This window comes from Coptis chinensis, chromosome 8, assembly GCF_015680905.1.
Source record: "Coptis chinensis isolate HL-2020 chromosome 8, ASM1568090v1, whole genome shotgun sequence".
NCBI classification, from domain to species: domain Eukaryota; kingdom Viridiplantae; phylum Streptophyta; class Magnoliopsida; order Ranunculales; family Ranunculaceae; genus Coptis; species Coptis chinensis.
The window spans coordinates 90932633-91076811 of record NC_141463.1 but is presented as its reverse complement, the minus strand read 5'-3'; the positions used below and the strand labels follow the sequence as shown (position 1 = coordinate 91076811).

Sequence of the window (144179 nt, the reverse complement as noted above, 5' to 3'; positions counted from 1 at the left end):
TTGTTTTAGGTTTAAGCTTTAAGCTTGGTGTTAATGGCGGTGGAAGATGAAAAAAAAAAAGCGATGAACTGTTTCGCGTGAGAATGTAAAGCCTTGGCAGCTCTCTCCATGGCGCTGGTTGGGCTGAAGCCCAAAATCGAAATTTTTGATTTTTTCGATTTTTTCGCAAATTTCAAATCAAAATTCCCGCCGTTACATGTCCGATTTTTTGCGAATGAGATATGGAAATGATCGGGAGAGAATTTCCTATCAATGATCCATAAAACACTCTATTCCGACTTCGGATGACATACGAGATAGTGGAAAAAACGCCTCTAAGAATGCGTGCATGGCGTAAGTTATGTGAGCGAATGAACTCTAAATTAATAGCTCATGTCAATCCGAATCGTAATACAATAAAAGCGGCCTAAGCAACTCTAATGGGACATAAAACATTTTGAAATGCGAACCACGAACACCCACCCCAAACAAATTTTTTACAATGAAGCTTAGAAAATTTGTTTTTAGCGATGGGTCTTTTAAAGTCGATTCGAGACTTCCTAGATTACTATGTTTATTTTATTATTTTTTTTATTTTTTATTTTAGTTTTAGAAGGAAAAACAATAACCAATAAAGACATAATTCACACTATAGAGAAACATGACTCAAAAATCCGAGAAAAACATGCAAGAGTGGAAAAGCGTGAACTATGTGAACCGTGGACTTAGGATCCGGTACTTACTGACCACACACTCCATAGGGAGGGGCCGGTTACCTTAATGGTGCACTCACCAATATATTGGAATGAAAGGAAATGCAACCACCACAGAAATTTGAGTCGTTTATAGTCGGATACTCAAGACTTTATTAAAAAACATATGTATGAACATGCGGTTGATCATATATATCAACAACCGAAATAGTTGTGGATCATTCCATAAATAAATATCACAGAAAACATATCCAAACACAATCAAACACCAATTTTCCCTATGACTCAACCTAGTGAAATGAAAGCGAAGTCGGATTACCCTATTGTGTAACCTATCATGCACCTTATTTTTCATTTTTGAATGAGTGGGTGTTCTAGTAAATAAGTGTGGAAAAGTGAATGGTTGTGGAGAATATGGTAGATATGGATAAGTTCTAGAAAGGCGGCTTTGTACCAATGAGGATGTGGTTTTAGCACCGAACTCATTCATTGTGTGTGTAGGGACTATCTCGATTCCGAAAATGAAGGTGTCAAATAGTTTGTCTTACGAAGTATCTGTTTTGCTAGGAGGATTTAAAAATTATGAAACCTGGGGAGAAACAAAAAGGATCGAGTGCAAACTTCGAGATTCCTTTGAAAGGGTGGAAGGAGGGAATCGAGGTGGATGTTGTGCAAGTTAGTTCTTGATAGGGTGAATTGTCACCTACTTTCGAAGAAACTCATCAAATTCCTCATCTAGATTGGTCATATCCACATTACTATGGTAGTCCTCTACATCTTTGAGAAAGTTATCTATCCCGCCCTCATCAATAATATGTGTATCGACTAGTGTAGGAATGAAAATGTTTGAGTCGACTTTCCAAAGGAAAGAATTTTCGCATATGACTATCGGGGAGCGTGTTGTTGAAATAATCTCGAGCAAAGCTCTCGATCATGCTAACCTCTCCATCCATAGGCGAATCGGATATGCTGTGTCCTTGTTTTAAAAACTTTGACTTCATGACAAGATGACCAAAAGACATGGACATTGAACCATCCGCAATTAATGGCGCGTTGGCGGTTGCGGGGAAAGGGCGCCCTAAAATGATGGGATGAGTCGTTAGCGACTTACGTATCGAGGACTACAAAATCAGTAGGATAGTAGAAATCCACGAACTTTTACCGGCACATTTTCGACTACACCCTTAGGGTACTTAATAGGCCGTCGACTAATTTCAGCGTCATTTTAGTGGGTTGCATTTTGTCTAGACCTATTTGTCTATACAAATAAAATGGGAGTAAGTTAACACTAGCCCCCGGGTCTAATAACGGTGGTGGTATAGGAATCTCCTAAGGTGCATTATGCTGATAGGACGACCGGGGTCCTTGTACTTAACAATTCCATTATGTTGGATAAGGTTGGGAATTGTTTACATTAAAAAGAATCGTCTTTTGGTATATTTGTCTTTACGCTAGTAGTACCACAATTCTTAAGAAACTTAGCATGGTGTGGTAGCTTTTTATAGCTCGAGGAAAGGAAGGTTTATAGTTAGATTCTTGAAAGCGTCCCTAATCTCCTCGTAATTTGCATCTCTAGTTAACATGGCTAATTTTTGTGGAAGCGGTGGTTTTACATCGATATTTAGCAATGATATCACTGGATGTTTAACCGTGGCTTTTTGTTTCTTAAGTTGTGTTTATGCTGGGACCTCTCTGAGTGGTAGGCTCTTTAGTTTCTATTTGGTATCTAGTAATATAGCGGGTGTAGGGGACTCTTGGTGGGGTAACTATATAGGCATAGTTACTTTGTTATCAACCACTCTGCCGAGCGGAGAGTGGTGATGGCATTTATCTCACCTACATTTTCATATTCATTACTAGTATTATCGGTGACCTCAAAGGTGTGTTTGTTGTTTTAGGATTAGGTATTGCGTTACACGGAAACACACCTTTGGGTTGGGCTTTATCTTGAGCCAATTGTTGGGTTAAATTATTTACGGATTAGAGAGAAGCCGTTGGTTGGATTGAGCCATGGTTTGGAAAAGTTTTTGGCTCACTTGTATAAAGGTGTCAAAGGCGATCGGTTGTGTGGGTGTAGTGGTCACGGGTGGTGTATTTGGAACTATTTCCGTGAATTATTTATGGGTGGATTTTGGTAGTTATTATTTTACGAACGATACCTCTATTAGTATTATAATTATTATAATTACTTTGACCTTGTGCTTGACCTTGTCGAGGTTGCACTTGGTTGTTATAATTATTAAAATTAACTCGACCCTGTCCTTGTCGTAGTGGAGCTTGGTTAAAGCTCTGCCCTAACATATTGATGATTGTACCCTTGAGGTGTGGCGTTTTGGTTATTCCAACCGAAGTTGGGATTTTGTCTCCAAAGGGCGTTAGGTTCACTATTAATGGAACAAGCCTGTTCATAGGCTATAGGGCCGATTGGGAATCGGGATGCTTTCGGGACTCAACCGAAACTACATGGATTTGAATTTACATTCATGACGGGGGATTGGCTTTTGTTATCGAGAAATGGCATCTACCTTTTTAGTGAGGGATTCAATTAGAGTTTTAAGCTCGGGATCTGATTTAACCTCAAACATCTTGGTAATTTTAAGCGTGGAAGAAGAACTAGCGGGCGGGAATAATCACTACCCCGATTATTATTTAAGCTTTAGTTTGGTCCTCTAAAAATTTATAAGCCTCCGAGGGCTCCTTTGTTTAAGAAACTACCCCATTCATTATGTCAAAGGACTTCTTTATGGTGATGTTGAAGTCCTTTGAAAAAGGCACGAACTAACGTGTCTTTTGCTAAGTTATGGTGTAGACACTCTATAAGCGGATCGATTGAAGCGATTCCAAGCCTCTGAAAAAATGATTCATGAGGATTTTGTCGAAAAGAAATGAATCTTGGAAAGCATCTCATCCGTCTTTAGGGGTGGGTAAAAATGTTCCATAAACGGTGAACAAGTTTAGCCCACGAGTTCCACGGAATTAGGGCGCTTGGGGCAGTTAACCAAGACGCCTTTATCGGCTAAGGTGAAAGGGAATACCCTTAATTTAATTTGTTCGAACAACCCGTAGGATGGTGGAATGTTGTTAGGACTTGTTCAATCCACGCGATGTGGTAAGGTTTTTCATGGTCTAAACCATGAAAAGCGGGTAACAAATTAAAATATTTGGGAGGATTCTCAAATCCCGATTCCGCGCTAGAACGATGCAAGATTTGGGGCTATCATTTCAAGGCTTTGTAGAAGTCCGAGAGAGGAGTCTCTCTTTCTTCCCCATTATATCGGTGGTGTGTGTGTGATATAGTAGCTAGAGGTGTAGTTTGTGGTATACTAGATAGACTTGTTTGTTGATGTTGTTGTGTATTTCACGTTAGGTGTTTTGTTCGCCGGACCTTAATCTCATGCAAGGCTAAGTCGAGCTTAACTAAACATGCAACACTCCAAACAATTACGATGTACTAGTATAAACCTCTAACGAGGGAGATCGCGAGGTGTGGAAGAAAGGAATACGAAGGCCCTTGCTTCGCTTATGAATAGCGTCTTTGTGTACGCGTGTTCGGTGTATATAAGAGAATAGAACACGAAAAACTTGACAACTCGAAGTTCGAAACAAACTGTGGAAATCCGGAAATTTTCAATGGCGGTGGCGCCGCTATCTTGAAGCGGCGGTATTTATCTTAATCTGCTGGCGCTTCGGTGCAAAGTCGAGATTCGATTAACTTAGCGTGGTCGCTCTCTTTGTTGTGGCTTCGGTTATGAAGCGAAAATTCGATAACTTAGCGGGTGGCTCTCTTTGAAGCGTGGCGCTTCGATTATATTTTCATGGAATTTTTCCAAAAGCGAAACGACAACCACAAGTATGAATCAAACAAGGGTGGGTGGGTGAAGTGGGACTTAAAAATGACTAATTCTATTATGAAAACCATGGCCCAAAATATCGCCGAGATATCCGATATCTCGCCGATATATCTCGGTAAATTGGTACACCGAGATCGATATTTCCGACATATATCCACCGAATATTGAACCCCTTTTTTTCCGAGATATATCGGAATTTCCGAGATGAAAGTTTATATCGGAGATAATCGATATTTCGAGATAATCGATATATATCGGTTGACTTTTTGACCAATTTTTAATATTGAAATTTCGAAATATCCAGAAATATCGAGGATATATCGGTGAGATATCCGATATATCCGAGATATATCGTGAGAGATAAAAAAAAAAAAAAAAATCGAAGGATTAGAGTGAAAAAGTGAATGTTAGGCCGGAAACACTAGTGGTAGAGGAGTTCTTAATGACAATTCCCAAAGAATGTATGAGTCGTATGGAAGTGTTGGTCAAAGAAGACAACGAGGACACATTATCTGAGAAATGATGTTGATATTGATTTAGTTTCTTCTAATTTTGAAGCAATGAGTATGAGTTCAGGGGACATACCGACCATGACAATGAGAGTGTATATAGTAGTGGTTGGGGATACAACCAATCAAGAGATAACGATTCTTACGGTGGCATGATCAATCACCCTGCGAAAGTAGTCGTCATATGGTTCTTCATATGGATATTGGATGGGGTTGATCAACAACCTTATGGCGCACCGAGCTGAACCAACATATGGACAACTCTATCCAAGTTATGAATCTGTTGGGGCGCACTGGATTTGTTGCATTGCACCCAATGTATAGTTACACCAACTCCTCGAATTGGAATCATGTTAGAATTTCCAACACAAAAATATGAGTGGCATGTTCGACAATTTCTCAACGGTGGGTATAACTCTGTATACACTTGGGTAGGGTATTGTGAAACAGTTAAGATTCAAGAATCGGGTATGGAAGTTGACCAGCCACGTCACTCGTTTATGTATTGATGATTTGATGTAACTTATTTATCTTATTTTGTAATTTGAGACTTTAAGTACATTAGATTATGACATTGTGGTTAATTATTTGTCAATATTTTTTTATGGTTTTCTTGATAAATAAATGTTGCTATTATGTCCACCGATATTTCCGATATTTCCGATATATCCGATATTTCCGATATTTTAGAAACTTTGGACTGGTCACCAAAAAAACCGAGATATCCGATATATCTCGGTTTTTGGGTACACCGAGATATCCACCGATATCGAAATTTTGGGCCTTGATGAAAACAATGCTAAAGTGCAACTAAGATGGCAGCGGCGCCATTTTAACGAGATAAAGGAGATTGTTAGTATCCCATTGGTGCGGAGCAAATTAAACTGAGGGTATTCCCTTTCACCCTAGCCGATAAGGCGGCGTCTTGGTTAACTGCCCAAGCGCCTAATTCTGTGGACTCGTGGGCTAAACTTGTTAGCAGGCATTATAGATGCCCGGCAGCGTCGCCATTTGATAATCATAAAAAGAGAAGTCTACCTACGAAATGAACTATGAATTCACAACGTAAGTAAACTAACAACTGAACTTTACGATCTATTATCAAAGCTTCTACTCTCAATGCGAATTGCACTATGTGGAGTATGAAGTTCGTTCCACTCCTAGTTCCCTAGCATGGATTGTTTTCTAAGTCTAAGAAATCAGTCTTAAGTCAATGAGAGCTTTACGAAATGTTATGCTACGATACTTACTGAATTTGATTACTTGAGTTTAACTACAAATGCTATGGAAATACTATTGTTTGAATCTAGATAAAGAGATTAGAGGGGAATTGAATCCACCTCGAATCCAACTTAATAACCTAGTATAGATTGTCGTATCTCGATTCTTACGTTTTTCGGCAAGAATTCGAGTCTAATCCTAGTGTTCATGGCATTTCTACCAAGTACTAACTAGCATGTGAGGTCGTCCACCCATTCTCATGGCGAAACACGACCTTCTAGAGTGGAATAGAATCTACAACCAATTCTATACTAACAACTAAGTTTTCATCAAGGCTTCATCAACCCCTCTAATGGAGGTTTTAGCCTTGAGTCATCAAACTAACATTTCCCATTGAATCTAAACTAAACATAATGTGAGAAATTTAGGTTTACTTAATTTAAGCAATAATGAATCTAATTTAATGGCTAGAATGGAATAAGAACAAGAATTGAAATTAGATCTATAAATGAAATGACAAAATTCGAACTTGATAAAAATACTACTTTATTTATCTAATCAATCAAGAACAATGATTCGAGGAGATTTAATCTAAAACAAGAATTTAAATGGAGCTAAAACTTAATTTAATTAATAAAACTAGATCTATAATTCTATATCTTAATTTAGGTCTAACTAGATACCATTAACAAAGAGCTAAGCTTTTTTGTTTTATACATTCAGATCCAAAATCGTGCATGGGCTTGGAGCCATGTTTTGGGCCGAGAGAATCGAGCCCAAAACCCATTCTCTTCAAATTCAAAAGGCCTCTTGGTTGTAGTTGTCTTCCACAGACTTTTCGTCCACTTTTGCTCCTCTGATTGGGTCAAGGCTTGGACCATTGCAAAGCTCTTTCCGAGCCGGTCGTTTTGACATAAGGTAGGCCCAATTCAAGGTCCGAGTCCAAAGATATGGCATTTGGAAGTTTGTTGACTTTTGCTCCTTTATCGCTAAAGTGGCACATTTACGCACATAATGGACTTTGAAGCCTGAAATGCATAAAACACGTAATCAGTATTAACTCTTACTTATTATTCACATAATTGGTCTAACAAGATTATGATTATTAAGGGGTTAAAACTACAGTTTTGGGCTCTTATCAAACCACCCCCAAATAGCATTTTGCTTGTCCTCAAGCAAAGATGAGAAATTAGAATAAGTGACCAAAAATGGAGTTCTAACTACTCGCGTTTATTTGAGTCGCGATTGCATTGACCATATGCAACAAGGCCTTAAACCACTAAGAATTCCCCTAGTGGACGAGTTATAGCCTCGTGAGAGTTTTCGATGAAGGTACTCACAAACTTCATCTATCTTCAAACGACTAAGAAAATAAAACTATTGTTTCCTTATTCATGCTCAACTATCTATACATCTCTCTAGCAATTACATAAGAATAACCGGTCGAGGAACCCTAAGCTAATATATGCATAATAATCAATCATCTAAAATAAACATATAACAATGAGTAATACTATGAAATGTAATAGCAGGTCAGTTTTAAAACTTCGAATAAGCGTCCTTAAGTAGGTCCTCACATAAATGTCAAGACAAAAACCACTCGATTTTTCCACTCAGTTTTAGCTACTCCGGTGCGGTGGGCACACTTTACCTTACAATCTCAATGACAACAAGGAAGGCCGGGTCGATCAAACACATCGCCACTTTACTATCACACTAACCTATTCCTAATTGAGCTTTAGAGGTCTTTATTAGGTGTTGCGGGGATTAGGAGATGGTTTAAGAAGGAAGGAAATGGATATTCAAAAGGACAAGTCCGAGATAATAGAGTCTTCATATTATGTAACTTAGAAAACCTTGTTATTTTCTTTTGCTTCTATACTTTGTTTCCATCCTTAGCCATATTTTTCTTTTTTCTTTTTTTTTGGCTTTTGACTCACTTTTTTATTCTATTTTTGGAGTTTTATTTATTTCTATTTTTTTTTCTTGGATGGAAACTTCTTTCTTTTTCCGGAAGCAACTACTAATTTTTGTTTACACAGGTTTTCTCTTTTTCTTTTCTTCACTCATTCTATTACCGGACTTATTCTAAATTGGGTAGGTTGATTTATTCTCTTTTTTTTTTTGTTTTTGTTTTTTGTACCGGGGTAAAGGAATTGTGGTGTATGGAAGGCTAAAGAAAAGGCTTTCGAGTGGCGACTAGCGGAAAATAATTCATAGGTTTGAATTTACGGCTATATCGATCCAAAAAGCGGCCTAAATTCTCACTTAGGATATGGTTTAGTGATCAAGCAAGTAGGCGTGTGATTTCTCTATCCGGATTTTACTTCTCCCTTGTGTCATTTCTCAAATGTTTCGCTCATATAAGGCTTTTAGGCTATATTCTCACGAGGATTTGTAGAATAAGTACTCTAGCCTAGATTTGAGAAACTTACGCTAACAATCATAGATACTCATGTAATATATTTATAGATAGATACAAAGATTATTACCTACATATTAACCTAAGTTTCTAACAATTATTCTGATGCATAAGCTACGTGAGACTTCTAGATTGTTAAGAGCATAGAGAAAGAAAACAATACCAATATTCCTAAGTGTATATCATACTTTTTATTTATATTTTTGAGTTTTTGAAATTTTAACTAGAAAACAAGTGCATATTATACATATCTATATCCTAACAGATGCCTTAATTACACGTGTTTCTATGCCCCCCCCCCAAACAAAAAGCATGCTTTGTCCTCAAAGCATTTAAATAAAGAGGGTAGGAAAAATACCATTGAAACGCGTGAAATTCAGGAACATCTGCAAAACAAGGTTAAAACATACACATATAGTAATAATAACTGACGCAACTCTGTAAGAGTTCCACCCATTATGAGGTTAACAGAATGAAATTGCTTGGGGACATAGCGGACACTAACTTAACTAAAAACTTACCTCGCACTTTAAAGATTTACTCGCCATCCTCCTCTTCTATATGAGGTTCTTTTTCGCATCCTGCCATGCCATAACAACTTGCCATGCCTTCCGTGCGTGTATCATCAACTAGTGCTAACCTCTCTAGTGTTACTTGGTGCGATGGGGTGTAAGGGGCAACCAAATGTGGTTGCACACTGCCATCCCGCCAAGTCATGGCTCGGAATGATCTTACCACCACGATTGGTGGGTCTCATGATTTCGACCTTTCCTAACTCGGTAATCGCGTACGAATCACGGGTAGGCAAGCCAAGATATCGCGACAAACCAAGACAGGGCATAAGAAGGTACTTATGCCTCAAGGTATGGGCTCGCTGGAGTAGCAACTAAAACTCGGGGAATGTCATACCTCACGACGTCCCCGCCTAAAGCAAGGAAAACGTCACCCGGTATTATTGGCGTATAAACCGCCGTTCCTAGAATGTTCATCATGATGAACAACATGGTTGTGCCTACATTCGATTGATAGGCTACTTTCGAGGCGATGTTATATTGGTCTTGGTCCATGATATGAAATACCCTCCTCCATAATACTCATGGAAATAGGCATATTCATATAGGTATGAGTTATCCATCATATATCCCCACGTGTGCATAGGGTCGGGTAATGGCAATCCGAAACCAAAGCTATCAAGTGCTTATGAATTCCATAGTCGTACCATCAATAGCAAGGGAAAATTTTTGTTCTCCTTCTTGGGTACAAAAAAAGTAATATTATTATAGAAGAATTCGGTTAGCTTAGGTGAAAAGAATCGTTATCACTCACCGTAAGATGCCGCCATCCTAATCGCAAGATCCATTTCGCGGAACGATGCGCCATAGGTATAGGTTCCCATCAAGTCTTCAAATGACTGTTCGGGAATCACTATAGGTGGTGTCATCTCAAAACTACTACGTAGAACGGTGCGAAAACTGGAAGAAACCTCTCGAAAATCGAAATTTCACAGTACTTATCGGGAAGGCGCTGGCTTCCAGATAAAGCGAGTCGCTCTTGGGTTTTTGGAATTACAGAGTTTGAGGTGGTCAGCTCTACTTGAAGCTGGTGGCTCGATGAATTTTTCGATTTACAATAGGTAATAGAAGTCGCTCTGCTTGAAGCGTAGCGAAGGCCAGAAATGGTGAAAAGTGAGTTTCTAAGAAAAACAAGAAAAAGGTTGGAGTGAAAAGTGAAAGATGATTGTGGGGGTGTAGTGTGGGTTTGTGAGTGTAGTATGATGGAAGTTTAAATAGGTTACGGGTTTCCAAAATGAATCAAAGTTGCCAAATTGTTTTAAGGCAATTTAGGAAATAGAAAACCGCCAAACCCAAAGCGGAAACTAACCATAGTTTTGATTTCCTAACAACCACGGTATCTTTTTAAACTTGGTTTAGAATAGTAACTTCTAAACTCTCCTACATATCATGCTACCACTACAAAAATTCATAGATATGCTTCTGTATCGGCCTAATTTTCAACTTTTACTCCAAGACAACTGACCTTACGAAAGATGATCAAAATAAATTATATTAAAATAATATGAAATCCAAGCAATCTAAAACAAACAACTTAATACTCAAATCTAACTCTTGAAATAAAATTCCACTAACAAAACAATAAAAACAATGAAATAAAAGGACACAACTGATGGTGAACACCTAAGTGTGAAGAAGATGGTCCACGAGATGGAGACTCGGTTCGTGGTGAAGAATGGCTTGAGCCATCGGCCCTCGCGGCGACGCTCATGCCTCTCGGACTTCGGTGAGACGGACTCATCCACGAAAGTGGCATGCGTCGTAGCATCTCTATCCTGAACAATATTTTGTGCTTCCATCTCGATCTTGAGTACGGCATCTTGGGCTTGGTGATTCTTGTGGATAACCTCCAAGTTAGACAAGATATCTTCACGACCCGCTTCGAGCATTTCAACTCGTCACGAAGGTTCGTTTGCTTATTCGAGTCTACAATTTGTCTATGTCTAATATCTTCACAGATACGATAACCGCATCGCAAAACCCGGTTCGCGGCATTATCATTCGTTCTAAATTAGAAGTATGACTATCAAAATTATCCTCAACCAACCATGTCATATCTTCCCCTACATTATCCGACTCAACTTCCTTCTCTGCAGACAACGGCCAAGTCTTTTGGATGCATTCCTTATAAATACTTGCATTAGAAGGCAATGAACGACTTGCATTATAGTGGTGAGTATTCCCGCCTGTCACGCGGGTGACCCGGGTTCGATCCCCGGCAGCGGCGCCATTTGATAACCGTAAAATGACTAGTCTACCTACGAAATGAACGATGAATTCACAACGTAAGTAAACTAAACTTAACTTTTTACGAGCCTAATTTATCAAAGATTTCTACTCTCAATCCTATGAGATATAGTGGAGTAGATAAGTTCGTTCCACTCCTAGTGCTCTAGCATGGATGTTTTCTAATCTAACTAGTCGGTTTTTAAGTCTATGAGAGTTTTACGAAGGGAATTATACTACGATGCAACTACCCACAAGATGCAACTAGTCGATTATCTAAATAATTATGGGAATGCTACGTTGATTCTATGATAAGGAGTTAGAGGGGATTGATTCCACCCTTTAACTCAACTTAATCCACTAACATTTAATCGTCGTAATCGAATTGAATCAGGCTAACAATTGGTTATTCCTAATCCCCTAATTATACATGGCATTTCTACCAATTCATAACTAGCATGTGAACAATTAAACCCATTATCATGGTGAACTAATCATTTCTAGAGTGGAATAAAAAATCGGCGATTCTAACGATAATCGAATCAAGCTTTCATCAAGGCTTCACAACCCCTCTAATGGAGGTTTTAGCCTTGAATCATTCAAGAATCATTTCCATTTAGATTAAGACTAAACATAATATAAAGCATTGAAATTTACTTAATTAAACAATAATGAAATCTAATTTAATGACTAAATTAAAATAAGGACATGAATTGAAATTAGATCTAGAATTGGAATTGACAAAAATCGAAATGGATAGAAATACTACTTTATTGATCTAGTCAAAATGAAGAACAAGATTTAAAGGTTTTATCTAATACAATGAATTGAAACTAATTAAACTAAGTTCTAAAACTCATTAATGGATACTAACTAATCTAGGTCTAATTCTCTACCAATTAATCTACCATTAATCAAGAGCTAAGCTTTTGTTTTTATACATCCAGATCAAAAATCGTGCATGGGCTTGGAGCCATGGTTTGGGCGAGAATCGTGCCCAAAACCCAATTCTTTCAAATCCAAAAGGCCTCTTCAGCTGCAGTTGGCTTCCACAGACTTTTCGTCCACTTTTGCTCCTCTGATTGGGTCAAGTCTTGGACCATTGCAAAGCTCTTTCGAGCCGATCGTTTTGGCATAAGGTAGGCCCAATTCAGGTCCGAGTCCAAAGATATGGCATTCTCAAGTTCTGGCGACTTTTGCTCCTTTATCTCGCTAAAATGGCACATTTTCGCATAATGGACTTTGAAGCCCTGAAATGCATAAAACACGTAATCAGATTAACTCTTACTTATTATTCACATAATTGGTCTAACAGTATGATTATTAAGGGGTTAAAACTACAGTTTTGGGCTCTTATCAATTTCCGTTGTGACTAATATAATTTTAACATGTGCTACAGGAGGGTCTATTTTCTTACATACTCATTTATCCATCCAGTTTGCCTTTGTCGTTACCTATTTCTTTACTTCATCCACTATGACATCTTCATCAATTGCATCTTCATCAAACATGATACCTCCCAAACTCATTCCTGAGCAATCCTTTCAGTCTATGATGGATTCCACTACCTATGGCCATCTCTTCCGTGACTACATCACAAACATTGGGTGGTATTCCCTAATTCTTCAACCTGACCAAACTTATTCTCCGAGTTTAGCTGCATACTTTTATGCTAATATGGAAGACACACCAGCATTTAACCATGCGCATGGTTTCTACTTAGACGGGTTCACAATCCTAGTTGGTGACACACCTCATATCTTTTCTGAACAACAACTTGCCCTAATTTTGGATCTTCCATACCACGAACCTGCTGCATCTTGGCATTACATCTATCATAATTCTTACCGTTACTTTCGGTGGCAAGCGTTTCGCGACTCTTATGGTGATGGTCTTGAGATCAAACGAGAAGGAAATGGCCATGTGCCATGGCGCGACATCACCATTCCATTAGCAAGCATGACCATGAACATGGGGACTGCGATGTTATTTGTACTCCTACACATTATGGGAGATTGGCATTTTTCTACTGCCAATGAGGCTGCCTGCGTCGTATTCAGTGCACTGGCTCAAGGTCATACATTATTTAACATCTTAGGTTGTGTTATCTCCAACTTGAAACGAGCCCGCACTTTTCAGGATCACTATACACTTTTACCAGTTACCGCTTGCCGAATCATGAAGAAACATTTCCTAGAGTTTGCAGCTACTTTTCATGACTGGGTCAAGGTGGATTCCATGTGCCCAGCAAACAGAATCATTCGTTCATTGAGGTTTTGGCAATAGAAGCGTCCCGCTCGGTACCTGAGGCATGTTGGTTGTTACCCGAAGGATGAAAATATGAAGAAACATTTAAGGAAATCTGGAGACGAAGAATGGGCAGAAATTTGGCAGACTATTATCCTTTGGCGCGATGCTAAGGAAATGCATTTTCTTAAAGAGGACGCCAGACCTTCACATCCTGCTGGATGGTAAACTTGAGCTTGCCATTGTACATATATCTAGCTAAACCTCATGTTTGGTGTGCTATTGTTTTTCATGTTTCGTATGCTATTGTTTTTCATTATTTCGTGTGCTATGTTTAGTGTGCTATTTAACATTTTCTTGTTCTTTCTGAATAATATATTATGTTCTCCAACCTTTCTGTTCCAGAAATCTAGCCCTAATTTTGCTCACGGTTCTCAGGTACTTTCTCTCTTTATTTATTGATACTTCGAGGACAAAGCATCATTCTGTTTGGGGGTGTTTTAACCCTGTAGCAAAAATTAGGCAAATTGTAGCCTGTATATAGTTTTTATTTTCTTGTTAATAATGGTACTTAGTGACAAAGTCTTGTTTCCCTTTCAATGATGAAAATTGTCTAGAAATCTTACATTAGTATCTGAACTAGGATTTGTTTTAAGAAACTTAAGATAATACGTATGCAATAGTTTATACATCTTTTCATGAACATTCATGCATTAAGTATCATCGATTGTACATGGCAGTAAGTTTCTGGAACCAACGGTTAGTTACTTAAACTATAAATCCTGTGAGAATCTAACCAAAAGCCTTGACATGAGTGATTTGTATGTGTGATGACATAGAGGAGTAGTTCTTCCGATTAGAAAAATCACGCGTCTACTTACTTTATCACCACCCGAACCCTAGGCGAGAATTTAGGCCTTCTTTGGATCGACATAGCTAAAAATTCTTACCTGTTACAAATTTTACCGCTAGTCACTCCACTGAACCTTTCATCAAATCTTTCACTATTCACCACAAATTCCTTACCCATTTATTACACAAAATAAAAGAACCTACCTAAGTGATAAGTATGAGGAATAGGATGAAATGTGGAAGAATAAAGAGAAAGACTTGTCCCAAATAAAAGTCAGTTACTTGCTTAAGGAAAGAAAAATAGAATCATGTTCTTAAGCTATATATATATATATATATATATATATAAATCATCAGTATCCAGAGGCATAAGAACAAGGTCGGAAAACTCAGTTATAAGAAGGAAAGAAAACAAGGATTTCTCTAGTGTAAATATATGAAGACCCTATTATCTCATACTCATAAATTTTGATTATCCATTTCCATTTTTTGTACACTAGCACCTAAGCCCCACAATACCTAATAAAGACCTCTAGCTCAATTAGGAGTAGGGTGGTGTGATAATAAGTAGTAGACATGATTGATCGACATCGGCTCCTTTGACTGTCATTGAGATGTGAGGAAACGTATGCCCACTGCATACTGGAGTTAACAAAACCTGAGTGGAAAATTTTTGAGTGGAATTATGTTTCGACACATACCTGTGAGAACCCATTTAGGTAAGCTCTCCAAAGGATCCATAAACGACCCTGCTAGTACATTTCAATGGAAAGTTCACTACATGCATGGTCATATGTAGATGTTTTAATTATTGAATAATACATATTAACTTGAGTTCCAAAGAAATCAATCCTCGTTCCCTGCTAAGGAGATGTATGGATATCTGAGATTAAAATAGGAAACAAGTTTTTGTCACTGAGTCGTTGTAGTATAAATGAAGTTTGTGAGTGTCTTCTCTGGAAAACTCTCACGAGGCTATAACTCGTCCACTAGGGAATTCTTAGTGGTTTAAGGCCTTGTTGCATATGGTCAATGCAACCGCACTCTGCGAAACGAGAATTAGTTAGGACTACACATTTTTGGCCACTTATCTGTTTTAATGTCTTTTCTTTGCTTGAGGACAAGCAAACTGTTGTTTGGGGGTAGTGTGATAAGCACCCAAAAGTATATTATGAAACCCCATTGAGACATATAAATTTAGTTAATTATGTGTTTAATAATCATGAAATAAATATGTTTTCATACTTTTGCAGGTATTCGCAGTAAACATGGAAATATTGGGATAAAGCACGAGGAACGACATATATATGAATTTTTCCAAATCTGCACAGAAGCATCAAACTTCCGAAGCTCCTACCTCTTGAACCAGGACTCCGAATGCGACAAATGAGCTGCTCAGACAATCAGGGCGATGAACTCTACGCATAGGCGGGAAGTCGTAAAATTGCCCAAAGACCGAATCGCCACTAGACTGCACATTGACCCACTATGCGGGCCCGCAAGATTGGATGAGTCATCAATCATGGAGCATGTCAAGACAAAAATGACAAATTATTGGTGCAAAGTTTACACTTTGTATGTAATTAATTAGATTAGGTGTTAATAGTGAAAAAAAAGGCAAGGTGTCACTTTGTTTTAATGTGGTGGATAAAAATGAAGTAAATGTGGTTTGATGTTTAACGTGGGAGGAAATGAGATTTCTCTCAAATGGAGAAGAAAATGGACAAGGGGAGACACTCCATTTACTCCCTTGACTTCTTTTCCTTACCTTGTATTATTTTAGTTCTTTAGTATTTTTGGATTTTTAGTTTTAGTTTGGTAAGAAAAACTTGTAATAGTTTTAATAGAGGAAACTTTGGTTTTCTTCTAGAAAATAAATAAAAATCAAGTGAGTTTAGATAGTTAGTTTTCTTCTTCTTCTTTCTCTCTCTCTTTTTGTACTTCTAATTAGTAATCCTTCATCCCAAGGATCATGAGCTAACTTCCCTTTTTGGGGAGTTAATCCAACTCATGTGAGGAAAAATAATTGTTGTTGGGTTGGTAAGTTGTTTAGGAAGAACAACTAGACCTACATCCTATCCCAAAATGATAGTTGGTGTAATGTCTAGTTAGGAATCAAAGTAATGAGCTTAGAGATAAGTCATTGCTTGGTTCCACTTGCTAACATGTATGAGCTTAGAGATGAGCCATGCATGTTAGAGATCAAGTTTTCTTCCATTAGGGTTTGTCTATGAGTCTAGGAAGAATAAAATGAACCTATTCAAATCAACAACAAAAAGTCATTTTCACATGAGGAGGATTAGCTCTCCACCTTTTCTTTAGTAAATTGTATTTTGTCTTAATTGCATGATTTCAAATCTTAATGTTTTTCTTTAATGTTTGTGTAGGAAAGAAACCTAGTATTAATATTAAACTTACTTACTAGTTTCCTAAGAGTAACAACCAAGTTGTAGTTGTCTTAGACTTTAGGTTGGTTCGATTCCTTATTTCAACTTTACGAACACGAAGATCGTGAGTAAGGAACTTTGAATTCGCTCTTTCATCAAATTAGAGAGTCCAATCTCTAACGTAGTAAAAAGGCCAATATCACCTATTTTCGATAGGAGCAGTTGACAATTGAATCCAAATTTTGCCATTATTTTCGTATCCGTAATAGTGCGAAAAGAAGGCCCGACTCCAAGTTGTTCAGGAATAGTGGCGTTGAGTTTCTCGACCCTTTGCCTTAGGATTAGTCAGTTCTATTTCTCGATGGAGGCAGGGAAGGGATATAACTCATCGGTATAGTGTCACCTTGACGTGGTGGAAGTCATCAGTTCGAGCCTGATTATCCCTAAATCCAATGTGAGTTTTTCTATTTTGACTTGTTCCCCCGCCGTGATCGAATGAAAATGGATAAGAGGCTCGTGGGATTGACGCGAGGGGTAGAAATGGCTATATTTCTGGAAGCAACCTCCAAGTGAATATGAAGCGCATGGATACAAGTTATGCCTTGGAATGAAAGACAATTATGAATCCGCTTTGTCTACAAACAAGGAAGCTATAAGTAATGCAACTATGAATCTCATGGAGAGTTCGATCCTCGCTCAAGATGAAACCGGGCGCATGCTTAACACATGCAAGTCAGACGGGAAGTGATGTTTCCAGATGGCGGACAGGTGAGTAACGCGTAAGAACCCGCCATTGGGGGGAACAATGTTTGAAACGGCCGCTAATACCCTATAGCCGAGGAGCAAAAGGAGGAATCCGCCCGAGGAGGGGCTCACGCCCGATTAGCTAGTTGGTGAGGCAATAGCTTACCAAGGTGATGATCGTGGTTGGTCCGAGAGGATGATCAACCACACTGGGGATTGGAGACACGGCCCAAACTCCTACGGAGGAGGCGCATGGGGAATTTTTCGCGAATGGGAGAAAGCCCGACGGAGCAATGCCGCTTGAGGTAGAAGGGCCCGGTCGTGAACTTTCTTTTCCGGAGAAGAAGCTATGACGGTATCCGGGGAATAAGCATCGGCTAACTCGTGCCCGGCAGCGCGGTAAGACGCAGGATGCAAGCGTTATCCGAAATGATTGGGCGAAAAAGCGTCGTAGGTGGCTTTTCAAGTCCGCCGTCAAATCCTGTGGCTCAACCCTATACAGCGGTGGAAACCGCCAAGCCGGAGTACGGTAAAGGGCAGAGGGAATTTCTGGTGGAGCGTGAAATGCGCAGAGATCGGAAAGAACACCAACGGCGAAAGCACTCACCGGGCGACAATCGACACTAAGAGATGAAAGCTTGGGGAGCGAATGGGATTAGATACCCCGGTAGTCCTAGCCGTAAATGATGGATACTAGGCGATGGCGTATCGACCCGTGTAGTCAGAGCTAACTAACGTTAAGTATCCCTTTGGGGAATACGTTCGCAAGAATGAAACTCAAAGGAATTGGGGGGCCCCGCATGCCGTGGAGCATGTGGTTTAATTCGATGCAAAGCGAAGAACCTTACCGAGGATTGACATGTCGCGAATCTTCTTGAAAAGAGGGTGCCTTCGGGAACGCAGATACGTGGTGGTGCATGGCTGTGCGTCGCTCACCGCGGCCGTAAGGTGTTGGGTTAAGTCCCGCGAACGAAAGCAACCCTCGTGGTTTAGTTGCCACCATTGAGTTTGGAACCCCGAACACTACCGGTGAAGCCGGAGGAAGGTGAGGATGACGTCAAGTCATCATGCCCCTTATTCCCTGGGCGATACATGTGCTACAATGGCCGGGACAAAGGGTTGCGATCCCGCGAGGGTGAGCTAACCCCAAAACCCGCCCTCGGTTCGGATTGCCGCAACTCGCCCGCATGAAGCCGAATCGCTAGTAATCGCCCGGTCACCCATACTGGCCGGTGAATTCGTTCGGCCTTGTACACACCGCTTGTCACACTATAGAGCTGGCCATGCCGAAGTCGTTACTTTAACCGCAAGGGGATGCGAAGGCAGGGCTAGTGGACCGGAGTGAAGTTGTAACAAGGTAGCCATATTGGAAGGTGCGGCTAGATCACCTCCTTTCGAGGGGAGAGCTAATGCTTGTTGGGTATTTTGGTTTGACACCGCTTCACACCCAAAAGAAGCGAAGCTACGCCCGAGCTAAGCTTGGAGATGGAAGTCTTCTTTCGTTTCTCAATGGTGAAGTAAGACCAAGCCCACGAGCTTATTATCCTAGGTCGGAGCAAGTTGATAGGATCCTTTACGCCCCCATGTCCCTCCCGTGTGGCGACATGGGGACGTAAAAAGGAAAGAGAGGAATCGGGTTTCTCTCGCTTTTTGGCATAGCGGCCCCGGTGGAGGCCCCGCACAACGGGCTATTAGCTTCGGTAAAGCGCCACCGATAATCGCGCGTCGTTGTTGCGGGCTGTGAGGGCTCTCTACCACATGGATAGTTCAATGTGCTCATCGGGCTTGACCGGAGATGTGGATCATCCAAGGCACATTAGCATGGCGCATCTCCTCCTATTCAACCGGAGTTTGAAACTAAACTTCTCATCGGGGAGGATAGATGGGGCGATTCAGGTGAGATCCAATGTAGATCCAACTTTCTATTCACTCGTGGGATCCGGGCGGTCCGGGGGACCACAAGGCTCCTCTCTTCTCGAGAATCCATACATCCCTTTATCGGTGTATGTACAACTATCTCTCGAAAGCACAGGTTTAGGTTCGACCTCAATGGGAAAATCAAATGGAGCACCTAACAACGATCTTCACGCACCAAGAATCCACGAGATCACCCTGTGAATGAAAGGGGTGGACGGGAGGGATTGTACCATTCGAGCCTTTTTTTTCATGCTTTTCCCGGAGGTCGGAGAAAGCCGCAATCAATAGGATTTCCTAATCCTCCCTTCCGAAAAAGGAAGAACATGAAATTCTTTTTCTTTCCGCAGGGACCGTGAGATGGATCTAGCCATAAGAAGAATGCTTGGCATAAATAACTCGCTTCTTGGTCTTTGACCCCCTCCACTATGAACGCCGATCGTGCAATGGGATGTGTCTATTTATCTATCTCTTGACTCGAAATGTGAGCAGGTTTGAAAAAGGATCCTAGAGTGTCTAGGGTTGGGCGGGAGGGTCTCTTAACGCCTTCTTCTTTTTCTTCTCTCATCAGGGTTATTTCACAAAGACTTGCCATGGCAAGAAAAGGGGGGAACTAGCACACTTGGAGAACGCAAAGACAACGGAGAGTTGTATGCTGCGTTCGGGAAGGATGAATCGCTCCCAAAAAGAATCTATTGATTCTCTCCCAATTGGTTGGATCAGAGGTGCGATGATTTACTTCACGGGCGCAGGTCTCGGTTTAAGTCCAGATGGCCCAGTGCGCCAGGAATAGAAGAAGCATCCGACTCCTTCATGCATGCTCCACTTGGCTCGGGGGGATATAACTCAATTGGTAGAGCTCTGCTCTTGTAATTGGGTCGTTGCGATTACGGGTTGGATGTCTAATTGTCCAGGCAGTAATGATAGTATCTTGTAAATGAACCGGTGGCTCACTTTTTCCAAGTAATGGGAAAGAGGACTGAAACATGCCACTGAAAGACTCTACTGAGACAAAGATGGGCTGTCAAGAACGTAGAGGAGGTAGGATGGGCAGTTGGTTAGATCTAGTATGGATCGCATATGGACGGTAGTTAGAGTCGGCGGCTCTCCTAGTGGTTCCCTCATCCGGGATCCCCGGGAAGAGGATCAAGTTGGCCCTTGCGTAACGGCTTTGATGCACTATCTCCTTCAACCCTTTGAGCCGAAAAATGCGCAAAAGGAAGGAAAATCCATGGGCCGACCCCATCGTGATTCCACCCCCGTAGGAACTACGAGATCACCCCAAGGACGCTTTGGCATCCAGGGGTCACGGACCGACCATAGAACCCTATTCAACAAGTGGAACGATTAGTCGGCCCGCTCTTAGGTTGGGGCGTAAGTGGTCGGAGAAGCGGCAATCACTCATTCTTAAAACCAAGATTCTTAAGACCAAAGAGTCGGGCGGAAAAGGGGTAAAGCTCTCCGCCTCTGGTTCTCCGTTCTTCGGATTCTCCGGAACCGCAAGAATCCTTAGAATGGGATTCCAACTCAAGACCCTTTGAGATTTTGAGAAGAGTTGCTCTTTGGAGAGCACGGTGATGTACGATGAAAGTTGTAAGTCGCGGTTTGGGGGAGTTATTGTCTATCGTTGGCCTCTATGGTAGAATCAGTCGGGGAGGCCTCGAGGAGGCGTGGTTTACCCCGTGGGCGGATGTCAGCGGTTCGAGTCCGCTTATCTCTAGCTCGTGAACTTAACCGATACAAAGGTATATGATAGCACCCAATTTTTCCGATTCGGCATTCGATCTATGATTTATCATTCATGGACGCGTTGATATGATCCTTCCATTTAGCAAAGACCTTAGGATGGCATAGCCTTTAAAGTTAACGGCATGGTTCAAACGAGGAAAGGCTTACGGTGGATACCTAGGCACCCGTGAGACGAGGAAAGCGGCGCAAGCGATGAAATGCTTGAGGGAGTTGAAAATAAGCATAGATCCAGAGATTCCCCAATAGGTCAACCTTCAATTGCCGCTAAATCCATGGGCGGGCAAGAGACAACCCGCGAATCGAAACATCTTAGTAGCTAGAGGAAAAGAAAGCAAAAGCGATTCCCGTAGTAGCGGCGAAAAATGGGAGCAGCCTAAACCCGTGAAAACGGGGTTGTGGGAGAGCAATACAAGCCGCCGCGGTTGCTAGGCGGAAGCGGTAGAGTGCTGCACCCTAGATGGCGAGAGTCCAAGAGCTGAAAGCATCACTAGCTTATGCTCCGACCGAAGTAGCATGGGGCACGTGGAATCCCGCGGTGAATCAGCAAGGACCACCTTGCAAGGCTAAATACTCGGGTGACCGATAGCGAAGTAGTACCGTGAGGGAAGGGTGAAAAGAACCCCATCGGGAGTGAAATAGAACATGAAACCGTAAGCTCCCAAGCAAAGGTGGGAGGAGACCAGGGCTCTAACCGCGATGCTGTTGAAGAATGAGCCGGCGACTCATAGGTAGTGGCTTGGTTAAGGGAACCCATCGAGCCGAATAAAGCGAAGTCTTCATAGTGGCAATTGTCACCGCTTATGGACCCGAACCGGGTGATCTATCCATGACTAGGATGAAGCTTGGGTGAAACTAAGTGGAGGTCCGAACCGACCGATGTTGAAGAATCGCGGATGAGTTGTGGTTAGGGGTGAAATGCCACTCGAACCCGTGAGCTAGCTGGTTCTCCCCAAAATGCGTTGAGGCGATCGGTTGATCGACATCTAGGGTAAAGCAATCGTTTTGAGACGGGCCGTGAGAGCGGTACCAAATCGAGGCAAACTTTGAATACTAGATATGGCCCCAAAATAACAGGGGTCAAGGTCGGCCGGTGAGACGATGGGGATAAGCTTCATCGTCGAGGGAAAAACCCGGATCACCACCTAAGGCCCCTAAATGACCGCTTTCGCTGATAAAGGAGGTAGGGTGCGAGACAGCCGAGGAGGTTTGCCTAGAAGCGCCACCCTTGAAAGAGTGCGTAATAGCTCATCGATCGAAGCTCTTGCGCCAAGATGAACGGGCTAAGCGACCGCCGGGCGTGGGATGTAAAATGCATCGGTAGGGAGTGTTCGCTCGAGAGGAGGGAAGCACTCGCGAAAGCAGGTGTGGACGGCGGAAGCGAGAATGTCAACTTGAGTAACACAAACATTGGTGAGAATCCAATGCCCCGAAAACCTAAGGGTTCCTCCACAAGGTTTGTCCATGGAGGTGAGTCGGGCCTAAGATCGGGCGAAAAGGCGTGAGTCGATGGACAACAGTGAATATTCCCAGATTACCCTTTGTTGGTCCCGAGGGACGGAGGAGGCTATGTTAGCGAAAAGATGGTTATCGATTCAAGGACGCAAGGTGACCTTGCTTTTCGTGGTAAGAAGGGGTAGAGAAAATGCCTCGAGCCAATGTCCGAGTACCAGCGCTATGGCTTAAAGTAACCCATGCCATACTCCCGTGAAAAGCTCGAACGACCTTCAACAAAAGGGTACCTGTACCCAAAACCGACAGGTGGGTAGGTAGAGAATACCTAGGGGTGCTGGAGACAACTCTCTAAGGAACTCGGCAAAATAGCCCCCAGAACTTCGGAGAAGGGGTGCCTCCTCACAAAGGGGTCGCAGTGACCAGGCCCGGGCGATCGTTTACCAAAAACAGGTCTCGCGCAAAGTCATAAGACCATGTATGGGGCTGACGCCGCCCGATCCGGAATGTCAAGGAAGTTGGTGACCGATGATGGGGGCCGGCGACCGAAGCCCCGTGAAGGGGTCAGAACTATAACGGTCCTAAGGTAGCGAAATTCCTTGTCGGGTAAGTTTCGACCCGCACAAAACGCGCGAATGATCCGGGCAACCGCCCCGAGAGAGGCTCGGTGAAATAGACATGTCCGTGAAGATGCGGACTACCCGCGACCGGACGAAAGACCCTATGAAGCTTTATCGTTCCTCAGGATTGGCTTTGGGCCTTTCTGCGCAGCCTTAGGTGGAGGGCGAAAAGGCTCCCTTCCGGGGGCGAGCCATCGTGAGATACCACTCTGGAAGAGCTAGAATTTAACCTTGGTCGGGACCTACATGCCAAGGGACAGTCGCAGTAGACAGCTTCTATGAGGCGTAGGCCTCCCAAAAGGTAGCGGAGGTGTGCAAAAGGTTTCCTCGGGCCGGACGAGAGATTGGCCCTCGAAAGTGCAAAGGCGAAGGGAGCTTGACTGCAAGACCCACCCGCCGAAAAGGGACAAAAAGTCGGCCTTAGTGATCCGGACGGTGCCGAGTGGAAGGGCCGCCGCTCAACGGATAAAAGTTACTCTTGGGATAACAGCTGATCTTCCCCAAGAGTTCACATCGACGGAAGGTTTGGCACCTCGATGTCGGCTCTTCGCCACCGGGCTGTAGTATGTTCCAAGGGTTGGGCTGTTTCGCCCATTAAAGTGGTACGTGAGCTGGGTTCGAACGCCGTGGAGACAGTTCGGTCCATATCCGGTGTGTGGGCGTTAGAGCATTGAGAGGACCGGAAGGACGCACCTCTAGTGTACCAGTTATCGTGCCCATGGTAAACGGTGGGTAGCCAAGCGCGGAGCGGATAACCGCTGAAAGCATCTAAGTAGTAAGCCCACCCCAAGATGAGTGCTCTCCTATTCGACTTCCCCAGAGCCTCCGGTAGCACAGCCGAGATAGCGACGGGTTCTCGCCGCTCTCGGGATGGAGCGCATGAAGTTTTGAGAATCCAAGAGAAGGTCACGGTGAGACGAGCCGTTTATCATTACGATAGGTGTCAAGTGGAAGTGCAGTGATGTATGCAGCTGAGGCATCCTAACATACCAATAGACTTGAACCTTGTTCCTACATGACCCGATAATTAGTAATGAGTTTGGACACTACAATTTTCTCGTAACAAAGTTTGCATCTTTGGGTAAAATCTTTACGAAAAACAAGTGTTTGCGTTGGGACTATTAAAGAGGAGGAAGAGAATAACGTTGATGGTTTTACAAGTGAATAAGAACAAGGAGAAGAAGCAGCAGTTGCCATGATGATGAAATAACTAGATTAACTGCGGAGACTGTGGGAGAGAGAGAGAGAGAGAGAGAGGTTTTTGAGGAGGAAGAGTTTGGGGCAAAGAAGACGGTGGTCAAGTCCATAAGCCCAAGACAGATAAAGAGACGGTGGTCAAGTCCATAGGCCCAAGAACCGTTCCCTCCACTCACTTTGACTTCGGTCGAATTGGATTCCCCACTATCTTTATCTTTATATATATACTAGCATTTATGTACGCTCGATGAGTGTTGAATTAAGTGTAGCATTAAGAAATTAAACATCTCAACAATTTAGGCTATTTCTTAAACTAAATAGGCATGGCAAAAAAATCTTAAGCCCATAAATGGCCAATCATATTGCCACGTTAGAAGGCAACCAAATTACTAAGTGTTCAAAACATTCATAATTGGGTCCCATTTTCTTGACTTTTATTGTTTCATTTATAATGGAGGACAAATATGTAATTTCAACAATACAACAAGGGTAATAAAGGAAACAAAATTAATGACGTGATGAATTCACTGTTACTCCCTCCATTTTCTTTAAAGAAGTTAGACTAGCAGCATGCACGTGCTACACACGTTTCAGCAACATACGTGAAATGAAATTACTAAGTTATAATTGAGAAGTACCGCCACGCAACAGGAACACAAATTGCCTAAAAAACAACACTGATTTTTTTTGTCATTCGGGTTATGAAAGGAATATTCAGTACATATGAAAACAACTCCTTCCCTAAACATAAAACAACAACTAATAATTCTCTGTCTGCGTGCTCCTTGGTCCTCCTCTCAAGCTCAGGTTTTAAATGTCTGATAATACACAACATCGGCCAAGCAGCAACATCACCTAATGCACTGATGGTGTGCCTCAATTTGCTTAGTCATTGTTTCAATGATCATCCATAGCAATCTTGTCCCCTCTTTGCAAGGCGTGCAATGCCTACAACTCTCATGTTTGTAAAAATAAGAAAGATTTGCAATTGCATCCACAACGTCTGTCGTCCACAATAATTGCAGCAATTCCCAGCCCAAATGTAACGGCCTTGAGAGCATCGTATTCTCTCTTTTGCTAGCACTTGCAACAAAGCATGTAAAAAATTCAATTATTCAAATTATAAACTATGCATCTCTCATTGTACATGTCCTGAATCAATCCATTATGCACCATTCCCCATTGAAAATGATATCGTAATTGAGATAAACATAAACTACTAAAATAGTATGAAAACATTGCATCCTATTTTTTTTTCAAAAAGTTGGCAGAGATTCCCTTGTTTTTTGACATTTAAACTAAACTTGTTCCTTTAAATAAATGTAGAGATAATCCTTGTTTTAATAATCTAATTTGAGATAAATATAAACTACGAAAAAAGTACAAAAACATAACATCCTCCCTTTGAATGAAGTCCATAAAATGTATACAGAAGAAAGAAAATTTTTTTGGAAAGAATAGAAAACATGGCTTCATATAAAAGACCGGATAGAGATGTGACATAAAATTGGGAGGTAGGTTCTTCAAAATTCAAACCTCACAAGGATGTAATAAAATGGTTCACACAAAATATGTCCTGAAACTCACTGCAATATAAAGTAAAAGCTAATATAAACAACTCCGAGAAGATGGAGATGGATTTTAGACTGTCTAAGAGTGATAACTATGAGCTTAATTGCTAGTGGAAGTAACCTGGCACTCAAACCATGAAGGGAAAATTGAATGTAAGCAAAAAAGCGATTTAACACTCAAACTTCTTATATTCTATTGATTGAAGTATGTTTGACAATTGAGAGAATGTATAAAAAAAACAACGTAACGGAACAAATGGATTTATATAAGCTTTTGAAGTTTAGAAAAGATATTACCATCAAATCTATACTATGAAAATTGAATCTTTCGAAGAGAGCCAGTCGAAATGAGGTCCTCATTCAATTTGTAAGTATTGTACCTGGTGTCATTAGAAAATAGATTATATAATGTTAGCTACATAACAACTTTTTTTAAAACGCATGTATTGGAAACAAACAGTAGTAAATAGAAATAAGAGCTTAATTCAAATTCTTAGGTACTATGATTAGTTTCATTATAATTAAAAAAAACTCGTCTTAATATATTCTAAGCACAAAATTAAGCGATAGGTTACGAACCCAATCTTTAGTATGCTGAGTTCTCAAAACCTTAGCTTCCAAACTTCGGTATCGATACCAATAGAATCTACTATTTTTTATAAGATATTTGAAGTCTATTACCTTATAGGTATCGATACCAATAAGGTTATTACTATGTCAAAGAATCTTAATCACATATTACGAAAGAGAATGAATATGCAGTATGTCACTCATCTACTAAGGTTTCAAACAATGCAAAACACATTTTCTAGAAATATCAATGCCTCGTCAGGGGTTATTAATGCTTAAACATCTAAAGTTATATCCAATATACTTTCCTTTTTTAGCTTGTGACGACGTGATTTTTTTGATCGAAATTGCTTATTAGAACTATCTACTTCTACTGCATCCCAGCCACTTGGCTTGTCAGTCTCCCATGTTGAATCATAAGTGTTTTTGGGTTTACATACCTTATGAGGTCGTTGAGCTCTTCCTGGGTCCTGCAAACAGATTTTCCAATTTAAACTTTGCGAGGAAAAATGATTAGATAACTTTTAAGCAAAACCCAATTTGTGAATTTTTCGTTTTCGTTGGCCATCGAAAGCTTCATTATATTGAAACTTTCTATGCAAATGAACATTTTATTAATACTTTTGTGTGGTTTTTCATTTTTCCACAAATATTTCACGAAAAAATTTCATCGAATCGAATTTAGTTTCTTGACTAACTGCCAACTAAATCCCTTGTAGTGGAGTAGCGTAAAATGTTTTGTGGACAAAGTCAAAATTATTTTAAAGTACAATGTCAAGTATATCAAATCCAAAATGATGAATATAGTCATATCTAGAATGACTTAAATTTTTTCTGAACCTAACCTTTATTAGCAAACTCATAACCTAACTTCCTTTGAGTGTATACAACACAAAACACATAGTAATATTGGACAAATAGCCACCAAACGCAATACAAATTGAGGATATACATTATGTTTGTGGTAACCAAAAATTGAGGATGTAGAATTGATATAACAAAAATAGTGAAAATACCTTAAGGCAATTGGGGTAGTCCATAAACGCGACTATCTGTAACAACACTACAAATCAAAAGACAAACAATATCCACTGAAATGCTACCTGCACTAAACAACTCAACTATAAACTCTACAAAGCAAAGCTCAAATCAATCAAAATTATTACTACTTTTCAACAAAAAATATAAAGTTTTATAGGTTCAGTATATGTGAATGTTCTATTGCATCCGCTTTGCAAATGCACATCTAGATGTCGTAGGCGATCTAGATCGATTGATCTTAACTGATTTCAGCATCCACCTCCAAAGTCCAAAAGTTCCAAACCCGTTGAAAAGAAAAATAGACACATACAAAATCATTGCACTGATGAAAATTCTTTACATGTATGTAATGCAAAACTTAACTTTGCCAATGATTTTGAAATATTTAACAATGTTCTAAATCATCTAATTCATAGAAATTTATATACGCCAAAGTAATAACACCTCAGGATAAGCATCAATTCATAGAAGAGAAGAGAATTCCTTCAATTCATAGAAGTTTATTAATGTATTATCTCATGTATGTACTTGGATAATGTAAAGATATTCTAAGATACACTTTAAGCTAAATTTCTAATTCATAGAGAGTTGGCATGCTACAAAAAAGTGAAATTGATGTGGGTAAACAGCCTTTCTATTTCCTATTTTCAGAATTATATACATCAGAAAGAAAGCATAAAGGTTCAGATAATGAGAAGGTTGCTTTAGACATGAGTGTTATAGAAATGAGTGTTGACATGACATTCTCCTCAACAGGGGAAGTCCCGCCTAGGAGAGAGACCTTCCAGCTTAGAAGGTCTCTACTTTAACATCAATAGAGGAGGGGCCAAAATCCTCAATGTCTAAAGCAAAGTGAAAAGAGACATCTGAACATTCCAAGTATCTAGCTAAAGTGCTGAACATAAATGTCACATAGTTTGTAAGTTTGTTTTTGGATCAGTCTTAGGATCTTCTAAAAATTATTGTAAACCGTAAAAGTCTCCGTGTTTGAACTTGCGTTTCTAGCTTAGTGCTCTACCAATTTTAGACAATTAGTTGGCTTAGTTCGATAGCATTAAAAATGATTAAGTTTAGAAAGGTCTTGAATTAATAGTGTAAAAGACAAAAAACAAAGCTACAAATCATTCTTACCTTTGCCAAGACTCTCTGTAGGCATACCTTTGTTGTATCAGCAAGTTTACTCCAATCATAAAATTTTAAATTAAAGAAGTAGATTAGAGAGAGAAAATAAAATGTTGAAGATAGAGTGAAAGCAGGAGACGAAGAAGGAGAATTTGCAGAGAGAACAATCGAGAACTTTACAGATTATGTTTTTAGATAGTGAAAAGACGATTTTGCCCCTGTGACGTATGTGAAAATTACTGTTCATCAGACCCCGTATTTTTCTAATATAGTAAGATATATATATTATAGCTCACCCCTCATCAATTTAGGGAGAGTTTTGAGAGTGTCCAAGTGTCCATAAGTAATTACGATAAAATAGGGAACCAAAGCTAATTACGACTTACAAAAATACAGACCAAAGTTTAGGAAATTATACCGACAAAACAGGTAGGCTAATTCGATTGTAGTGTCCATGTGTCATTACTAATTACGATAAAGTAGGAGACAAAAAAGGAAAGATACCTATAGGCTCTTCAATTCAAATTCAGGTATGAAATAAAATCTTAAGGGCACTATTACGGTGGACATAAAATAAAAGATTCTCTTGATGGCTCCTTATTTCCAAAAAAGAAACTGACCTTAATCCAACAATTGTTTCATTTTCAACCAAAACCCGCCAAACCCCTTTATGTTCAATCACTCTCTCTCCATTCTCCATAGCCCTTTTTTTATGCCTTGCGAAAATCTATCTAGCCATTCTGCATATTCGGTATCTGCTCAAGTCAATATATTTCACTTTCCATTGAAAAATAATGGGTATGTTTTTTAATTGGAATTTCTTGGTTTTGTGTATTCGTTCACTTAACTTACTTCAGTTATGAATTTGTATATATTTCAAGTTCTAATTTTTTTTGTTCCACCTAATTGATTTAATTTGTTGCATGTTTGATTCTTTGAAAAACTATTAATTCTACTAAGCAATGATTAATAGGTTCAAATGATGTTTTACTATCTATATGCGCAGATATTTCATTGAATTAGTATATATATATATAAGGTAATGGGGATAGTGAACTATGACTGGTAGAATTTTTTTCACGAAGTAAATTGATTGAGTCTTAGACTTGGCATCAGGTGAAGCTTTATTGATTTTTGTAGAATTGAAGTATTTTTTAAGCCATTTTGTTTATAACTCATGTTTCAAATAGATCTTCAAAGAAAACTTGGTGGATCAGTTGGCCACTGTAGAAGCTTCAACAGGAATGAGTACTGTGATATTTGGCCAAGGTGAGCTACTAATTTATCAAACTTAAATAATAATTTTATGCTTTATTGTGTAATGCCTTGGCCTATATTATTTGATCATCCAAGCTATTAATAGAGTTTGAATTATAACATTAGCTTATTGATTTTGCTTTTAACAAGTCACGTATTTGAACATGCTCATTGTTGTCCATGTCTAATCTATCTTCTTGAGGAATTCTATTGTTAATGCTTGGTTGTGGTACTAAGACGAGGTTGGAATATCAATATTACTCTTCTTCTTAGGCATGTGCTCACGGAGAAGAAAATAATACGAAGCAAGAAGGCATATTTTGAATAGAAAATTGATTTTTTGTCTTAGGGGAAGTGTTTCTATTGGGTTTGCATAACCAGGACCGAGTAAAAGTTTCCAGTATATTTGATCAACGTAACAACTCTCTTTTATTTGGAGCCCTTTTTTTTTGTTATCCCTTAAGTGAGTTGCTTTCTCATTTCAGAAGGCAACGTCATAGTTTAATTGGTTGAGAGTTTTTAATCTTAAATATGTGTGAACCATAAGAAATCTTGCCTAGTGATAAGCACCCAAAACTGTAATATTAAACCCCGAGAGACATAGCATTTTGGTCGATTATGTGTTTAATAATCATGTAATAATTATATTTTCGTACTTTTGTAGGTTTCCGTAATTAAAATGAATATAATGATAAAACATGCATCGAAGTACGGGAATACTAGAATATTTGAAGTTTCCCACTCAACCCCCGTGAAACCCAACAAAGCCTGACTAGAGCCGAAGTTTCCAAAATAACAAAACCAGTGCAGAACGGGTCCACATATAAAGAAGCAGCAAACTTTCGAAGCTCAAATCGGATAAATCTAGATGCCGACGTTGGCTAGTGAAGCTGCCATAGCGACCCGGCTAATTTAACTCTACGCTAGCGACGAAAAGTCATAAAACGCCAAAATCGGTACGCCATCGACACACTAAGTGGACCCACTCATGGGCCCAAAGGCATGACGACGTCAAAGCATAGGCAGGTGGCAAGTGATGGGTTCAATTTGGTGCCACCTTGCAAGAGGAAATTAACGCACCAATTCAATGTTTGAATTGAATGGGCTAAAAGACAAAAACCAAAACACAAAAGGACAAAACCTTAAATGAAAGTTTTGTTTCGTAACAAAACTTTGAATCAAATTGATTTACATGGAGACAAAAGCAAACAGACGAAACCCAATTAAAGGTTTCACGAGACATTAGCCTATATATATGAGGGGGTCGCCTTTATTATTTACCCTTTAGCATTTTCATGCTCTAGCGTCGCTTAGTTTTAGTTAATTTTATTTCAGTACTTACATTCCGTCATTTTCATTCCAGCAGCTTAAATACCGTAAGTCATTTTTCCCTTTAATAATAGTCATTTCTTTTCTAGTTTAATTCCTGCCCTGCATTTATTTACTTAATGAATACATCAAGTTTTAGTATTCCTTCTATGACCATGAGCTAATCCCCTCGTGGGAGGGTTATGTCGCTTCGTGTGAGAACGGATTGACTCTTTAATATTCTAGAATCACTACTTAGGAATTAGGCAATGATAAGACATCCGGTCCCAAAATGATCGAGATACATAAAGTTGGATCGGGCCGATGCTCCGAAACAGTCTCGGCGCGACTTTATGGTGTCGATGACTCTCTCCAATTCGGATCCAAAGCTGATGTGGAATCATGCTAGGAGCTTGAAATGATATTCCAGAGATGAAATATTAGTTCAACTCCTTATGCTAGTGCGATGCGGCTCAGAGATGTGGGATGCGCTAGGGATCAATACTCGACGTCGTCTCCGAACACGAGACGAATTAGAGATGTAGTGATGTGGTAATATAAACTGTTGAAAAATGATTCTTTCATGAGTATGATTAACTCTCTCCCTATTTCTCTATCTCTGTTTATCTACATCAAAATCACCGTAGTAATTTACTTTATTACATTACAGTCAATTTAATTAAGCCAACTAAAAAAAACCTAAAATCCTACTCACAAAAAGTTGTAATTCCAGTTGTGAACCTTTTCCGAGCCCTAAGGTTTGGACGATCCCTTACTCGACCTATCCTACCAAAACCCACATGAGTAAGGTAACTTGACTAAAATGTACGACTATACGGACTTTGGACTTGGACTTTGGTCTTCGGACTTCGGACTTCGGACTGTGGACCTCGGACTTAAGAAACTAACCAAGAAAACAAAAAACGTACAAATAAACGTTTTTATCACCTAGCTTTTGGAAAATGATAAATATTTAGGCCATCCTATTAAGCTATGCTCATAGTTTGAGGTTATAATTGCATCTTATTGCATTAATGGTGTGCACGTACAAAATTGTGGTGATGTATGAAACTAAGGCTAACCAAAAGGGTTGTTCTCACCTAATATCGGAATTTGTTAAGAGAGCTTAAAAAAATGAAGCCATATATAGGTTAACATTTTCTATTCTCCACCGGAGAGTTGGGCGGTGTCAGTGCTAGAAGACTGGGTACATGAGACATATTATTGGGATTTTGTTGTTCATAGTGGGAGTCATGTTGTCAAGCTTAGAAACTGATAAAAGGTAAAATGATAGTTCTACCTATGAAATGAGTGACGAAACTCGAACGCAAGTAAAACTAGAACTTATTCCTATTCTGTTATAAAAGTTTTCTACTCTCGATACTATTGCAATATAGTTGGAATAGAAAGTTCGTTCCACTCCTAGTTCTTTAGAATTCACGTTAACTGAGATTATCAGTTCTATCAAAGTCAATGAGAGTAAAGATTATGTAATTATGCTAACAACGATGGAAATAACGTAATCGAAATGTTCTAAATACTAAGATGGCAATTCAAATACTAAGGTTCGAATATAGATAAAGAATTAGGGGGATTTGATTCCACCTTAACTCGACTTAATTAAATAACGAAGATTCGTCGTAATCCGAATTGAAATGCTTTCGCATAACAATTGGGTGTTTCTAATCCCTAATTGTTCATGGCAATCTCTACCAACTAACAACTAGCATGTGAAGCAATCAAACCCATTCTCATGGTGAAATAATTACTTTCTATAATGGAATAGAATATTACGAACAATTCTACACTAACAACAATCAAGTTTCATCAAGGCTTCTTCAAACCCCTCTAATGGAGGTTTTAGCCTTGAATCATTAAACTATCATTTATAGATAAACAATAACAAGACATGAATAAAGAATATAAATTTACTTATTTGATTTAAAATAAAAGTCTAATCATGCAAGATTGAATTGAAACTAGTAATGATTATTAACTAAATCTATGAATTGAAGCTAAAATGATTTAATGAAATGAAACTAGAATTATCAATAGCTAACTAACTTTATTAATCTAATGAATAATAACAATATTGATTGAAAACTAAATTCAAAACAAGGTAATAAAACTAATTAATGGAGTCTAAACTAATTTATTTTCTAATCTAGGTCTAGTTAATGAGTCTGCCTCCTTTCCTCTTTTCAAGAAGAGAAAGAGATCCCCAATTTCGTGCATGGGCCTGGAGCCATGTTTTGGGCCGGAAAATCGAGCCCAAAACCCAATTTCTTCAGTCCACAGAGGCCTTTTCAGTTGGATTTGACTTCAGCAGCCTTATCGTCCACTTCTGCTCCTCTGATTGGGTCAAGGCTTGGACCATTTGAAAGCTCTTTTCGAGCCGGTCATTTTGACGTAAGGTATGTAGGCCTTCGGAAGTTCTGCTGACTTTTATGCGATGTTTCTGCCCGCGTTGACTTTGACTTTTCATCTTTGACCGGTCTTTAAAAAGGCTTTTTCTCCTTGAATCTTGGTCTTTAATCACAGAACTTCTTAGCAACCAATCCTTGCTCCTTTATCTTGCAAAAGTGACACATTTCTGCACATAATTGACTCCAATGCCTGAAATACATAAAAACTATTTTTTCCTTATTTATGTCTCAATTATCTATACATGTACATCTCACTAGCAATGAATACAGAATAATCAAATCGAAACCTAAGCTAATATATGCATAATAATTAATCATCTATGAATAAACATATATATAATGAGTAATACTATGGAATGCACTAACAGGTCTGTTTCTGAAAACTCGGAATAACGTCCTTAAGTAGGTTCTCACATAAATGTCAAGACAAAAACCACTCTGATTTTTCCGCTCAAGTTTTGTTACTCCAATGCGCAGTGGGCACACTTTACCTTACAATCTCAATGACACACAAGAAAGCCGAAGTCGATCAAATACATCTGCCACTTACTATCACACTAACCTATTCCTAATTGAGCTAGAGGTCTTTATTAGGTGTTGCGGGAATTAGGAGATAGTTTAAAAAAGAAGGGAATGGATATTCAAAAAGGACAAGTCTGAGATAATAGGGTCTTCATATTATGTAACTAGAGAAACCCTTGTTCTTTAGCTTCTACACTTTGTTTCCATCCTTAACCTTTTTATTTTGGCTTTTTGACTCCTTTTATCTGTAAAGACTCAAATTCTCGTTAAGGGTATTTTCGTAAATTACATAGCAAACCTAGGGACATTTATGTACTTGGTCGGTCGGGTTTACATTTCAAACTTACATAACTTAATGAAACTTAACTCCAACTCATAAGCCACGTTAGGTAAGCAACTCATATGCGAAAATTTGACAAAATGTGTAGGGTTAAGCGGCTTTTCTGGGCGAAAAATAATTATGACGCACGAGTGAATAGCTTACATGCATGAGTGGGTTATCGTTATAGCCTGCGGTGGGATAGAATGTAGGAGATTAAATTAAGCTGGATGGGCTGAAAAATAATTATGACGCTAAGTCAAATTAGTTAGTGGTTAGGAGTTTAAGTATGACTTTAAGCTTAATTTGGACATTTTGGGCTTGGGCCTTAATTAGCTTAACAAGTAAAGACAATACGGCTTAACGAATTTGGTGGAGCAAATAGCTAAGGAGCTATTCTTACTGACTTGGTAAGAATCATTAATTATTCACTCCATTTGAGAAGTTTATATTAGTTATATACTTGTTTAGGATTAGGTCGATTAATGAATGATTGGGAAGGAGCACACTCGTAATTATTGTTAGATTTAATATGAATCGAAGGGTGTGGAATTGGTCGTAGTTGGAATTTGGAATGGATAGGATTGGTGTTGGCATAAGGTCCTACAGTTGAATGACGTAAACGGACTACTCGAGCCCTCGGATTTCGAATAACTGTGGAAGCTAGAAATGGCATGTAGCTCTGCTAACTGTAGTTAGAGGAAAAATTATCTGAAACCAAATTCTTAGCGTCAAGATTCTTTTCGACTTACGTTAGATAAGAAGTTCTCGTTCGTTCGATAAATTCTAATAACCGATGTATATGTATATGATGTTATAGGAGTTAAATAAGAGTGGATTCGGTTAAGCGGGCTTGATTCGGTTAAGTGGGCTTGAGGAGAATGGAGCTTGCTAAGGTAGGAACCTACATACCAATATATAGCCTGCTTATTTTCATGCATGATTTGAATTGTTTAAATTGATAAGAGATAGTTTGCGTATCAACCATGCATGTATATGTGATATTCATGTTTTGCATTGTATTTTCCTCGATATAAACTAGACATATGGATAGCTTTCGTGTGAAATGATTTTTGTGAAATCTGGGTAGCTGGGATTGTTTTCTTTCATTAAAAGAGAAAAACTAGTTTTGGGAAGGGTTGATCGTCTCTTGTCTCAGGAAGGAGAAAGAGAGATGGATTTTGTATGTGGGAATGGATTACCCGATTGTTTGTAACTATGTATGAGGTTCTGAATTGCTCTATGGATATGGTTGTTGTTATTTTCGATGATTCGCCATTTGGGAATCATCGGTTGTCATTTACTATGACTGGCCCGTTTGGGAGTCATAGGTTGTATTGAATCGACGGTTGGGAATCCAGGAACTCACACATACATAACCAATAGTTTTAAAAGAAAAACTAAATATGTATCTATAGTATTTGGAAATAACTGGTAATATGAGTATATATATATTACTATGCTTATCACGAGGGGATTTAGAAAAGGAATTGTGAATTCCTATAAAGAATGAACTGTTGTCACATTTTCGGAGACGGCAATTCGCTCTAGGATTCCAACTGTGGTGTACACCTTTCGAGATGGTGGGCCATCTTTAAAGGGATGCATCACTGGATGTAGTCTGGGAATTCCTTTTATACTTTTCTAGATAACCATGCTTGTACGTGTCACGCTGTATGGTGCTTAGCTTGTGTGAGGTTACATGTTACCTCGATGAGGTTTAGACGTGAGAAGTGAGAGTTTAGTCCACTATTGGATGTGTGTCAAGATCCTGAGCAGTCTGCAGTCATCGAACGGTTGACCACCGTAAGTTAGGTGACAGCCCATATGGGGGTCATGGTTACAGGTCCCACCTGAGCCCTAAAAGCTTTGGGGATTTTGTGTGTACGAACACAACAATGACATTTCAGCTCCCTAGCCGGTAAAATCAGGAAAACAACGGTGCATGGTTCACACTAGAAAGTACTGAACCGAGATATGCATGTGACTGGGGCTGAGTACCAATCGTACCCTCACCATTCTAATAGGATGCAGCGGCCACAATAGTTGTATGATGATTGTGAAAACTCTATTTTGAATATTAAAGAAGCATGCCGATATGATTGATGTTAGCTAGTGATTTATTGTATAGTCACGATATTTTGATTATGATTACAAAAAAACCTGCATGTTTTAAATGTTTTGCTATAAGTAGTCTATTTATTGGTTATGTGCGTTTCTACTGGGCATAGTTGTTTTGCTCATCCTACATTAACATTTCAGCCGATCCAGTTACGGATGAGACTTTCCCTACCACCGAGGATGATGGGTATGGTGATTTGGGTGGTTTCCCCTATGCTTGACGAGGGACAGAGTCGAGTGACTTGGTTGTATAGAGAGAGTCTAGTCATTCTTTTGTTGTATATATTGGGAGCTAGCTCATTTTGATGTATTTACTCGATGTAGTGGAAATAGTTGTTCTTAAACCTTTTGTGAAAATGTATATAGATACATCACTGTTGTGCATGAAGTAGTTTAAGATAGATATTATGAGGATTGGATGGATAAATTTTGCGATGTCCAGGTTATGACAGGTTTTTGTATACGAAACGTCGATAAAACAAAGGAAACTCTCCCGAAATTTCGATAGAATCGGGATAGTGACCGCCTCGAGATTAATCTCTACGTCCTCGGGATGTGTGTTGGGTGTCGGGGAGTTACATTATTCTATTTTTTTTGGAGTTTTTATTTTGTTTCTATTTTTATTTTTCTTTTCTTTCCTTTGGATGGAAACTTTTTTTCTTTTTCTTTTCGGAAGCAACTAACTAATTTTTGTTTACACAGGTTTTTCTCTTCTTTTTCTTTCGCTAATCATATTCTCAAACTCATTCTAAAATGGGTAGGTTTTTTTTCTTTTTATTTTGTTTTGTTTTTGTAAAAGGGTAAATGAATTGTGGTTTATGAAAAGCTAAAGAAAAGGCTCAGAGGGGCGACTAGCGGAAAATAATTTCATAAGGTTTGAATTTCTGGCTATATCGATCCAAAGAGGGCCTAAATTCTTGCTTAGGATATGATATAGTGATCAAGCAAGTGGACGTGTGATTTCTCTATCTGGATTTTACTTCTCCCTTGTGTCATTTCTCAAATATTTCACTCGTATAAAGCTTTAGGCTATATTCTCACAGGATTTGTAGAATAAGTACTCTAGCCTAGATTTCAGAAACTTACTGCCAAACAATCATAGATACTCATGTAATATATTTATAGATAGATGCAAAGATTATTATGTACATATTAACCTAAGTTTCTAAAAACTATTATAATGCAAAAGCTAACGTGAGACTTCTAGATTATTAAGAGCATAGGGAAAGAAAACAATACCAATATTCCTAAGTGTATAGCATAACATATTTTTTTTTATTTTTTGAAATTTTTGAGATTTTTACTAGAAAACAAGTGCATATTGTACATATCTATATCCTAACATATGCCTTAATTACACGTGTTTCTATACCACCCCCAAACAAGAAGCATGCTTTGTCCTCAAAATATTGAAATAAAAAGGGTAGAAAAAGACCATGGAAACACATGAAATTTTAGAACATTTGCAAAACAAAGTTAAAACATACTAATATAGAAAACGAAAAACCGACGCAACTCTATATGAGTTTCACCCATTATGGGGTTAACAAGAGTAAATTGCTTGGGACATAAGCAGACACTAACTGAAACTAAAAACTTACCTTATCTCCAACGTTTAAGCATCATCCTCTTCTATTAAGAAATGAGGTTCCTTTGCATCCTGCCACGCCATGATGATTTGCCAAGCTTCACGCCATTTATCATCTACATTCGCTAAGCTGTTTAGCGCCACTTGGTCGGATGGGGTGTAGAGGGCAACCTAATGAGGTTGTATCCTCCACCCCGGCCAAGTCATTGCACGGAAAGAACGAATAATGTAGTTGGTGGGTCGCACGATGTCGACCCCAACCCAATCTGTGAAACGGGCACAAAAAACGGGAAAGAAACATAGCATGATTCGGCAAGCTAAGACAGGCATAAGAAAATACTTATGCCTCATACTCTGGGCTCGTGCTAAACTAAACATTAATGTCTTGGGAAGGTCATATAGCATACGTCCCTCAGCTAGAGCAAGGAAAACGTTGCAAGTGGCGTCATTTGCAGAAGAAAAATGCCACTCCCCTAATATGTTTAGCATGATGAAGAACATCACCGTGCCCACGTTAAGGGACAAGCTACCAAGGGCTACGTTATATGTCCCTTGGTCCTCTACACGGAAAATTCCGGCCCCATAAGTCTCATGCAAAAGCTTGTAGTTGTAGGCAGAGAAATTATCAACTAAATATCCCCATGAGTCTTGAATCTCAGCAGGCATAGGAAGGTCAACAATAAAAGCCAACAAGAACTTGGTTATTTCCATTGTTTCGTCATTAATGGTGATGGAGAACACGTGTTCTCCATCCATCCGATAAAAGAATTTACAATGGTCATAAAAATACGAAGTAAGTGTAGGAGAGTAAAGTTCATCAGAACTTACCATTAAAGCTTGCCATCCTGCTTGTATGATCACTTCGCGAAACCAAGATCCGTATGTGTCGCTCGAGAACAAATCTTCGAAAGATTGCTCAGGTATGACTGTAGGAGATGTCATCACAAAACTACTATCTAGAAGAGCTGCAAACGACCCTGGAACAACCCACAAAAAGTTGGAATTTTTCGTGGCTACGAAGGTCAGGGCGCGGGTCGTGCTCATAACAAAATCGAGTTACAGGCGCTTCAGCACTAGGCGCGCTCAGAATTGGTCTTGGTAGGGCGCGGGTTGCGTTCCGTGTGTGAAGAACAGGGTGCAGTGAAAAACAAAAGGAAAAATTTGAGGTTTAAGGTGAGAGATGAAAATGAGATGTGTGGGTTTTGTGTGTAGAATGAATCAAGTATATATAGGGTTTTAGTTTCTAAAACGAATCGGCAAGTTGCCAAAAAAATTTAAGGCAATTGCCGGAAACAAAATATTTCCAAAACCTAAAACGGAAACAACCGATATTCCTTATTCCAAAACAAACCTAATATCTTTTAGATTGAATTTAGAATAGCAACTTCCTAACTCATTGAAATTTCATCCTACCACAATATCTAATCATAGCCATGCCAATATCGGCAACATTCCCAACAATCATCGCAAAATTACCTCTAAAATGGTGGATCATATAAAAACAATGCTAAAAGAAATAATACCACCCCCAAACAATTCGGGAAGGTGGGATTAACACAAAAATCATTGCATGCGTTTAAAAGAACCAAATTAAATTCAAATTCAAATTCAAATAATAATTAACTACCGAATTCAAATTTAACTACAGAATTTAACAACTTAACATCCAAACTAATAAAAACAATAAAAACTACATCAAAACAACAAATTTTTCTAAACAACTAGCCACGTGATGAAGATGGACCCTGAGATGAAGATGGGGCCTGGGATGAAGATGGGCCCGAGCCATCCGTCCTTCGGCGACGACGTTCATGCCTCTTAAACTCATCTGAAGTAGAACCCCCCAGGGGTGGCATGCGTCGTAGAATCTCTACTTGGAACTGGCGCTGTGCTTCCATCTCTACCTTCATCTCTACATAATACGCATCTTGACGCTGGATTAGAGTCTCCATGTTATACTGGAGATCCGCCTGACATTTCAAAATTCGGCTGAAGGTTCTTTTGTTTATTTCGAATTTTAATCTGCCGAGTCCGTAAATCTTCACAAATACTATAAACGCAACGCAAGCCACTATGCAGCACTGACATGCGTTCTAAATTAGAAGTACAACTCTCCAAGGCATTTTCATCCAAACATGTCATATCCTCGTTCTCATCATCCGAATCAACTACCCTATCCTCCGGCAACTTCCAAGTCTTTTGGATACACTCCGTATAAATAATTACATTTGAATGCAATTTTAACATAATACGATCAGATTTTGTAACAGCTCTAAAAGACATCATGATCTTAGTGATCAATACTGGGAAGGGCGCAATACTCTTTCCAACTCCTCTAATCATATTTAAAATAAAATCGATGATACATAATTTATACCTCTTCTCTTGCAATATCTAGAGAACGTGCAGACAGGTCAGACCAATGTCACTGACTTTCTCTTTCTCGATGACGTTCTTACCAATCCACTGAGCTACAGCCAGCTGGTTGGTTCGCAGAGATGACTGGCGGACACAATGAAAATTCGGATTGTACCGTCCCTCCATGACAGTGTCTTTCATCAATGGAGGAACTCCAGCATACTGGGATTCCTGCAATGTGGCTTCGAGATGGCGTTCAGGCATAATGCATAAAATACCAGCCAACAACTCTCTAGAAACTTCTCTCCTCGTCCTAGCCACCTTCACAAAAATTTTCTGGCCCTCCAACTCCCTTTTCTTATAGAATTGTTTCACAAAATAGGAATGGTAGAAATCATCTGTCGAATACCACAACCTATTCCAATCCCTCTTAATCATCTCGTCACTAAAAAAAACAGTGTAAAGCGGTCGGCAGTAAAAGCTTGTTTAGGCAAAATTCTTTGTTTTTGAGCCATTGAAGTTTGGAGACGATTTGTGGGATGAAGACAATGTCGGGAACGAGTTTGAATGGGATTCACTCACAAACTTGGAGTGGTGGCGGTGGTGGTTGTGATTTTTTTTTTTTATATTTTGATAATTTTTTTGTATTTTCGGTGGGTAAGTTGGTGTTGGATAATGGTGTAAAGTAGGACTCGCGATTTGGAGTGGGTTAAAACTTTTGGCGTGGTGGTATTTAGGTTTTATTTTATTTTATTTTATTTTATTTTGGTTAGGGTTTAAAATTTGTTAATGGCAGAATTGGAGAAGGTGAAGTCGCGATCTGTTTTGTTTTGAGGTGGTTGAGATTGGTGGTGGTGACAATTGGTGGTGGCTTTTCCTTTTTTTTTTTAAAAAAGGTTTTGGTCGTTAATGGTGGCTGATGGAGTGAGGAAGAAGAAGAATGCGATGCGTTCTTGGGTTGTACCATTGACTTGGGCCCAAGCCCAATCAAATTTGGAAATGCCCATTTTGTCACTATGCGCGCAAAAATTAAAATTGGAATTCTCGACTCGTTACCGGTCTTATTTTTGCGAATAAGATATGAAAACGATCAGGAGAGAATTTCCAATCCAATGATCCATACCACACTCTATTCTAACCATGGTTGACATATAAAAAGGTGGTAAATGCCTCAAAATGCGTGAATGACGTAAGTTATGTGAACAAACGAATTATAAATTCAAAGATAATGTCAACCCGAATCAAAATACGATTAAACGGCATAAGCAACACAAATGGAAAGTTTAGCAATCACGGATGGAAAGACCGACACCCCACCCCCAAACAAATTTTAGACAACAGAGTTTAGATTTTTTTTTTTTTAAAACGTGGGTCTTTTAAAGTCAGATTCCCGAGATTTCCTAGATTACTATTGAATGGTTTTAATATTTTTTACTTTTTATAAATACAGATTAATATAAGGAAAAACGAAAAGCAATAAATGCATAATTCACACCATAGAGGAACATGACTCAAAAATCGAGAAAACATGCAAGAGTGGAATACGTGAATTATGTTAAATGTGGACTTAGGATTTGGTACTTACAACCATACACTCCATAGGGAGGGCCCGGTTACCTGAATGGTGCACTTACCAATATATGGAAGCGAAAGGAAGTACACCAAGCAACAAAGGTCAGTCCTCATATACAGGGTCCTATAAAAGGACTTCCTCCACATCAGGGGACATTAGCTCGTGAAAGTGTTTTAACCGTTGGCCATTGGCTTGAAAGGTACTGTTGTCCTTGGGATTTACCAAGGTGATTGCCCCGTAAGGGGTGACTTCAATAACCAGAAAATATGTAGACAGGAGTTGTAAAGTAAAACCTTTTAACCTACCACAAACTCTTTGAGCAAGATTTTCTTATCATGAACACGTTTTATGTTAGCTTTATAATCCTTCGCGAGATCATAAGAATCGCTACGGATTTCATCAAGCTCATTTAATTGCAACTTGCGCTTGACACCCGCCTCATCAAAATTGAAGTTAAGGCTTTTTATAGCCCACATTGCACGGTGCTCCAATTCAACGGGCAAATGACAAGGTTTCCCAAATACAAGTCTAAAGGGAGACATACCTATAGGAGTTTTAAAAGCAGTCATATACGCCCATAAGGCATTAGTTAGACGCTTAGACGAATCTTTCATATCTGGATTTACAGTTGTTTCTAGGATTTTTTTTTTTGATTTCCCTATTAGAAACTTCTACTTGTCCGCTAATTTGTGGATGATAAGGAGTTGCTACCTTATGTGTAACTCCATACTTTTTTTACGAGAGACGCAACAACTCTGTTGCAAAAATATGTTCCACCATCACTAATGATGGCTTTAGGAATGCCAAACTGACAGAAAATGTATTCCTTAACAAAAAACACAACTGTCTTATGGTTATTGCTACGGCAAGCCATGGCCTCTATCCATTTAGACATGTAGTCCACGGCAACTAGAATATATATAAAACCGTAGAAAACAGGAAAAGGACCCATGAAATCAATGTCCCATACGTCAAAAATTTCTACCACCATGATGGGATTTAATGACATCATATTACGTTTTGTGATTCGCCCAAGTTGTTGGCAACGAACACACGTCTTGCAATGCACTTGGGCATCTTTAAAAAGGGTAGGCCAATAAAACCCACAATGAAGAATTTCAGCAGCTGTTTTCATACCACTAAAATGGCCACCACACTCTTTTTCATGGCAGAAAGATAGAACCTCATTATATTCCCACTGGGGAATACAACGACTAATAATCTGATCCGCACAATACTTAAAAAGGTAGGGCTCATCCCAGTAATGTAGCTTAACTCTGGCCAAGAACTTCTTACGTTCATCTCTTGACCAAAAACCAGGAAGAATATCCGACGCTAAATAATTGACAATGTCAGCATGCCATCGTGCAGAAAAAATAGCATACAGATGCTCATCAGGAAAAGAGTCCGATATGGACTCAAAATCACTATTATCGTCATTTGTTAGTCTAGATAAGTGGTCAACAACTACATTTTCGACCCCTCTTTTGTCTTTTATTTCTAATGTGAACTCTTGCAGGAGAAGAATCCATCAGATTAATCTCTGCTTAGCATTCTTCTTTGCGAGAAGGTACCTAAGGGCTGCATGGTCCATATAAACTAAAGTCTTATAACCAACCAAATAAGGATGAAACTTATCTAAAGCATAAACGACACCTAAGAATTCTTTTTCCGTAGTTGTATAATTTCTTTGAGCATCGTTTAGAGTTTTACTAGCATAATAAATAACAGTGTACTTATTATCTAGTTTCTGTCCCAAGACAGCACCAACAACATAATCACTAGCATCACACATGAGTTTGAAAGGTTTAGAGCAATCGGGAGGCTGTATAATGGGTGCAGAGGTTAAGGCGGCTTTTAAAGTTTCAAAAGCCTGTTAACAGATAAAATTAAAATAAAAAATGGCATCCTTTAAAAGCAAATTAGTTAAAAGGCCTAGCTATTTTTGAATTTTTTTTGATAAAACGCTTATAAAAACCTGCATGGCCTAGAAAGGCTCTAATATCACGGACAGTCTGCGGTATAGGTAGAGACACTATCTTATCTAGTTTGGCCTTATCTACTTTGATGACATCACTAGATACAATGTGCCCTAGCACTATTCCCTTTTTCACCATGAAATGACATTTTTCCCAATTTAAAACCAGACTCTTCTCTTCACACCGTGTTAAAACCTTAGACAGGTTAGACAGGCAGTCAGTGAAAGAGTCTCCATAGATAGAAAAATTATCCATGAAAACTTCCATGAAGCATTCTACCATGTCACTAAATATATGAAGCATACACTGCTAGAAGGTACCAGGAGCGTTACAAAGGCCAAAAGGCATTCGCTTATAGGCATATGTTCCAAAAGGACATGTGAAAGTAGTCTTTTCTTGGTCATCAATATCAATAATAATTTGAAAATAGCCAGAGTAGCCATCCAAAAAGCAATTAAAAGCATATGATCTATAAAGGGTAAAAGAAAATGATCCTTTCGTGTTATGGCATTTAAATGTCTGTAATCGATACAGATCCTCCATTTCATAGGACCATGCGTGTAAACATATTCACCCTTAGCATTACATACCATGGTAATCCCTGATTTTTTAGGAACTACATGAATGGGACTTACCCATTCACTATCGGAGATTGGGTATATGATACCCGCATCGAGTAACCATAAGACTTCTTCCCTAACCACCTCTTTCATGGTAGGGTTCAAGTAACATTGAGGTTCGCGAGAAGTCTTTGCATTATCCTCCAGATGTATATGATGAGTGCAAACATTAGGGTCCAATTCCCTTAATGTCGTCTAGGGACCAACCAATCGCAGAACGATGTTCCCTAATCACCCTAATCAAAAGTGTCACTTCCTCTTCAAATAATAGAGAAGATATAATTACCGGATGACAACTATCTGGATCAAGTTGAATATACTTTAACTCAGAAGGAAGAGGTTTAAGCACCGGGGTGGAAGGAATGTCGATAAATGCTTCTGGAGGGTCCTCATCTTGAGTAATGAAGACTTGTTTAGGTAGCAGGTCTTCAAATTCAGTAGATGGAGCAACAGAAGGGTCTAAAGTAGGTGTAGACTCGAAGATGGTGTTGACTTCCTCTAAGTAGGAGTCATCGGCAAAATCTGAACTTCCAAAAGAAAGGAATTTATGTATCTGGTTTTCTAGAAACGTGTTATTAAAATAGTCTTGAGCTAAGCTCTCGATCATGCTAACCTCCCCATCTACAAATGAATCTGGCAACTGTTTCATCATTTTAAAAACATTTACCTCAACAGAAAGATGGCCAAAAGACAAGGACATCGAACCATCGCGGCAATTTATAAGCGCGTTGGCAGTCGCCAAGAAGGGACGCCCTAAGATGATCGGAATAGAGTCGTTAGCGACTTCTGTATCAAGGATAACAAAATCAGCAGGATAGTAGAAATCTTGAACCTTAACAAGCACATTTTCAACCACACCCTTAGGATACTTAATAGATCGATTCGCTAATTGCAACGTCATTTTAGTAGGTTGCATCTCTTGTAAACCTATTTGTTTGTATAGATAATACGGGAGTAAGTTAACACTCTCCCCCAGGTCTAATAAAGTTGTCATCGTGTGGGAATCTCCTAAGGTGCATTGTACAGTAGGACGACCAGGGTCCTTGTACTTAACGATTCCATTATGTTATGATAAATTTGGAAATTGTTTAGTTAAAAAGGAGTCTTTAGGAATATTTGTCTTACGCCTAGTAGTGCACAACTCTTTAAGAAACTTAGCATGGTGAGGTAACTTTTAATTGCTTCAAGAAAGGGTAGGTTTATCGTTAGATTTTTGAAAACTTCCCAAATCTCATTGAAATTCGTATCCTTGTTTGACATTGCTAATCTCTGGAGAAAAGGTGGTTTCTCTCTATATTTATCGTATGGATCAACAGGATGTCTAACCGTGGCTTTCTATTTCTTAGGTTGTGGTTTAACTGGTACCTCTACAGGGGTAGGATCTTCAATTTCTATTTCGGTATCTAGTTCAATATCCGGTGTAGGGACTACTGGTGGGGTAACTATAGGCATAGTTACGGCGTTATCAACCACTCTACCAGAACGGAGAGTGGTGATGGCATTTAGCTCACCTACGCTTGCATTGTCCTTACTAGTATTACCGTTTAACTCAAAGGCTGTGTTTGTTGTTTTAGGATTAGGTATCGCTTGACCTGGAAACACACCTTTTGGTTGTACTTTCTCTTGTGCTAACTGCTGTAAGGAAAGTTGGATGGCTTGTAAAATCTGTTGCTGGGATTGCATAAAGGTGTCAAAATGATCCGGTTGTGGAGGAGTGTTTGTTATAGGTTGCGTGACAGGAACCATGTCACGTTGATTATTAACAGGTGGGTTGTGATAGTTATTATTAACCGGAACGATACCTCTATTAGCATTATAATTATTATTGTATATTAATTATAATTACCCTGACCTTGTCTTTGTCCTTGTCCTTGTCGTGGTGGAGCTTGGTTGTAATTGTTTGTTGGCCTTACATTTTGATTATTATACCCTAAAGGTGTAACTTGTTGATTATTTCTCCAACTAAAGTTGGGATGTTGTCTCCAAGGGGCGTTAGGAATAGGATAGCTATTAATAGAGCAAACATTATCTTGTTGTGATGTTTGTTGTTCATATGCGAGAGGACAATAGGAGTCGGGATGCTCAGGACTCAAACAGAAATTACATGGATTAGAGTTGACATTCATGACGGGAATAGGCTTTTGTTGAACAGAAATAGCTTCTACCTTTTTAGTTAGAGATTTGATTAAAGTTTTAAGCTCAGGATCGAGTTTAATCTCAAACATACCCGTGACCTTTAGCTGTTGAAGAAGAACTAGCGGAGCGGGAGATATCGTCACTACCCCCCAGTTATTATTACGCTTTGTTTGATCTTCTAAAAATTTATAAGCCTCTGAGGCTCCTTTACTGAGGAAACTACCCCCATTCATTATGTTAAGGACCTCTTTATGTTGGTGTAACAATCCCTTAAAAAAGGCACGAACTAACGTGTTTTCGCAAGGTTATGATGTGGACACTCTATAAGAAGGTCAGTGAAACGATTCCAAGCCTCTGAAAAGGATTCCTGAGGATTCTATCGAAAAAAATGAATCTTGGAAAGCATTTCATCTGTCTTCAGTGGTAGGTAAAAATGTTCCATAAATAGTTGAACAAGTTTGGCCCATGAGTCCACAGAATTAGGCACTTGGGCAGTTAACCAAGACGCCGCCTTGTCGGCTAGGGTGAAAGGAAACACCCTCAGTTTAATTTGTTCAGCACCAACCGTAGGATGATGGAATGTGGTAAGGACTTGTTCAATCCTACGCATGTGCTGATAAGGTTTTTCATGGTCTAAGCCATGAAAAATGGGTAACAAATTAAATATATTTGGGGGGATTCGGAAATCCCCCACTGGGTCTGCAAGAACGATGCAAGATTTTGGGCTATCGTTCAAGGCTTTGTAAAAGTCAGAGAGAGGAGACTCTTTGTTCAACCATTATATCACGTGTAGTGTGTGATATACTAGCTAGAGGTGTAGTGAGTGATATACTAGATAGGCATATTTGTTGACGTTGACGTTTGATTACGTTAGGCATTTTTCTTCAACCTGACCTTAATCTCATGCAAGGCTAAGACCAATCTTAACTAAACACGACAACCGTCAAAACAATCATAATATGCTAGTATAAACCTCTAACAGGAGATGCGAGGAGTGGAAGAAAGAAGTACCTGAATGCCTCCTTGCTTCGCTTATGAATAACGTCTTGTATACGCGAGCTAAGTGTGTGTAACAAGTTAGAAACACTGAATAATTTGAAGTAATGGAAGTTTGTACTAACCAGTGAAAATCGGGTCGCCGAAAAGTGGCGGCGGTCGAATAGAATAGCTAGAAGGTAGGCGCAGGTTCTTCAAGTCCAACTCGAGCTCAGGCGTAGCGGTGGCGCTCGAAATTAGCCTTGTATAGGCGTGGGTTGCGCTCAGGTTCAACTCGAGCTCCAAGCACTTCAGCGCATGTGGCGCTCAGAATTAGCCTTGTATGGGCACAGGCACTCTCGGGCTTGTTCTTGGAAATTTTTTTTTCTGAACCAAACAATCACAGTTATAACCAAACAAGGGTGGGTGGGTTTAATGGGACTTTGGGAAGACTAACAATACTAATGAAAACAATTCTAAACAGAACTAAGATGGCAGCGGCTCCATTTGATAAAAGGTAAAATAATAGTTCTACCTACGAAATGAGTGATGAAACTCGAACGCAAGTAAAACTAAAACCTATTCCTATTATATTATCAAAGTTTTCTACTCTCGATGTTATTGCAATATAGTTGGAATAGAAAGTTCGTTCCACTCCTAGTTTTTAGAATTCACGTTAACTAAGATTATCAGTTCTATCAAAGTCAATGAGAGTACGGATTATGTAATTATGCTAATAACGATGGAAATAACGTAATCGAAATGTTCTAAATACTAAGATGGCAATTCAAATACTAAGGTTCGAATATAGATAAAGAATTACGGTGATTTGATTCCACCTTAACTCGACTTAATTAACTAACGAAGATTCATCGTAATCCGAATTGAAATGCTTTCGCATAACAATTGGGTGTTTCTAATCCCTAATTATTCATGGCAATCTCTACCAACTAACAACTAGCATGTGAAGCAATCAAACTCATTCTCATGGTGAAATAATTACTTTTTAGAATGAAATAGAATATTACGAACTATTCTACGCTAACAACAATCAAGTTTCATCAAGGCTTCTTCAAACCCCTCTAATGGAGGTTTTAGCCTTGAATCATTAAACTATCATTTATATATAAACAATAACAAGACATGAATAAAGAATATAAATTTACTTATTTGATTTAAAATGAAAGTCTAATCATGAAAGATTAAATTGAAACTAGTAATGATTATTAACTAAATCTATGAATTGAAGCTAAAATGATTTAATGAAATGAAACTAGAATTATCAATAGCTAACTAACTTTATTGATCTAATGAATAATAACAATACTGATTGAAAACTGAATTCAAAACAAGGTAATAAAACTAATTAATGGAGTCTAAACTAATTTATTTTCTAATCTAGGTCTAGTTAATGAGTCTACCTCCTTTCCTCTTTTCAAGAAGAGAAAGAGATCCCTAATTTCGTGCATGGGACTGGAGCCATGTTTTGGGCCGGAAAATCGAGCCCAAAACCCAATTTCTTCAGTCCACAGAGGCCTTTTCAGTTGGATTTGACTTCAGCAGCCTTATTGTCCACTTCTACTCCTCTGATTGGGTCAATGCTTGGACCATTGGAAAGCTCTTTCCGAGCCGGTCGTTTTGACGTAAGGTAGGCCCAATTCCGAGGTCTGAGTCCAAAGATACGGCCTTCGGAAAGTTCTGCTGACTTTTATGCGTTGTTTCTGCTTGCGTTGACTTTGACTTTTCTTCTTTGACCGGGATTTAAAAAGGTTTTTTCTACTTGAATCTTGGCATTTAATCATAGAACTTCTTTGCAACCAACCCTTGCTCCTTTATCTCGCAAAAGTGATACATTTCTGCACATAATTGACTCCAATACTTGAAATATATAAAAAAACGTAATCAACATTAACTTTTATTTATTACTCGCATAATTGGTCTAAAAGTATTATTGTTAAGGGGTCAAAACTACAGTTTTGGGCTCTTATCAGAAACCATCATTACTTCTCTATCATTACCTCATTTATTTATTTTTTGATGAATTCACTACCTCATTTAGATGGACGACTATCTATATTATTTGTTTGGTTTCAGTTTGTGTGCTGTGAATTTTGTTGTTGGCTTGATATATATTGTAATTAATCTTGATGCCATGGGAAAGTCTATAGAGCGGATAATGGAAATTGTATGAACGTCGAGGAAGGTTAAAAAGACAAAGTGCAAATTGAGCTTTGAAATATCACTAACCACAGTGCCTTTAGCCTTAGAATTACACTTAATTTTTCAAGCATTAGAATAAAATACAATAAGTTTTTTTATCCCTGGAGTTCTTGCTTATTTGAAATTTTAGGTAGGAAGCTAACCTCACAGGGAAATTTCCAGCAGCTTGAAATGGAAAACATGTGAAGTAGTACATCATACAAAACGGCGTTTTATAATTTGATATCATTGTTTACCCTAAGGATTTGCCTTTTCCTTTCTAACTCTTGAACTTCTTTCATTTCATTTGCTATATATAATGGGTCTGGAATTATGTATAATTGAGTATATAATGCTAGAAATTGGTTAAGAAAGTGTGTTAAATGAATGAGGATATATTGTCCTTCTTAGTTCTTACACCTTTTACCGATGAGCAATTATTAGGAAATAGGTAACAACCTACCAAAACTTTTGTTTTAACAGAAAAAATGGATGTATTCATAGTTTGACATTTTGCCACGCACTATCATAAAACTCATATATTTAAGTGGGTGCAGACATGATTCCAAAACCGGAAAGTAAGCAATGGGCAATATTATGAAATATGAATTGCTTAAAAGTTTACAACGCGCGATGTTGCTACAAAAGGTTGAGAAATGCCCTATACCGATTCTCAAAAGTCAGTGATTTATTATTTCTACTAAAGTTGATACTATACATTGTTAAGAATCGGAAGTTCATGCAATGGAGTTCTGTTAGAGTTAACAATAAATGTTTTTTCCAACTATAATAGTGATGCTTACAGTTCTTCTACATAGTTCAGAGGCATTTAGATCCTGCAAAAAGAGATTGAATGGAGTATTTGGCTTATTGATCCGACAAGTAGACAATATCTAAGTTTCACATTACTCAAAGTTGGTGAGACATTTTGAATATTTAGTCTTAGTTTATTTTTCGTAAGTTTCACATTACATTGACAATTGATTATGTGTGATTTTGATATTTATATGGTTTACCGAACCGTAATTCCTTTTTACCACTATTTACTAAGCTTATGGTTTTGTTTAGCAGCTGCTGTGAGTGAATGATGGATTCAACATGGAGACAACAATAACACTCACAAAGGAGGTAAGAATTTATGTGACTCATTTGATGCCAGTTTATTTTGAATTGGAAATGAAGGAATGACCTTCTTATAACTCTCATATGCATTACTACTTAATTGGTGGCCTTCTAAAACTACCCATTGTGTTGATTTAGTTCTGTATCCACTGGAACAAAAGAAAAGGAAGACCTCTAGCTTATATCCGACTTACCTCATAACTACTCTAGACAATCATATTGTTGCATACATCATTCGACATGCTCTAATTACATAATCTGATTTAGTTCAGGTAGTATTGGTTTTTCTACATTACGTGACCTCTATTAAAATATTTGTTTGAAAAAGGCCTCAAGTTAGAGCTTCCGCCTAAGGCCTCGCCTTGGGTTGATCCAACCCTGCGCGTATGCATATTTACTTGCCTTTCATCCTTAAGGTATTACAACAATTTTTTTCACATGCACGACACCATTTTTTTCTTTTATTAATTATTAATATTAATCCTCTTTTTCCCTGTCATTTTTATATTTTTTTAAAAACAAGTCCTTCAGAGTTTACATTACTCGCTTATATTTTGTCCCTTTACTAATCTTATTTTTGTCACTAAAAAAAAATGTTGTCACTCCACTCTAGAAGGTCAAGTACGTACCTATTTATTTGCTTATTTTGTAGTTATTTTTATCCTTGAGTTACTCCATGTTCTACACCTTTAAATTGAGGTCACTACTCACCCTTGGACTTTATGATCAGCGAATATTTGACCCTCAATTGGACTTGCCCACACATTAGTTGATTAGTTTAACTACTTTTTGAGATTGTTTGTTTCAGTTACTTTTAAGAACTGATGCATGGTCCTGTTCTGCCTATGGTTGTAGTGTATTATATTTGCTTGAGTCAAGTCTTTGTTGATTTCCAAGTGTGCGTGATCCCACAAATGTCAAGGTTGGGCTAAATACTTATGTCTGTATTGTGTAGTGACTTGCAATAGGTTATCAATCACTTAAAAAAGATTTGGGACCCTTATCTATGCCTCATATTGGGATCAGGAGATTTGAACATAGACTAATAACCCATGGTGTGGCAGAGATGTATCTTGAGCCCCATTGTAATGGTTGACTTTATATGGCTTTTTGTTCGTAACACCTTACTTGAGACAACTTTTTGTGTTTTACACTCCTCTCCAAACAATGTTTTCTCTCATTTTTGTGTCTTATTCAGTTGTACAATGTTTCTATTGCTTTTTTGAAGATTTCTTTTAACTATTTTATGATCTCAGGTTATGCTCAAATCAGGAGACCCACAAACTAAAAACTAGATGCAAGCAACCGAGTTTTAATGTTCCTATTTCTCATAAGATAACTGCTGGCTTGTTGTTTCTTTTTCAGCCCGTTAAAGTAGTTTTGAATGGTTTATTTTTATAACTGGATTTATTTGATGATTGTTTTTTGTTTGTAGCTGACGTTGGGGCAAGTAGTGAGGCATAAATTGTGTGAAAAAAGAAAGGTAATTTGGTTTTTGGTTCGATTTAGTTTATTTTGGATATTGCATTGAAGAGTTAGATTATGTTTTGCTTTGATGGATGTAGAAAGCAAAGAGGAAATGGGTTAGTTTAGTAAGTCTAGATTGTTTTTCATTTTTGACTTCTTGATTTAAATGGATTATGTAGATTAGTAAATGCTTAAAGGTAATATGTGAGTATCATGTAAGTGTTTAATAGTGTTTGATATAGGCCAAAAACTTGGGTTACAACATTGTGTTCTCATATGAGAACAAACTAGAAAAGGAAGCTTCCATTGTGAGATTGTGATATATGAGTCATTTACAAGTTTATTTGTCTTAGGTCCTTGGCTTAAATTGTGAGATACGTATTCTCTTAAAAGCAGTGTGGATTTCCAGTTTGGCTCAAATTCATTCATGGTATCAGTTTCAAGACAATGAGCCTTTCAAGGTTAGGTGTTTAAGACTATAAGTTCCTTTCCCTCTCTATATACTGCTCATTTCCCCCTTTTTAATTTGGTTAACTTATATGCGATTATATGATAGGTTGCAATGGACAAATTTACAAAAAAAAATGCAAACATGGTGAAGGTAGAAAAGTTGTTTGAATCTCAAGGGAGAAACATCATATTTTTAAAAACCTCTTAAACTCAGCCATGCCTCTGAGTGTGTGTCTATAGTTAGAGGTTTTGGAACAGTCTTCATTAGCAATGTTTGGAATAGAATTATTAATATTCACGTAGACAAAGTGCTGCAAGGAGATACACTTCATTTGGCATATAGGTGTGAATGCTGCAGCACTCCTAACTATATATGAAAGGTACTATTCAATGTTTCTTTAGGGCATGGGGAAACAAGTATGGATATATATGTTTTATTGCAATTTTTATGTTGTTGCTACATAGATCCTGTGATGTAACATTGTTTTCCAAACACTTGCTTTTACAACAGATCAAAAAGTTGTTTTTTCATTTAGCTAAAAGATGTTATTAGTGGCTCTAGGTATGAAAGATACAATAGCAAACCTATAGTCCTGTCTCAGTTAAATGACATAAACACCACTACCACCCTATCTTAGTTATATTGCAATCAATTTTATAAATGTTGTTTTCCTTTTTAACAATCACTACTACAATCCTCCATTTCCTATTTCTATTTTATTTAATGTCTCCCTTTTTGAGTTGCTGTTGGTGTTGATTATCACGGATTCCTTAATATTTTCGTCATCAGACCGTTCAAGACCGTTAATGAATATAGTATACCATCACACACACACACACACACACACACACACACATATATATATATATATGCATGCCTAATACATTATTTACTAGCTTGCTTATCTACTGTTGGTTACTTTTTTTACGCTATTATGTAGTGCGGTTTCATACTTCTATAGTGTTTGCATACAAATACCCATATTCACCTACTATTGTTTTTTCTTTTATTTATTTTCTTCAGTATCACAATTGTCTATACTGACTGCAGGTGTACATCAACTGCTATTGCTACTGATTTGTTCCTTGGATCTAATGCTACTAGAAGTCTAGATGGATTCATTTCTTGGAAGTGCATGGCCTCGACCATCTTGGCAACATCATTAAGTATTTTATGCTAAGTTTCTACATTCCCATTAGAAGGTAGATACGAGGAAGCTCACGGGAGTGTATAGGCAATACAGTTTGTCAAAAGTCGAGTCAGCGACAAGATCTAAACCGACACTACTTTTATTAACTATACTAATATTATGTGATATGGATTTAGGCTTCTAAGCTCCAACTCATATTCTACTTTGACTATACGAGTATGTAATAGTGTTTTGATATTTCTTTCTGATGAATAAGAAGAAAAAGTTTTGTCAATTCATAGATTTTCATTTCAGTTCAGAAAGTTTTGCTCTATCTATTAATTTATCGCTATCAGTCTGTATGTAAACAACAATTAATGCAAGTGTAACACGTGCCATTCTTTTAGCTACTCAGTCGTCTCCCATTTCAGAATCATGGTAGGTATTGTTTATATTTTGATTCTTATATTCTTAGATCAAATTATTTCAGAAGCTATGTGGATTTACGTATTCTATAGTTAGAAATTGATTTTCAGATGTCAATTAATGAGGTGAATTAAGAATGCAAGCCATTCTATTTTGAAATATATGTATATGCAAGTCACTTTGAGAATAAAAAATTCCAAAGTGTGGAAAGAACCTATTGGTTTAGGATCCTTTGGTAATGGGAAAAAAGTTTGTGAAATTGAGCCATTTATATCGAGCTGCTGGGGTTTGGAGCTTGTAGACACCCTATTTTTGCACCCCAGGCATAATTCGTTCACGATTTTGCCTTGAATTAAATTTGATCATATAAGGTGATTTGTTTTATAGAGTCTTCATTTCTAAATCAAACTTCTTTCTTTTCATCTTCTTTTAGCGTCTTTAGACTCTCCTCATCATGTTTTAGCTATGGCTGAAGTTTCGTTGCTTTCAAAGTTTTGAGCTAAAAATGACCAAAATGCACCTGTAACCATTTGGAGCCAAAATCTCATTTTTCCACTCTTTCTTTGGATGAGATTATTTCATATTTGAATTCCCCTTGAAAAATCCTTTGAAATGAATACAAGCTTGCCTAGGTTCCTTTTGGATTTCAGAAACCCTAATCTTGCCATATCCTGTTTCAGCCCGTTGTGCGCGCTGTTTAATGCAATATATTATTGGAGTAAGATTTCGACCCAAGGGTATTTTTAAGAGTTCATGGGCCTTCCTAATGGATTCATGAACAACTTTTATGAAGAAGAGTTTGCCTAATTTTGACTTGGTCAAAGGGAATTTGCAGCATTGAAAATATGGTCAAAATGGGCCTTTTTGAGGATTTTGGACATGTGCTCGTGGGCTGTGGATCCAGCTCGAGTTGGACCTTTTCATTAGGGTTTCTAGCCCATTTTTCAATTCTCCAAAAACTTAGAGAACCTTCTTTATTGTTTGATTTGATTTGATCCCTAAAATCAAGAATATTCTAAAGAATATGCCATTTTGGAGCCAAGTTTGGAAACTCTGGATTGTGGGCTCATTGAGGACGTGTAGGGTTTGATTTTTTGCCCTAATCCATCTAAAAGATCCAAAAACCAAGGGCCAGGATCACACCCCTTATCCCACCTCTTGAATCAAGGGCCAGATTTAGGAGGTGCAACTAGAAAGAGATCAAGCCACTGAATTTTTCTTAATCAATACTCAGCCATTGGATCAAACTCATTACCATATTTGAATCCACACCCAAAATCTATAAATATGGGTCTCATTCACCCACAAAAAATCATCTGGAGCTAGTATTTCGGAGTTAATAATCTGGAACTAGTTATTCATAACTAATAGCCTAGTAGTTTTCTTTTCTAGTTCATCATTCTAGAGTAGAATTTCTTTAGTTTAATATGGAGTTGAAGGTAAAATTTCGACTTAGAGGTTTTTCTAATGAGGTTCTTCGTGTTCTTCGTCTTTAGTCTCCTTTTCCCCTCTTTCGATCTTGAGTAAAAGTTTTTTTTCACCAAAAGTTGTTTTTTTCTCAAATCACCTGTTTCAATCCAAAAATCACAATTGTCAATTCCATATCAAGTTTATCATCATCATTCATCAACAATCAATCAATATTAACAATCAATTAATCAATCTACAATCAAGTATGAGGCAACATTCCAAACAAGGTGACATCTTTCTTTTCTCTTTTATTTCATTTAGCATTGCATATTAGGTTATTTTTTTAGTTTTATTATAGCATATAGTTATTAGTCTTTAAATAATTTAGTGAAGATCATCCAACTTGGTAAATTAATTTTCAAGCTTTCTTCGTTTTCCTATCTCAAAACTTTACACCTCGATAAAAGTAAGGTTGGTTTTTACCAGGCGAATGTGGGTGCCTAACAACTTCCCATATCGTACCTTGACTCCCGAACCCAATAATCATCTAGTCTCAAGGGCTAGTATTTCACATAGGTTTTACTCAACTTTTCCTTAATAAAGTTAGTGGCGACTCTAAAATCAATTGCATAGACCTAGGTACACATTTTTGTGCGTACAGAGCTTGAATTGCTTTCAGGTCTTTCCATAGTACCATTGGTTATAGGTTGCTACTATCTATAGAACTATTGCAATTGTGTACATGCCAATTGTTGTTTTGTGCAAATTCATTGGACTAACCTCAAATAATAGTTAACTGAAAATCAGATAATCTTTAATGATCTCACATAGTGAATCATGTATAATTATTTTTTAGGTCATAGTTGCATAGACACAACAGAAGAATTAATAAAAGTTGAATTGGTATGGGATAATTAATTGAAAATCGAAAACTGGATGCAAATGCATTGAACTAAAATTAAAAAATAATAATTAGCGGGAAATCGGAAACTGGTTGCACCTGCCGTTGAACAAACCTCAAAGAATAATTGATGGGAAATCAGAAATTGGAAGCAAATACATTGAACTAACATTAAAGAATTATTAACGGGAAATCAGTAACTGTATGCAAATGCATTGAACTCACCTCAAATAATAATTAATGGGAAATCGGAAACTGGGTGCAACTGTATTGAATTAATCTCAAAGAATAATTAACGGGAAATCTAAAAGTTGATGCAAATTAATGGAACTAACCTTAAAGAACAATTACCAGGAAATTAGAAACTAGATGCAAATGCATCGAACTAACCTCAAAGAATAATTACCTAGAAATCAGAAACTGCATCTAAATGCATTGAACTAACCTAAAAAAATTATAATTAACAGAAACTCGAAAACCGGGAGCAATTGAATGGAACTAACATCAAATAATGATTAACAAGAAATCAGAAACTAGATGCAATTGCATCGAACTAATCTCAGAGAATATTTAACGGAAAATTAGAAACTAGATGGAAATGCATTTAAATAACCTCAAAAAATAATTAACGAGATATTGAAAACATGATGCAACTGCATTGAACTACTATCAATAATGAAACTAGATCAATAATGAAACTTGATTTGAGAGCTTGGCTTATGCACATAATGAGAACTTGACTTGAGCTTGGCTTGATCAATAATTGAGAGCCAATTCTTGTGGGCCCGTATAGTGGGCCCACATACATTGACCAGTGGCGGGTTTGACAGTTGATTTTCTGCAAAATTTGGCATTGGATAGAGCTCGTCGCACTGATCATTCTGATGGTTCACTTGCCGAATTTGGAGTCCAGATTCAGAAGTTGTGAGTGTCGGAAGTTTGATGCTTGTTGGCACGCTAATCCTGTTCTGACCTTAAAATGTCCTGTTTGAGTCCCCGGGCTTTAGTCAGGCTTCATTGGATAAATCAGAATACTTCATGCATACACACTATTCCATGTTTAAATACTGATTTTGTCATTATTTTTACGTAGAGTGCGAAAACCTGTAAAAGCACGAAAATACAATTATTTCATGATTATTAACCACATAATTAACCAACATGCTATATCTCTACGGGGTTTTATAATACAGTTTTGGGTGCTTATCACTAATCACACCTCTTTCTAATTAATTAACTTCCAACTCTGACATTAACCAAATTAGCTATATCTCAAATTAGTAATTCCAACAAGGGAATTAGCCACCCATAATTGAACAAACAATAAGTTAATATTTCTTCATTAATTTTGAGATACACAACTTCTCTCAAATTTTAGATTCCCCAAAAATCCTCCAAGTGTTGGTTTTGAATTTATAGGCCCATCTGTCTCATTGCATAGTTTGTCAAACACCTAGTAAGCTAAAAGTGGGCTACTTCCTTCCATTGTCACCAAGTACGGTACGGGTTTAAAACGGTGTACTTGAAAAAAGCTTAGTTCGTGTTTTAAACGGAACGTCTCGGAAAAATAAAAAAAACAAAGGGTGAAAAAACGGGTTTAAAACATATAATACGTAAAAGAAACGGTAAAAACTGATGATAAAGAATACGATAGATAAAAAGTTTGATTTTTTTTTATAAGAGTGGAAAAAAGAATAAGCACAGAAAATAAAAATAATAATAATACAAATGAAATAAAATTCAAATACATGAAAGTATCAAATTATCAATTACTTATCCAAATACTATAAGTTTTAGATTCAGTACCAAAACACAACCCTAAATAAGATACTACTAATTACCAACCATAATAACATAATCAAGTACTATAAATAAGTGAATAACTTTAAAATTTCCAAGTATTAATAGTTTAAAGCAAAATAGAACTGTCTCAATAAATCAATCTAACGCCTACTCTTCGAAAAGGTAAACTCCAAAACCACCCCTTTTTCTTCTCCCATTTTCTTTTAGATAAAAGATAAATAATAAAATAATAATAAAGTTTTAAACGGGAGATTTTCAAAATCTCGGGTTTTAAACGTTTTTTAAATTTAAAATGCGATATTTTGAAAAACCTAAGTTTTAAACTAATACAAGACGTCTTACCAATTTAACTGTTTAAACGCGTTTTTTTGAAAAAAAAACGCCGAATTTGGTGACAATGCTTCCTTTCATATTTCAACACTTAACACACAAAAATGGACTTGCATTTTTCTTTGATTCAACAATTCTTTCTATCTTCAATATCTCACCCATGTTTTGCACATATAGAAACCAACAAGTTGACGTAGATAATGCTCTATTCAAATCATGTCTCACTTCTTGACTTTGGTCATATATATGAACTTTGAATTGCTTCCAACTTTGGGCATGAACTTGGACCTTTTCAAGTGTGTTTTATGCAAGGTCCCTACAAGAATATATAACCACTCAAATTAATACATGAAATTTCTAGTAACGTACACATACATGCAATTATACCATTATAATCACAAAAACGTGCACAATGAACTAGACCAAAGAAAATGCATAGTTTGACATAAAAATACACAATTAAACATACATTGTATTAGAAAGTGCCTACAACTACATATAAAACTAGTATATAGCCCGTGTTCAAATTAGGCCCAAAAGAACCCCAACCAACCGAATGATAAAAGCCCAGCCTACAAAACAGTTATTGTTGACCAAATCAACAATGATCCAGTACTCTTTCAAATTAACATTGTAAATTGCACATACCTTATAAGACTTTGGATCGGTCATATCACAATTTGTGAAATACAATAGTAGCCGCTGAATGGGGCCCTGCGGCCCCACACCAAGTTTTTTTATTAGATAGATATACAATTTTAAGCACTTATCAGTTGTTTTTTCTATCAGTTTAGGATGGTAAATAAGTAATTATTAATAGTTGCTTTGTAGTTGTAATTTCATATCATAGTTGGTATTGTTGATCATTCCTTTGTTTTTTCTGTCGTTATGCAGGACCACATGGTACTCTTTACTGGTACGATACTTTTGTATCTTGATAGGTACTCCTGCACATGGAGGTGGCATTGAGCTACACAGAGAGTCAACATATTTTGTAGTTATGCATTCTATTTTATTTCACATTTTAGTTTTGCAAATATCTCTTGTAAAGATATGTCAATTGGACCTCTTTTTGTGGACAAGTCGGTGATACTCGACTGTTGCCAAGAACTGAGTTATGTACATTGTTTGTGCAATTGTGCATTAGTTGTTACTTGAATTAACGGGCAGTTCTTGGTTCACAAACAAATTTACCCATAGTAAGGAATCGTTTCAAGATGTGAAAAACTAGTGGATTCTTTCTTTTTTTGATTGATGCGTTGTCCTTAAATTACATATACAAGCAAACCTTTCCTAACGACAGGATTTCTTTGCAATGTGGCAAGGGTTTTAGACGGTAAAAGATGGTCTGGAGCTCTCTCATTAGCTGTAGCGAATCGAAATTCTATGACCTCGACCCAAACCCAAGATAACCCAACATTCTCTCTGAGCAAACCACCATATAAGTTAGTAACATTCGTTGAATGAACACTTACTCAGTTCGACATCAACTAATATATACTCATTGTTTTAGGTTCTTCTTTCATATCTCTTCCTAGATATCGTGAAATAATTAGTATAGTATTTCGGTTTTTGCTGGAGAGCAGTTTTTGGTATCCCCCAAAGATTTGGAAAAGTTACATGATGTGATAGCAATTTGCTAGAAACATGGCTAGACTATAAGGATTCACACCCCCAAGACTTATACAGAAGCTCCACTACCGCACCCTAGTTCAATTTCTGGGTTGCATATACTCTTGCACCCGTTCCGTCTCTGTTTGGTATATGGGTGAAATTGTATTAGCAGAAAAGTGTTTGTACAGAGAACTCAGTGCACATATAGATCCATCCCTCCCCTATATATCACCCCCAAAAAAATGAAATAAAATATTTAAAAAAATAGAAAAATAAACAATCAATAAAAATTTCACGCTAACATCATACCAAATACCATAGACAAAGATTTGCAATAAATGTTAAGCTACCATATACAAAACACCTATGAGCAAGACAATAAACTTGAAACATACAACTCCACTACTAAACGCGTAACTAGTCTCCGCTGAAAGTCTATTGTGGTTTCATATGATCATCGATGCTCTAGAAATGAAAGACCAGCATGAATTTACCAAATTCAGAATTCAAGACACGCTTCTGAATTGGAACATTAGATTTAGCTGTGGATTCGTTCATTCTTTTAAACCTGTCACCTTGTCCAATATCTCACTTTCATTACTTCTGTCGTCCCTTGGTTCTGCTTCTAAATCTATATCTTGATCTTCACTGCAGATAATAGCTAATTGATCATATATGTCAACGATTCTTTTCAACCACCTTCTCACCTCCGGAAAATACTGCAAGTTCAAGATTAAAAAAAATAAAAATACAATAAAGAACATAACTTCATGAACCAGTTCAAATAAATAATATTGTATGCATCTTACCACACTGCGCTTTTTTTTCCATGCTTCTTCTCGGATTGTAACCAAACTCAATCCACTTTCATCTTTCAATTTCTTTAGTAGTGCATAAGATTTTTTGTGGGCCTCCAACCTCTCAATTACATTTTTAGTAGAGCAAATAGTTCCAAATTGTTCAGAAATAACGAGTGCTGCTTGCAAATGCAAAGTCTTGTTGGATGTTCCATATATCTTTTTCCCTTTTTTCACTTCCTCGACTAGCCATTTTAAAAAGTAATTGCCGCGTTCAATATTCCACTTAAATAGTCTAGCATTCCTTTCATCAACATCCTTGTCCTTTCCCTACATAAATAGAACACATATTACAGCAATAGACAGATATAAACGCTCATTTGCAACTGTATGCTAATAATAAAACATGTCACCTTCACACATTTTTAAATTAAAAAAATTAGAAAAAAAAATTTGTTTTCCCGCTAAACCAAAAGAAAAATAATTAAATGTAATACAAAACAGAAACATTTTCATTCTAGATATAAACACACACATAAAACTGGATTAGAAACCCTTATTTTTTGTCATAAGTGAGAAAAAAGACCTATCAAGTTGGGAATAAGAAGATTTGACAAGGGTGGTGAAGATGATTAAACAAGAGGTTCCAAGATTTCATTGATAATTATAAGCCCATTTACTGTAACAGAAGAAAAGGAACATTATTGAGTAATATAATTGGCTTCCCCATGTTTATCAGAATCTAGGTATACTGATTCATCTGGATTAAATTCCAATGAACCAAATGTGTAATAATATATTCACCTCCCTACACGTTATGTTTGGACAACATATCAATTCAAAAACAGATTCAATCAACCTAACCATCCTTGACATAAGGATGCCTCCTTTTCATTGTTTAGGGTATAAGAGGGTCCAATGGTGATTCTAAAGTGGAGTCTGCTGGAGTATGCTTGTTAGTTGTTGTTTCGCTCCCATACAACAGCTCAAAGCACTAAGGAACTAGATTATCTTATTCATGACAAAAAATGTGGTCAAGTTACATGTAAGGCTGATGACACATCAAGCCATTGAGTCTTTAAATAGAAAGCAATACCACAACTTGGTAATAAAGAAGAATATCGACTCACAAAACTCTCAAGAATCAAAAGCATAATAACTCAAAGCAATCAATAACAGGTCAAATACAAAATTTGTTCTAAAAGTTTTCTATATATAGAGAATTCCAGGTTAAAAAATTAAGAAGCCTTTGTGAACATTTACTTTCGCTTCCAAGGCATCTATTACCTAAAAGCTATTAAAACACAAAAGAATACAGACTTCTAGACCTTTCCAAAAAATTCTTCACTAATAAAATTGTAAATAACAATTTAAGAAATTCTGATTATACTAATGTACTGGATCTAGAATCGTTAATTTGGCACAACGAAATACCAAATAGGAAACCCCTCAACCCAACCCGCCCACACACACACAATACGAGGATAAGTTCTGAGACGAGACAAGAAACACGGTGTAGATTTTCTCAAGATATGTGAAACCTAACTAACCTATTACACCGAAGCTAACTCAAACTTAACACCTACAAGTTTGGCTTTGCAACCAACTTAAATCTCATCACAATTATGAAATTTATACGTATTTGCATTAACAAATAATAATCAACAATAATTTTATACCTACAGATTCAGCAAAGAATTGCTAAAACTGTTGTATCACACTTTTCCTTACTCTTCTCTCTTCACTGTAGGTCTTTTTCTCCCTTCCCTAATGAATTTTCGGCCTCCTCTTCTCTTCTTTTCTCTTTATACCCCCGTCTCCTTTCATCTCAGTCGTCCACCTGTCCCCTCATCTCTCGGTCTCACTTTCCCCACATGTAAGTGTCTCCGCAGCGTACCTACGAGTCCGCGGGATGATCTTGTACCATGTGAGTTCGCCGCGTATCTTGCGTCAGGCTCATCCTACCAATGATCTTCTATACCCCGGATTCTACCACCACAGATGTCCCCTCTTGAGTCCGCGATAATGGGTAAGATCGGGGGGTCGAGAATTTCTCCTTTGCCTCTTTCTCTATGCTGCGACCCATCCCTTAGCACGTGTGATTGGTTTCATGTGTTAGTCACGTTCATTAGTGTCAAGGTCTCTTCGTTTTCCGTGCCTCCACGCATCACCTTTCTGCTGGTTCCTTTTGGTGGTCCCTCGATTTCCACTCATCCCATTTACTATTTTCCCCTTCCATCTTGTTAAACCCCGCTCAATCTTCTTTCCCCTTCATTTGCTCACTCTCTCTCCCTTTCGCGTTTCTTACTCCTCCTTACTCCCCTTTTTCCTTCTCTGGTTGGTGGCATTGTTGCTCACTAGTCTTCTTCTCGCTGCAAGCATTCCGGTGCCCTTGGTCCAAACCGGCTTTCCCTTTCAGGTTGGTTCCTCTCTTTCTCTCTCTTTCTTTCACTATCTTTGATATGTTTCATTTTCTCTCCGCCTTTTTTAAATCATGCGCTTTCTTTTTCTGCCCCCATTTCTGATGTCGGAATCCCATTCATGTGCCTCTTCATCTTCCCGATCTAACATGGTGGCGTCTCCCTCACCCATTGATCCCTCCGCGCCCCCCTCCACGTCGGGGCAGCCCATTACCCTTCCGCCACCACCGCCTCAAAGTCGTAGACCTAATCTAGAGGCGGTTAAGGCCATCCTTGCTGATGTCGTATTAGAACATGTGCCCGACATAACCCATTTCTCTCACTTAGTTCCCTACTGGCCGGGGTGTCTAGTAGCCACGGTTGGACAAATCATCTCTGGTCTCCACTTCCTATTGTCGCTTCTGGATGTCAAGGTGTGTAACCACTTCAATCTACCTCCTTGCCAAGGCATTAGCAACTTTTGGAGGATCATGTACGCCGCGAACTATTACAATAAGTCCGGGGTACCCAAAATCTCATATCGCGACATAGTTGCTCACTATTATATAAAGAAGAGCACCAAAGATGCCAGCGTGGATTATCACTCTTTTTGCGTCCGTCCTCAAAAACAATCATTTGTCCTTCGTATCACAACCTCGGACAAGACATGGCACTATTATCCGTTGTATATTTCTTGGATTTTCTATCCGGGCGGATCTCCCACTCGAATTGACTCTTAATCATCTTGCCTTCTTGCCCAATGGTGAGTCCCCTTTTCATTTTTCCTTTTGTATGCACAGTCCGCTTTATGAAATGTAATGTTGCCATTTCTTTGTGCAGGTTGGAGAACTGACTCAAAGTCGCACATCTACGCTGGCGTAACTTCCACCATTTTCCAGCGACTCCGCGAACTAGGACCTTCTCAAGGTCTCAACCTGCGGTCCTAGGCATAGACCCCTCCACTGGCACTCCACTGCTGTCTGACCCACAACTCCAAACTATTGGCGGATATACCACCCCATATTACCGTCCTCCGCCCCCCAAGGAGAGAAAACCTCGGGCCTCTCCCCCGCCTGAGAAAAGAACTCAGCCCAAGAAAGGCCCCTCTAGAAAGCCTATTGTCCATAGATCTACCCAACCATCTCCCACATCCCCGTCTGCTCCAGCCGCCCTTCTTACAAATCTATCGTCACTTGGGAGGATCAATATCTATCCCCTCACTCTACCTCCACACTCTAATATGGACATTTCCAAGAGGAAGTTGTTTGACCGTGACTCCGATGATGAAGTGACGGAGGTCCCCCCTACCACAACAATTGCTCCTCCGCTTGAGCCGCCCTACAAGCAACCGCAGACTTCTGTGTCTGAGGAGCCGACTTCAACTTTTGTCGCTCCTGATGCCACCGTCCTTGCCCCTAATCCCCGCCAAGCCCGTCGCCCTGGCAAAGAGCTGGCGACTACATCTGAGAAGGGGTCCGCAGACCCTCCCGAAGTCTTCTGCCCCACCTTCAAAGTCCGCAGCCGCACTATCAACATTGGCGACTCGGCACTGAAGAACCCAATTGTGGCCTCTGCTCTGTTCTACGGCTCGCACCTTCCCAAGGATATCGCTTATGCGGAAGGGGGCTCGTTTGAACAACATAGGACTTCCTTCTATACCAACTGGGAGAAGGTAACCACCATCCTTGATTTTATATTTGCTTTCTTCTGCTCCCTGTTGCCTGAACACGTCCGCCTTACCCAAGAGGGACGCCTACTTCCGGAGAAGCCTGCCCCTGTCGACGAGGCCGCCATCGCTCTTATTCCAGTACCCCGGTCCCCGTGTCGGCCAGTGAAGTTGCAGTCTCTGACACCGCTATTGAACGGGTGGCCGTGGTTATCGAAGCTGCTGCTGACGCCGCTATTGAAGAGGTCGTGGATGAAGTTATTAATGAAAATGTTTGAGTGTGGAAGAACCCGGATATTTTGTTTTTTTACTGAACTCTATGTAATCCTATTTTATTCTTGATACTCTGTATTTGAGATTTGTTATTTGCTCTTTTACTTCGTTCGTATTTGCCCAAAATTGCCTCTATGATATGTGGTAGTATCTACCTTATACACCTTTAATATGTGTTGTTTGCTCTTTTAACATAGGTAGTTTGCTCTACAATCACTCGCATTGGTACTTAATACCTGCTATTTGCCCTTGTAATATAGATACTTCTCTAGATCGTTTGGCATATGGTGCCCCTTGCCCTAGTATTTGCGTGATCTTTCTTTGTATTTTAATGTATTTCCCTATCTTCCTTACTTTTCTCATTGTATGGCGTCCCCCTTGTCTCTAAGCTCCGGGGATCACTCTCTATGTCCCCGCTCTCTTTGATCGGCCACAAAGCATGTTGGGGCATCTCACTTTGCCCCCAAGTTGACCTCATGTCTACAAAGGGCTCGTCCCCTCCACCCGCTACCTTTAGTCGGCCGTGAAGCCTTTCATTACTCGCGGTACTACCCTCTCAAAAGTGTCGTTCTATTATTTATTTTGCAAACAGCTCCAGTCTCTCATACTAGACTTGCATTACATTTAAGTGTAAATTTTTTCAACAATCTCACATTCCATGGCCTCTCTATCATTTTTCCTCCAACCGTTTGTAGCTTGTAGATTCCGGCCCCTCCTTTATCCACCACCGTATATGGCCATTCCCAGTTTGGACCCAACTTTCTGTCATTCTCTCTCCTAGTGCTAGGAGTCACTCTGCAGAGAACGGAATCTCCAACTTGGAATTGACACGACTTCACTCTCTTGTTATACTGTCTTTGCAAACGCCTGTGGTACTCCTCCAATCTGATACGTGCGGTGTCTCGTCTCTCTTCTGCTAAATTCAAATCCCTTGACAGTATTCCCCAGTTCAAACCTTCCTCCACGGCCTTAGTTCGGGTTATAGATGCCACCACTTCCGACAGAATCCCTGCCTCTATGCCGTAAGCTATTGAGAAAGGGATTTCTTAGGTGGATGTCCGCAGCGTAGTACGATGCGCCCAAAGGATATGATTCACCTCATCGGCTCACGCCCCTTTCCTGTCCTCCAACTTTCTCTTGAGATTGTTCATTATGGTCTTGTTTGTTGACTCAGCCTGTCCGTTGCCCTTTGGATTGTAGGGGGCGGAGAATCTCTGCTTCACCTTGTATGCTTGCAAGAAAGCTTTCACTTTTGATCCCGTGAACTGCGTTCCATTGTCCACTATGATAGAATGAGGCAGTCCAAATCTGCATATGATATTTTCCAACAATAATTTAATCGCCTGCTCCTCCTTTCACCTGCTGCAATGGCACAGCTTCTATCCACTTGGTGAAATAATCGGTGGCGGCTAACAGAATCTCCTCTTGCCACTTGCCATGGGCAACGACCCTACTATATCCATGGCCTACATGGTAAAAAGGTCCACGGACTTTACACGTTATGCAACGGTTCGGCAGGTGCGAATATCAACTGGGAGAACCTCTGACATTTTTCGCATTACTTAGTAAACTCCACCACATCCCTTTTCATATGAGGCCAAAAGTACCCGAGTCAAAAGCCGGTATGTTGTGGTTCTCCCAGCTGAATGGCTCCCACAGTCTCCCTCATATAGTTCTCCCAAGACCTCCTGTGCCAACTTTGGCCCAAGGCATTTCAGTAAGGGCCCATTGAAATTCTTTCGGTATAACTCTCCGCCTAGCAAGGTGTATCTCTGGGAAGTCTGTTCCAACCTTCGCTTCTCTTTTTTATCAGCCACCTCTCTCCCGGATAAAAAATGTTTGATAGGGTCTATCCATCCCCCTTCCATCTCCACAGTTTGGAATACCCCTTCTGACTCTTCGGTGCTTGGTTTCTCCAACCTTCCTACTTTTACTATTCTTACCTCAGATCCTAGGATCGCCCGCATTCACGTAAAGCGAAGCGCCGCGATGTTGGTTTTTTCGCGACCCAAGTGTATGAACTTGATCTTTACAAACTTAGTGGCCTTTTCGCACAAAACCTCCAAATATTTCGCCATTCGTGGGCATCAAGCCGCAAATCCTCCATTTGCTTGGCACACGACTAAGTTAGAGTCCGAGTATACCGTCAACTCATCTATTCCCAAATCCTCCGCAATTCTCAAACCCGCTATCACAGCCTCATATTTTGATTCATTATTCGACGTCGCGAAACCCCAATTTCATCGTTTGTTCCATTCTTGTATTATCAGGGGTGACCATGCATCTGTTGCAGATCCATCCACGAACACTCTCCATCCATTCCCCTTATCCCATGGGTCTAGGAGATCCTGATCCGTATTATGTTCGGGCTCCATGACCATCTCTTTCCCCCCACGTGGGATCCTCTGCCGGGAATTCCACAAAAAACTCCGCCATAGCTTGGGCCTTTTCTGCTGTCCAGACCTGATATTGGATTTCATAAGAGCTGAGCATCACGGCCCATTTTAACATTCTCCCAGACTTCTCCGCCTTCAGTGCTTGTTTGAGGGGCAGATTCGTTACCACCACTACCGAATGTGATTCGAAGTATGGTTTCAGTTTTAGTGCCGAGAAGATCAGCGCCAAAGCGTGCATTCTCAATTCCCATCAGATCGGTCCCTGATCCAAAGAAGTTTGTACTCTGAAAATACACTGGCTTCTCTATTCTGTCGACAACTCGGACGAGGACTGAGCTAACCGCGTACTCTATGACCACAGATACATATACAATTTCTCCCCCTGCTCTAGTCGTGACAACCAAGGAGCCTTTCCCAAGTAACTCTTCAGTTCCTGAAATGCATTCTCACATTCCGCAGTCCATAAGAAATCTGGTGTACTTCTCAACAATTGATACAGCAGTCTGCACTTATCTGAAGACTTCGAAATGAATCTGTTTAATGTCGCGACCCTTCCCACTAGTCGTTGTACCTCTTTGACGTCTTGAGGGGATGACATTTCTACCAAGGATCTTATTTGTTTGGGATTTGCCTTAGTTTCGCGGTGAGTAACAATGTAACCCAGAAACTTGCCTGTGGTCACCCCGAATGTGCACTTCTCTGGATTGAGCTTCAGATTATGCGTTCGCAGTTCTTCCTCAGATATGCTCTTTTCCACCATGTCGTCAATGTAGATTTCGATTCCTTTTCAAATCTTGCCCTCAAACATCTTTTCTCCCAACCGCCGGAAGGTGGCCCCAGCGTTCTTTAAGCCAAAAGGCATCCTCGTATAACAATATATACCACCTTCCACCACAAAAGTTGTCTTCTCCTGATCCGGTCCGTACATCGCTCATGAAACAATATGTACCACCTTCCACCACAAAAGTTGTCTTCTCCTGATCCGGTCCGTACATCGCGACCTGGTTGTATCCCATAGATGCGTCCATGAAAGAAAATATTTTGAAGTCTGTCGTTCTATCCAGTAACTCATCTTTTCGCGGCATGGGATAACTGTCTTTAGGACACTCTAGGTTGACATCTGTGAAATCCACACATGTGGACCTTGCCATTTTTCTTTGGCACCGCGACGACGTTGGACAGCTAGTCTGTGAATTCCACCTCCCTTATTATTCCCGCCCCTTTTAGTCTTGCAATCTCTTTTTACGAATCCCCTCCGCATACTTTAATGTTTCTCATCTTTTGCCTCACAAGTTTTGCATCCGCATTCATGTGTAAGTGGTGACATGCAAAATCTGAATCTAACCCTGTGATATCCTCAATTACCCATGCAAAGACATCTTTATTCTCTGACAAAAAACTGTACCAGCTTGCTCTTCCATTCATCTGGTAAGTTGGACCCTACTGATGTAAATTTCTTTTCATCCCCCATCCCCAAATTCACTATTTCGATCTCATTGAGGGTCTTCGGCCCCATCGAAGGCTCCGCCTCCTCCTCCATGGCGGCACTCTGTAATTGCTATGTAGGCATCTTCCCGGCGTCTGAAGCCTCTCCTTCTGTTCCGCGGACCATATATTTCACCATCCCCTGATGGCTATTCTTAGCCGCCACTTTGTCACCACGGACTTCGTACATTCCCGTCGTTGTGGGGAATCGAATCACTTGATAATACGTCGACGGTATTACTTTCATCTCATGTATCCAACGCCTCCCCAAAATTGCATTGTACTGGGAGTTTGAATCCACCACCATGAACTGGGTGAATACACTCACATTGGGAGTTTGACCCAATGTCACCTATTGTCACAAGTAGCAAGAGTTCTCCCATAGGCTCAATCATACTTCCATTGAATCCATTCAAGCTGGTTCGCAAAGGTTTTAGCTGTTTTGCATCGATCTTCATTTCCTCCATGGCCCCTCTGAACAACAAGTTTACTGCACTACCGCAATCAATTACTCTTTACCATGTAATTGCCTATCGCTACTGTAATGACACCCGTGTCTTCGTGGGGGGAATCGACAGCTTTGAGATCCGCGTTGGTGAATACAATCCGATCCCTTCCCTCTGCCAACCATGAACTTATCTGCAAGGATCCTATTACCTCGTTGACCTGCTGAATACTCGCGGTTCACCTTATTTTATCTCTATGGGCGTTGTGACTCAAAACCTCTCCGCTGAAGATCACATTAATTGTTCCCAGTATCCTATCCTAAACCGGTACCTGCTCATCTTTCTAAGCTCCCGTTATAAACTCTCTCAGCATTCCCTTCTCTATCAGCCTCTGAATCAACCATTTCAATGCGTAGCAATCCTTAGTCTCATGATTCCGTATCTAGTGATATGAACAATATGGTTTACTCGGTATCTCCATTGGTGTGCTTCACGGTCCCTCATAGCCCTGAAGACTTTTGATCAAAGGCAAGATCTCATTCAGCGGCCTGTTCAGTGGTGTTTGTTCCAACTCGCGATATGGCTTTCTCTCCCTATTCTCCCTCCTGACTCCCTCTCTACTTCTATCAGGCCGCGATGAGTACCCGCGATGCCCACTATTCCCCCTTTCTGTTGTCTCAGTTTTCCGGTGATCTTCGCTTTTTTCTAAGGATAGTATTGCCATCCCCAACCTTCTAGGATCCTTCTGCATTGTATCCTCATACCTTATGTACTTTTCCACACGGGGATACAAATCGTGCAAGGTCATGATCTTATTCTTAGCCAACGATCGATGTACTCCGTTTCTGGGCGTACCAGACTTTTTTTCAAACTATTATTACTCCTTAAAACTATTTATGCTTTTTCATCCATGTTCTCCACCTTCAATGTCTCGGCCTTGAATTGGCACAAGAAATCCCTCACTGCCTCTTCCTCTTTTTACTACTATTTCCATCTCTCCGCTGCCTCTTCTTTCTCGTCCCCACAGACGGTGCCAAATGTTGTATCACACTTTTCCTTACTCTTCTCTCTCTTCACTCTTGTTAGGTCTTTTTCTCCCTTCCCTAATCAATTTTGGCCTTTCTTCTCTTCTCTTCTTTTCTCTTTATACCCCCGCCTCATTTCATCTTAGTCGTCCATTGCCCCTCATCTCTCTCCGCCTCCGTTTCATCTTAGTCGTCCAATTGCCCCTCATCTCACTTTCTCCACGTGTAAAGTGTCTCCGCAAGGCATGATACTTTAGTCCGCGGAATGATCTGTACCATCGCGAAGTTCGTCACGGCACAGATTTGCGTCCAGCTCATCCAACCAATGATCTTCTGTAACCTCGGATTCTACCACCACAAAACCTCGCCTACAAAAGTCAACAATCCACACTACCATCCTCTCAACCTCTTTAAACTTTTCAATAGAAGCTATGAAATAGACACAGAAAAGGCTGGCTCTCGACGGATTAATTAATGAAGGCCCTCACCATGTTCGGGTAAACGTTTTTCGCATGTATTCACCTAGTTTAGTAGTTTAAACTTTAAATTTATCACTCTTTGTATGAAACCAACAGATGAGACCACCAATGGACAACAAATTCCAAAACTAGTGTTCTTTGTGGATTGTAAACGAGTCCAATTTTATCGAATGCATTGCCTCCATAGACACACCAGTCGAACATTATGGCGACTGGGCATGCAGGAGGCATCCGTAATGTCTGCCCTCGGGTTATTGCTACTAGGAAATATAAATCAAAAATGAAAATCCTAATCAGTCTAAAACTTCTAAAACTAACAAAAGGCTAAAACTAATACAACATATGCCTCTCAGCCATTTGTTAGTTTTGATAAATGGTTTTTTTTTCTGGGTAAATGAACTACGGAGTTGATTCATTAACATGAAAGCCAATTAAAAAGAAAAAGAAAATACTTTTGTTGAACAAATTGAAACCAAACGCGTGTCTTGCAAGCAACTATTTACTTACAGATAAATACGGAAGGATAAAGCAAGCAAGAAGCCGAAGCAAAGCTAGTGCAATCCCTGAAACTGAAACAGAACAATGCATAAGCAATGTAGCAAAGAAACTTCTTTATCGACAATACATGAAAGAAACATAAAGAATCTAAGCTTTGAAGTAGGAAATTGTCTTTTTTTCAACAATAAAGTGGGTCTATATGTATGCATACTAGTAATTGCCCGTGTCGTACGGCACAAATACACGTGCCCCCCATTTTTTTGTAAAAATGAGCCCATACTCATGTTTTCAAAGCCCAACAGCCCATAAACAGTTTCAGGCCTTTTTTGTGTGGGGTGGGTGAGGTGAGAAAAAAATTTAAACTCACCCCAAAAAAACTTGTTAACTCACCCCAGAAAAACATTTTAGTGGCTATGGTTAGGAGGTGGCACAACCACGTATCACCTTATGAGGTGGAATTTGTCAACCCACTCCACCCTTCTTTGTTATATAGATATATATATTATATAATAATAATAATATCCATACAGGATGACGAGGTATCCCACACAAATACAACGAAAGGGAGCACGAAAAACAAAAGATTTACAAGGAGAATACAAAAAAATAAATAAAAAATTAAAAATGGGAAGTATGATCATGCTTGGCTGAGCACGAAACCGAGCAAGGAATCACATCTTATACAGTCGCCAAACCGGGCACTCCACTCCCAAAATTTTGACCAAAGGAAAATAAACTTATTGTTCGATATAATAACCTATGCCATATACGCCACATAACCATCAAAGTGCCTCCTATTCCTTTACAGCCACAGATCCCACACGGTAGCAAAGGGTAGAATGTTCCACAATTGGGCACCTTTCAGGACAATGCAGCCTTAGAACCCAAGAGAATACAACTTTTTCATTGACCGAGGAACAACCAATAAACCCCAAATTGACTCACAAAATTTCAAATCTCCAATGAGAAGGGACAATGGATGAGTGTGACTAACTGACTCGGCATCAGCCATACTCAAAGGGACGAAGTTAACAATTATTTTCTTTCTCCTAATAAGTTTTACTGTGGTTAAGATCTTATTATGAGTTGCACACCACAACAAAAAGGAGACATAACAAGGTATTTTTGCTGACCAAATATAAGAGCCAAGAAATTCAAGAATAATTCTACCTCGACGGCACAAAGATGAGAAACAAGGGAGAAGTACAATGAGATTTGAGGTCACCTCCTTTAACCTCATCAGCAACACCTTAGGGATGATTCTTATACACGCTGCCCACCAAGCTAATCGGGCGCAAATCGCTAATATCTTCAACCACTTTTTTTTTTTAGAATAAGCTAATCGATGTGCAATAAAGATATGAACGTGACGCTGAAGAATTACAAACTAGTTGTTTGTGAGCCACTACGGTTGTTGAGCGCGACAACTACAATTGAAACCTTGCAATTAATTAAACGAATACACACAAGAAGAGAGAAATTCTTTCTCACACAAACAAAATGTTTATCAATCAACCCGATATAGCCAAAGGCCCACAACCCAATATATAGATTAAAGGAACAATAGATTTACAAGTTAACCTTCTATTTCATATTTAGAAACTAAAAGCACCTAATTTTCGAAATCAACTTTAAGCCTAAAAATAACCTCTGCTAACAACACCAAATTAGCAACCAAACAACATTCTTAAAATCCATAATAATACCCAGTATGGACTAAAACCAAGGGTTTAGAACCATTATAAGCTTTATAAACGTGTTATTGAAGCCATTAGCCAAGAAAAGAGTTCTCCAAAACTTGTGGACAGTCTCCATCATGTCCTCTCTCACGATACCCCAACACTTTCTGAAAAATTCAACATTGAACCCATTAAGGCCTGGGGATCATTACTCAAAGTTAATGATTGCCTTCCAAACCTCTTCCTCGTCAATCTCACTCTCAAAGTTAATGATGGGGAACAAAGGTTTAGATTTAGAAGAAAGGATGTGGAGATCCTCAAAAGAGAGAATAATCAAGAATAAGAATTGAAGTTTGAAGGATTGTAGACGTTGCGGGGGAAAAGTATAATAGGTTTTTGGAGATTTGATAATTTAATAATTGATTTATTGATTAAATCTAAACAAACTACATTAGCCGAACTTGACAACCAAGAAATAACCTAGACTAATTAAACTCAATAACAGAAACTACAAAATCAACGTAATAATTCTACTATGGAAATACCTAAAAGTGGACCTTCTCATTTTACATCATTCTCCCCTTCTTTCAAACAACTCGACCTCGAGTGGATAATAGGAAAAAGTAATCATGCTTGTTCAAAAACATATTCTCTATGATTTTTCTATCGTTTCTTTTTGGTTCTTAGATGACATTTTCTTGAAGTAAACACATGTCCAAAAGAAACTTCAAACACAAATGAATTTTCAACGAACTTATCATAACAACACTTCATACGATATTTCTTGTGGTTCTTCCAATAATATGTAACCATTGGTGAAGATAACATTGCAAAAAGTTCTTCATAAGTTGGAAAGACAAAAGTTGGTGTGCACTCCCCTTATTTAGAGAACTCTATTTGCTGAAAATCTCACCCTTTTGTCAAAGTTGTAGACTTTAAAAGTTGGGATCTTCATATGTAATGTGGAGGATTCTTTGCAACCTGTAGTGAAGAACCAACATACGAAACATCTTCTTCTTTCACAGTTTCAATTTCTTGGGGAGTATAAGTGGGTGTTAGTGGAAGTGGGATTGGAAGTGTAATTGGGGTTGGAAGAAAATCTTTTAGTGTGGATTTAGGGTCGATGATCTCATGGTTTGTGAAGGTGCTAGGTTTTGCATAAGTGGTGGTGGAGGTTGCGGAAGCGGTTTTAGAATTTGCAAGTCGTGGTGTTAGGGTTTGGAAAAGTGCTAGTATTAGGGAATGCTTCTTTGGACATATTCATGAATCTCATCTCAAAAGCTTCAAACTTTGAATCTAATTTTGCATCAAAAGAATCAATTATGAGTTTGAGTTTCTACAACCTGTTTTAGAGCATCAAAATCTTCCCTGGTAACAAAATCTTGATTGTTTGGAGCCATTGATGAAGGTCTTCGATTTTCAGAAATCTATCAAAACAAACACACTGGACGAAAATAGGAATAACTTTCTCTACATAACTCGAAACGTTTCACCGTTTTTTTTTGTTAGAAACTAGACATCAGAAGCTTTCCAATGGTATATGGCACAATGACTAACTCTAAGTATAATATTCTGGGTGAATTTATGAAGATAACGTTTTTTTCTTGTTTGTGTTTGGGGTGTTGTGCGGAAGCGTTTTTATTTTTTTAATGGTGGATGGTGGATCGATTTCTAAATAAGAATCTAGAAACGAAAAACGACTAAAAAGGGTATCGAACTTTACAAGTTTTGACAATATGGGGACTAAACTTTTTTTTTCTGTCAAATTGGGGACTAAACTTTTTAATTTTTGCAATGTGGGGATACGTGTAACATGACATCTTAATTAGAATCCCTAACTATTCTCTCTAAAAAAAAACATATTCTCTCTATTTCTAACCCTAACTCTTTGATGGATAATCTAGATATTAGAATCCCCTAATATCTCTAACCTTTGTCTTTTATCTCCAAGACATCTCCCTCCAAACTTATCGAAAAGATCAATCAAATCTTAGAAGTCACATCATTTATTATTGAAGACTCAACTTTATATGTAGAATATACCGGATTATGCACTTTATAAAGTGGGCCAAATGAAAAAAGAGCTGGCTGATACATGCAATAAAAAATGGGTTCACATGGCTCTATAAATTCTCTGAAATGATTATAATTAGATATAAATGAAACAGCAAAAGCATTTACTTCTATAAAATCCAATGAAAGACCAATCAAATGATTGATAGCTTAACTATGTCATCTGCTCAAACATATAGCATAAAGTATATATATAGCCCAACAAAGTTGCAAACCCAAGAGAAAATACAACCAAACCGATTCATCAGTCCAACAAGAAACAAAAAAATAAAAAGACCTGACAAAGAAAATATAGAATTTTGTTGCAAGTCAAGAGAACCAGTTTTGTTGCATAAGCCCAACAAAAAAGACACCAAGGACACGTAACTCACAACAAGAAATCGCGACACGTTGCCGTCGGTTGCAATTCCACCTTCCTAGATCACCACATCTGACAAACCACGAACACCACTTCCAACCTAAGCTTCGATGTAAATTTTGTCCGAGAACTCTAAGCCCAAGTTGACATCGTCATCTTCATCTTCCAACTCACATTACTCCCTGCTACATCAGTGTAAGTAGTTTTTATCCTCCTAGTTATGTCTGTTTTTACATTCTCTTTCTTTGATCCACTCCTTTCTCCACACTATTAACCCCCAAGAACACCATCCTATCCACCAACCACTCACCTCCACCATTGAGACATACCCTCTTTTCTACCCAATAAAAGAGATAGCACTTCTACACGGCATTCCAACCCAGTCAAGTCGGCAACCCTCCTCAAATATTTAAGTTGATGTTCCTAATGATCTTGATGCATTTTCTTATGGTGTACGACATGGAGAAAACTTCTTACAAAATGTTGGGAGAACGTAAAATGGTTTTGCGACTCAAATAATCCTTTATGGATATGCCGAGGGCTGGTGTGATGGTATTCAGGAAAAGCATATGCAGAATGGCAATAGCAAAATTAAAATATATAAATGAACAAATAAATAAATGAAAAAGAAGATTGATAGCTCAATTTATGTCTCCACACAACTGCAAACTTTGCGACAATGGCTTCCATTTGAGAATTGTAAATGATGATGTTAGGAGAGTTGTAACATTCTCACACCAAGGGAAACCAGTATAAAAGGGACTAAGGGTGAAGAAGAAGAAGAATAAAGGAATAATTTGGAGTAAGACTTGTAGAGAGTTATGCATCTCTCAACTATACATTTATTTATAATACTAAATCCTAGTGTCTAGATACCCATTCTAGCAAATAGGAAGAAAATAATACCTTACCCACATTTATAGAATATGTGTGATACAATATAAGATCATTCCTAACACCTAGAATACACAATATAAGATCTTTCCTTAAACCCAAAATAAAATATCTTCCTAAGGCTAATATATATCTTTCTTCAAGTAAATTGAAGATTTTCATTTTCTTTCTGCACGTGTTGGATGTTATGAGTCAGAGGAATTGAAAGTGGGTAGGTGTCAATAATCTCCAGAAGCCAATTCGAGATTATCTGGTATTCAAGGACATTAAAAAGCAGCAAAGCTAGAAGTGGAAGAGAAGGTTGCTAGGGATGCGCAGCAGCACCCCCCCCCCCTTTCTCACTAACCATAGACTAACAAAGATTCCCATCTGAACACAAAGTCCCCGAAAGAAGCGTCACGTTTTCCTCCCATATTTTGTTACCCTATTTTATAATATTTTATAATATTGTTTTGTAGTAATTTAATGAATAAAAAATTTTAGTTTTTCAAATTATTATATAGCATGTTCCAATGCTAGCAAGTAAATCTCTTTTCTCGACTAATGCTCAGTAGTGATTGAGAGTTTTCCGCGTCTTTGCGTGAAATGTGTATGTAGGACAAATTGTAATTGTTGTTTGTCGATGTAATCAACTTACACTAGTTGTCTAGTTGAGTTTGGGAAAACATTAAGTAATATCCGGTTAGGACACTCTACGAATCTTATCTTCTAAATCTCTCTTTTAGTTCCGCATTAATTGGTATCAAGAGCCACACTTTTTAGATTTTGATCTAGAAAGCAATCCACCGCCACCACTTCTGCAAACCAACAATTTTTTTTCTCTCAATGGCTTAACATGGTAAAAAGAAAGAACTAGTAGACAATATCGACGACACTATCAACAAGCTTAAGTTAGAATTGAACACTTATTCAAAACTTGACGCTATAGAGACGAGACTCATGAATATGTTCAAAGAATGGCTGGAAAACAAACCCTTGATCTACTTCCCAACCCTAAAAACCTTAATTCTTCCACTTCCGCCGAACCAAAAGAAACCCCACAAACACGAGGTCCTCTATTACCTGATCCCATATAGCCAAAATCTTCCCAAAAAAGAAATCCGAGTTTCTTAATAACCCACCAAAAACATCTTTTCCCACCAACAAAAGACAATCTTTTCGATGATGATGATGATGATGATGATGTTTCTGGAGTTGAAGAAGATGATATTGAAGGTGATATTGATCGTCGTTATGAGGATGAAAAGCGTCTCAACCAAGATGTAAACTGGGTGAATTATGGCACTCTTCCAGAGTATAAACTCAGGGCCGACCTCACTAACTTTTCAGGTAATTTCAAGATTAAAGATTTTCTAGATTGGTAATATGAGGTTGATTTTATCTTTGAGTTTATGGAAGTACCAGAAGATAAGCAGGCCAAGATGGTTGCTTATAAATTGAAAGGAGTCGCTCAGCTTATTGGCTTAGTTTTAATGAAGAAAGACACCGTAAAGGTCAACCTTAAATTTTGAGGTGGTATAGAATGAAAAGAATTCTTCTCAAGAAATTTTTGCCTGAGGATTATAAGTAACAATTGTTTACTAAATTACAGAATTGTTGCCAAGGAGCACGCTCCATTGAAGAGTATGTCACAGAGTTCTATGGTTTTCTTTCTTGCAATCAAGTTACTGAGACAGAATCTCAATTGGTATCTCGTTTTCTTAATGGTCTCAATTGGATTGTTAAAAATCAGCTGGTTACTCCTGTTCGTACTATGGTTGATGTTATTCAAACGGCGATAAAGAACGAAACTACTTTGAGTTATTCTTCCCAAACCAACCGTTCTTCTTACAGTCACAACAATTACTCTCAACCTTACCAATCCAAATCCTACACACAACTACAATATTCCCTCACCCCTTCATACAGTCATACATATACCAATTCTCCTTCCAACACTTTTAACTATTCACCCCAACCTCTCTCTTCCGCTCACTTTTAACTATTCAAACCAATATTCACCACCTTTACTTCTTTTACCTACACCACCACCATCAAATCCTACCACTCCTCCCTTTACCCGACCTACCTTTCCACAACCTCAATACAACACCCGCAACAACCAATCCCGAACCCAACCTTTCAACCACCCAAATCCTAAATCCAATAACCCTTATGCTAAGCATAGAGGAGACCATTGTTATAAGTGTGGAGATACTACTCACACTTCCGCCCAATGTCGTCAGCAACAAGTTGTCGGTTATGTGGAGCGTGACACTGAACTCAATTGTGAACAGGTTGATTTTTCTAATGAGCACATCGATCAAGATACATCTTACGAGTTTAATGAAGTTGACGGTGATCCCATACTTGCTATTTGTCGTCCTTTGTTACTTGCGCAACCTTCTCCATCACAAACGCACAATATTTTCCGCTCTAAGTGTTTCATTAAAGACAATGTTTGCAATTTAATTGTTGACAGTGGCAATAGCGAAAATTTCGTTTCTTGCGCTTTGGTTGAAAAGCTTCAATTGCTTGTTACTCTTCATCCCAAGCCATATTTTATTGGTTGGATAACAGATAATTGTTCTTCTAAGGTAACCCATCAATGCCCTGTTTCTTTTGGCAATTATGTTGATTCTATTGTTTGTGATGTTGTGCCTATGACTGCTACTTGCTTGCTTCTTGGACAACCTTGGCAATATGATGTTCGTGTTGTGCATAATGGTTTTGAGAATACTTACTCCTTTCGTAAAGATGGTACAAAGTTTCTAATGCGTCCGTCTCGTTCTTCTGCTCTTGCTCATTCACAAAGTGATACTCAGACACAAGCTTTGGTTGCTACTGTTCTGAAATCTTTACATCCACAAGCACCTACTCTTCACTCTCTTAATGCTCATGAAGCTGCAAAGCCTCCAGTGGAAATTTCTCCTAAAGTACAACCCTTGATATCTGAATTCAGTTCTATATTTCCCGATGAGTTGCCTAATTGTTTACCACCTATGAGAGATATTCAACATAACATTGATTTGATACCAGGTGCTAGTTTACCCAATCTTCCTCATTACCAGTTGAGCCCTAGTGAAAATACTATTCTTCAAGGGCAAGTTGAAGATTTGTTACTGAAAGGTTGATTCGTCCAAGCAAGAGTCCTTGTACTTGCCCGGCTTTCTTAGTTTCTTAAGAAGGATGGAGGATGGCGTATGTGTATTGATTGTCGAGCATTGAACCGCATAACTATACCTTATCGGTTTCTCATTCCTCGCATCGATGACATGATTGATATGCTATCTGGTTCTGTGGTTTTTACTAAGATTGATCTTCGTAGTGGCTATCATCTTATTCGTATTTGTCACGGGAAAGGTAGCTTTTAAAACTAGAGTATGTCTTTATAAATGGCTTGTTATGCCATTTGGATTATCTAATGCTCCGAGCACTTTCATGCGACTCATGAATCAGGTTCTGCAACCTTTTCTCGGAAAATGTGTTATTGTTTATTTCGATGACATTTTGATATTTAGTAGCAATATTGATGATCATATTTCTCATATTCGCCAAGTTCTGCAAGTACTTCTTGAGAATGTCTTATATGTAAAATTAAAAAAGTGCGCATTCATGATAAATCATGTACTTTTCTTGGGTTATGTGATATCTGATAAAGGTGTCCTTGTTGATGATACTAAGATCAAAGCCATTCATGATTGGCCAATTCCAACTTCTATAAAAAATGTCAGAAGTTTTCATGGATTAGCTACCTTCTATCGGCGTTTTGTTCGCAATTTTAGTTCTCTTGCTGCACCTCTCACGGATTGTCTGAAATAAGATAGATTTCAATGGAATGAAGCTACTAATAAAAGCTTTAATCTTCTTAAGGAAAAGCTTTGTACTGCTCCTGTTCTAGCATTATCATATTTTGCTAAACCTTTTGAGGTTGATTGTGATGCTTCTATACTTGGCATTTGTGTTGTTCTTTCTCAGAAGGGTCATCCTATTGCTTATTACAGTGCAAAGAATTCTGACGCGCGCAAGAAATGATCGACTTATGAATTGGAGTTGTTTGTTGTTGTCCAAGCTTTAAAACAATGGCACACTTTTTGATTCATAGAGAGTTTATTCTCAACATTAATCATCAAGCTTTGAAGTTTTTGAAGTCTTCTTGTAAAGTCAATCGCATGCATGATCGTTGGCTTTCCACTATTAACAAACATACATTCTCTATTAAACATGAGAGTGGCCAACTCAACAAGGTTGCTGATGTTTTAAGCCAACGTACTCATCTTCTTGTTACAACTCGTAATGAGATCACCGCCTTTGACTATTAGAAGGAATTGTATGTCGATAATGGAAACTTTCAATCTCTGTGGCAAAAATGCTCTAATATACAATCTAGCACCGATGATTTCCCTATACAAGATGGCTTTCTCATTAATGGTAATCGTTTATGTATTCCTCAAGGTTCTTTACGTGGCCATATTGTTCGTGAGCTGCATGCAGGTGGTCTTGGTGACAAAACCATTGCTTTGGTTGAAGAACGTTACTATTGGCCATCTTTGAAAAAGGATGTTGACAAGTTTGTTAAAAGATGTTTCATTTGTCACCCATCAAAAGGACATTCTCAAAACACTGGTCTTTACAATCCTTTGTCTATTCCAGATGCTCCTTGGGTTAATTTATCAATGGATTTTGTTTTGGGACTTCCTCGTACTCAACGTGGTGTTGACTCTGTTATGGCAGTTGTTGATCGATATTCTAAGATGGCACACTTTGTTCCATGTAAGAAGATTTCTGATGCTTCTCATTGGTTTTCTCTTCTTTAAAGAAATTGTTCGTCTTCATGGAGTACCAAAATCCATTGTTTCTGATCATGATGTCAAGTTCATGAGTTACTTCTGGAAAACATTATGGATGAAGCTAAATACTTCACTGAAATTTAGCAGCACATCTCATCCCCAAACTGATAGGCAGACAGAGGTTGTTAATAGATCTTTGGGAAATTTGATTTGTGTTACTTGTGGTGAAAACCAAGACAATGGGATCTTCTTTTGCCTCAAATGGAGTTTGCTTACAATACTTCGGTAAATCATTCCACTGGCAAAACTCCTTTTCAAATTGTTTATTCTAAGATTCTTAATCACGTTCTTGATTTAGTGGTGTTACCCAAAGCTCCAGGGTCTAATATTTCAGTTGATCATATGTTACTAGAGGAAACTTCACAAATGCATGCGAAAGATTTCCTACTGGATCTTATAACAAGACAAAGATGAAGAAGTTTGGTCCTTTCAAGGTGCAACACAAAATCAATGACAATGCATATGTGATTGATCTTCCTTCTACCTTTAGCATCTCTAACACATTCAACGTCCAAGACATCTTTCAATTTCATGGTGAGGAAGATATTCATATTTCGGACATTAACACAAGGTCGTGTACTTTTCAAGAAGAGGAGTCTGATGCAGGACATCAAGCATAAGCATACAATCTTTTGGTAGCTAATATTATTGGTTGGAAATTAGATTAGGAATTTGGAATGTTTAATATTTTCTATTTAGAGTTTAATTAGATTTAGAAGTTTATGTTAGATTTAGAAGTCTTGGTTTCTAAATTAACAAGTATGGCTTATCTATATAAAAAGGTCATTGTAGTTTAGTTCATTCATTCAATTATCAATTATCAAACTATCAAATCTCCAAAACCTATTATATTTTTCTCTCAACTTCTACAATTCTTCTATTCAATCTTCTTCTTCTTTAAATCTATTCCCTCTTTTGAAGATCTCCACATCTTTTCTTCTAAATCTCTTTTAGTTTTGCATCATTTTGCTAGGTGGCTTACTAGAGAAAGGTTCCAACTGGTAACAAATCGATAAAGGAGGATGGAAATACCCAGTCTCCGCCCCTCGCAAGGCAACGCAAGTATAAGTGTTGTTCATAACCAAATAATGATATTTTATCTATTTTTTTATTAGAAATAACCAAAGAAAACAGTCGAGCATTATCAAACTATTGCCAAATACACACAATTCACACCACTAATCTTCTAATGAATGCAAGCAACTATGGCATATGTTATGGTCCCCTAAATTCCCTATGGTTTCACTGTATAATTAGAAAAGATTGTCAGAATAACACTATCTGAATGTTCTCAGAAGAAATCATTCACATCCACAATTATAACAACCTAAGACAAAATATGAAATACAGTTCTCAAATTCTAGTGAGAAATTACAAAAACTCATGGTCAGAGTATGTTATCTTTTTTTCTTTTTTTTTATCAGCAAAACAATATTTATATCAACTGACAAGGAATCAGAGTATGTTATCTTTTTTTCTTTTTTTTTATCAGCAAAACAATATTTTATATTAACAATAATGAAGATGTAGTGTGAGAAATTCACACTACTAGAATTACATATAAATGTTACCCCTCAACCACAGACTCCCATCTAAAAATGAGGTCCTCCACTTTCAAACCTCTAACACTAGGTAAGAAAGACACCCATGCCCACATCAGTGTTTTACATTTAACAATAAGTTGTTGGACATCCCTAGACTCATCATCGAAAGTTCGACAATTGCATTCCAACCATATGGACCAACTAACTGCGTGAGTAGGTTATCACACAGCTAGAATCACTATGCAAAAGGTTTGGGAAAAAAATAAAAATGCAGAACCGCTAATTTTTACCTAACAGAAAAATTCTTGATCCCCCAGTGCTGATTGTTGCAACCTCATCAATCCAAAGCTTTACAGATAAACCTAATGAGCAAATACAAAAGTTCATGCCGGCATAGGAAAAAGGACACGGTATGATTAGTATGTAAAATAGTTAAGAACTTAAGAAGACAAGGAAAGGGCATCCCATCATCATTACCAGTAAGAGCAAAATACCATACTGCGTTTGCAAAATCAGCACCCCAACCAAGACCTTGCTTCATACGCTTCATGCAGTCTAACAAACAAACCTAGTGAGTACGTAGTTGCAAAAATTCATGCTGGTATGGAAAGTGAATATTGAGTTACAAAGAAGAATATGACAGGCCTATATTTCAAAAGTTTAAAAAGGACCAGAAAACTGCAGAGCTACCATATTTAATCACCTGTTAAATAATAGATCCATCCTTGGGTGTTAATCATGTAATCTAAATTAATAAGCATGAGCTTAAATGAAATCCAATCACATTCTTCCATCATCATCCTCGTGATGCCTAAGAAGAAAACCTAGTGAACAACTGCAAAAACTCATGCTAGTATACAAACAAACAGAATTTTACATGGAAAAGTAGATTATAACAGGGCTAGAAGACAAACCTGAATACACAAAACGCCATCCTTGGGTCTTCACACCATTAACAAAATAAATAATCATCTTAAGTTTTAGAGACATAACATGAGCCACTCTTTTCAAATTTGTCTATATATGGAGCAAAAATAAACAATTAATTGATCAATAAATAAGTGGAGAGCTTAAAAAAAAAAAAAAAATGAGACCAACTAACCTTGAGAGTACGAGCATCCCATGAATACCATAGAAGCCTCAACACCAAAACATAAGCAGCAATCTTGAATAGAGATAGATAAACACGAGGCGAACCGCCAACACCAATAGCAGGAGCAGCTAAAGCTGATGAATGTGGGTGGAATAATGATACAACAACAGCAGCACAAGGTAAAGAAGCTTTTTTTAACGCTTTCAAAACCACTTCCACAAGTACTCCTCCTTGAGATATATCTTTATCTCCTAAAACTACTACGGCACTACTCCTACTCCTCGATTGTTGTTTTTTATTATAATTATAATTCACGACGTTTGAATTCTGCTTTATAGAAAGTTTGCATCTTTGGGTAAAATCTTTACGAAAAACAAGTGTTTGCGTTGGGACTATTGAAGAGGAGGAAGAGAATAACGTTGATGGTTTTACAAGCGAATAAGAACAAGGAGAAGAAGCAGCAGTTGCCATGATGATGAAATAACTAGATTAACTGCGGAGACTGGGGGAGAGAGAGGGGTTTTTGAGGGGTTTTTGAGTTTGGGGCGGTGGTCAAGTCCATAGGCCTAGACAGACAGAGAGACGGTGGTCAAGTCCATAGGCCCAAGAACCGTTCCCTCCACTCACTCTGACTTCGGTCAATTGAAGGAGAGTTTTGAGAGTGTCCATAAAAAGTAATTACGATAAAATAGGGAACCAAAACTAATTACGACTTACGAAAATACAGGCCAAAGTTTAGAAAATTATACCGACAAAACAGGTAGGGGTTAGATTTGTAGTAATTGCAAGGAAAGTGAATCCTGAAGTTACAACCAAATAGGGTGACTGATGCAACAGACCATACATATCAAATCCGAATTGTCCAATTGATAGGTCGTCTTGAATTGATGTAACATATAAGTAATGATTTTAGTAATTAGCTTTCGGCTGCTAATGGAGACAACAACAACAACTCTGATGCTAAAGTGAATGCATCAGAGTTCAGACATTCAGACCACCAAACTGTGGGCTTAAAGTTGAAACTCCACACCAACTGGTGACTGTTAATGCCTGTGTTGCGGTTGTTTACTTAATTATTTGTATGGTTATTTGTATGCCAAATTGCCAATAAAACAATTAGTGCAGTATCAGTATCATGCTGCTACATCTTACACTATCATAAACTGAACTCCCATCTCAATTGATAAATCAACTATTGTAACGTCATAGTTAGTCAGTGTCATAATCAACAATAGTTAGAAAAGTAGTTAGAGTTTTATAACTTTGAAGTATTTATTTGACTGTATAACAAATCATACTTTTGTGTGCAGTACATACATACCTTTAGTTTCAGTGTTAATATTATTCATTTCATCGAGATTGTCTGTTGTTGCCTGGAGTCGGCATTTATAAATACCACGCTAACTTCCTTCATCAGCTTAAAAATTAAATTGCTCCCAGGAAAAAATAAAATAGAAAACATATAGAACTGTTCCTTGTATCTTATGTCTAAGTCAATTTGTCACAAAAAAATTACACAAGTGCATTTAGAAAGCATTAATATAGTGAATCAGGGCATTAATGTAAGAATCTTCATGTGTGGTAATAGAGTCGATGCACGCTTGTGGCTTCCATGAAGTATTTAACATACTCAAAGTTCGACTTACTTAAAAAAGCAGGGACCTCTCAAGAGGAACCTTTGCAAGAGTAAATGAACTCCATTAAATACCATTATGTTAAGAAACTCAAAAAGGTGGCTGAGGCAATTGAAGGCTAGTTTAGATATACATTAGGTATAAACAAATTTATAATTTTGCAATGAAGAGAAGGCGCTATACAAATGTAGGTACTCAGGAAAGCAACTAGTTGCTTTTTTCATACTGTCGCACATTTAAGTAGGTGAAATTTGATGTCAAATTCAATATGGTTTAATCATAGAACAATGAGCGCAACATCAAAATTTTGGATCCACTCTACCTAAGAGGCAACTCCTAAAAACATTTTCCATATAAGTTTCTCAAATAGTGGGCATACTATCTAATCATCATAATACTGACTACACTTAGTTATGCAGGGCTATTGAAAATGTACTTAGGAAGCATAAAACTATGGAAAATCAATTATACTGGAGCAAAGGTGTTAGAGTGTTACCATGTAAGAGAGAATGTAGGCTGTCACTGGTGAGATAATTATAGAGCATAAGCAAATCATATCTGGAACTCAGCTCCTGAAAAACAGAATATAATTAGCTTATTTCATTTTTTTTCACTGACAAAGCCATTCAAGATGATCTTTCTAATGAAAAAGAAAGGAAAAACGAGGTAAAGTTTAGTTATCCTATTATGCTTTATTCAGAGCTTCAAATTCATCATCATCTGATGATGGTAATATTCACAACTTATAATAAACTACAACCAAAAATCCTACAACCGCAGAAGTTAATAGAGTCGTTGATACTTGGACGATTAAATAATTGATTTGTAAAAACGGTGGAAGAAACCCCAAGACAGTCATATATATACAAAGAACATGTTACTAAAAGACTTACAATCTCATAGTGATTTGAATATGCCGTTCTTGTACAATTGTTATTCCAAATTTCCATTATTGCACTTGAAAGATATTTCAAGATCAGGAAGAGATTAAAAAGTTAAATGGGGGCATGCTTGACACAAATTAATTTCCTTTTTTTAAACATTACAAATTAGTAAAATAAATCAATCGATAAACTTTATGAAAATAAAAGTTCTAAGAGAATGAAGAAACCTTGATTCGATTTTAAGCTACTAATTGTAAAAGATGTAGTATAATTTATAGTAGTGCTCAGGCTAGATGTAACAACAGTCTAAAGTTATAGAACATAAAGGAGGACTAATGGTGGGAAGTGTCCCTGTAACTCGAGCAAACAGAATCGACATTTATCTAATAGCCTCAACATCCCCCAACAGAATATGAAACAATAAATACTACAAAAACATGCTTAGACGATGCATTTTTTCCTATCTATAAATATCGTTCACCAGCTCTATGTTTATAGCAGCAACATAGGAGTAAAACCCTCTGCTGAGGTGTCCACATAAGAGTAAAACCCTCTGCTGATGTGTTTCAATGTGGGCATTCTGAACTGCTCAATATTATAGGTGTTTGATTTTTGATGAGCACACAGTCATTGAGCATTTGGGCCTGAACACTACGACAACGAAATAAATGTCGTCACTTGTCAAAGTCTGAAAGGTGTTCACATGTTGCTATGTTAGAAGTTCCAAAGTTCTAGAACATAAACCGAGTTATGACTTATGTTTGATCAATCAAAACAAATAGTGAGAATTCTTATTCCAGGGTTAGCCAGGGTGTATGCTCAACCCCCTCCCCCCGGCTTTGTTACTGGCTTGAATGGATGATAGCTCATCAATATGTTTTCTAAAGTTGTAAGAGATTATTTTGTTTTTGTTTCTTGTGATGCTTTCTTTTTAATGATTATGTTTATTGTTATTGTGTCTTAGACTTGTTGATGATAGACTAAAACCTCATTTTCTGACAGGTTCACACGGTTTGGCTAGGCCGATCTTTTTCTGACGTCGGACGATTGCTGGGTTCTTTTGTGTGGTAAGAAACTAATCTCCACTATTTCATTATGATTATCTTATATATTTTGTTTTACTTGATAAAAAGATGCACACTAATTACGACAACAAAAAGTGAGTTGGAGATTTTGTATTTGAAACCTTTGTAATCGGTATTTAGCCTATCTTATGGGCTTATTATGGTTAGGTTTGATACGTCTTTCTCCTTGGAGGCATTATTTGTAAACATAATCTAATTATAATTCAAGAATTGGTACGTACTGAGGGTTGTTCGTCCTGTTTTTGCTAGTACCTATGGTGTAATAAGAGAAATTAAGATTGAAAATGGATAGAGGAGCCTTGACCTCCAGTTAACACAGAGTGCTAAAAGATAATAGATGAATGAGAATCTCCTTTTTCTTCTTGCACACTTGATAATCCAAAATTGCTTGTGGCTTGGGGTAAAGAGTTTCTGCAGGACTTTGTGCAATAGGAAGTTCAATTTGGATAGAAATATTTTCCCCAATTTTTTTCTTCAGCAAGGAAACATGGAACACTGGCTGAATTCGGGTCCCTGTCAGAAGTTCCAACTTGTAAGAAAAGTAAGCAACTGCTCCTATTTTTTTCAAAACTTTGAAAGGCCCGTAGTACTTGGGAGAAAGTTTGAGATTTTTCCGCATGGATAATGAAGTTTGACGATATGGTTGAAGCTTTAGGTTAACCCAGTCTCCTTTTGCAAACTCTCCATTTATATGGTGACAATCATAAACCATTTCCATGTGGGATTGGGCTTCCTTGAGAGTAGTCTGCAAATCTTTAATGATCTGATCTCGATTTATCAGTTGTCTTTCCACAGAATCAACAACAGTCATTCCCAAAATGTATGATAGTAAAGTGGGTGGTGGTCGTCCATAAACAACTTGGAAAGGATTAGTTTTAATAGCCGAATGCCAACTAGTATTATAGCAATACTCAGCCCATGATAACCACTTAATCCATTCGCGAGGCTGAGAACCTGTGAAGCATAGGAAACACATCTCTACCGTTCGGTTCACCACTCCACTTTGGCCATAAGTTTTAGGGTGGTACGCGGAACTATAATAAAAATCAGTTCCATTCAGTTTAAATAACTCTGACCAAAAGCTACTTGTGAATCTCGGATCCCTATCACACACAACTGTCCGTGGCGTACCATGCAGCTTGAAAATATTATCAAAGAAAACTCGTGCAATGCCAATTGCCGTGTACACAGATGTGACAAAGGGAGGAAGTGTGCATATTTGGACAGCCTATCAACAACTACTAGAATAGTAGTTTCCCATTATAAATAGGCAGACCATTAATGAAATCCATAGAGATGTCCTTCCATACCCGACTTGGAATAGGAAGTGGTTGAAGCAACCACGCAGGAGGAAGTTGTTCTGATTTGTGCCATTGACAAACAACACATGCAGCAATGAATTGCCGCATATGTCTTCTCATTCCTTTCCAGTAAAAAGTAGCTCAGAACTCTTTGAAGAGTTTATTGATAGCCTTCATGGGTACTGTTGTGAAACTGTTCTAGGATATCTTTAATTAAAGAAGAATTTTCAGGTAGATAAATTCTCTTTTTTAAAAAAGATAACTCCATCTTGGAATTTCCATGGCCCCACTGCTTCGTCATTGTTGCGTTGAATGAGGTTTTGCAATACTGAATCAGAATGTACTTCCTCTTTTGTAGCTTCTAACCAGTTAGGAACTGGATGAGTAATTGCTGCAAGTTCACCCTTTTCCCTTCATTTTGTCCAGAACCATTTCTTCTAGAAAGAGCATCTGCCACTGTATTTTCCGTTCCCTTTTTATATTCAATAACAAAATCAAATCCCATCAGTTTGTACAGCCATCGTTGCTGAGCTACATTAATAATTCTTTGGGACCACAAATATTTCAAGCTATGTTGATTGGTACGAACCACGAACCGTCTCCCTAACAAGTATGGACGTCACTTTTGCACAGCCAATACCAATGCTAATATCTCCTTCTCATAAGTCAGCCAACAATAAATTCTTTCCCTGTAATGCATGACTGGAAAATGCTATAGGGAATTTGTAATGATCATGATGTGTCCGAATGGCATTACTAAGAATTTGTAATGACCATGATGTGTCCGAATGGCATTACTAAGAATTCGTAATGACCATGATGTGTTCGAATGGCATTACTAAGAATTTGTAATGACCATGATGTGTCCGAAAGGCAGTCTTTGATGTGTCATCAGCTACCACTCGAATTTGATAATAATTGCTTCGGAGATCAAGCTTTGTAAATATCTTTGCACCATGTAGCTCATCTAATAATTCATCAATGACCGGTATAGGAAAGCGATCCTTGATTGTGAGCTTGTTTAAAGCACGATAGTCGACACACATGCACCACGACCCATCATGTTTTATAACCAAAATAACTGGTGAAGAATAAGGACTATTACTAGTTTTGATCGCACCTGTAGAGAGCATTTAGGCCACAAGCCTCTCTATTTCTGATATTGTGAATAACAATAAGACCTGACGCATACTGGTTCACTCCCTGCCATCAAAGGAATTTTGTGATCTGGGTTTCGTGGTGGTGGTAAGCCTTTTGGTTATTCAAATACATCCTGGAATGCATTCAGAATCTGCTGCAATTGTGGAGGTTGATATCCAGCCTAAAGCTTAGGAACTGGAGCTCCAAGTGAGTATAATTGAAGCAATACTCCTTCTTGGCAGTTCTTTGCTTCACGGCAAAACCGTAAGTCTCCAAGTAGCTTATCATATGGAGGAGATACACCTTGCAAGATTACCTCTTTTTCTGCTACCTTGAACTTCATTTGTAACTTGGTGAAATCCCACAGAATGGGACCAAGTTTACATGACCATTGAGTGCCGATTCCCCAGCTGGTACCGATCGCAGCTGTGATAAATCTCATGCTTCATACAAACGGGCCAACCCAATTGCTGCAGATAATGAGTTCGATCTTGCAGCCTAAACATCGGTTCTAATCAAAGGACGAAACTCACTAATAAAGCAACTCACTTGTCGTTCCTGTGGAAGATGCCCAACCTTCGCAAGCAATTGCTCAAACTGGGCTTGATATTCTCGTACAGAGCCAACTTGCTATAATTTAGCCAGGTCGCCAAAAAAGTCACTAAATGGATTGGGACCATAGCAAGTAAACATGGCTAGTTCGGATTCTTCCCATGTTATGACCGTCATTTCCTCCTTCAAAATTTGGTACCACATTTGAGCAGGGTCCTCAAAATGGAAAGTGGTTAGTGACACGTTCTTCCAAGCTTAGGGCGCATATGAATTGTTTGTCCCAGTGTATTGGGAATCACCATTCCCACCATTCCGCCCAATGGAAACTCGAGCTGGTAATTGGGAAGTTTCTCCAGGTTGAACATACATTTATCCATACGAATATTGAGTTTTTCAAACATTTCAATCATTCGGTTCATGAGATCCAATTGGCCAGTTGAGAGCTTCTCCATGCCTCCATGGCTTGGTCACGCTTGTCCATCCCTAAACCCTGATACCAATTTGGTACGTACTGAAGGTTCTTCTTCCTGTTTTTGCTAGTATCTATGGTGTAATAAGAGATGAAATTAAGATGGAAAATGGATACAGACTTATTGAGGAGCCTTGAACTCCAGTTAATACATAGTGCTAAAAGATAATAGATGATAACTTGTTTGGAGCACTCATGATACCAGGTAATGGTTGGGGCCAAAATGAACAAACATGTAAGCGTCAACTCTACTTTTCTCTGTTTAGTTCCTAAGAACTCCAAAGCATCTAAAGTTGAGGCGTTTAGGCCTATAGTATGTTGTAATGTTGTATATAAATGCATATCCAAGGTTCTAACTAACAGATTGAAACCTATCATCTCCAACTTGATTGGAGATTGCCAATCAGCTTTTATACCGGGCAGATATATTCAAGACAACTTACTCATGGGGCCAATTAGCTTTTATACCGGGCAGATATATTCAAGACAACTTACTCATGAGTTGTTATGAAGTTACTCTAGAGCTAATGTCTCTCCTAGATGTGCCATCAAAGTTGATATAAATCCATGCGCTCTATCACTATGTAATGTCATTGTTTTCTTTTACATGTTGTGTGGGGGGAGGGGGGAGGTGGTTGTTGTTAAAATGTGAGTATACATTCAGGAGTTATGAATGAAAGCTCTTATGGTTCCAAGTGCGGCTTTAGTTGTATACTATGTGTTTGGAACTTTATAACTAGTACACTACCCACTCCTTCCAAAGTACTTTTTATTTTTTGTTTTTTGAGTGTGTTTCATTTGAATTGTATTAATACTATTCATATGACAGGGGATTTGTTCGACCGTTGGATCCCACGTCTACTGTACATGTTTGCTGCTTTGTTTTTCTCTCAGCGTTGCTTTTCTATCTGTTTAGGAAGGTAAGTAATTATTAATAGTTGCTTGGTGGTGGTAATTTCACGTCATAGATAGTTTGTTAATCGTTCACCTTTTCTGTTGTTATGCAGGACCCCGTGGTACCTTTTACTAGTATTATACTTTTGTATCTTGCGAGGTACTGCTACATTGAGAGGTGGCGTTGAGCTACACAGGGAGTCGGCATCTTTTGTAGTTGTGTATTCTATTTGTTTTCACATTTTAGTTTTGTAGACTGTTTAGTTTTGCAGTTTACTTTAGTCTTGTACTAGATTTTGGACCGGTGTGTATATGCCCCCGGGATCTTTTGTATATTTTGCTTGAAGTAAAAAGCTTCATTGTTTGGTGCACAATTTTTTAAACATTTTATGAGAAAACGTCATAAAATCTGAGTTCTCTGCTAACCCTAATTTTGAGATGGAAAGGAAAAGTTGAGTGACAGCGGTGATGAGTTTTGGCAATGCCCTTCACTGAGGGAGGATGCAAAGGATGTTTACAGGAGGTTAGTAAAAGTTCTACTGATAGACTGTGTTGTTGTTATTTATTAATTTTGGTGTAAACAGCGAAAGTTTGTTTTTCTCAGGTAAATTACCATATCGTAAGGGAGTCTGCTAGGAGAGGTTGTATGCTGAAAGGTTCTTCTGGGATAGATGTGTTTATTACACATTAGCTGGGTAAGACAGTCTCATGCCAATTCCCTCTTGAAATTGTTTTCTGATTTTTCTTGATGTCCTTTCACATACTGTGGTTTGGTTCATATTTGTCTTTATTGCAAAATTGATATTTATGTCTGTTCTTCTCTTAGAGACTGACAGGGACGACAATAAGAAAATCTGCTACAGGGTTTTGAAATTGATGATGTGACTGTTGACATTTTTTATCTGGCAACTCTTATTTTCTCTGGTTGTTACTTGTTAGCAGAGAACTCAGGAAGTGAACTTAATATGCCTTTCAATATAAGTGAAACAAACATTAATGAAGTATTTAACTTAATATGCCTTTCAATATAAGTAGTCTCTTTTGAACATGTAAGGGTGCGTTTAGTAAAGTACACCCATTTCTAATTCTACCAGGGATATGATGACGATTTTATTTTTCAACTTTCGCTGATGCCCGGCTTCAGTTAGTTCTTGCCACATTAATGGAACTGAAAGTGTAAGAAACCATAAATATCATGGTTTCACTTTTAGTGATTCTTTTAAGGAACCACTTCTTCTAATCTTCTTCTTCATCTTTGTTCATCCAGCAGATGCTATTTCTCTCATTTAATCAAGCCAACCAGGAAACTCTATACACTAAAAGGAAACTATGTTAAAATGTATCAATCCATTTCATCTCCAACCCTTACTAATCAGTCAATCAACAAAGTCATAAACCAACACATTGTTGGACAAACCCTTTCAGATATACGGCCATACACGTAACAACCATCTTCCTAACATCTATAACTGAATAATTAAAGTCGATAAGCAAGTGTCCATCTGAATAATCCACCAGCTGGTTCATTCAAACAATAGATATTAAACTAAAAGTAACAAGCAAATATACTACAAACCGATAGAATGGGGCATATACTGAAAAGGACAGTGTTACGGCCTAAAAAATCTCTATCTCTTTTTCCTCCCCTCTATCCACTCGACTTATTCTTTTTATACTGCTGACCTATTGGCCTCATCTTTCGGACCTACGGGCCTCATAGGCCTAAATAAGGCCATAACAGTTGCCCCCTCTTGGTACCGCGGAACGTTAATTTGGCCCGTGGTGCCAAAAAACCAGAGTTCGTTTTACTATTTTCACTTTCACAAATTCTATCACAGTACACTTATCTTCATTCCTAATACCAAACTTAATTACATTAACAACTATCATATTAGTTCTTTGATATCTTGGAAACTATATTCAATGACCCTTTGAACTGAGAATATGGCCTACGCATTTTCTGCGTCTATCTGGCCTACAATAGCCGCTTCAAGAGCATTTCTGTACTACGTTGTGGTTTCCAGTGCTTTAAGTACATTTTCTATATAGTTAAGAACTCGTTTGTAACTTTGTTGTGTTACTGGAAAGAATTAAGCTCCTTGCTGATATGTTGAAATGCGTGATGGAGTCATGGAGGTGTGACTAGTGGTCTAGTGTTACCAACTTACCATGAACATAAAGGATACACTTCTTGACAGTTCGAGTTCATGTGTATCGAATTTTGGACTATAATTTAAGAAGGGGTCACTTGGGAGTAGTATAGTTCATAAGAATAAGGAACAGATCAATGCATAATCAGATTCTTTGAGGGCTACTTTAGAGTGGATGTGTCCAAAATAAGTTGGACCTGAATGTGTAAAATATATAAGACTGTAGCAGAGAACTCAGGAAGTGAGGAGTGTTTATTGACTTCATATGCATGTATGCCATTCAAGTACTGAGTCACCCCTGTTTGGGAAAATGGGAAGTTCCAAGGTGCCAAAATATAATAGAAAATGTTATTACCAATATATTCACTGTCACTCCTCAATTTCACTCTTGTCAAAATTATCAATTCGATTAGCTCTAGTGAAACATAATCACTGAAAGAATGGTTACTGTTTATATTTCTCCTGCACAGAGCAGCGATTAATGTAGCTTAACTGCTGCTTGTTTGTAGGTTATCCGAACACTGGGCAAAGTGCGTGAACCATTGAGAACAATCTTTGTTGCATGTGAAGAGGACATGGAGGAGGCAATGTTAGCAGCAAAAAAAGGGATATGGACTTTTAGTAGTGATTGGTTTACGAGCTGTATCATGAGACAAGAGCTTGATATGCAGGCTCCTCAGTTCACAGAGTCCCTCTAGGTCATTCATCTTTATTTAATAAGTGAAGAACTATTCTTTTGGCTAGCCACTATTACAAGGCTTCTATATATAATCTTTTTGCCAGTTGAATCTCGTGGTTAGGCAGTAGTTTGTTTTCAAGCCTTGTAACCGATACTTTCCTTTGGATGTTATCATTGTAAATTTGTATGGATTATGAAAGCTAATATACTTTTGTAAATGATGAAGAAAATGGAACAGAAGTTCACTGGACAGAAGCATCTTACGTGGCGTCATGATATTTTGAAACTTTATCAGCATGTTTTTCAGAGAATGTTAATGTTTTGTAGTTTTGTACGAAATAAGAATGTTAGTGTTGACGTTATTGTTACTGTTAATGCTAATTTACGTGGTGTGCTTAGTTGTTGGGGCGCTTTGATGACTATGTACAGTTGTATACTGTAGCTTAGTGATCAGTTTGATAGTTATTAAGTTTTAAGGTTCAGAAAATTGACATTTGGGTATGGTTCTCTTGAGGCCTTGAGCTGCACCCTAAAAACTATGAAGGATTAAGGTGTTAAGGATACACACATACACATAAATATAAGAGATTCTTACTTCCTCGAGAAGAATAGAAACGGGTATTTGAAAATGAGGAACGTTGTCAGTTGCTTGCTCAAAAATAATTTCTCTTTTCAAACTTCTTGTTTACAAACATCTCGTATGTCAAATAGTTATGAATTGCCAATAATTTGCCATCACCTTTCCTCAAGAGTCAAGACCCACACGCCTCCAAAACACAAAGCTGATCAAGACCTGTTCATAGTACTCCTGATGACTTCAAAACACATACACCATGGATATTTACAGCAGCTTGATCACTATCAGCTCCCTGTGCAGCTCTGCCACTCTTTTTCCCGGAGCCAGATGTACTAGCGGCACGTATCTTAAAGAGGGAGAGAACTAGGCAAGATGATATTGGCTTCAAAATATTTGAGAGGGACAACGGAAGACAGACAGAGAGGGTTTATGTGTGGTTTTAAGTAGGGCTGTCAACGGGCCGGACCTGAACAGGTCACACCTAGGTCCAGGCCCGGCCCAAATTATATTTGATATTTTGAGTCAAAACCTAGCCTAAGTCCTATTGGGAAAGTTTGGATTTGGGCCAAGCCTAGATCTGTTAGCAATACATGGGAATTGTTATTTTTGTCTAAAATTTAATCAAATTTGTAAATGACAAAAATGGAACCCACAACTCAAATTTGTAAATGACAAGAATGGAACCCACAACTCTTGTGTGGCAGGCACAATACTAACTAATATGGCTTCCAATTTTTTATATCAACTTTCAGTAAATATAATAGATATATTAATCAAGTGAGTGGAATCTAACGATCTTAAATAGAGAATGGGGATATCTTGGACAAAACCAAGTTGGTTAGTTTACGTTTTATTCGTCCCTCAATTTTCTCTTTATTTTTTCTTAGCCCCAATACCCTTTCTTTCACTCAACTTTCTTTCTCACCACCGCAGCCTCGGCCACTCTCCCATCGCCATGCAAGATATTAGTAATATTAAATATAAAACACATAAACTATTATAGATTTCGGGTCGGGCCATTATCAGATCGGATATAGGTATGTCCAGACCTGGCCCAATAATCTTATCAGAATAAATTTAAAGTCTAAGTCCTTATCCTATTGGTTCGGATTCAATTGGGCTTGGGGCTTGTCCCGGCCAACTGACAGCCCTAGTTTTAAGGCGGACCTCAAAATTTCAGCTTCCAAAACGCATATTTCGACACACAGACGGCCAAAATATCGAGATTGATGACGTATTTGTGTAGATAAGTTTTTATGGTCCGAAAAACACCTGATAAGTCTCAAGTCTTATCAACAGACAAAGCAGGGGAGAGCTGTTTTTTGTATAATGGCAACGGTAAAGATGGAGTACTTCTTATCCTCAGTCCTGTTAGTTAGTTAGTTAGTGAAACACACACTAAATTCTTTGAAATTCTTACCGCCTATTGAATGTCACATTCCAGTAGAGATCAAAGTAATACGCAGCTGCATCCCTCTCCTTTAAATGCATAACCTTTACATGCATAATCTGTTATGACCAGCATTTTCCGACCTTCAAGTTTATGCTTTTGAACTTTAAAATTGCTCCTTAATGTGTGTTCATGCTTGTAGGAATCCTCATAAATACCGATTTTGGAAACACTAAGACTCGGGAAATTCAATTTATTTGGTTAACTAAGTCTGGTTCAAGAACTGTTCATTTCATTTGGAGGAAATATTTCAAGCTTGTCTTTGCTCCGTAATTTAGTTCATGGTTTCTTGAGAACAAACAAATACTACTCTTTACTGCAGAAAAATCCACTTGAATTTTTATCATCTGAAGCCAGCCCATATTGTATGAACTGTATCATTAACCTAGTTGGAGTTTGATATTGTTCCATTCACAAAATTTTCATTTGTTAAGTCGACAGTGTCGTACACTCCCTTATACGTACTATTCTGATATGCTGCCGATTCCAGGTATGGGCTGAAAGAATTTTAAGCATGTACCTTAAATGGGCTGAAAAGCAAGGTTACAAAGGAAGGCTTGTTGAGACATATCCTTCTGAAAATGGTGGTGTCAAGTCAGCAACTCTTGATTTTGAATTGGAATATGCTTATGGTTATCTCTCTGGAGAGGGGTGCACACCGCAAGATCAAAAGATCAAGTGATGAATCCATTCTCCTTGAGGTGCGTATGGCAGTTCTTGTCATTCTCACAACAAAGTGATCACAATTGATAATATTGAACTTGTAATGTTGAATTTGCACCTGAAATAGTTAATATTTTGTTTTTAAGATCAAGATAATTCTTGCTGAGAGTGATAGAACCTTGCAGGATAGAGTGGCATTTGTGGACGTTATTCCTCTGTTCCTTCAAAAAGATTCTGATCTGCAAATAGATGAGGAGGATTTGGTGATTTCATCCTCTTTGCAAGATGATGATCAATCTGTTTGCCAAAGTGAACCTGCAATCAGCATTCGACATATTCCTACTGGCATCAGTGTCGAATCCTCAGGTATTAGACAGCCTTGTTGAACTTATAATCTAGAATGACTGTTGATTTCACATTTAAACTTTTTAAGGCGTAATGCAAGTTAAAACTTGTGGACTCTACTAAGAAGATTGGGGAGACCAATACAAGTAAGAGAAGATTGAGGCATTGAGCATAAAATTATGAAAATCAGTGGTAATGTGGAGAAAATACTCCCACTGTGTTTTCTCAACTATGTTACAATCTGAACATTGAAATCTTCTCAATCTTTGCTTCTTGGACCACTTCAACTACTGTACATCCATCAGTGTGGTTATTTGACTGAAAATTATTTTTTCTGCAATGACATGTTCAAATACTTTATCTTAAGTACTGCACATATGACTATGGGGAGTGCCCTTTCTTGATTGTTTCAAGAGGCATCTCCGGCCTGCTGACAACTTTTTCCTCATTTCAGTAATCTTTTTTCCTCACCATGAAAAAAATAAGAATACATGTAACATACTTTGTGTGCAGGTGAAAGGAGCCGCTTTGCAAATAAGACCAAAGCCCTTAACCGTTTGAAAGCCAAACTGCTTGTGATTGCAAAGGAGCAAGGTGTGTCTCATGTAAAGAACATCAAGATAAATGCTATTGTTGATGTTTCACGGCAGGAGTCCCGGAAGTACATTTTTCACCCTCACAAGTTAGTTCAAGATGTAAAAACTGGCATCCAGCTACCTGACTTGAATTCTGTTATGGATGGTAACATTGAGCCTCTTATTGGAGCTCATATCAGTTCTAGACTGGCAACTGGCAGAGTCTGAGAAGCCAGCTGGTACTTTTAATTCCAGATTTATAAACATTGATTTCGGCTCTCGTTAGAATGTGTTTAAAATGTCAGATCACCACCCATGGGACAGTACTCCATTAGCTATTTGAAACTCATATTATTAGTGATCCTCCTGGGTTTATTTTGTAAGTTACATTATAATCACTAGCAAAATGCACGCGTGCTCTACACATGAGCGATACACAAAACTTATCGAAGAGAATGTGAACATAGTTATCAAAAGGAGAGTTAAGCTACTCCATATTAGAAAAAGTAGAGTGAGTCTGCTAACATTAATTTGTGTACTATAACTTTTTAATGAAATTATGTTGCAGTTGTCCATCACTCAGATTATAAACTTTTATTGAAGAACCTGCCTAACATGGGGAAATCTAGGAAGTGATTAATAATTGTCTTGTCAAATTTTGAATAAGAAAATTAAATTAATTAAGCGGGTAAAAAAAAAAATTTAAAAACAAACAAACGCTGCTTATACGAAATAAGCAATCCGTAAAGGTTGTATAGAAACCATCTTCGGGAAATTTGAAAGCTCGTCAAATGTATCCAACCATTCATATACACAAGTCAGTGCCAAGTGCTAACTAATGCCACCTCTCTCTCTCTCTCTCTCAATATTTGTTTTATTTGGTGTAGAATTATTCTGCATTCTCTCTCTCTATATTCGCAATTTTTTGTTAAATAAATCTATTGAAATTTATTATTCTTTATTCATTGCTAGAGATACCATGAATAAGCGGGCAGAGATATTCAAGACAACTTACTCATGAGTTGTTATGAAGTTACTCTAGAGCTAATGTCTCTCCTAGATGTGCCATCAAAGTTGATATAAATCCATGCGCTCTATCACTATGTAATGTCATTGTTTTCTTTTACATGTTGTGTGGGGGAGGGGGAGGTGGTTGTTGTTAAAATGTGAGTATACATTCAGGAGTTGTGAATGAAAGCTCTTATGGTTCCAAGTGCGGCTTTAGTTGTATACTATATGTCTTTGGAACTTTATAACTAGTACACTACCCACTCCTTCCAAAGTACTTTTTATTTTTTATTTTTTGAGTGTGTTTCATTTGGATTGTATTAATACTATTCATATGACAGGGGATTTGTTCGACCGTTGGATCCCACGCCTCTTGTACATGTTTTTGCTTTGTTTTTCTCTCAGTGTTGCTTTTCTATCTGTTTAGGAAGGTAAGTAATTATTAATAGTTGCTTGGTGGTGGTAATTTCACGTCATAGATAGTTTGTTAATCGTTCACCTTTTCTGTTGTTATGCAGGACCCGTGGTACCTTTTACTAGTATTATACTTTTGTATCTTGCGAGGTACTGCTACACTGAGAGGTGGCGTTGAGCTACACAGGGAGTCGGCATCTTTTGTAGTTGTGTATTCTATTTGTTTTCACATTTTAGTTTTGTACAAATTTGAATAACTCTCCATCTTGTACATCTTCTGGAGGCTTCATATACTCAACGCCAACAAGACCGACATTAGTGACAGTAAAATTCCAAACGGTACCATCTCACTAATCGTCCCCGCTAGCAAAACACCACAAGACAATAAAAAATCACATCGTCCCATGAAAAGCAATTAATGCGGGCTTTGTCATAGATTTGGTCCAGAACGTGTCACCCGCACCCCGCATTTTTTTTAGCAAACTTCCACTACCGCACCCCCAAAATTTTCACAACTATAGTAAGAATATAATTAACACAAAAAATAGTATTAAAACAAAACTAATAAAAAACATTCCAATAAACTAACGTTTTTTTTACTTCTTTTTTTGTTCTTACAAAATTATCATTTATCATTTATTTTGAGTCCAAAACCATTAAAGATGGACAAATGTGTCTTTGAATGTTTGATGGGCTAATGAGACTAAAACAAATAGCCAAAGTCCCAAAGCCCAATAAGTCAGTTTGTATAATTCTAATCACCTCTCATTTTTTTCACTCTCAATTCTTAAACAAGCGTCAGACCTCAATCCAAAAACAAAAAACAAAAAATAAAAAACAAAAAACAAAAAACAAAAAACAAATTTAGAAAGGACGTGAGGTGTATCTTGTTGTATGCTTGTCCTAATTATTTGTAAAACTCGTTATCATTATCAATAAAATTTCCACATAAAAAAAAAACAAAAAAAAAAACAAAAACGAGGTAATTTTTTTACTTTCAATGTTAATCTTTTATATTTTTCTCCACATGATAGTAGTATAGAGTTATATAGACTTATAGGATTATAGAAAGTTAACAATTTGTTGAATTGTTGTAGATTTGTGGACTAAATTATGTAAATATATATAGACATAGTAGTATCAATTAATAGTTTAAGTAAAAGTAGTTAACTTCGTCAGTCCATATTCAATTCTTAGTAGTCAACGCATTCTAGTTTTGTGAATTGAAATAAATACATAATTTTGTTGATCTTTATTGTTTAGACCTTCTAACAAAAAAGTATTGAATGTTAAATTTTTGTAAAGATGTTCTTTATGGTTAGTAGATCATATGTACAAAAGATTAGATTTTAAATCATTTTGTAGGTGAAGTTGTGGTTGTTTTAGATTTGGTTCTTATTTAAGGTCCTTTTAGGAGCCGGGCTATATATAAAACAAAATATTAGGTTTTAAATGGTTAGTAGATCATATGCACAAAAGATTTAAGGTTTTAAATGGTTTTAAATGGCTGTATATAAAACTAAAGATTTAAAGTTCTTTATGGTTAGTAGATTATGTGCATAAAAGACTAGGTTTTAAATTATTTTGTAAGTGAAATTGTGGTTGTTTAGATTTGGTCCTTATTTAAGGTCATTTTAAGAGCCGGGCTGTATATATATATTTATATTTGGGTGGGGTGGGTGTCCACATAATCTCGCACCCTCTTGCTTAGAATCCTGACTCCGTCCCTACACACGATCCACATCTTCAATACTGAGTAAGACAACCTTCCTCAGCTTATCGTAATCAAAATGTCCACCTTCGTCTGTAACTTCCACAAGTGTTTCCAGCGGTGGAGAAAATGACAGATTCTCCTGAAAGGATCCACCAACTCGCATGATTTGTCGTGGAACAAAATCGCAATTCCATATGGCGAACCACCACAAAAGCCATCCTTAGGTGTAGGCAAGTTCAGATGGTACATCTTGCTGTTTGAAAAACTTTGAAAGTTTACTATCCTTGAGTAGCTTTGAGAAAGTGGGAATAAAACCCACGGAAGCCTTTGCAAGGACACGTATGGAAACACGGGATCAATAAAGAGAGAACTAACTGGTTTGGAAACAGACCCAAATCTTAGAAAGTCCTTTAGAGGCAGACAACAATAGATATGAGAATGTCATTTGGTCCTCGTAATAGTGGATGCACAGCATCATCCTGTAAGAAAAAGCAAGCAGTAAACAACAAGAAATGGAAAGTAAATTGAGAAAAAACAGACAACATTAAAGTGAATTTTCAACCCAGCCCTAATTGGCAATGATAAAAGAACTATCTGGAATTGCAGCTCATTGGACAATAGCTTAGTGTGTTCCTCTAAGCAACCTACTTGGTCCCCTGGCTTTCAGACCAGATTTGTGTTATCCTGATTCCACCATGGATGCACTTAGATCTTGGGGAGACGAGTTCTTTACTATGACTTCGTTAAAGCTTGGCCGCAGCGATAGCAACAGAGTGGAGCAGGTTTACTTGTTTGGGGCAACGAGTCAACGAACCTAGTGTCAGGTCGAGCAGTCAGAGCCAGAGCATTACGAGCATAAGACAATTATAAAAAAAAAAATCTACATTTTTTAATTAAAGTAACAGCAATCCGTATCCGAATGGAAATAGTGATGATCAGTGCCAACATCACCCGTTTGATCATGCCAGTAATACTACATGAATTTAGTAAAGACAACTAATCATATACCATAAACCACATGTGAACCTATCTAATCAGTATCTAATCCCACCCAGTAACTCAAATTTGAATAACTCTCCTCTGTGACACATTTGATCACCATAAACCCATAACCAAAAATTCCTAAAACCTAAGAAGATAAAAAGCCTAATTTAGGTCACCAAAAAAGCATATACGAAAGCAGATTATAAAAAAAAAGCAAAAATGAGAGAGAAAGAAGTTACCTGCGTTTGTTTGGTCAAACGTTTCAGGATTGAGCTGGAAGTCTTTGATAGTCTTCATTGGGCGTATTCTTTCTTGAATTGAATCAAGAAACGTTGAATTAGAAAGAACTTTTGATATTGTGTTGATCGGAGTCTTATTCGTGTAAGGAAATGTGAAGGAGGGGTTGATGTAGTCAAGGGACTTGATGATGATTCTGATGCTGATGGTCTTCCTGCGCCTACTGCCTCTTTAGTTATATCAACAACTGACGTTTGTAACCTCTTTTCTGTGAAGTATTATTTGGTGGAACCTTCCAATGACTTACTGAAAGTACTAAGGTATTTTCACCCGTTTAATTCTGTCTCTGTTGTTGCATCTGATTTTCCTGGATGTAGAAGGAACTGCATTTACTTTTCCGATGACAATTTGGATCCGTATCGCTTCTTCACAGGTCAGGATAAAGGTATTTTCAGCTTAGATACATGCACTTTTGATGAAATCTGTCCAATCGACGCCAGGTATGTGTCTCCTCGTCCCTTGCGGTGCTCAGTATGAGTCCATAATTGCTTGTTAGGATTTCGTTTGTTTTTATTGATTTTTGTAAACTGATTGCGTCAAATGTAAGGAATAGATTTATTTTGTTTCTGGTAAAATATATAGATATCGTTCTCTATATATTCGATGTAGATCCTTTAGGTCAATACAGGATGAATTGTAGAGTTGGATTGAATGACAATGCCCTTTTAATAGTGGACATAATCAATATTTGAGTCCTTCAGTAGTGATTGCTGAACCTACAGATAGCAAGAGATCGAGACTAAAAAACTTAAAAACACGGAGTTCGATTGGAGAGAACTTGATTAAGCTTGTTCGTGACAATCAATCCTTGTAATGTCGAGACTTTATTAACATCTTTTCATGGAGGCAGGCTACTCTCGAAAAGAAATGATATGTTTAGGATAGCAGGGTGTTTGCAGTTTAATTTCTGAAGTGCTCAGTTTTTTGGGATATGTACGTATATTCCAAGTAAAATGTATGTTGTAAATTATCCAAATCTAATTAGTTATGCACAATGCTAAACTTACCTAAGTTACCTTTTCCAAGTAAGTTCACATTACAACTATTGATTCCATTCCTCACCGGCTGTAAAGGTCAATCGCATCAGTTGTCCGATGAGTCATGAGTACTAAGCCAATCACAGCTGAAAATGCATGCTTGTAGCATGTATAACTCAAAATGTGAGCCATAAAACTAGTTTTAGATAATGCGAACAAATGCACTTGGATATAGAGCAGGTTTGGGTAAGAAACAGGTGCAGAAACTCTGTGATAGTTTATGTAGGGATAGTTTAAGTTTATTATTCTGCTTAATTTTTGTAACGCAATCAGTTTACATATTCTATGGAGATCCTTTAGTCCAATACAATGCCTTTTTAGTAGTGGACAAAATCTATATTTCATTCTTTCTATAGTGATTGTTGAGCCTGCAGATAGCAAGAGAGACTAATAAACTTAAAAACATTGAGTTCGATTGGAGAGAACTTGATTAAGCTGGTACGTGACAATCAATCCTTGTATTGTCGAGACTTTATTAACATCTTTTCATGGAGGCAGGCTACTCTTGAAAACTAGTGATATGTTTAGGATTGCAGGGTGTTGGCAGTTTAATTTCTGAACTGTTCAGTTTTTTGGGATATGTATATTCTGAATAAAATGTATATCGCGCAAATTATCCAAATCTAATTTGTTATGCACAATGCTAAACTTACCTAAATTACCTTTTCCAAGTAAGTTCACATTACAACTATCGATTGCATTCCTCACCGACTGTTAAGATGGCATCAGTTGTCCGATGAGTACTAAGCCAATCACAGCGGAAAATGCATGCTTCTAGGCCCACAGGAAAGTTCTCAAGGACGAAAACACAGTTGGTTGTGGCTAGGGCCGGTCCTAAGTTTCGAAAGGCCCAATACAAAATCCGCAACATGGGCCTATTTGTTTATTTTTTCTGGGCTATTGTTTGGGGTTTTAATATCATAGTGGGCTTTGTATAGCTTAATAGGGCTTTTAGTTTCGGTTTAATTTGGGCCTTTTGGGGGCCTATACAAGAGATTAGGCAGCATAGGCCAGGGCCGGCCCTGTTTGTGGCATGTATATATGTATATCTCAAAATGTCAGCCATAAGACTAGTTTTAGATAATGCGAACAAATGATTTATTTGTGGTATAGTCGTATATAGCAGGTTTGGGTAAGAAACAGGTGCAGAAACTCCGTGATAAGATGAGTTAAAAATGTTACCCTTTGAAAAGCCTAATTGTGTTTCTGAGCCAGGTTAAGTTCACGGATAGTCAGTCGTGCTCGATATTTTTCAACAAGTTGGGAATTAGCATATGTTGGGAATAGTTAAGCATAGCCGCAAAGCTGGGCTTTCCGCAAGAACTAACTGAATGAAAATGTACAGTGAATTTCACAAGTTGTCGAAAAGACCAATTTTAGCTCTCCAACACCACCGAGGCCTATTTCTGAACTTAAATGTAAGCCTATTTTACCTCTCCAGGCCATAATACAGAAAGTTCAACTCGAGTCTTTGTACAGAATAAATGTAAACAAGCACGCAGAAGTAACACATGAATGAATCAAGTAAGCACACAAGAAAACGTGGCACTAATTCAACAATTGTCCTGCTTCCTGTCTTGTGGAGAAAATTATACTAAAGTGGCATAGTGCTCATTTCTCATAGAATATTTTTGACATTCATGCGACACAAGTATGAAGACGTCCCCGTCTCTGCTTAATTATGTTGATCACTTAATTATGTCCTTGCGTGCAGTGGGGAGTATATATGTGCTGTTACGGATTCTTCATGCCCAAAATACTGTTTTCTAATCATTCTTAGGCCTAGAGCAATATGTGATAGCATATATAATGAGTTCCTGCACCTAACTATCCACATGTAGAATTGTAGAAAGATTGGCTACATATTGTTGTGCATGGAATAAATAAATGTAAGGAAAGTATGGGAGTTGGAGAAATGATGCTACATGGCAGCACTGGAGATGTAAAGTTAGGTAACTTTCAACTGCCACAATACTTGACGCCATGACCAGAATTACGGGATCGGGCTTCTTGCATAAATATACAAATGTGATTGTTACCCTTGTTGGTGACCGACCACTAGTACATGATATCAATTACACTATATATATAATGATAATGATAAAAAAACAGCGCCATGATTGTTTTAATAATTTAATTGCAACGCGTCTTACAAAAGGATATTGGGAAATACAGTATCTTATTGCTTCCTGTCCGTGAGCTCCTATAGTTAGAAGGACAAAATTCTTAAGAAATTTAAACTAAGGGCTTCATTCCGTAAAATACTGTATCAGTACGGCTAAAATGATGGATGACCAGTGGCTGTGTGTTGCTGTTGATGATTAGTGTACAGATATGCGCGCAGGCCATTGAAAAGTTTGTACTTACTGCTAACTGTGAAAGTTGTGCTCAGTGCTGAACCTTGTTTTAGACTTGTTCTTGGGCCTTCTTATAGTTTGATGTCTCAGAGAACTATTTGATTTTGTAGACTCTAGATCGAGTACTTTCGATAGTACTAATCCCTGACAGAGCTGCTGACAGTATTGCCACCAACTGAATGGTTTAATGGTTATGTACTTACGTGTGTAATGTTATTTTGGTATTTCACCATTTAAAATAAGAGAGACTATTTTGTAGCAGCAAGCAAGCAATAACATTCCCAACCAAATACAGTAAAATTCATCTACTGTTATTTTGTATTTTATACAAATGCTAATTGTGTCCAAGTTCATCACTTAATATAAATTCTTGGCCTAGGCTTACCCAGTGCATTGGATAGCCTGCAACCATAATGACCAATTCCTACCATGGGACTTTTAATTCGCTAATATTATTCACATGCAAATTAAAAGTATCACATTTCAATACTGTATTATTGATGGAAGAAAGTAAGTGGGTCCTTTTTATTGCATATATTTTCAAAATAGCCGTTACAGTTCCCACCAGGCGCCAACAATTAAAAGATGTCCAAAATAAAAAAAAAAAAACAGCTCCAACTAGAAAGTCATGCCTGACTTGATGAACAACAGCTCCTCAACCCACTTTAAATTTTTATTCTTCCTGACCAACGGCTTTCTTTTTCTTATTCTATCAGTTTTCCAAACACGTACAACTACTTTCTTCTTCTCTAACCTTAAAGAATCCCCAAAGTTTTAGAATACTTAAACTGACCACTTCTTCCCCTTTCTCTCATTTCCTATTCAGACATAACCATTTTTTAGAAACATGGTTTGTTCAGCAAATTCTCCAGTTTTAGAGCCTACACTCTCAACCCCACTGCTATCAGCTAGTGCAAGCACCAGCACTAGTGAGTCTGATGATAGTCCTGTAAACTCGAATCGTTTCAACAACCCCCAAGTTGGAAATTTTCGATTTCAAGACCCACCCAACTGTGAGTTCTATCGATCTTTGGCTGTTCTTTCAGGACATGTAGGGTCAGTGTCTTGCTTGGCTCTTTGTGGTGAGTTTATTCTAAGTGCCTCACAAGGTAAGGATATCATAGTGTGGCAACAACCAGATCTTCGCCAATTCGCAAAGTTTGGACAAGGCGATGGTTCGGTTAAAGCCCTTGTTACGGTTGGGAACAAGGTGTTTACAGCACACCAAGATAGTAGGATAAGAGTATGGAAGGTGTCGAGAAGCTCGGAGAATGTATTTAGGCTAGTTGGTACAATGCCTACTACCAAGGACTACTTGGGCAAGTTCATGAAGCAGAGTAATTATGTTCAAACAAGAAGAAATCATCGCCGTTTATGGATTGAACATGCTGATAGTATATCTTGTTTGGCAGTCTATAATGGTCTAATTTATTCAGGATCATGGGACAAGACACTCAAGGTATGGCGTGTCTCGGATCTCAAGTGTTTGGAGTCAATAAAGGCTCACGACGATGCGATTAATGGGTTGGTTGCACATAAGGGGCTAGTATATTCGGCTTCTGCTGATGGAAAGATAAAAGTGTGGAATAAAGGGGTGAAGGGAACACATTGTTTAAAGGGGGTATTAGTAGGTCACAAAGATGTTTCATTGAATTCAGTGATTATTTGTGAGGATGAGAGGTTGACGGTATATGGGGGTGGATCAGATGGTTGTGTTATGGGATGGGAAGGAGGACATGAAGGAAAAGGGGATTGGGAATTGGTGTGTGAAGTAAAAGCACATAACATGGCAGTATTATGTTTGTGTGTCATGGGGGAGTTTGTGTGTAGTGGCTCAGCTAATAAGAGTATTGGTATTTGGAAAAGGGAAGTTGGTGGTGGACTTTTGAATGTTGGGATTATAATTGGTCATGAAGGACCAGTTAAGTGCTTGCAAGCTTCATCTTATAATGTTGGAGGTGGATTTTTGCTTTATAGTGGTGGTCTTGATAAAAGTTTGAGAGTTTGGTGGGTTCCTAAGAATAACTCTGAGACAAAACCAGAGGCAAATCCACCACTCATCACAGAGAAAAAATATATGGATTTTTTTAATTAGGGGTTTGATTACACATTGTTTGATCTTGGAGCATTATTTCCGTTTTTTAGTGTCTGCAGTGCTCCATTGAGAGATATTATTGTATTTTTCTGTGCAAGTGACTTGGAGTTCGTAAGTTATTTCAAAGAATCTGGCTGCAGAAACAAGTTACAAATTGTTTGTAGTCCTTAGGTCTTTATATACAACGATTTGTTTTTCTGGTGTCAGGTGTAACAAGTTACGTGTTGGCGCGTGGTAACATATAAGTTGATGTGTTCTGTATTGTATATTTGTATTCATTCTTTGATGCGCCTGAAGTGATTTCAGTGCAAAACTACTGTTCAATAATTTGTTCTCTTATGTTTGGATCATATTCCATAACAACCGGATATTGTCGTGTTGATAGTTATTAGCAATTACTTTTGCCTTTGTTGATCTTCGATCTATTGGCAAATTTCCTAAATGCTTATTCAATCACCCAAAAAAAAAAAATGTAATTGCCTACTTTTAGCTGCAACTAACCGAATCCATTCACTAGAAAGGTAACAACCTCCTTCCTCTAATCAAGTTCCCCTACTTGGTTGGTACCCAAGTGGAAAAAGGCAGACAACTCCTTCATCGGCTGCACAAGGAGGAACAAGGCCTCCCTGCCTGCCGCCAGCTACTTGGCAATACTAGGAAAGTTGCAGAGCTAGACTTAAACTGCATACTCGACTTTCGCCATATATAAGGAGCTTACATCTCCATCTCTGACAATACAAAGTTTTCTTATCATCCTCATGCAGTAATCTAATCGTTATCCTTATCCCAAAGGTTACAAGCAATTTTACTCTCGAAGGCCAGGAAAAGGCGACAAGTGGATGAGACTAGAAGGCAAAATTGTAGTTTACACTGAATACCTTATCGTTTACAAAGGAACTTTTATGCCCGTCAGGTAGGATTCCAAGTTGACTTTTTTTTATGTGTATTTAGGGGAGAGACCCTAATTTCGCCATCTAGTAAGGGGGAAATCCTAATTGGCTCATCTAGTGGGAGGTAATACTAGTTAACCCAAAAGAGATGTATTCTGATTTCATGTTATCACTTACCTCACCTCAAAACATCAGTTATTCAAATGAATTGACGCATCTTCATGCTCTCTAAAACTTCTCTATCTACTTTGTTTGTTCTCCGAATTTCGCTCCCGACTAGAGATTGATAACTTCATAAACAAGTAAACAGTAACTAGTTTGCTCTCGTGATGTGAGATCCTGTCATCTCGATTGCAAAAAAAAAACTCCAGCCACATTCAACCGTAGTATAAATCACTTGTGCTAATCAGCAATATACTGAACTCTCCAATAAAAACACCAAAATTACTGAATCAAAATCCCATGCCTATTGACGATGTTTTTCTACAAAGAACCTAATTTAAAACAGATGAAAGATGAGTTTTCTAGTTTTCTGTAGAAGATGTGGTGGCTGACAAGTCAATGCCTTATTAACATGTCTGGGTTGGGTTGTTCCGGGAAAAAATAAATTACGGATCATTGTACGAGGCTAACAGCTTCAGAAAAAATACATCCAAATAAATAGTAATCGACATTAACATCAAAGCACTACAAAGAACAAACATAAACTGTAATCAACAATTCCACACTCATATTAGAGCACTACAACTTGTACAAACATCGACAGTGCTGTAGTGCAAACATTATTAGTAGTAGACAAAACGTTGTGATCATATTCCCCAGTACTGGAACTCCATCAGATCTATATATCAGTATAACATGATCTACAAGCGTTTTATGTACTACACCTTCTTAGTGCTCCTCTCCCCGTTCATGGAATCCAATTGGTCATGTGTCTGAACAATACCCAAGGAGAACAACATCAATAAGCGTAACCAAACAAAATATAACGAAAAATAAGACAATTTCATATGGATCACGGGAAATAAAGCCACTAATCAGAAATGACTACCCCCAATAAAAATTACAAACTGAAGAATAGTGGATCTTCCATTTTAGACATTAAATGAAGACGAAAATTTTGTTGATTCTGGAATAGGCATCATAACCAAAACGAAATAGTCAAATCTGAACTTCCTAACTTTCCTAGAAGTATTGAAATGCCTTATACATATAGACAAACAGGATTTACAATTTATAGTAGCTAGACAAAATTCAGTAAATGCAAAATTGAAAGGACTTAGTTTAGAAGCTTGTTTTTACAAATGGTGGCCACTAAAGTCACTAAAGTGGGATATCCTCTTTAGGGACAAAATAGAAAAACAACAAAAAGAAAACACAAAAACATGGAAAATCAACCAAATCTTGAGTCTGTAAACCCAAATACTCCAATTAGAGAGCTTGAAGATGAGGAGTGTGAAAAAATTGAGAGTGAACTGGTAAGGAAATATGGAATTGGATCACTTGAGAAGTTGGTCCAAAGGAGAATGGTTCGGATTCATCAAGATCTTTTAGCTGAGAGAGAGAAGCAAGACTCTCCCCCCACTAAAGACACTAATGCTCAGACAGAAGGAATAAAACTGACCCTGAACAACAAAGAAAAGGCGTTGGCTGTTGCTCTAGGTGAAGTGTCGGGCAACAAGGACAAACTAGAACCAAATACAAATCAAGCCCAAATCGAAGAACCAAGAGCTGACCCAGAGAAGCAAAATGACAACCATGACAACCGAGTACTGGAAAATGACAACTTCGATATTCCAAATGTAAACTTGTTGGAAATAGAGCCTAGTTCTTTTTCTGAGGAACTTAGGAGGATTGTAACTGATGAAGCATTAGGGAAAGAGTATGTGAGAGTGTAACAAGCTTAGTTCTTTTAGATTCAATAAAAGGGTAGGGGACCTCTATAAAAATCTCGCTTACCCACCAAAAAAAAAAAAAATGAACAATTAAACTTAACTTCTGATTGTGCATTTTATCTGAACCCAGGTATATCAAACCGCATTCCTGTCATTCTAAATTGGCTTAGGAATAAGGCTAGAGGTCATGACAGGATGCACATAGAGATTCTTGAATCGAAGGGCTACGGATCCTAACTTATCAATATTGGTGAAGTCATCATAACTACAAATGATAGTAAGTTAGTTGTCCCACGAGTCCATGACACTCCCAGAGCTACTGCTGGAGCATTTAATGCATGAAGTTGCGAAGACCCACTACTTGGAAATCAACAAAAAATTGGTGTCTTTTAGGAATTCAGCACGGCATACGTCATATATGTACCAGAATCTTCTGAAAGTTCCAGTAAAAAGTATTATCTCTCCGAAACATGAGATACTCTAGACTATGACCTCTCACCCTAGTGTCATCCGATGTCCAAGCCCAAACTTTGGCCTACAAATAGTAGAAACTATCTTCAACTATGTTTTTATTCCTTTCCAGCCAAATGGACCAGCGCATAGCGTGGCAGTAACATGTTCTGGAAAAGCATGCCGGGCAGGGGATAAGTAGATGCACTACCATGAAAGCTAGGCATCCAAGAGTGAGTGTCACCCACATAGATTTCAGTGGTTGCATACTTGCATCACAGTTTTAGTGGCTGCATCTTCAAGATTATGCAGTTGCGTAAACTCATACTTCAAGAGAAACTTGTATTCAGTTTAGCTTTAATAACAACACTGCGATGGCTTTCCAGTACGAAGGTGAAATGTGCAACAGGAATGGAATGGATTATAGGAACTTCACACAGCTACAGTGTACAGCATATGGATGGAAAGAAATGAGAGACTAAAGTGACTATTTGATAGACCAGAACACAATTTAGAAGATCATCATTAGGGAATTAAAATCAGTTGACAAATAATTCTATTGTTTGTTTTTTGCTCAGAACAAATTATTCTATTGCATTATCGAATATAAACTATTTAGGTAATTCAATGGAGGTTACCCTAGTTTGTATTTCACATTAGATAAAATAAATAAATAAAAGATAACTATTGTCATGTCAATTTAATCTTTAATAAAATAATCATGTTAAGAATCAGTCACCTTCCAGCTTAAGCTCAAAATCCAATCTGGAATAAGAGGGGCAAGTTGCGCCTTTGGCTCCGGCTGAGCTTCAGAGACATAAACGAGTGGTCTCGACTTATTCATTGATTTATCAAAATCATGTTGGATAACCTTGGTTTTGAAAAGCATATGCTTCCCGTCTTCATCGCAAGCTTGGAGAGTTAAATCAAATTGAGTACCATCCTGAAGACGTAGACGTGTAGCCTCAAAATCCCCAACATTCACAAACTCCAGCTGTGTCCCAGTTTTAAGGTTGTGATCAGACACGGTAAACTCTCCGACATCTTTGAGAAAATCGGAAATTTCATCGGCTGTAGCAAGTTCCATTCTTGGCAATGGATCAGGGGAGTACTCTAGTGGCATTGAGTCAAGGAAATTGAGCCAATCTTTCTCCCACACAGCTGTTAAGTACATCTTGTGCTTCCCATTGTCCTTCCGGTCTTCTGCTTTCAGATGGAAATAGTAGATAAAACCAATGGTTGTTTCAATTGCTGCGTTCTCGACTCTCACTAAATTCAGATTAGTTTTCATTCTCAAGTTGTTATTTTTCACAGCCAAGTTTGCCAGGCTTTTCACACGAGGCATAACTAGATATGTCTCACTCACACCTACCACGGACACCATCTTCTCCCTCTCTTCTTAGGTTTCTCTCCTATATTTATACTAGTCGTACGCGTTTCTAATGTTTATGAGTCCACAAAAATTGAAATGCCATGCATAGAGGTTCAATTAGAAGATCCGCCTTTTAAGGAACAACTTCTGTTATGCCATGCATGGAGGTTCAATTAGGAAAACTTTATAAGGCTGCCTTTTATAGCAGTTTCCTGTAGCGTTTCCCACCTCCTTTTGACTTTCGGGCACCTAATGATTTGGATTGCATTCTGCACCCAGTACATTGTAAAATCAATCGGGGCCCAGCCCTAACTCTATCAGATCAGTGAACTGCCTAGAGGCTAGAGCACAACAATTTGTTTACATATATAAGGGCAGAGGAAGTTTCAGATTACTGCACAAACACTTGAGATTTTATATATAATAAATATGAGAAACAAATTCTACATTTACAGTGGTATTGCATCTTTATAGTAATCTTACATTATCTACATCATCTGATGATGAATGGGAAGCAGCAAGAAGAGCAGCTCCAATGCCTGAACCATCTTCTGACGCCTTTAGAACAACAAATGGAGCAATCTCATCCCCCAAAATCTCGGATACACCTTCATTCAAGTACTCTCTAAACATGGTATAACAAAAAATAGCACACCTCAATACTAATTAAAGTTCTTCATCACCCCATGCTAACAATTCAATCTTACCTATATCATTTTTTTGCCTTCTATATGATCTCTCTCTCTCTCTCTCTCTCTCTCTCTCTCTCAATATTTGTTTTATTTGGTGTAGAATTATTTTGCATTCTCTCTCTCTATATTCGCAATTATTTGTTAAATAAATCTATTTAAGTTTCAAATCTATGCGAAGACTATTCAAGAAAGAAAAAAGATAAAGTTTGGATCATATGAAATAACGTAAACAAATCAATAACATGTGTGAGAAAAAAATAAAAAGATATAACAATTTTTATTTGTTAAAGTAGTGTTAAACACTTAAACTCTTCGGTTCCTTCAAGCCTTTTCCAACATAAAATAGCACACCTCCATAACTAATTAAAGTTCTTCATCACCCCATAATAAATAATTAAGTATAACACCAACAATTTAATCTTACCTATATCACTTTTTTTTTGTCTTCTATGGTTCATCCATATAATCAGAATCTTTTTTTTTTCTATATTTGTTTTATTTGGTGTAAAATTATTCTAATGTTGCATTCTCTCTCTCTATTTACAATTCGTGATTTGTTAAATAAATATATTAAAGTTTCAACTTTGTGTAGATATCAAAAGACTATTCAAGAAAGAAAAAGAAAAAAACTGAAATCATATGAAATAATGTATACAAATCAATAAGATATTGTGATAGGAAAAAAAAAATATATAACAATTTTTATTTGTTAAAGTAGTGTTAAACACTTAAATTCCTTTGGTTCTCTTGCCTTATCTAACAAAAAAAGTAACATTATTTTGTGTTCCATAACTTATTAAAGTTCTTCATCACCCTATAACAAATAATCAAGTATATATAACGTCAACAATTCAATCTTACCTATATCATATTTTTGCCTTTTATGGTTTTTCCCTATAATCTCTATTTATTTCTATATTTGTTTTATTTGGTGTATAATTATTCTACATTCTCTCTCTATTTGCAATTTTTTGTTAAATAAATTAATTGAACTTCAAGTTTGTGTGAAGACTATTCAAGAAAGACAAAAAGAGAAAGTTGGGATCATATGAAATAACATAAACAAATCAATAAGATGTTGTGAGAAAAAAAAATAAAAAAAAAATAAAAAATATATATATATATAACAAATTTTATTAGTATATATTAATCATAAAATATTCCCTATTCGAACTTTGCTTAGGCCCCCGATTATCTTGAGCTGCCCCTGAATAGCTGACAAGGTAAATTAACCTCATTTTCTTTCTTAGTTAGTTAGTTCAATTTATTAGTATTTAAATTGATTTGTCTTCTAATTTTTCAGGTTTTACCAACTATTAAACTCGTGAAAGACATTATAGATTTGATTAATGAAGTTAAGGCGCTAATGGAGGACTGGAATAAAGAGTGGACGAAGGTTTTAATCTATTATTTTGATCCATGGGTTTTTGAAGTTATACAATGGCGTAGCCAAGATTCACGTCCAGGGTTAGCCAATTGGTATTACATATTACACAATTAAATTTGTGCGAAAACTATTCAAGAAAGAAAAAAGATAAAGTTTGGATCATATGAAATAACGTAAACAAATCAATAACATGTGTGAGAAAAAAAAAAAAAAAAATATAACAATTTTTATTTGTTAAAGTAGTGTTAAACACTTAAACTCCTTCGGTTCCCTCGCTTTTCCAACATAAAATAGCACACCTCCATAACTAATTAAAGTTCTTCATCACCCCATAATAAATAATTAAGTATAACACCAACAATTTAATCTTACCTATATCATTTTTTTTGTCTTCTATGGTTTTTCCATATAATCTCTTTTTCTTTCTATATTTGTTTTATTTGGTGTAAAATTATTCTGCATTCTCTCTCTATTTGCAATTATTTGTTAAATAAATTTATTAAAGTTTCAACTTTGTGCGAAGACTATTCAAGAAAGAAAAAAGAAAAAAGCTGGAATCATATGAAATAATGTATACAAATCAATAAGATATTGTGAGAAAAAAAAAAATATATATAACAATTTTTATTTGTTAAAGTAGTGTTAAACACTTAAACTCCTTTGGTTCCCTTGCCTTATCTAACAAAAAGTAGCACGCTTCCATAACTTATTAAAGTTCTTCATCACCCTATAACAAATAATCAAGTATATATAACGCCAACAATTCAATCTTACCTATATCATATTTTTGCCTTTTATGGTTTTTCCCTATAATATCTATTTATTTCTATATTTGTTTTATTTGGTGTATAATTATTCTACATTCTCTCTCTATTTGCAATTTTTTGTTAAATAAATTAATTGAAGTTCAAGTTTGTGTGAAGACTATTCAAGAAAGACAAAAAGAGAAAGTTGGGATCATATGAAATAACGTAAACAAATCAATAAGATGTTGTGAGAAAATATATATATATATAACAAATTTTATTAGTATATATTAATCATAGAATATTCCCTATTCGAACTTTGCTTAGGCCCCCGATTATCTTGAGCTGCGCCTGAATAGCTGACAAGGTAAATTAACCTCATTTTCTTTCTTAGTTAGTTAGTTCAATTTATTAGTATTTAAATTGATTTGTCTTCTAATTTTTCAGGTTTTAACAACTATTAAATTCGTGAAAGACATTATAGATTTGATTAATGAACTTAAGGCGCTAATGGAGGACTGGAATAAAGAGTGGACGAAGGAATAAAGAGTGAACTTAAGACTGCATGTATTGATTTTACATTATATTCTCCACGTCTATGACCAAGTCATGAAAGCTTTCAAATGTACGTTATTATTAATTGTTGTAAGGAACATTTGGGTTTGACCTTTCTATATTTTCAAGTTCTTTTGTTTAACTTACTAAGTAGAGCAACAGTTGGGGTGCCTATACCTATTAGGCACCACTTGGGCTATATTTTTAGTCTACACCTTATAGTGTCGAGTTGCTATAACTAAATTTTAAATTTTGGCGGATGAAAAGTTTGTGAATCACATTGATTAATCTATTTTGTGAGGTTTACAAGTAAAAACAAAGGATGTGCCAATTGTTAGTCTATTACTATTGTTTTACAAAGTCGAACATGGTTAAACAAGCACTTATAATTCAAGTAATACTGCAATATGCTCTAATTTGGTGTAGGTATTTCCGTTTTTAAAGTAAGTGGTAATAGAGTCTTGGGTGGTATGATTTTTTTTGGTTTGTTCAAGCAACTCTATTAGTTTATGTGGGTATTGGAGAAAAACATTTTAGTAGTACGTGTAAATGTGTCTAGTCTACTTCATTTCCAGCTTTGTGTTAAATCTCTTTTGATAATTCAATTACTGTGAAAGTTTTATGGGTGGGTGGAACTTGGGTCGGGTTAGTCCAAGCCCGATGGGTTAAAACCCGACTTATGTTGGTTTTGGGCTACCATTTCAAATTCGTGGTCCGGGCTTGTTCTTGTAAAATCAAAACCCGACTCAATTAGCAGCATAAATATAGGAGAATGTGGTTGCTCTTCTTCAGTAGTGAAGCCCAAATTAGCAGCATAAATATAGGAGAGAAACCTAAGAAGAGAGGGAGAAGATGGTGTCCGTGGTAGGTGTGAGTGAGACATATCTAGTTATGCCTCGTGCGAAAAGCCTGGCAAACTTGGCTGTGAAAAATAACAACTTGAGAATGAAAACTAATCTGAATTTAGTGAGAGTCGAGAACGCAGCAATTGAAACAACCATTGGTTTTATCTACTATTTCCATCTGAAAGCAGAAGACCGGAAGGACAATGGGAAGCACAAGATGTACTTAACAGCTGTGTGGGAGAAAGATTGGCTCAATTTCCTTGACTCAATGCCACTAGAGTACGCCCCTGATCCATTGCCAAGAATGGAAATTGCTACAGCCCCTGAAATTTCCGATTTTCTCAAAGATGTCGGAGAGTTTACCGTGTCTGATCACAACCTTAAAACTGGGACACAGCTGGAGTTTGTGAATGTTGGGGATTTTGAGGCTACCCGTCTTCAGGATGGTACTCATTTTGATTTAACTCTCCAAGCTTGCGATGAAGACGGGAAGCATATGCTTTTCAAAACCAAGGTTATCCAGCATGATTTTGATAAATCAATGAATAAGTCGAGACCACTCGTTTATGTCTCTGAAGCTGAGCCGGAGCCAAAGGCGCTACTTGCCCCTCTTATTCCAGATTGGATTTTGAGCTTAAGCTGCAAGGTGACTTCTTTCTTTGTTTGTATCTATTTATTAAACTATTTATGCCGCTACTGTAATTCCCTGGTGTAAGCAGTGGTATACATTTTTTGATGTTTTCTGCTAGGCATTTTATCTTTCAGGTTAGGGTGGGGGCTTTGCACTGTCAGTTCCTTAGGCATTGCCAAAACCTCTGCCCACATTGTACCTAGCAAAAGAAAACAAAGAACAGGCTAAAACTTTTAGTACATAATGGATCTCTGTGGGGATTCTGTGTAGATGACCTTAATATATCGATATAATTGGCAAAATAAGGTTTTGGATACTAAACTAAGGGCGTTCGTGTGTCTGGAGAGTGGGGGAGGATGGAGATGTCCGTGACATTAGTTGCGACCCTGTGGGTAAACTCCATTGGAGTACATGGGTAATTTTGAATATAGTTTTTCTGCTCTATTATTCATTTATTTGTATAGTAAAGTTGTGTAGTTTTTCTGCACAAAAATATATTTGTATAGTTTTTCTGGCATCTGACGGCACTAGGGGTAAGAGGTCTTAGTCTAGAGTATCTCAAGTTCAGATATATCATATGAAATAGACAAATAGTTTTGGTGATTTTATAACCTCGATGAAGTTCATTTCAATGAAGTTCCAGTACTTTTGGCAAATTCTGGTAAGCATGCATGGGAATATATGATGTGTATCGTGCTGAATTCCTAAAAGGCACTAATTTTTTGTTGAATGAAGTAATGGGTCTTTGAAACTTAATGCATTCAATGCTCCAGCAGTAGGTCTGGGCACGTCATTGGACAACCTAACATATTTTGTAATTATGCTGACTTCACCTATATTGATAAATTAGGGATCCTTAGCCCTATGGTTCAAGAATCTGTTTGGCATCCTGTCATGACCACTGGCATCATTCCTAGGACAGATTAGAATGACAGGATTGTGATTTGATATACTTAGGTTAAGATAAACGGCAAAAATTGAAGTTTAAATTTAGCTGTCCTTTTTGCGTTTTCTAAATATGTCCAGTTTACAGAGATCGTACATCCTGTTTGTCTAAAGGTACCAGGCATTTAAATACTTCATAAAAAGTTGGGGATTTTAGATTTGGCTTTTCGTTTAGGTTATGATGCCCATGCCAGAATCAATTAAATTTTTGTCTTCCATTAATGACTGGAAGTTCATCAATTTGTAATTTATTATTGGCGTAGGCATTTCCAAATTGGCATTATTTTCCAATCATCGTAATGAATTCATCATCTTTCTTGTTTTGTTTTGTTTACTGGTTATGTTTACTGATTTTGTTCTCCTTGGTTACTGATCAGACACATGACCAATTGGGTCCCGTGAGTGAGGAAAGGTGCGCTATGAAGCTTTAAGGCTTGTTGGTTATGTTTTGGTTCACCTGAATTTGGTTGGCCCCTAAATGGTTTCAGTGGATGGCCATCAATAACAGATCGGTACATAATGGTCCCTACCTAGACCCATATATTCGTTTAAGCTGTTTTGAATCTTGTTGTATCATTCATATTCTTTCACCGCTAACATAAATTGGAATAAGAAAAATGTTCCGTAGAATTCCCATCCTTAAAAGTTGGAAGTTACAGGAACAATTAAAGTCAAAACAGTTTGTTAGAGATGATATACTTGAAGATATTGGTTCTCATATAACCTATAATGATGAAATGTGTACCTTTATGCCCTCTTGATCAGCTTTGCATAAATCTTTCGTTCCAATATTAGGATAATCGACTTCCAAGTGCAAGCCTTCTATAAAGATATATTGCAAGTTTTATAAGAAATAGCCTCCTTTTCCAAAACAGTATTGGTCACAGTCAATTAACTGTTGCATTGAGAGAGACAATTTTTCTTTAGTTTTGATGGTAAATAGTGCTTCAACGGCCAAAGAGGTTGCTGCGGCATAGCATGCACCTGTGATAAAGATTATTGTAATCTCTCTTTGTACGACAGTTTTACTCTAGGGTGAAAATATCATAAAACACCGAATGTACCTTTAAATCGCATCTTGGGCTCGCTCATTACATTAACTTTTCTCCAGTCGAAAGGAATCAAATGCTGCACAATTAAGTAATGGTTATAAAGGTTTTGTGTGAAGCCAAGACATTTTGTTATTCATCAACTTACCGGAGGCATTGCAGAAGCCATTACAATTCCAAACTTGTCCAGTGGAAGTATTTTAATCACATGTGAGTGAATAAGTCTTGAAGGTGTTGTTCATTTCATTTACTGAAATTCCACATTGTTGATGCTGTACCAAGAATTCTACCATTGATATTGTTCAGTTAGATTTATAAAATTTGGACCTTTTTCTCCTAATGATGATATTATGATGAACGAGTACAATGTCTATATTACTATGGCGGGTTTATGAAATTAATCGATAAGCTACACCATAATGACATTTCCCCACAATGAAAAGCAGTCACATTTTAAGATTAAAAGTGTTACATTTGTGGGATTTCTCTGTTCTCAGAAAAAGTTTTAGGGGTGGGTGGAACTTGGGTCGGGTTAGTCCAAGCCTGATGGGCTAAAACCCGACTTATGTTAAGTTGGTCCTAGGCTAACATTTCAAATCCATAGTCCGGGTTTGGTCTTGTAAAATCAAAACCCAACTCAGTTTCAGGTTGGGCTCGGGTTAGAATATCAAATAACCGAAAAACCCGAGCCCGTCTGCATATATGTACGTATATATTTCATTCCTTCTATTATCTTATATTGTTTCCTTATAATAATTTATTATTATCAAAAATAAGGTTGAGAATATCAATTTTAGAGAGAATAATTGAATCAATCAGGTTTTTTTTTTTTTTTTTTTTTTTTCCTCGCTAGCAACATATCATAATATTAGAACATCAAAGGTACAGTGCTCCTGTCCGGAAGGTATTTTGGCAGTAGACTTACGTCCTGACCATGGAAAGCCTATTGTGCCAGTTCATGCGCCTCACCATTATACCGCATGTTGATCCAAACATATTTACAAAACTTAAGAGGTCTACACAGATCCTCAATTAACAACTTAACAGGTTATAATTTCCAGTTGTGAGAGTTATTCTCCAAGGGAGATACTACATTATGAATAGCTAATAGACTATCCCCTTCAAACAAAATGGAGTTCTCTCCTGTGTTGCGAGCCAACTTCGCTGCCACCTCCAAGGCCACCATCTCTGCCTCCTCCGCATTTGCTGCTTTGAACCTTCTTGTAGCTGCTCCTATGAGAGTACATTCATTATCCCAAGCCAGAGCTCCAGCTGCCCCATCTCCTGTCCCCCTATCGAAGGCAACATCACACCTTATTAGTATAGTATCTAGTTCAATTATAGGAAAAGACTCTTTATAAAGACAACTATTATTCATCCTATTTTGTCTTATATGGGAACTGTTGTTCCCTACTCCCTGTGATTCTCCAAAGGCTTCAAGGCATCTCCACCAGTGAGCTGTTGTTCTTCTGAGCAAGCTTTCTCTACTTGCTGCTAAGCCTTCAAACTTAGCCTTGTTTCTAGCCTCCCATATGCCTTGAAGCATTATGATAGCCAGAATACCTTTTCAGCAATACCCGGATCTGTTCCCTTAATTCATTATGGGAAAAGAGCAACCCAATCTCTTATCGTGTAATGTCCCATCTCGTCTAGGTTACCCCCCAAGTTTGAGGCGAACTTTTAAAATCAGGTTAGTTTCCCTTTAAAATAATCAAATCTCTTTGATTTAGTTAGAATATTGAATTTCAGTGTTATTTATTTCTTAATTTATTTATTTAACAGTGAAAATACATTGAGTTGGGAAAGATCAGTCCAAGTCCTTTTTCTCATGATGTAAGAAATTATATATGACGATGTAATGGGGAAAGAGTATAAGAGATTGTAAACTCTTTTCAATTTCATTTTATATTTTTAATAAAAGGGTAGAGGACCCGTTAACAACCTTGCTTACTGATCAAACAAAAAAAGGCATTGAGTTCTTCACTATTTAACATTGAAACCGATAAATTTGACCAATTAACCCGACCAAACTGAGTTGGGCTTGGGCTGAAAATTTAAAGACCGACTAGGGCTTGGTCCGGGCTGGGGTATGTGCCACAGCGTTTTAGCTTGTCCAGCAAACTAATTTGTCGGGCGTAAATTCAAATCGGTTTTAAGAAGGCAAGAAAAATAAAGTTGGGGGATCTAGAGCCTTCCATAGATATTGGAGAGAAACCCTAACAAGAGAGAGAAGATGGTGTCCGTGGTAGGTGTGAGTGAGACACATCTAGTTATGCCTCGTGTGAAAAGCCTGGCAAACTTGGCTGTGAAAAATAACAACTTGAGAATGAAAACAAGTCTGAATTTAGTGAGAGTCGAGAACGCAGCAGTTGAAACAACCATTGGTTTTATCTACTATTTCCATCTGAAAGCAGAAGACCGGAAGGACAATGGGAAGCACAAGATGTACTTAACAGCTGTGTGGGAGAAAGATTGGCTCAATTTCCTTGACTCAATGCCACTAGAGTACGCCCCTGATCCATTGCCAAGAATGGAACTTTCTACAGCCGATGAAATTTCCGATTTTCTCAAAGATGTCGGAGAGTTTACCGTGTCTGATCACAACCTTAAAACTGGGACACAGCTGGAGTTTGTGAATGTTGGGGATTTTGAGGCTACCCGTCTTCAGGATGGTACTCAATTTGATTTAACTCTCCAAGCTTGCGATGAAGACGGGAAGCATATGCTTTTCAAAACCAAGGTTATCCAGCATGATTTTGATAAATCAATGAATAAGTCGAGACCACTCGTTTATGTCTTTGAAGCTGAGCCGGAGCCAAAGGCGCAACTTACCCCTCTTATTCCAGATTGGATTTTGAGCTTAAGCTGGAAGGTGACTTCTTTCTTTGTTTGTATCTATTTATTAAAAACTAATTTATTGCCGCAGTTGGACATTAGAGAACACACTTTCCATCATATTAGTTAACTTGTTTGTTTGCCTGAAAGTGGTGTAAGCAGTGGTATACATTTTTTGATGTTTTCTGCTAGGCATTTTATCTTTCAGGTTAGGGTGGGGGCTTTGCACTGTCAGTTCCTTAGGCATTGCCAAAACCTCTACCCACATTGTACCTAGCAAAAGAAAACAGAGAACAGGCTAAAACTTTTAGTACATAATGGATCTCTGTGGGGATTCTGTGTAGATGACCTTAATATATCGATATAATTGGCAAAATAAGGTTTTGGATACTAAACTAAGGGATTTCGTGTCTGTCTGGAGAGTGGGGGGAGGATGGAGGTGTTCGAGACATTAGTTGTGACCCTGTGGGTAAACTCCATTGGTGTACATGGGTAGCCTATCTTGGATAATGCATTGCGATCATTTGTAAACTCGATTTGATTACAGATTTACAACCAACCTGGTTTTGTCATCCCGTATATCCAAGAGTCACTTTAGTCTCTGATTTCTTTTCATCCATATGTAGTACACTGTAGCTGTGAGCACAGCTTGCAACATTTGCATTCCTAGAAAATTGAGTTTGAAGTCCCTAAAATCCGCTCCATTCCTGTTGCAAATTTAACTTTCTAACGGAAAACCATTGTGGTGCTTTTATTAGAGCTTAACTGAATACAAGTTCCTCCTGAAGTATGAGTTCAACCTACTACATATTCTTATAGATGCAACCACTAAATTGACTGTGGTGAAACCACCACAGTCTATGATGGACCCCTCTTGGATGCCTTGCTTTCATGGCATTGTATCTCTGTTCCCCTGTCGGGAAGCTTTTTCAGAAGATGTTACTGCATGCTATGCTGGCCATTTGGCTGGAAAGGAACAAAAGTATTTTTGAATATAGTTTTTCTGCTCTATTATTCATTTATTTGTATAGTAAAGTCGTGTAGTTTTTCTGGCATCTGACGGCACTAGGGGTAAGAGGTCTTAGTCTAGAGTATCTCAAGTTCGGATAGATCATATGAAATAGACAAACAGTTTTGGTGATTTTATAACCTCGATGAAGTTCATTTCAATGAAGTTCCAGTACTTTTGGCAAATTCTGGTAAGCATGCGTGTCCGCGTGGGAATATATGACGGTACCGTGCTGAATTCCTAAAAGGCACCAATTTTTTGTTGAATGAAGTAATGGGTCTTTGCAACTTAATGCATTCAATGCTCCAGCGGTAGGTCTGGGCACGCCATTGGACAACCTAACATATTTTGTAATTATGCTGACTTCACCTATATTGATAAATTAGGGATCCTTATCCCTATGGTTCAAGAATCTGTTTGGCATCCTGTCATGACCGCTGGCATCATTCCTAGGACAGATTAGAATGATAGGATTGTGATTTGATATACTTAGGTTAAGATAAACGGCAAAAATTGAAGTTTAAATTTAGTTGTCCTTTTTGCGTTTTCTAAATATGTCCAGTTTACATAGATCGTTCATCCTGTTTGTCTAAATGTACTAGGCATTTAAATACTTCTTAAAAAGTTGGGGATTTTAGATTTGGCTTTTCGTTTAGGTTATGATGCCCATGCCAGAATCAATTAAATTTTCGTCTTCCTTTAATGACTGAAAGTCCATCAATTTGTAATTTATTATTGGCATAGGCATTTCTAAATTGGCATTATTTTCCAATCATTGTAATGAATTCATCATCTTTCTTGTCTTGTTTTGTTTTGTTTTGTTTACTGGTTATGTTTACTGATTTTGTTCTCCTTGGTTACTGTTCAGACACATGACCAATTGGGTCCCGTGAGTGAGGAAAGGTGCGCTATGAAGCTTTAAGGCTTGTTGGTTATGTTTTGGTTCCATATAAACCGGATTGGGTTCCATGACTGGTGATAAAATAAAATAATATATTGTCTAGTGGAATGGAATGGAATGGAATGCAAGGTCCATAAAAATAATTTTGTTTCTTTGATTTTTTCAAAGAATGGGAAAAGGTGGGTTTTTAAAATTAATGGGGAAAGGAATGGTTTATATTGGGTTTTGCAAAGGCCTTAGACAAATTGAATAATTGTATTGTTGCACTACAACACTGGTGATGTTTAGTAAGTTTAGTATTTATCTATTTGCTGAACTTTTGATTTCCAGTATGTTTGTACTTGGTGTTAATGTAAAGACACAAAACCTTTTCCATTTGTTTGTATTTGATTTGGACCAGTTAGCCTTGTACAATGATGTGTGTTTTGGAAAAGACATGTTAACAACGCACTTATTTTCCTTTCAGCACACTAGCATTTTTGTTTCCGTTTTCCATTTAAGAAGGAATTTGCTGTTGGGGTACTGCTGTTTTTATAACATTTTGATGCTTTGAGGTTCTCTAACACATGAGCCAGTTCTCTTCATAAAAAAAAAAAGGTGGAACTAAAATGAGACTTTTGTTTCTTTGTTTTTTTCAAAGAATGGGCCATTTTAGGTGGGTTTTTAAAATTAGGATGGGCCTTTTGTTTTGGTTTATATTAGATTTAGGTATGAAAAAGATCTTAGACAACATTGGCCCAGGGCCGGCCCTGTCTAGTAGTGATGTTCGCACTACAACACTGGTGATGTTTGTACAAGTTGTAGTGCTTTAATATTATTGCTGAACTTTTGATTACGGAGTATGTTTGTACTTGGTGTTAATGTGAACTACTAATCTATTAGGTTGTATTTGATTTGGACCAGTTAGCCTTATACAATGATGTGTGTTTTTAGAACAACCCAGACATGTTAACAACGCACTGACCTGTCAGCCAGCACACTAGCATTTTTTGTTTCCGTTTTCCATTTAACAAGGAATTTGCTGTTGGGGTACTGCTGTTGGGGGTACATTTTTGATGCTTTGAGGTTCTCTAACACATGAGCCAGATCTCTTCATAAAAAAAAAGATCTGGAACTAAAATTCCCCTATATTGTTTATGGTGGTTGTTGTTGCATATCAAGAGGGTGCGCCATTAATGCCAAAAGGAAAATAAAAGAACAGGATGAATCTTTAACTCGTATTTTCTTTGTTTAGATTTATGTTCTAGGAAAAAGATCGTCAATGGCTAAAGGGATTTTGAGCCACGGGACATTTTATTGGAGAGTTCAGTATATTGTTGATTAGTACAGGTGATTTTAAGAAGATGCGTCCATCAGCAGATCGGAAGATGAGTAAATTTGGCTGCCATATTGCCACTAAGAGTTCGTGATTTCCAGAAGGCAGATTTCCGGTAGTACCTTCGAATGGTTGGTGGACACGTGTATCAAAGAGATATCTATATCTTATCTTAAACTAAGTCAAAAGTAAAGTGTTATTATCGATTTACTGAAAAGCTGTTACGTGGTCACACTGGTCGTGCAGCACCACTAAAGAAAAGAAATTCCATATTATAGAGGAAAAAAGACGAAGTCCTAGAAAACACCGAAATATGCATGGCTTCCCTGTTCCATTTCACTTCCTCCCTATATTAATATCCGCAAGATGCTCATCTTTGGGCAGTTTTCATTAAAATGAGGAAAGTTTTTAAAAGAAGTCTCTATTTGAAAAATAATGAAATACGTAAAGGTCATGGTCTACCAAGTCTAATAGTAATTTGGCTTCAGGTTCTTCAATTTAATATAAATTAAAAGGGTCTTTTCAATGTTATCTTTAAAACAAAAAACAATTCCACCGTTAGTTAATTCCTAATGCAATGTACAAGTTATTGGATATGGATATGGATAATATGGATATGTATTAGCTTAATAGATCTGACTTCAAATGCCTGAGAATTTTTGAAGAAATGGATATGGATTAGTTAATGGATCATGATATGTATTACTTATTGGATATGGATATGTTAAACTTCCAAATGCTTCCCTTAAATATAGGCCAAAACATGATGGGTTTAAGAATAACAGGCCCGGCCACAGGTCGGGCTGCATGGCTAGTTTTATCTTTAATTGCTGCTCTACCTCATATTTGGATTCTTTCAGATGTGGCTTAGCCCATCAGGTTAACCTTTCTGGGGCTCGCACAGAGACCACGTGTATGATAAGTACGAGTTCAGAGTTGTTAGATACTGGATGTACTTTGGTTTAAAAAACAAGATCTACTACAATTAAAATTCCCAATTTCCAAGGATAACAATAAGTTTCCTCATTTGAAAAAAAAATATATTATTTCCTTACCGACCACCTTTAAGTCCATATCCATTTCTGGTAATTTGGGAGGTGAGAAAGTTTGTAGAGAAAAAACGAAAAACTCTTATGATCATCATTTCAGCTCAGTGTTTTGTCCAAGATAAGATCTATTTACGAGAGAGCTGGATGTGTCTTAAAACAAAACGTCTTTCTATTGTTATAAACCCTCTCAAACCTAATCATTCAAACACAGGTTTGTTCTCCACCAACTTTGGTTGGTCAAGAAAGAAGCGTTTAAGGAGAATCCAGCAAGCATGAAGCATGTAGGTTACTAGGTTCAACTGCACCGATATTCTAATTGAAGGTGTTTAAGGTACTACTTTCATTTTGGTTTGTTTGGCTTGTGGATCTTCTGGTCATTTTGTCGGGTCTTACTTACCTCCTTTACTGTGTTGTATATTTGAAAGCTTGTATGCATTGTTTTGTTCAGTTTGATATTTTTTACATTCGTGGAGGGGAATAAAGTATGCTGTGTTTTATTCAATGATTTATTATTTGTGGAAAATGAGAGAGGCAGAGATAGAAGATAGAAAAAGTAAAGGAAGGAAGAAGAAGTTCCCACCTGGTCCAATCATCTAAGGAAAATTTACACCTCATTTTAAAAAAAATGTTGTTTTCCCTGAAATTTGCACCCTTAGAAAAATGTGATTATCAGTTTGTGATCTGCTCTTTAGATTTACTCCTTGTTTATAATCTACCTGTAATCTTACTTCTGTGATTTATCTTTACAATCTTACCCTTGATTTTTCACTCCATTTAAATCATTACAGTGTATTCCTTCCAAAAATCTTGATTTTATTTAAAGAGTTGGCTCCAACCGTTCACTAATAGTAACCCAATTTACTTAACATTCATCAGTTTTAAAGTAAGGAGAAAAATCATATTGGCTTGCTATTCACTTGTGTCGAGATGTGATCTGTTAGTCTTTTCATTCATTATCATATACTAGATTTGATGATGAAAAATCACTGCTCATGTCGCAAACAACCTGGAGAAAAGATTTAGTCATTCTACTGTTTCCGATGTACACCTATGGCAGCATCTGCCGAGGCTCTGTCCTCAGAGGAAGTGTCCAGTGGTCTGCTGAGCACACCTTTGTAGGTTGGGCCAGAGGTCTTGGGATCAAATCCCACTGTCAGTGGGAAAAAAAGGGATTTTAGGTTTAGGGACATTAGAAGCAAATCAAGCTATAACTATTAAAAGAAGGAAGAATAAGTGATTCATGCTATGGGAATGGGATATACTGGGTCATGTTTTTGTTGTTTTTGCATCGTATTTGTTTCATTCTTTGATCGGGGAAAGGACAATGCATATAGACTGTCAGTATCATAATATTGAAACAGCGTATTGACTCTATTGTATGTGAGTAAGGCCTCCAACCCATTTTATCTTCTGCCTCGCACAAAATTATCCTTCATTATTGAATCTCTCTGAGATCTCCTGATGGTCATGCATGACCAAGATATGACTTTGAAACCGAATTCCACAGCCTACGTTGCTTTATGGATTCAACAATTTTGTTCCTCGCGAAGATCACAAACTCTCACACAAGAATTCAATTGAGAAAATCTTCCTCTAACGCTCAAACTTTATTTTTCATCAATACAATTCAATTTTGTAACTTTCTACAACTTGAAAAATAGAAACAAATACTAAATGTAATTCTAATGGAAATAGAAACATGAAATTCGTAATGATAAATACCCTAAAAAATAGAAATAGCCCAAAACACAAATTAGACTCAATTCCTAAAAATACTAATAATACTACCTAATTTGGGAATGATCCCTAAGATACATCATCTCCGGTTTTCTCTACCACCAACTCATCTCCATAATGCTGTGTCGCCTTCGTTCGGTTCTTCACATTCTCTTGTTCTCTGCTTATGCCCACGTAGCAGTTTAGTGGTGGTATACCCTGAAGGAACTGAAATTCTAATGATCAAATGGAAGAACTTAGTTCTGCGTGTATAAAAGGTAGCGTTATCCATGCTATAAGATAATAGGGCCAAGAAAAATCTTTTGTTTCACTTCGTTTACTGGAGTACTCCTGTCTGCCAGTCTCTTAACAATGAAGAATGGCATGCACTTGAAGTAATTTGATTTTCTTCTATTATGTTGTACTTCCATGTTTCTGATAGCTTTGTGGACTATAAAAATTGGATGGATCCAGAATCCTAAACTTAAGCTATATTTGATCCTATGTCTTTATTTGAGCAGGCAGAACCCCTAACCTGGACTTTGAAGGATCGCCCTCTAAGGTTGAGTTTGGAGGATCGCCTTATAAGGCACTAGCAAGGTGAGTTGATGATGAACTTGAATTCTCTTTCATACCAGAAAAATCAACAGCTTATGCTAGGACTAAATATTTTATCATATTGAACTCCCTATTCACATATTCAGAATCAATTCTTACATTTCACTTTTTGTCGTGCAAAAGTGTACATGATGTATCTTGTTGGCAGAAGCGTCAAAACAATGGTTAAACAACAATAATTTTTAATGAAAGGAACACCTAAAACTAGGGTTTAAACCTTCAAACATGAAGAACAATTGACTTAGAATAATATTCAATTAAAACCAATGGCCTATATGCCTTTATATAATAATCCTTGTTCCTAATTCTAAAAGGAAACCAAAATAGAAACCTTGCTAAATAACCTAGTTCTAGAATAAATAGGATACTCTAATAACCTATTACTACTTTAATTAGAATACTAATAAGACAATTAAATATAATTGGTTTTTAATCCGCATCATACCCACGTCTCCCCGCCTTGAAAGAAACTCGTCCTCAAGTTTGGAGTTATGGAAATCCATCAACGCACAAAAGCTTCATATGATCATACATGTCACCCTCCCTGGGTTGCAGAAAATCCGACCTCAAATTTTGGCTTTGTAGCGACTCACAAAAAGATCCAAGAACCACATAGCTACTAGTGCCCCATTCTGAAAATTACATTGATTTGAGAGGTTGCAAATTATGAAAGTTGTGGTCACACACTTTGTTGTGGCGTGTAAAATCCTTCTCGAAATTGGACCTGTCATCGGCATTTTATCGAACAAAGGGGAATCATTGGTCAGGAAAACAACAGTTAGATCATTGTGATGAGCTGAGCATGCGACACCACAAAACCAACTAGTGTCTGGAATGTTGCGAGGAAATCCAAGGGTTGTTTTGTGAAGACTGAAAGCTGAGGTAGTTAATATGGATCCCTTGGCGGCTTGATTAGATGAATCTAGGAATTCTGAAACAACATAGTGTCCAGGTGGAAAAGTTTCTGGAGAGTCCCAACTAGACTTATGTGTAAATGTGTTGTCTACAGAAGGTAAAATTTGAAGAATGGAACCTTGCTTATTTGCTTTGAAAGTATCTACTCCATGAACAGCAATCGCGTAGTTGCTCCACACATGAACCAGTTATTTTACATCCACTACAGGACCATCTCCTCCAATTCTATCAATTATTGCACATGCTTTACGTAAACATTTCATGAACACATATCCAGGAAATATGCTGGACTTAATAACGATGCCAGAATTGGATAGCAACAGTGGTTGGATCTGCGAAAGGTTAAGAGCTTGTCCAATTTTAGTAGAATGCAGAAAGTACACACCTTCGGAGTCGTCTTGTTCATATTGTTGTTCAGTCCATGGTGTAACACTTTTCTCTATGGTTGGAGTGATGAATAAATTTGGAAACTGGGAGAAAGGGTGGAAGAAGCGCTATGACTTGCCAATACTGCATTACTTTCATAATTTTTAGATGGAAGAAGTGGGACTGCAGATCATACAACACTAGTGGAACCCGCGCTTTGACTTTGATCCAATTCCTCCTTTACATCATCCACTAATGTGAGGTTTTGTAGCGCGATGACATTGTTGAGGATGAACAGCTAGGGATGTTGTAATGTGTAACAATACCATGTGGAGTTTGACTCAACGAATGACCAAGCTGGTCTACCTGATCATGCCCTTGCTGATGTGAGGTACCACTAGACCAGGTATCACGACTGTCTTGTGGACTTTGGAGCTATTGCAGACCCTTACAATGTGAAACAACTCACTCATTATCCCCATGAATATTCTGGTCATCCTGTCCATAACCAAAATTGTTTAATGGAACATCTGCCAAAGCCCATGTGGGGGTTTTATCGTGAATTGGACGACTTCTTCTCCTTCTGTCTTCATCGTCTTCACTTAAACTCTATTCAACAGGTGGTAGTGCTTTCATGCTATTGAGACCTTGGGGAGGACGACCATGATGTCGCTGATGATTCCTTTTTTTAAAAATCGCCATCAAAGGATGGTTCCTTTTCAGATCTTCTATGCCGAATACAACCTGTTGCAGTGACATTGAGATCCTTGTAAGTTCGTTGTTTACCAGTGATTTGATGAACTCGGTCCTTGCAAGTTGGCTCTCTCACAATCCTGTTTCTCATCATTTTTTCTGAGGTTTGAGCCACAACTTTGTCAATACTTCTTGTTACGATGGGAGGTGCTTGAGGGTGGTGCTGAACATGCTTGTAGTGACATTGGCGAATGGGTTTCAGGATTTCTGGAGGGCTGAGTTACTATAATGATAGTGATCAACATGAGCATAATCATGGAGGTGAAGAAATTGGTTGTGGTTGGGGCAAACAGATGAATGATGACGACCCAATTTACAAATACAAAATTGTTGGTACGGTTCGTCTTGATTTTGATGGGTGGAAAAATTAGAGGAAATCTAGTGGTGGCTGCTCAGAGTGGCTGGTGAAATAACTCATCAATGCAATGCTAGCGTGATGGATAACATGTCTCGAAATCATCTTGCATACCTTGATCAAAACACTCTTCATCATTAGAATCAGTTAATGACTCTTTAATCGCAATAATCATCATGAACGTACGATCTTCGTGGTGCAATATTTTGGCAGCATCAATTGGGAGTTGGGGAACGAATTTTAGAGAGGTTCATACCTTCTTGAAGCAGGAAATCTCTCACAGCAGTTCCGATTTAAATCACAAGTTTTCCAAGTATGAGGATCGGTATGGTACTTCGATCCATGGGGATTTCACAGCGGCGGTGATTCTAACAGTGAAGGCCTAGATGCTTTTATATAATAGTCCTTGTTCCTAATTCTAAAAGGGAAACCAAAATAGAAACCTTGCTAAATAACCCTATTACCACTGGGCGGTGATTCATATAGTCCTTGTTTCTAATTCTAAAATGAAACCAAAATAGAAACCTTGTTAAATAACTCTATTACTACTTTTATTAGAATACTAATGAGACAATTAAATATAATTGGTCCTTAATCCATGAGCTGCATCCAAATAGAGACACAAAACAACTATATATCATCAGGTTATGCAATATTACATTTACAGAGATTTTGGTTTTCTATAGTGTGTTATTGATATATTGATTTTGGTTTTTAAATTGTGTCATAGCAAATCCCCAAACTAGTCCCATGGATCAAACAATTAGAACCAACCAAAGCCAGAGGCTACGTTTTGTTTTTATGGTTTGCCAAAATTCGTTCGTTAAGAATAAAATGAATTCACAGTTAAATCAATTAAAAGCAATTGTGATGATTTATTATGACATTGAAGGATTTCTCTAAATGGTAATTAACTAAATCAATAAGAGAAAGGTAGAAGAAATCGAAAGATTTCTCTAAATGATAATTAACTAAATCAATAAGAGAAAGGTAAGTAGAAAGTTCATTTGATGCATCAAAATAAAAGGATATACGCATCTTATATCTCATAAGTTCTGTTAAAGATCATAAATTCACCTGTTAACTGAGCAGAGAAACATGGTTTTAAAGTTAATGCTGATCTCTAAAAGTGATTATCAATGTAGAAAATCAATATTGTTTCTAGTCTTTCCATTATGTGAGGTCCTCCAATCCTGCAAGCATAAATAAGTTTTGTTTAGAAAGATATTGACTGATTGACTAATCATAAAACAACTGTTTGAAGTTTACCTGCTCTTCCTGGTCATAAATTGGACGAACAACTTTTTCCCGCATTCTCCCTATGTTACCTCGTTGGTCTAATCTCAGGCATCCTTCTTCTCCCCAACACAACCCATACGAATTTTGTGCTATATAGAAAGGAACTCCTTTCTCCTCACCATAACCTATCAGTACAAGAGCATGTCTTTTGAGTCTATATTTGAGTCCATGCTTTTCATTTTCTATCTGAGATAATTTCTGTTGATAGGTGATTTCCGATTGAGATCGAATACCCTACATAGACAGCAAGATAGAAAATTTTCAGAGTTGGAGAAATCAAGTAGCTTGCTCCAAGTGCTTCATATTTTTTGAATATTCCTTATTTCAAAAGGTACCTCTGTGTAGTTCATTATGACTTCTCCATCAACTCCTACAATTACTGGATTCTTTCTGATTGCTTCCATGAGTTCCTTGTCTGTGGGATCTGTCAAATGACTATATGTTCGAAGATAGACTTTTCTCTTACCCTATTGAACATAAAAAAAAAAACAAAGAATTTATGAACAGAAGATCAATTTAGTCCAAAAGTACTATCATGGGTAACGACAATATTATAAAGACACAAAACATAATAAAACCAAAGTATAGGTCCGATAACAAAACACAATGAAAACATTTATTTTTTTATTTTAAATAATAAAACCAAGACATCATTAAGAATGGAATTGGCTCCATCATCTAACCAATGAAAGAATTAAGTTTTAGATAGATTTTGGTTGTACCACATTTACAGCTCATTGTCTTCTCTCTAGCTATCAATATGCAGAAAAAGGAAACCATAGATTTTCACATAAAAACGGAAAAGTAACAAGTTAGAGAATAGGTCAAGAACACATTAGCAATCTACTATATGCTCATGCTTTAAAGACATCTGCATGTCACAATATAATGAGTAAATCTATCTCATCTTCACACCATTAGAGATTTGACCCTTGGAATGTTTTTGTGACTTAAAGACAAAAGTTGACTGCACAAAAAAAGTACCCACACAAAAAAAATACCCACGGGATAAATTTTTGGCAAATGTTACTAAAATTCTTTGAGATACTAGTTGATGTTAATTGTGCATTTAGTTGCTAAAAACAACAATGTGTTGTTAGTTTTGTACCGTTGGATAAGTTCTCGCAGCTAAGGTCGATATAATTTAGGGTACATGGGATGCCTGAATAAGTCTTCCACACTAAAAGGTAATAGGTGTTAGAGAAAGAAGACATGGACTCGGGTGATTTTCTAGCATTCTTCACCTGGACTGCTGCCTGAGAATCAGACTCCACCCAAATGCCTGTCCACCCTGGTTGAACTCTTTAGAAATAGTGAAATACTAGTGCACTTTGTTGAAGGATCAGATTTCATTATCAATTTTAAAACTTTGTTAATAGTAGAATAATTCATTCTGGAATAATGTACTTATATTTACTAATTAGGCTTGAAGTTTCATTGGCTGAAACTCTCAAAATTCAGGCTTGTGTGGTGCAGAGTTTTTCTGTTTTTTTCCCCTCTCTTGGTTTCCTGGATATTAGTCGAATCTAAGAGGCTTAAATTGGATTTATGCACCTATTTACGAGAGAGCTGGATGTGTCTTAAAACAAAACGTCTTTCTATTGTTATAAACCCTCTCAAACCTAATCATTCAAACACAGGTTTGTTCTCCACGAACTTTGGTTGGTCAAGAAAGAAGCGTTTAAGGAGAATCCAGCAAGCATGAAGCATGCAGGTTACTAGGTTCAACTGCACCGATATTCTAATTGAAGGTGTTTAAGGTACTGCTTTCATTATCCATCCATATTATTCCTCAAGGTACATATGTCGCCATCAATACGTAGAATGTGTTTAAACAATCTCTGTTCTGGATTTTTCTTACGGCCTTATAGTGAAGTAGTGATTGACATGCCATAAAGTGGTTATGAACAATGAGTTTAAGGAACGTAGAAAGTTTAAGGAATACTGGAGCTTCACTTCAAGCTCTCAACTCTAAAGGGGGACCGATTTTTTAAAATGCTATTAAATGCCAATTGTCCGTGTTTCTATTCATGCTCCATCTAGTTCAAAAGAGCTTCTTTAACTCCTATGCATGTAATAATTATAAATTTAATTATTTTATGTTCAGTGTGCATTTCATGTTGGTTTGTTTGGCTTGTGGATTTTCTGGTCATTTTGTCGTGTCTTACTTACCTCCTTTACTGTGTTGTATATTTGAAAGCTTGTATGCATTGTTTTGTTCAGTTTGATATTTTTTACATTCGTGGAGGGGAATAAAGTATGCTGTGTTTTATTCAATGATTCATCATTTGTGGTTAATGAGAGAGGCAGAGATAGAAGATAGAAAAAGTAAAGGAAGGAAGAAGAAGTTCCCACCTGGTCCAATCATCTAAGGAAAATTTACACCTCATTTTAAAAAAAATGTTGTTTTCCCTGAAATTTGCACCCTTAGAAAAATGTGATTATCAGTTTGTGATCTGCTCTTTAGATTTACCCCTTGTTTATAATCTACCTGTAATCTTACTTCTGTGATTTATCTTTACAATCTTACCCTTGATTTTTCACTCCATTTAAATCATTACAGTGTATTCCTTCCAAAAATCTTGATTTTATTTAAAGAGTTAGCTCCAACCGTTCACTAATAGTAACCCAATTTACTTAACATTCATCAGTTTTAAAGTAAGGAGAAAAATCATATTGGCTTGCTAAATTGCATATCCGTTTCACTTGTGTCGAGATGTGATCTGTTAGTCTTTTCATTCATTATCATATACTAGATTTGATGATGAAAAATCACTGCTCATGTCGCAAACAACCTGGAGAAAAGATTTAGTCATTCTACTGTTTCCGATGTACACCTATGGCAGCATCTGCCGAGGCTCTCTCCTCAGAGGAAGTGTCCAGTGGTCTACTGAGCACACCTTTGTAGGTTGGGCCAGAGGTCTTGGGATCAAATCCCACTGTCACTGTCAGTGGGAAAAAAAGGGATTTTAGGTTTAGGGACATTAGAAGCAAATCAAGCTATAACTATTAAAAGAAGGAAGAATAAGTGATTCATGCTATGGGAATGGGATATACTGGATCATGTTTTTGTTGTTTTTGCATCGTATTTGTTTCATTCTTTGATCAGGGAAAGGACAATGCATATAGACTGTCAGTATCATAATATTGAAACAGCGTATTGATTCTATTGTATGTGAGTGAGGCCTCCAACCCATTTTATCTTCTGCCTCGCACAAAATTATCCTTCATTATTGAATCTCTCTGAGATCTCCTGATGGTCATGCATGACCAAGATATGACTTTGAAACCGAATTCCACAGCCTACGTTGCTTTATGGATTCAACAATTTTGTTCCTCACGAAGATCACAAACTCTCACACAAGAATTCAATTGAGAAAATCTTCCTCTAACGCTCAAACTTTATTTTTCATCAATACATTCAATTTTGTAACTTTCTACAACTTGGAAAATAGAAACAAATACTAAATGTAATTCTAATGGAAATAGAAACTTGAAATTCGTAATGATAAATACCCTAAAAAATAGAAATAGCCCAAAACACAAATTAGACTCAATTCCTAAAAACCCCTAAAAATACTAATAATACTACCTAATTTGGGAATGATCCCTAAGATACATCATCTCCGTTTTTCTCTACCACCAACTCATCTCCATCATGCTGTGTCGCCTTCGTTCGGTTCTTCACATTCTCTTGTTCTCAGCTCATGCCCACGTAGCAGTTTAGTGGTGGTATACCCTGAAGGAACTGAAATTCTAATGATCAAATGGAAGCACTTAGTTCTGCGTGTATAAAAGGTATCATTATCCATGCTATAAGATAATAGGGCCAAGAAACATCTTTTGTTTCACTTCGTTTACTGGAGTACTCCTGTGTGCCAGTCTCTTAACAATGAAGAATGACATGCACTTGAAGTAATTTGATTTTCTTCTATTATGTTGTACTTCCATGTTTCTGATAGCTTTGTGGACTATAAAAATTGGATGGATCCAGAATCCTAAACTTAAGCTATATTTGATCCTATGTCTTTATTTGAGCAGGCAGAACCCCTAACCTGGACTTTGAAGGATCGCCCTCTAAGGTTGAGTTTGGAGGATCGCCTTATAAGGCACTAGCAAGGTGAGTTGATGATGAACTTGAATTCTCTTTCATACCAGAAAAATCAACAGCTTATGCTAGGACTAAATATTTTATCATATTGAACTCCCTACTCACATATTCAGAATCAATTCTTACATTTCACTTTTTGTCGTGCAAAAGTGTACATGATGTATCTTGTTGGCGGAAGCGTCAAAACAATGGTTAAACATCAATAATTTTTAATGAAAGGAACACCTAAAACTAGGGTTTAAACCTTCAAACATGAAGAACAATTGTCTTAGAATAATATTCAATTAAAACCAATGGCCTATATGCCTTTATATAATAATCCCTGTTCCTAATTCTAAAAGGAAACCAAAATAGAAACCTTGCTAAATAACCTTGTTCTAGAGTAAATAGGATACTCTAATAACCTATTACTACTTTAATTAGAATACTAATAAGACAATTAAATATAATTGGTTTTTAATCCGCATCATACCCACATCTCCCCGCCTTGAAAGAAACTCGTCCTCGAGTTTGGAGTTATGGAAATCCATCAACGCACAAAAGCTTCATATGATCATACATGTCACCCTCCCTGGGTTGCAGAAAATCCGACCTCAAATTTTGGCTTTGTAGTGACTCACAAAAAGATCCAAGAACCACATAGCTACTAGTTCCCCATTTTGAAAATTACATTGATTTGAGAGGTTGCAAATTATGAAAGTTGTGGTCACACATTTTGTTGTGGCGTGTAAAATCCTTCTCGAAATTGGACCTGTCATCGGCATTTTATTGAACGAAGGGGAATCATTGGTCAGGAAGGCAACAGTTTGATCATTGTGATGAGCTGAGCATGCGACACCACAAAACCAACTAGTGTCTGGAATGTTGCGAGGAAATCCAAGGGTTGTTTTGTGAAGACTGAAAGCTGAGGTAGTTAATATGGATCCCTTGGCGGCTTGATTAGATGAATCTAGGAATTCTGAAACAACATAGTGCCCAGGTGGAAAAGTTTCTGGAGAGTCCCAACTAGACTTATGTGTAAATGTGTTGTCTACAGAAGGTAAAATTTGAAGAATGGAACCTTGCTTATTTGCTTCGAAAGTATCTACTCCATGAACAGCAATCGCGTAGTTGCTCCACACATGAACCAGTTGTTTTACATCCACTACAGGACCATCTCCTCCAATTCTATCAATTATTGCACATGCTTTACGTAAACATTTCATGAACACATATCCAGGAAATATGCTGGAATTAATAACGATGCCAGAATCGGATAGCAACAGTGGTTGGATCTGCGAAAGGTTAAGAGCTTGTCCAATTTTAGTAGAATGCAGAAAGTACACACCTTCGGAGTCGTCTTGTTCATATTGTTGTTCAGTCCATGGTGTAACACTTTTCTCTATGGTTGGAGTGATGAATAAATTTGGAAACTGGGAGAAAGGGTGGAAGAAGCGCTATGACTTGCCAATACTGCATTACTTTCATAATTTTTAGATGGAAGAAGTGGGACTGCAGATCATACAACACTAGTGGAACCCGCGCTTTGACTTTGATCCAATTCCTGCTTTACATCATCCACTAATGTGAGGTTTTGTAGCGCGATGACATTGTTGAGGATGAACAGCTAGGGATGTTGTAATGTATAACAATACCATGTGGAGTTTGACTCAACGAATGACCAAGCTGGTCTACCTGATCATGCCCTCGCTGATGTGAGGTACCACTAGACCAGGTATCACGACTGTCTTGTGGACTTTGGACCTATTGCAGACCCTTACAATGTGAAACAACTCACTCAGTATCCCCATGAATATTCTGGTCATCCTGTCCATAACCAAAATTGTTTAATGGAACATCTGCGAAAGCCCATGTGGGGGTTTTATCGTGAATTGGAGCACGACTTCTTCTCCTTCTGTCTTCATCGTCTTCACTTAAACTCTATTCAATAGGTGGTAGTGCTTTCATGCTATTGAGACCTTGGGGAGGACGACCATGATGTCGCTGATGATTCCTTTTTTTCAAAATTGCCATCAAAGGATGGTTCCTTTTCAGATCTTCTATGCCGAATACAACCTGTTGCAGTGACATTGAGATCCTTGTAAGTTCGTTGTTTACCAGTGATTTGATGAACTCGGTCCTTGCAAGTTGGCTCTCTTGTAACAATATTCTCACAATCCTGTTTCTCATCATTTTTTCTGAGGTTTGAGCCACAACTTTGTCAATACTTCTTGTTACGATGGGAGGTGCTTGAGGGTGGTGCTGAACATGCTTGTAGTGACATTGGGGAATGGGTTTCAGATTTCTGGAGGGCTGAGTTACTATAATGATAGTGATCAACATGAGCAGAATCATGGAGGTGAAGAAATTGGTTGTGGTTGGGTGCAAACAGATGAATGATGACGACCCAATTTACAAATACAAAATTGTTGGTACGGTTCATCTCGATTTTGATGGGTGGAAAAATTAGAGGAAATCTAGTGGTGGCTGCTCAGAGTGGCTGGTGAAATAACTCATCAATGCAATGCTAGCGTGATGGATAACATGTCTCGAAATCATCTTGCATACCTTGATCAAAACACTCTTCATCATTAGAATCAGTTAATGACTCCCTTTAATCGCATAATAATCATCATGAGCGTCACGATCTTAGGTGGTGCAATATTTTGGCAGCATCAATTGGGAGTTGGGGAGCGAATTTTAGAGAGGTTCATACCTTCTTGAAGCAGGAAATCTCTCACAGCAGTTCGATTTAAATCACAAGTTTTCCAAGTATGAGGATCGGTATGGTACTTGATCCATGGGGATTTCACAGCCGGTGATTCTAACAGTGAAGGCCTAGATGCTTTTATATAATAGTCCTTGTTCCTAATTCTAAAGGGAAACCAAAATAGAAACCTTGCTAAATAACCCTATTACCACTGGTGATTCATATAGTCCTTGTTTCTAATTCTAAAATGAAACCAAAATAGAAACCTTGTTAAATAACTCTATTACTACTTTTATTAGAATACTAATGAGACAATTAAATATAATTGGTCCTTAATCCATGAGCTGCATCCAAATAGAGACACAAAACAACTATATATCATCAGGTTATGCAATATTACATTTACAGAGATTTTGGTTTTCTATAGTGTGTTATTGATATATTGATTTTGGTTTTTAAATTGTGTCATAGCAAATCCCCAAGCTAGTCCCATGGATCAAACAATTACAACCAACCAAAGCCAGAGGCTACGTTTTGTTTTTATGATTTGCCAAAATTCGTTCATTAAGAATAAAATGAATTCACAGTCAAATCAATTAAAAGCAATTGTGATGATTTATTATGACATTGAAGGATTTCTCTAAATGGTAATTAACTAAATCAGTAAGAGAAAGGTAGAAGAAATCGAAAGATTTCTCTAAATGATAATTAATTAAATCAATAAGAGAAAGGTAAGTAGAAAGTTCATTTGATGCATCAAAATAAAAGGATATACGCATCGTATATCTCATATGTTCTGTTAAAGATCATAAATTCACCTGTTAACTGAGCAGAGAAACATGGTTTTAAAGTTAGTGCTGATCTCTAAAAGTGATTATCAATTGTAGAAAATCAATATTTTTTCTAGTCTTTCCATTATGTGAGGTCCTCCAATCCTGCAAGCATAAATAAGTTTTGTTTAGAAAGATATTGACTGATTGACTAATCATAAAACAACTGTTTGAAGTTTACCTGCTCTTCCTGGTCATAAATTGGACGCACAACTTTTTCCCGCATTCTCCCTATGTTACCTCGTTGGTCTAATCTCAGGCATCCTTCTTCTCCCCAACACAACCCATACGAATTTTGTGCTATATAGAAAGGAACTCCTTTCTCCTCACCATAACCTATCAGTACAAGAGCATGTCTTTTGAGTCTATATTTGAGTCCACGCTTTTCATTTTCTGTCTGAGATAATTTCTGTTGATAGGTGATTTCCGATTGAGATCGAATACCCTACATAGACAACAAGATAGAAAATTTTCAGAGTTAGAGAAATCAAGTAGCTTGCTCCAACTGCTTCATATTTTTTGAATATTCCTTATTTCAAAAGGTACCTCTGTGTAGTTCATTACGACTTCTCCATCAACTCCTACAATTACTGGATTCTTTCTGATTGCTTCCATGAGTTCCTTGTCTGTGGGATTTTTCAAATGACTATATGTTCGAAGATAGACTTTTCTCTTACCCTATTGAACATTAAAAAAAAAACAAATAATTTATGAACAGAAGATCAATTTAGTCCAAAAGTACTATCATGGGTAACGACAATATTATAAAGACACAAAACATAATAAAACCAAAGTATAGGTCCGATAACAAAACACAATGAAAACATTTATTTTTTTATTTTAAATAATAAAACCAAGACATCATTAAGAATGGAATTGGCTCCATCATCTAACCAATGAAAGAATTAAGTTTTAGATAGATTTTGGTTATACCACATTTACAGCTCATTGCCTTCTCTCTAGCTATCGATATGCAGAAAAAGGAAACCATAGATTTTCACATAAAAACGGAAAAGTAACAAGTTAGAGAATAGGTCAAGAACACATTAGCAAACTATTATATGCTCATGCTTTAAAGACATCTGCATGTCACAATATAATGAGTAAATCTATCTCATCTTCACACCATTAGAGATTTGGCCCTTGGAATGTTTTTGATACTTAAAGACAAAAGTTTACTGCACAAAAAAAGTACCCACACAAAAAAAATACCCATGGGATAAAATTTTGGCAAATGTTACTAAAATTCTTTGAGATACTTGTTGATGTTAATTGTGCATTTAGTTGCTAAAAACAACAATGTGTTGTTAGTTTTGTACCGTTGGATAAGGTCTCGCAGCTAAGGTAGATATAATTTAGGGTACATGGGATGCCTGAATAAGTCTTCCACACTAATAGGCAATAGGTGTTAGAGAAAGAAGACATGGACTCGGGTGATTTTCTAGCGTTAGCATTGTCGTCTCCAAGTTGTTTAGTTGTCAATCACCTTTGTTAATTTGATATGTAAGGGTATTATAGGGGTGCCTGAGGCATGTTTCCTGGTTTGGGGTGCAGCACGCCACTACGTCTGAGTGGCATGCTGCACCCCAAACCAGGAAACAAGAGCCAAAGGTGTCCTTGGTGAGATAATCTAGTGCCAATGGCAGCAATAATGCCATGTGTGCTCCATCAACACTGGGCAAATGATGATGCAATCATGGTTAATAATATGTAACAAAATGATGTGTTGTCTTATTCTGGATTTTGTAATTATTTACACCAATGAACATGATGCATGGACTATGACGGGTGGCATGTATAAGTTTCTTTTCACTTGATCCTACTTGGTTACTTTTGTTTTATGGCAGGTCTCGTTGTTTATAAGCTATGTTGTTTATAAGCTATAACGTAATCTCTATATATTTCGCAGGATGATGGACCTGCATCATCCCCTACTCCGCAACCTCTAATAGATGCTCGTCTTGGCTCACCTGAATTTGGTTGGCCCCTAAATGGTTTCAGTGGATGGCCATCAATAACAGATCGGTACATAATGGTCCCTACCTAGACCCATATATTCGTTTAAGTTGTTTTGAATCTTGTTGTATCATTCATATTCTTTCACCACTAACATAAATAGGAATAAGAAAAATGTTCCGTAGAATTCCCATCCTTAAAAGTTGGAAATTACAGGAACAATTAAAGTCAAAACAGTTTGTTAGAGATAATGATATACTTAAGATATTGGTTCTCATATAACCTATAATGATGAAATGTGTACCTTTATGTTCTCTTGGTCAGCTTTGCATAAATCTTTCGGTCCAATATTAGGATAATCGACTTCCAATTGCAAGCCTTCTGTAACGATATATTGCAAGTTTTTTAAGAAATCACGTCCTTGATTTCCAAAACAGTATTGATCACAGTCAATTAACTGTTGCATTGAGAGAGACAATTTTTCTTTAGTTTTGATGGTAAATACTGCTTCAACGGCCAAAGAGTTTGCTGCGGCATAGCATCCACCTGTGATAAAGAGTACATTGTAATCTCTCTTTGTACGACAGTTTTACTATAGGGTGAAAATATCATAAAACACCGAATGTACCTTTAAATTGCATCTTGGGCTCGCTCATTACATTAACTTTTCTCCAGTCGAAAGGAATCAAGTGCTGCACAATTAAGTAATGGTTATAAAGGTTTTGTTTAAAGCCAAGACATTTTGTTATTCATCAACTTACCGGAGGCATTGCAGAA

At 37.6% G+C, this 144179-nt stretch overlaps 4 protein-coding genes, 4 long non-coding RNA genes and 1 pseudogene across 15 annotated transcripts; 6 read left to right on the top strand and 3 right to left on the bottom strand.

The window, feature by feature from the left end:
- Nucleotides 1-25312: 25312 nt before the first annotated feature.
- LOC147484274 (uncharacterized) lies at nucleotides 25313-29170 on the bottom strand. 3 transcript variants are annotated; one of them, XR_015204718.1, is made up of 5 exons: nucleotides 28966-29170; nucleotides 27810-27896; nucleotides 27234-27263; nucleotides 26521-26603; nucleotides 25313-25735 (listed from the first exon to the last, which is right to left on the bottom strand). It is a non-coding gene; the product is annotated as an uncharacterized LOC147484274 (long non-coding RNA). The 3 variants fall into 3 exon arrangements; XR_015204719.1 differs by having other exon boundaries at nucleotides 25313-25729; nucleotides 28966-29169; XR_015204717.1 differs by lacking the exon at nucleotides 26521-26603 and having other exon boundaries at nucleotides 28966-29165.
- A 21848-nt stretch (nucleotides 29171-51018) lies between these two features.
- LOC147484273 (uncharacterized) lies at nucleotides 51019-52823 on the top strand. The gene is made up of 3 exons (XR_015203510.1): nucleotides 51019-51255; nucleotides 51409-51465; nucleotides 52716-52823. It is a non-coding gene; the product is annotated as an uncharacterized LOC147484273 (long non-coding RNA).
- Nucleotides 52824-61245: 8422 nt separating this feature from the next.
- On the bottom strand, nucleotides 61246-85502 carry LOC147484272 (uncharacterized). Its single transcript, XM_086581151.1, has 8 exons — nucleotides 84934-85502; nucleotides 84746-84848; nucleotides 84535-84642; nucleotides 84309-84386; nucleotides 84122-84193; nucleotides 72464-72525; nucleotides 61800-62117; nucleotides 61246-61709 (listed from the first exon to the last, which is right to left on the bottom strand). The coding sequence occupies exons 1-8, from the start codon at nucleotides 85393-85395 to the stop codon at nucleotides 61545-61547; spliced, it is 1368 nt and encodes a 455-aa protein (XP_086437277.1). The 5' UTR covers nucleotides 85396-85502; the 3' UTR covers nucleotides 61246-61544.
- Nucleotides 85503-92817: 7315 nt separating this feature from the next.
- Nucleotides 92818-101065, top strand: LOC147484270 (uncharacterized). The gene is made up of 2 exons (XR_015206315.1): nucleotides 92818-92909; nucleotides 100849-101065. It is a non-coding gene; the product is annotated as an uncharacterized LOC147484270 (long non-coding RNA).
- LOC147484271 (peptide chain release factor PrfB3, chloroplastic-like) lies at nucleotides 97634-100792 on the top strand (annotated as a pseudogene). Its single transcript, XR_015203938.1, has 5 exons — nucleotides 97634-97659; nucleotides 98181-98440; nucleotides 98588-98768; nucleotides 99261-99561; nucleotides 100672-100792. The product of XR_015203938.1 is annotated as a peptide chain release factor PrfB3, chloroplastic-like (transcript).
- Nucleotides 101066-107687: 6622 nt separating the features above from the next.
- Nucleotides 107688-109426, top strand: LOC147484269 (Transducin/WD40 repeat-like superfamily protein). Its single transcript, XM_086580851.1, has one exon. It carries the CDS (start codon nucleotides 107981-107983, stop codon nucleotides 109226-109228), a length of 1248 nt encoding a protein of 415 aa, XP_086436977.1. The 5' UTR covers nucleotides 107688-107980; the 3' UTR covers nucleotides 109229-109426.
- A 1342-nt stretch (nucleotides 109427-110768) lies between these two features.
- On the bottom strand, nucleotides 110769-114009 carry LOC147484268 (multicystatin-like). Its single transcript, XM_086581128.1, has 2 exons — nucleotides 113203-114009; nucleotides 110769-111053 (listed from the first exon to the last, which is right to left on the bottom strand). Exons 1-2 carry the CDS (start codon nucleotides 113845-113847, stop codon nucleotides 111000-111002), a joined length of 699 nt encoding a protein of 232 aa, XP_086437254.1. The 5' UTR covers nucleotides 113848-114009; the 3' UTR covers nucleotides 110769-110999.
- A 3979-nt stretch (nucleotides 114010-117988) lies between these two features.
- LOC147484267 (multicystatin-like) lies at nucleotides 117989-125609 on the top strand. 3 transcript variants are annotated; one of them, XM_086575349.1, is made up of 3 exons: nucleotides 121332-122375; nucleotides 122468-123557; nucleotides 125398-125609. In XM_086575349.1, exons 2-3 carry the CDS (start codon nucleotides 122919-122921, stop codon nucleotides 125449-125451), a joined length of 693 nt encoding a protein of 230 aa, XP_086431475.1. In that variant the 5' UTR covers nucleotides 121332-122375; nucleotides 122468-122918; the 3' UTR covers nucleotides 125452-125609. The 3 variants fall into 3 exon arrangements, with proteins under 3 accessions (XP_086431476.1, XP_086431474.1, XP_086431475.1); XM_086575350.1 differs by lacking the exons at nucleotides 121332-122375; nucleotides 122468-123557 and adding an exon at nucleotides 117989-118706 and having other exon boundaries at nucleotides 125398-125515; XM_086575348.1 differs by lacking the exons at nucleotides 121332-122375; nucleotides 122468-123557; nucleotides 125398-125609 and adding exons at nucleotides 117989-118706; nucleotides 120014-120325.
- Nucleotides 125610-127556: 1947 nt separating this feature from the next.
- LOC147484266 (uncharacterized) lies at nucleotides 127557-143716 on the top strand. 3 transcript variants are annotated; one of them, XR_015203479.1, is made up of 6 exons: nucleotides 127557-127842; nucleotides 128006-128125; nucleotides 130032-130110; nucleotides 135457-135576; nucleotides 137858-137936; nucleotides 143356-143716. It is a non-coding gene; the product is annotated as an uncharacterized LOC147484266 (long non-coding RNA). The 3 variants fall into 3 exon arrangements; XR_015203480.1 differs by lacking the exon at nucleotides 127557-127842 and adding an exon at nucleotides 134025-134147 and having other exon boundaries at nucleotides 127860-128125; XR_015203478.1 differs by lacking the exon at nucleotides 127557-127842 and having other exon boundaries at nucleotides 127843-128125.
- Nucleotides 143717-144179: the final 463 nt, after the last annotated feature.

What these genes read in the sequence shown, in the direction of transcription:
- LOC147484268 (XM_086581128.1), bottom strand. Translation starts at nt 113,847, where the DNA reads ATGGTGTCCGTGGTAGGTGTGAGTGAGACATATCTAGTTATGCCTCGT. An exon ending in TTTTGAGCTTAAGCTGGAAG is followed by an intron (nt 111,054 to 113,202) that starts GTGACTGATTCT and finishes GGTATTGTTCAG; the next exon opens with ACACATGACCAATTGGATTC.
- LOC147484267 (XM_086575349.1), top strand. Translation starts at nt 122,919, where the DNA reads ATGGTGTCCGTGGTAGGTGTGAGTGAGACACATCTAGTTATGCCTCGT. An exon ending in TTTTGAGCTTAAGCTGGAAG is followed by an intron (nt 123,558 to 125,397) that starts GTGACTTCTTTC and finishes GTTACTGTTCAG; the next exon opens with ACACATGACCAATTGGGTCC.
- LOC147484272 (XM_086581151.1), bottom strand. Translation starts at nt 85,395, where the DNA reads ATGGCAACTGCTGCTTCTTCTCCTTGTTCTTATTCGCTTGTAAAACCA. An exon ending in GGGATGCTCGTACTCTCAAG is followed by an intron (nt 84,849 to 84,933) that starts GTTAGTTGGTCT and finishes CTCCATATATAG; the next exon opens with ACAAATTTGAAAAGAGTGGC. An exon ending in ATGGATCTATTATTTAACAG is followed by an intron (nt 84,387 to 84,534) that starts GTGATTAAATAT and finishes TTTGTTTGTTAG; the next exon opens with ACTGCATGAAGCGTATGAAG.
- LOC147484269 (XM_086580851.1), top strand. Translation starts at nt 107,981, where the DNA reads ATGGTTTGTTCAGCAAATTCTCCAGTTTTAGAGCCTACACTCTCAACC.